Source organism: Hakea prostrata, chromosome 10 (assembly GCF_041222555.1).
Source record: "Hakea prostrata isolate BN-2017 chromosome 10, UWA_Hpros_2, whole genome shotgun sequence".
Taxonomy (NCBI): Eukaryota; Viridiplantae; Streptophyta; class Magnoliopsida; order Proteales; family Proteaceae; genus Hakea; species Hakea prostrata.
In genome coordinates this window covers 39,192,151-39,315,989 of record NC_142609.1, presented here as the reverse complement: position 1 = coordinate 39,315,989, position 123,839 = coordinate 39,192,151, and the positions used below count along the sequence as shown (strand labels likewise).

General features: G+C 35.9%; 5 protein-coding genes, 8 non-coding genes and 1 pseudogene across 16 annotated transcripts; 4 read left to right on the top strand and 10 right to left on the bottom strand.

Moving 5' to 3' along the window:
* The first annotated feature begins 8,170 nt into the window (after positions 1-8,170).
* LOC149002865 (uncharacterized) lies at positions 8,171-9,870 on the top strand. The gene is made up of 2 exons (XM_089138014.1): positions 8,171-8,706; positions 9,172-9,870. The coding sequence occupies exons 1-2, from the start codon at positions 8,277-8,279 to the stop codon at positions 9,684-9,686; spliced, it is 945 nt and encodes a 314-aa protein (XP_088994140.1). The 5' UTR covers positions 8,171-8,276; the 3' UTR covers positions 9,687-9,870.
* Positions 9,871-10,112: 242 nt separating this feature from the next.
* On the top strand, positions 10,113-10,184 carry TRNAG-UCC (transfer RNA glycine (anticodon UCC)). Its single transcript has one exon. It is a non-coding gene; the product is annotated as a tRNA-Gly (tRNA).
* Positions 10,185-13,820: 3,636 nt separating this feature from the next.
* On the bottom strand, positions 13,821-26,054 carry LOC149002863 (trigger factor type chaperone family protein). Its single transcript, XM_089136237.1, has 13 exons — positions 25,507-26,054; positions 25,224-25,307; positions 24,629-24,757; positions 24,358-24,446; positions 23,948-24,131; positions 22,961-23,051; positions 19,230-19,381; positions 18,923-19,015; positions 18,728-18,820; positions 15,950-16,030; positions 15,423-15,572; positions 14,429-14,524; positions 13,821-14,127 (listed from the first exon to the last, which is right to left on the bottom strand). Exons 1-13 carry the CDS (start codon positions 25,792-25,794, stop codon positions 14,050-14,052), a joined length of 1,608 nt encoding a protein of 535 aa, XP_088992363.1. The 5' UTR covers positions 25,795-26,054; the 3' UTR covers positions 13,821-14,049.
* A 3,043-nt stretch (positions 26,055-29,097) lies between these two features.
* On the bottom strand, positions 29,098-29,200 carry LOC149002862 (small nucleolar RNA snoR109). The gene has a single exon (XR_016170563.1). It is a non-coding gene; the product is annotated as a small nucleolar RNA snoR109 (small nucleolar RNA).
* Positions 29,201-30,652: 1,452 nt separating this feature from the next.
* LOC149002861 (Formyl transferase) lies at positions 30,653-43,138 on the bottom strand. 2 transcript variants are annotated; one of them, XM_089136236.1, is made up of 6 exons: positions 42,463-43,138; positions 35,984-36,095; positions 34,991-35,167; positions 32,187-32,313; positions 31,726-31,886; positions 30,653-31,187 (listed from the first exon to the last, which is right to left on the bottom strand). In XM_089136236.1, the coding sequence occupies exons 1-5, from the start codon at positions 42,848-42,850 to the stop codon at positions 31,773-31,775; spliced, it is 918 nt and encodes a 305-aa protein (XP_088992362.1). In that variant the 5' UTR covers positions 42,851-43,138; the 3' UTR covers positions 30,653-31,187; positions 31,726-31,772. The 2 variants fall into 2 exon arrangements, with proteins under 2 accessions (XP_088992362.1, XP_088992361.1); XM_089136235.1 differs by having other exon boundaries at positions 31,730-31,886.
* A 1,792-nt stretch (positions 43,139-44,930) lies between these two features.
* LOC149002860 (mitochondrial pyruvate carrier 4) lies at positions 44,931-50,190 on the bottom strand. Its single transcript, XM_089138094.1, has 5 exons — positions 50,031-50,190; positions 48,967-49,065; positions 48,738-48,790; positions 46,253-46,326; positions 44,931-45,233 (listed from the first exon to the last, which is right to left on the bottom strand). The coding sequence occupies exons 1-5, from the start codon at positions 50,083-50,085 to the stop codon at positions 45,188-45,190; spliced, it is 327 nt and encodes a 108-aa protein (XP_088994220.1). The 5' UTR covers positions 50,086-50,190; the 3' UTR covers positions 44,931-45,187.
* A 2,112-nt stretch (positions 50,191-52,302) lies between these two features.
* Positions 52,303-68,535, top strand: LOC149002859 (small ribosomal subunit protein bS21c-like). Of its 3 annotated transcripts, none has more exons than XM_089136367.1 (4): positions 52,303-56,243; positions 59,930-60,006; positions 65,356-67,644; positions 67,815-68,535. In XM_089136367.1, the coding sequence occupies exons 3-4, from the start codon at positions 67,223-67,225 to the stop codon at positions 67,942-67,944; spliced, it is 552 nt and encodes a 183-aa protein (XP_088992493.1). In that variant the 5' UTR covers positions 52,303-56,243; positions 59,930-60,006; positions 65,356-67,222; the 3' UTR covers positions 67,945-68,535. The 3 variants fall into 3 exon arrangements, with proteins under 3 accessions (XP_088992493.1, XP_088992492.1, XP_088992491.1); XM_089136366.1 differs by having other exon boundaries at positions 65,329-67,644; XM_089136365.1 differs by having other exon boundaries at positions 64,761-67,644.
* A 4,663-nt stretch (positions 68,536-73,198) lies between these two features.
* TRNAD-GUC (transfer RNA aspartic acid (anticodon GUC)) lies at positions 73,199-73,270 on the bottom strand. Its single transcript has one exon. It is a non-coding gene; the product is annotated as a tRNA-Asp (tRNA).
* A 7,377-nt stretch (positions 73,271-80,647) lies between these two features.
* TRNAD-GUC (transfer RNA aspartic acid (anticodon GUC)) lies at positions 80,648-80,719 on the bottom strand. Its single transcript has one exon. It is a non-coding gene; the product is annotated as a tRNA-Asp (tRNA).
* Positions 80,720-91,512: 10,793 nt separating this feature from the next.
* Positions 91,513-91,594, top strand: TRNAS-AGA (transfer RNA serine (anticodon AGA)). The gene has a single exon. It is a non-coding gene; the product is annotated as a tRNA-Ser (tRNA).
* A 2,320-nt stretch (positions 91,595-93,914) lies between these two features.
* Positions 93,915-93,986, bottom strand: TRNAD-GUC (transfer RNA aspartic acid (anticodon GUC)). The gene has a single exon. It is a non-coding gene; the product is annotated as a tRNA-Asp (tRNA).
* A 1,181-nt stretch (positions 93,987-95,167) lies between these two features.
* On the bottom strand, positions 95,168-100,509 carry LOC149002854 (SKP1-like protein 1A pseudogene; annotated as a pseudogene).
* A 3,575-nt stretch (positions 100,510-104,084) lies between these two features.
* TRNAD-GUC (transfer RNA aspartic acid (anticodon GUC)) lies at positions 104,085-104,156 on the bottom strand. Its single transcript has one exon. It is a non-coding gene; the product is annotated as a tRNA-Asp (tRNA).
* Positions 104,157-119,212: 15,056 nt separating this feature from the next.
* TRNAD-GUC (transfer RNA aspartic acid (anticodon GUC)) lies at positions 119,213-119,284 on the bottom strand. Its single transcript has one exon. It is a non-coding gene; the product is annotated as a tRNA-Asp (tRNA).
* Positions 119,285-123,839: the final 4,555 nt, after the last annotated feature.

Genomic DNA, 123,839 nt, shown 5'->3' with positions numbered 1-123,839 from the left:
TGGTCTTTCTTGAGAAACTAGAACTAAAGTAATCAACTGAAGCCAGTAGATTTTCTTTCTAATTAAGTCAATTTTTCCCCCTTCTCTAATTTTATATGAAATGCTTCTTGAGATGGTGATACCTAGCTTTGGTGGTTTGGTTGTGAGTGATGGAGTTTGAAAATTTAAATATCTAGCAGCAAAGACAGAGTTCCTATGGCCTTGTATTTTGCTGGGGTTCAGTGAACAGTGATACATTTAGAGAGCTCTACCGAGTCTTCTTTCCACACACAAAGTAGCTCCAGGTCTTCTGCGACTCTCTATCCACCATTATCTGCTCAGTGTAGTTGGTGAGCTCTAGTTCTCTTGAAAGACATGCTGATGCAGGATCTCAGGTTGGAACATCTTGTCTGTACCTTCTCCTCTTCCTTAGCTCAACACCCATCTCCATGAGCTGTGGAGCTCGCAAAGCGCGTGCTGATCCAGAGGTCTTGAGTCCGAACATCTTGGCTGGTCCCTTACAAATTCAACATTCAACACCAACCCATGACTTGTGGTGTTTCTTAAAGCCTATGTTGAACATCCTTACCTATTCAACACTCAACTCCAATAAATTGGCTGCAGTGTTTTAAATTTCATGTTGATCAGGTCTTGAGTTTGAACATTCTGGCTGTTACTTTCTTCTTTCCCTTACCTATCCAAACTCCCACAGAATTGAATCTCCTGAACAGCAGGGGCTCAGCTTGGAGAGATGGAACTGGTGTAAAGACACCTCAACCTGATCTTAGTGTAAGGTTGGGGGGCTTAAACTGAGCTATAAGAACTCATTTTTGAGCTCGGGTGTTTAAAGATCCAGGCCATAGATATTTGGACTGCATTTGAAGTCTCTCACTGCATTTCAAATTGTTGGTGGACAACAAATGTCAAACTGGACGTCATGAATCTAGATATCCTCAATCCGTGAGAGTAGAAGATTGTGTTTTCTTTATATTTTTCCATCACACATTTAGAATGAGAGTATTTCTAAACACTAACAAAATGGAAGAAAGATAGGTTTCCCTCTTAAATACCTGGTGGACCAATGTTAAGGGTCCCAAGTCCCAATTCAAAATGTAAGTTCAGTTGATCGCAATTTTTAGAATTAGCATTGTGATTATCTAGAAATCCCTTAGAGATTTTTTATTTTTTTGGTTGAGTTTGATTGTCTTTAAAATGTGAGATTTCAATGAATCTAGAGGTGAAAATGACATCCACTGAAGGACTTCGAGAAGCTTATTTGCTGGTTTTATCTGTTTTACATCTGGTCCTTTTTTAACCTAAAAGCTTCAACTATTTTTTTGGAATAAAAAAGGAAATATAATATTTTTTTGTATTTCTCATATTAAATATAATAGTATACATCAAAAATATTACATACGAATGAAGCTCCTCCTAAATGGTCTGTACATCGATTGGTTTCTCTCATGTGGTAGAATAACACATACCACATAACACACCTGTAGAGTGACAGGGGCACTCTGTGCTTCCTGATGGCTATTGACCACGAAATATAAGGGGCCACAGGATTAGGGTGATGAATTTTTATTTTTTATTTATGAGTCCCACATAATTTGTGGTTGTAAGGCCGTTGAAAAAACACAAAGTGCTCCTGGTCAGGGAGATGATCCACACTCCCAGTTGTCTTTGACTGAACCATCGATATTGATTACTATCCATCCAGCTAGAGGGGGGTTAGCCATTGAAGTTAATACCACAAAATAAGCATGATGGATTAATGAAAATTCTCTTGTGGTTGTAAATTTCCAAATTACTCAATCTTCACTTGGTGATAATGGAAGTGGAAGATTGAAAGTAGTATCAACTACATCTGCAGGCCACCATTGTTGAATCAAAGATCTATTCTAAGATAAATTGTTCACTTGAAGAAGTTCAATACCTTTGCAGGACCTAGAGTTGCAAAAGGGTAACAACCCTTGTCTAGTTCACAGTTGGGAATCCAAGGTGTTGTTCATGGGTTGATTGTAGTTCTATACAAACATACCTTTTAGGATGAAGGGGCAAGCTTCTAGAAGAGATTTCCATCCCCATGAAGCCAATGGTGAATCAGATGCTTCTAATCGAATGTTAAGTTCTTGAAGTACTTATTCTTCAAAAGCCAACCCTAGAAGGAGGATTTAGAAGTTCCCATGCTTTCCGAGACAAAAGAGTTAGGTTTAAAGAATTTAAATTCTTTGAGATTGAGACCTCTTCTCTTTTAGGTCTATATATAAGAAAACAATTTATTGTATGGACTTTCTGTTTGTTGCCCGAGGACCAGAAGAAGTTTCTGGACAAGTTTTCTATATCCTAGAATACAAAAGTTGGTAGTTTGAAGCATGACATGATATAGGTTGGCATAGTTGTGATTATAGGTTGTATCAGGACTGCTTTACCTACTTCTGAAAGGACTTGGGCCCTCCATCTTTGTAATCTCGAATTGACCCATTGCAGTAAAAAAAAAAACAATACTTTTTCTTTAGCCGTCCTGGAATTAGAGGAATTTCTAAGTAAATGTCCATCTCCGTAGTCGGTGTAATATGAAAGTGAGCAAATAACTCTCTCTTGATAACATTAGATGTACTGGGACTTATTTATCCTATGTTTTGGTTCGCTTTTCTTGTGCTTTTCAAATTCAAAGAATTTAGGTGTAAAAGTAAGAAAAATTTGAAAAATTACATTTTTACTTTTCTTATAGTAGATTTTTTACCTTTTAAAATTATTAATGAACCTACACTTTATCTTTCTTTCTTTTTTTCTTTTTCTTTTTCTTTTTCTTTTTCTTTTTCTTCTTTTCTTTTCTTTCTTTTTTTTTTTTTTTTGGGGGGGGGGGGGTGGGAAGAAATCTAGTTTTACTATTGCTCCCTATAAGAATCGTTTGTTAAATGCTATGACAACTTTCCATATTCTATAATACCCAAAATAGCCCTAAATTATGATCATTAATAATATACCTTTTATTTTTCTTTTTGATATAAATTATCAGTATCAATTATGAGAAATTTTCATTTTTTAAATTGTTTGACATCTATTATTAGTTTTGTTTTTTGTGAGAATTTCATTCTCTTCATTTATGCAAAGGTTTAGTTAAAATTTTATAATTAAGATGGGGTAAAATAGTCAATACACATTCTTTTATAAAAAACCATACTTTTTTTTTTCTTTTTTCTTTTCTCACTTGCTCATTATCATTTTCTAACAATTTTTTATCTTGATACCAAATTTATTTTTCACTTCATAATTTATTTTTGACAAAATTCACCAAACCATTTTCATTCTTGACCAATAATGAATTCTTGTACTTATTTCTTTGAAATAGACATAATAGAGAATGAGAATTGATACCAAAAAGAGCCTAAGATACAAGTCCATCCTTGATAAGTAATGTATAATTTTAAAGACTTGAAACGATTTGATTTTAACTCCAAATCTGTCATCTTGTTTCTCTAGGTAAGCTCTAAACCCCAAATTGACCATCTATGGGTGTTAATCGGTTTGGTTCCTATGTGGTTTTGGTTCCATGACATCAAGATGGAACATGCCAACAAGCTCAACAGGTTTTAAGCTTAAGATTAAGACTTATTAACTACTGGTTATGGTTGTTTAGCATTCCAACTTTTTTGAGAGTATATGCTTCCGAAGCTTCTCAAGTAAGTGAAGGGCTGCAACAGGGTCAGGCTGGGCTGGGCTTTTGCAATCCCAAGCTCAGCTCTATATGTTCTAATATGAGCCCATTCCCACCCGAACCCTAGTTCAAGGCCAAGGATTATTGTCCCTAGCCCTAAGCCTTGCAGGGCCAAGCTAAGCCTATTACCGCCCTAATTGGGCCTGGTCGGGATGGGTTGGTCTTGATTGGCCTTGTCTCTACCCTATCCCTGACATTGATTGGCCTGACCCTCCTATCCCTGACCCTGATTGGTCCTATCCCTGACCCCCTAGCCGCTCTATTGGCCTTGTCCCTGGCCCTGATTGACCCAATCTTAGTCCTGGCCCTGATTAGCTTTGTCCCTAACCTTAATTGGTCATATCCTTGGAACTAAAATATCAAATGTAAATTCATTAAAATAATAATAATAATAAATAAATAAATAAATAAAGTATCATAAGTAAAGTAAAAATATAAGATGATTCAAGCTCCTACAAATGATAAAATAGTCAATAAATTGAGAGTGTTGCTTTAAATATAAATTAATTATACTCCATAATCCTATAGTGAGCTCTGAAAGTCTCCCATTGCGTTGGTGATGGAAATTGAAAACCTCTCCCATTGATATCCTTATTCAAAAAAAAAAAAAAAAAAATATTCAAAACCTTGTTAACAAGTAAATCAATGATAATTTAGTATTGGTATTTTTTTCGTAGTTAAAGAAAATAATATTTAGTTACAAACACAGCTATCTATTCTCAATAAGTTTTTCTAAAATATCACAGTGGAGGCAAAAGAAAGATTTCAATATTCATGATGAAAAGTTGGGATGTAGATTTGTTAGATATTAATTCTCTATGTACTCGTTTTTATTATTTATAATATATTATCTCGCCTTAATCCAAAAAAAAAAAGGTCAACGTTTTTTGGGAACTAAAAATGACTTAGTTCAAAAAATAAAAATTATCTTAAAAATAATATAATAAGTGAACTCGTAGTATAGTATGATTAAAATGACTACAGGTCAAAATCAAGACTTATAGTTATATCAATGTTAATATGAAGATTATGGTAAAAATCTAATACATGATCAGGGCAAATTAACATTAAAACTAGAGCCAAAATTAGGGTCAGGGAGGATCAGGGCCAAAATAAAATGGATTCTTACTTCATTGGTAATGAGAATATAATTTTTTATTTATTAATTTTCTACAAAACATGATCATGTTTTTAAATTTTGTCGCGTGTCAAGTATTTACCCATGTGGATTAAAATTAATTCCTCTCAATATGAGTGAAGGGTCCAAGCTCAAATCAAGGCTAGGATCAGTGCCAAAATCATAGGCCTAGATCAAGGCTAAGATCGAGGCTAAAATCAGGGCCAAGATATAAGGCCAATATCACGGCCAGAATTAGGGCTAAAATCAATGCCAATATCAAGGCCAAAATCAGGGTCAAAATCAGGAAGGGTTGGGCGGGCCAGAGAGTAATCCCAGGCCCGCCCTTGGCCCTAGTTCAGGACTAGAATATTTTGGCCCTAACTCGCCCTTAAGCCCTATTCGGGCTTAGGGCGGATCAAGGCCGCTAGGGCCAAACTTGCACTCCTAAGTAAGTTCTTTTAGTGTTCGAATATTTGCGAGTTGCTATAGAACAATTTTTCGGTCTTTTTTTTTTTTTTTTTCTTCTAATGATAAGAAGGATAAACAAAACTTAAAAACGTTGACATATGAGAGTTTGTGGTTCCATACACATGAAATTACTGTTAGATACCATCTTAGCTATACTATCAAATTTCTCCTGGAGCACGGTAGATTGAAACTTAGAATAGTTAACATATTTTGTTGCCTCCGCAACCACAACCAAAATATTAATAAGACTAACATGCTAAGGTTTCTTAGGTTTAGAGAAACAAAACGCACAGTGTTGCTCTTGATCATCCCCTTCTTTCTTTTCTCAGATAAATACTCTTCTTTGAGCCTAATCTAGAGAGTAAGGAGTTTTTGTTTTGGGTGAATAGAGCAGCAAATTAGATAATAGAAAGCTCATACAAATTGAACGAATGTAATTCTGATTCATGTGCATGATTGCATCTAAAGGACAAATGTATCTAGTCGCGAAGCAAGTCAGATACAATCTCCACCCCTAACCGAGTGCTTCATTAATATTGAAGACTTAATTAAAGATAAAGAGGCTTTAGGGTGAAGAGTGTCCCTTCAGGTCTGATAAGCCAGGCATGAGTTGAGTTTAAATAACTTAGGGTTTTGGGGTAAGCCTTAATTGTTTTCATTTTGTATGTTCACTTAAATTAGCATTTTCATGATGATAGTGTGTGGCGTTTGGTTCTACCCATTTCGGGCCTGTTTGGTTATATGAATCGAGGGATTTGAAATGAAATGGAATTTCAAATCTATGCATTCATGGTTCATAAAAATTAATTGTTTGCTTCGTCTCAAATCTATCGAAGTTTTGTAGAGTTCAGTCAAATTACTCCACATGATTCTGCAAATTTCATTAAGAATGGCTTAATTCATGTTTTTAGACAAAAAAGTGAAATCCCTGTATAATCTAGAAATATATTGGACGTCCTAACCTGTGGATTGGTTTAGCAAGGTTGAATATCCTCAACTATTGGTCGTTGATAATGTACTCTAGTTCCTCTAAGTCAGGTCTCGAAATTTAATGTATCTGGACCTCTTAGAGCCATTGCATCATGCGATGGAATGTGAAGTTCAATGAATCTAGACATAAAAGTGATAACCAACTAACTTTTAGATGCCTGAAGAACCTCGAAAACTCTAAAATCTTTCACTTGCACAAATATGGTTAAGAAGTGAACCGGACAACAACCCATTCAAATCCAAGCTGGTTTGATTTTAGTTTCAAAGTTCAAACCGGTTCAATTTCGATTTATACTAACAAAGTAACAATCCCTTGAACAGCCAAACCAAATTTGACTGACCATGCATGGCGGTCGATGTCCACATGGCTGCGTGTGCCAGTGAACACCTGCACCACATCGTCCCTTTTACTGTCCGTGTGAGCCGTGAATCACAGCACGCAGCCCACGAGGTATTCACGGGGATTCATTCAAAGCTGCTTAAAAGTTGAAACTTAAAACCATGCCGTGGTCGTCAAGCTACGTGCGGCCCATTCCACGTCATTTTTCTCTTATCTCTCGGCTTCTAGTCTCCGCTTCTCAACTTCCCAGGTCTCCCCAAAAATTGAAGAAAAAAAGAAAAAAAAACCTAACGGCGTTAACATAACTCAAACGGCTGGATTGGATTTTCTGAGTTCCCAATGCAAACTATAAAAATCAAATCAAACCGGACCGGAGCAAATAAACCAGCTGACCATGACATTTTCTGCATCGACCTTATAAATTGAAAGGATGTTTCCAGTGCCACCATGAGTCACCGTAAAAGGGAAGTGACAATTTTTGCCATTAGAACATCACAGTTAAGTGATTTAAGAAACTTAAACACTCCAAAATGACAAAAGACCTTATGTTTGATTCTTCTTTTGTTTTCTCCTAAAGTTTAAGATTTGACTACATCATTGAAAATAAATAAATAAATAAATTTTGATAACAATAACAAGTAAAAATTAACTGACATTAATAGTTTTATTAGAGGATATAACTGATAAATAGAAAAACTCAAGAATGCAATGCTGAAAATTAAGGGTGTAAAAGGATCGGATTCGAATCCATATCCGCATTTGATTATATTCGGACTGATTCTGATGATAATCGGATAGTTAGTTTCTTAAATAGATTCTTCTAAATTGGTGTAAATACAAATTGAGTTCAAGTTTTCAATTACCTATTGACATCTTTAACATTTTGTTTTTAAGGGCTGGACTTGAAATCTAAAAATTTAACAACTTTTGTAGTTATTTTAGTAAAATATCTAGAAAAATAGTCATATATATCAAATAAAAAATATATAAAAAACAAAAAAAAAAAAATCAAAAAAAGTAACTTAATCGGATAATTTCATCGGACAGATAATTTTATCGGATAGATAATAATGTATACAAAAGAGCTATACCATATCTGCCTCCTACTAGTAATCGGATGGATTCGAATGCCCCTAAATAGATGCGGATGCAAATTCAAAGGCAGATTTCAGTTATCCATTTACATCTCTACTGAAAATTTCCTAAAATTTATACATATTAGAATGAATGTAGACCTAAAAAGGCTATATTAGAATGAATGTAGACATAAAAGCGACTGCATTAATTTGACTTAATCTGGACGCCAAGTAGACTAGATTCACTCCGCAGTCCACCCCACGTCCCCACCTGCAATCCCACCCCTAACCAAGATTAACTATGTTATTGTTTTATTTTTCTCATTTTCCTTTTCTTTTCCTTTTTATGGATATACTACGAATCCAACGGTAAAACAAACGGCGCCGTGAGGAATTTGCCGCTTTAGAGCATTTTTGTCGTTTATAAAACGAAGAGGGTGTCATCATTTTCTCGCCATCATCGTGACATGGACTTCTCATCTATTTCTGCACTCGCTTCACTTTCTTCCTCTATGTAAACCTGAATTCCAATTTGCTTTTCGAGAAGAAGAGGAAGAGGAAGAGGAAGAAGAGGAGTTAACAATGGCGAAGATTCCTGTAGGATTTAACAGAGTTGCAGCGGCGTTCGACGAGGTAGCTAGGATTCGACCATGCGAGAGTAGCGGAAGTGAGCACTCGGCGGCGGAGGGAGATTCTGCCGATCTATCTGATCTCATCGACTCGTTCATTGAAACGGATTACTACGGAGTTGAAAGAGACCAGGAAGATAATGAAAACCTTGAAGATGATCGAACAGACAGCGAGAAAACAACTCGAGAAGACGGTGAGAGTTTTTGGTTGGAGAATGAGGCAAAGGAGAGGTTGCAGAGCTTGTTCGGCGGCGGAAACGGTGGTGTTGAACAAATGATTCGAAACGAAGTAGAGAATGCTAGGAGATCCATTGGAACTGATTCGTCTGCTAGTTTTAAACGGTTACTGATGAATCGTCTACGAGAGAGAGGAATCGACGCAGGTAAAAACAACTTTTTCTTTGGTTCGTAATTTTGTTTTGCTAATGTGCGCCTTAAGCGTATTCGTCGTTCGTCATGCGTTCGTTTCCCACATTTAAGCCTTTGTACACGAAAGCGTACGGGAGAATCTTTTCTGCAAGCCTGGATTTTGATCTGAAATTAAATTAAAACCTTGCATGTTGATTTTTATGAATTCGAGCTGATTTCGATTCGTATTCCAAGTTCCAATGTCACCCATTAACCAGCAGGAGTAAATTCCGAGAACTCTGTAACGAGTCACGAGAGACACCAGCTCTGACTTTCTCAGTCCAGAATCAGATCAGAACTCCCATGCATGTCAAACCCTAGATGAAGATCTGAAACAGTCCAATAACAATTAATGGTTATAACTTACAGTTAAAAACTCACTAGTACTTGCTAATTGGCCAAAATTTGAATTTTTTTCTGATTTGTTTTCTTCTTGGCAGGTCTCTGCAAATCCCGATGGGAGAAAGCAGGTCGATTCCCAGGGGGAAACTATGAATACATCGATGTGCTTGTGGAAGGCGGCACTAGGTACATAGTAGAAGTGACACTGGCAGCAGAATTCACGATCGCCAGGCCAACAGATGAGTATCTATCTTTACTAGATTTGTTTCCTTCAACGTTTGTTGGAAAAACAGAGGAAGTGAAACAGGTGGTGAGATTGATGTGTGCGGCTGCTAAAGCATCCATGAAGAGGAAGAAGATGCCTGTGCCTCCATGGAGGAGGAACACATACATGCAAGCCAAGTGGTTCAGCTCTTACAAGCGAACCACAAGAGCAATGGCTTCTCAGAAGAAGGTATCCGTGATGGGAGAAGATATGAAAGAGAGAAGGTCTGTTGGGTTTGATGCGTCGCCAGCGATTTATAGTTATTGCAGAGCTGCTTCGGCTCGAAAAATTGGTTTGAACTTGAAAACTGGAAACTTGGCGGTGGTGTTCAATGGCATAGGATTGTAATAAAGTGTTTTATCCTTTCCCTTTATAGTCTTTTAGTAGAATATTAGAGAGGTTGAAATAGGTTCTTTTTTTGTATAATTATTTCTCCTGATTTGAGAATTTTTGTTTGGGAATGAGAAGCTAGAAATTCCGAGAAGCCAGGACTCTCTTTTTCCCCTGTAAATTTGTATCAAATGTTAATTGATTGAAGGAAATTCATGCTTTTATGCTATAGGATTTGTTGTGAGACAGAGACAGTATAAGTATTACACTAATGTGAATGTGACTGTATAGGTAGAGATAATTTTTATCATAATTATGTGTGTATGACTGAATAGTTAGAGAACCAAACTGAGTAGAGTGGATTGTGGACTATGGTTTTGCAGGTGAATGTTAAAAGAGTTTAAAATACAATATGGGTTTTGTCATTTAAAGTTTAAACAGCAAGCGTTTGTAGTCCAACGGTTAGGATAATTGCCTTCCAAGCAATAGACCCGGGTTCGACTCCCGGCAGACGCATTATTTAATTTATACTTTTTCACATTTTGGTCCACCTTGATCTGAACCCTGAACTAAAGGGTTCTTAAATTCTAGTCTTGAATGGTGTACTAAGCTTCTACCGAGAAAGAAGAAAAAAAAGTGTATTAAGGGTAAAATGTTTTATATTTTTAAGTAATCTTTGACAAGATCAGCATTGGTCAATCCATATCAAGAAAAGAGAAGTGCTGCATGGGTGAGGCTTTGACTAAGCTTTATAAAACCCTAACCCTAAATACCCCCAATTTATCTACCAAAAACAGAAGAACACCCAAACTTACCCATAACCATGACCCAAAAGTGCCAAGCTTATAGGTTACAAGTCATGCCTAGCCCATATCTACATTGATTGGGTCACACATAACCTAATCCAACATTCTATTCGAGTCTAATTCAAGATTACATGATTAGTGGGAAATTACGTGATTAGTTGCTTCCATAAGGTGTAACGTATTGTTTCACGCCTTCAAAACCGTGAGGTGAAACTTTACAAAGCGGACAATATTGTGGGGTAGTTTTTTGGGTGCTCCCCCTTGAGGCATTTTGCCTAAATGAGAGATGTCATAAAAGTGAAATCACATTGGTCCACAAGTACAACTTTTTCATAAAATTTTTACTTTTCTTTTTTTTCATTACATATGATTTCACATTTTTTTTTTTTTTTTCATCCTTTTTTTATCTAGCAAACAAGCAATGTTTTAGGTTTTTTGCTATTGAACGTGGTAATTGAATAATACTTTTTTCTTATGTTGATGTTGTCTACAACTTTTCTTTTCTCGGGAAAAATAGTGTAGTACTAATGGAATCGTAACGTGTTATTGTTGACGATTTTTCGTAGAAATTATCTTTTGTGCTTCGCCTGAAAATGAATGGAGTTGTAATAAAATCACTGGCTTACATTTTTCAGCTTTCTAGATTAGAGACAAATGGGTCTGAATTGTCAAGGTCAAACTTACATCCTAAAACAAAAGATACGAAATGCAAAATTCGAAATTTATTTATCTATTTTTTTCTTCTATATTTGACCATTTCAAATTTACGAAAAATATATATATATATATATATATATATATATATATATATATATATATTTGACCATTTCAACGTATTCCCTACATATCTTACAGCCAAAATTGACACCTTACCCTCCCATTTGATAAAAACAAGGTGAACAACAAAGAGATAGGTCAGTTGGCAGCTATACCTCACAATATAAGGTCAAAAAATTTTTTGACTCAGTCAACCAAGACCAACAACACCTCATACTCAGTCAACTTTTCTTTTCCTTTTTTAATCTGAGGTTCATCCGGGCCAGCTTGCATGCACCACGACTACATCTTCAGGAGAACTTTTATATAATTAATATAGAAGAGTCTTCGCCCCTGGCCCTGAGGAGATTTGAACTCTGACCTCCTATGTGAAAGCTTTGGTCTTCTTCAATCGGATTTATTTCTTCAATTGTCCCTGTTGAAGATATCGTCACCATTTTAAACCTTTATAGTCTCGTTGGTCTACAAACTAGAAACCGTGATCCCACAATCAAAGAGACTAAAAAAATCTCATGCATATTTATTCAAAACAGGTGTAATTCATTTGGAAATAGTAATTGCCAATACTCTGGTTGACAACTACAGCCAGTGTTATACCAATGAGAGATGCCCTCCTTTTGTTTGGTGAAATTCCTCAACCAAGTTTAATCACTTGGAACCTCATGATATCAAGTTACAACCTGAGCTAGAAATTTGAGGATGCTTGGAGAATCTTTGCAGAATCCATTCTTCTGAGCTTACTCTCAACCAATTCACATATAGGAGTGTTCTGTTAGCTTGCACCGACTCTCAAGCTCTGCTTTGTGGTAAGCAGGATTACTCTCTTGTAATAAAAAATAGGTTCTTTTCTGATGGTTATGCAAGGACTGGAAGTCTGGAATGATGGACGTCTTTGCCAAAAATTGTTGCTTTGAAGATTCTTTGGGGCTATTTTGGGATGTTATCTGTGAGGATGTGGTTTGTTGTGATGTTACAATTGCTGGTGCTGTCAGAAACAGGGAGACCTTTGTGGCATTAGATCTTTTCACCAAATGGTAGGTGAGCGTGAGATGTTAGTACCAAATAGCTTTACCTTTTCAAGTACTTTCACTGTTTGTACTGCAACTGGAGCCTTAGAGGAGGGTTCTCTTCAAAATCCCCACAATAAATCATGAACCCCATACTGAGGCTGAATGTGTTTATATGGAAACTGTTGACCTAATATTATGTTTGATGCTTTTTTTTTTTTTTTTTAGTTTTCTAATTGTTAATACTTTGATTAATAGAATAATTTTTGTCTTAATTTTTATTATTATTTTTTAACAATTTTTTATTTTAACATACCAAACTTATTTTTTATTTCATAATTTATTCTCGACAAAAATTACCAAACTATTTTTCATTCTTGAGTCCTTGACCAACAATGAATTTTTATGCTCATTTATTTTAAATAGACATAATAGAAACTGAGAATTGATAAAAAAAGAGCCTAAGAAACAAAAAATGAGATCATTGTCTTCCAGTGGAGGGGTCCCTTTATGGTACATTTAATAGTCCCATCTCCAACTCCTAATAAATTAACTTAAAAAAAATGTTCACTATGGAGGAAGAGGGACCCCACTTACCCACCTTGATGACTCCCAACAACATTTTTCAAATGCAATATTGTGCTTGATCAAAGTTCTTTTGGAAAGTCAATGTTCATCCGAAACTTAAATGTGTTCTTTGGATAATGCTAAATGCAAAAGTCCCAGTTAAGAAGGCACTCTCTTGATGGTCGACACAGTTCAACCTCATTGTGTTTGATTTGTAGTTGTAGCATAGATTCAATATGGCATTTGTTTATCAATTGCAATTGGGTCAAACGAATCAGCACAGCTGAGCCTCAGGAGTAAGAACTGAGTGCTTCACTCACTAGCTAAACTCATCCTCTTCATTATTTTATACTTCTTACTTGGATAGAGCAATGTTGGAGATGGATATTTTCAATTGTGATGATCATTTGCTATTCCAATGAGATTGTTTTTCAAATAAATAACTATGGAAAATCAACCTATGTTACACCTAACACGAAATGTGTATGCGGGTTTATGAGCAATAACACAATCTTAATGTGTGCAGGAAAGATCCATGCAAAGAAGAACTGGACAGGATGGACTCAGGGCATGCTCTTTAAGGACTCCTTTCAGATCATCTCGGTGGGGTACCTCGAAACTGTCGATCCCCTCAAGGCAGTGTTACGAGGCTGCAAATGGGACTACAACGGGCCGGAGGTCGATTACAAATCCAAGTCAATAATATCCAGAACAACAACCAAGAGATCCTAGACCTTCTACCCTCACCTAAAAAAGAGAGTGTGACCTACAGAGCTTGCACCAGAACTTTTTAGCCTAATTCCAAGGATGCATGACATGACTATAGAGCTGTTTTAGGACCACCCTCCTTGAGTGGTTCACAAACCTAACCTTACAATCTGTCCATACATCAGTTGGGAAGGACTGGGAAGAACTTCCCCCCCCCCCCCCCCCAACTGACATGAATTTGCAGTTTCCAATAATTGATTGTTATCTCTTCATCATAAAATAAAAAAGAAACAACATTTTTTAACAGGAAAATATTAAAAGAATAATAATTTAAGACTAATAGGACCTTGAAGTAAATATATATTTTTTTAACAATCTCTTGACTTGCTAGAAGTGAGGAAGTCTTGAGAAAAGTAAAAGCAGAAACAAAAGAAAGCCTCACAAGAAAAAGCATACTGCCGCCTCCAGATTACTTCATTTTGTGTCATACATTACCTATGAGATTACTCTCTCTCCTCACTTGGTTATGTATTTTATATCTGCACGTTCTTTTAACCATTCAAGCACCTTCGCTCCCTCTAAGACTTCTTGCACCTGCACAGCACAAATTCTCCTAAAGTTACATACTGGCTTGGATTATGGCCATAGAATGCAAGTGAAAAGGGAATCAATGATGTCCTGCTTCCAGTACAGTGGGGTAGGTCAAATTGTAAAGTTGGGCCCACCTCCCAGAATTTAAGTTCCTTCACAAATGAAGTAGCAGAGTAGTTAAATTCATGGAAACTGTAGCAGGATGGTCTCTGATAATGACACAATCAGGTCAACCAGAGTCTTAACAATGTCGACATAACAAGTAGCTGTGGACATTATTTCAATAAGATGAGAACATGCTGACCTGTTCCTTTACTCGCTCCTCGTCGTATTCTTGTTTATGGCGTTTGAATTCAGAAATGGAGCTTTCCACTTCTTTGACCAGTTCCTCTGTGGGAAACTGCAACAGGGTGGATCATATCAGAATAACTCTATTGTCTAATATCCCTCAACATTCTAGTAAAGAAAAACAGCATTGCCATACAATAACACTGGCGATGTTTTATACCATGTTGGTGCTAAAACTCCATATTTTTTTGGAGGATCTCCTAATTGTTCCAGAAGGACTAGGAGATTCTTTAACCATAAATAATTCAGTTCAGATGTTGGATACCAAAGTTCATCTTTAAATCCATTTATAACATGACATAAATAATCATTTGGCTATAACTCATTGCAACTGATCTAGCCAAGTTTACATGGAAGCTATAAGCAAGCAACCTTTCCCAGGATACAGAGTTTTATTTGGTAAAAACAATATTTTTAAGAAAAATAGTCAATGTCTTTTCTATACTGTAGGAAAAGCACCCAGATCTAACTATAACAACAAGTGCTAGACAGAAGAAAGAATCTAATATTCTTTATAATTTCTCACTAAAATGTATGCATGAAATTCAGCATGGATTTTTCTGAAACAATTAGCTGCTTGCCAAGTTTCAGATAACGATCCTCCATTGGTTATCTTAGGCTCTATCTGGTTGATATAAAGTACTGTAATTTACGTCTTAAACAGAAACAAAATGGAGACTTTTCAGATAATATCAAAGAACACCTGTGTGACAATATTGTAAACATTTTATGTGACGTATGAGGAAAATAATGAAGCAAATTAGTACACTTCCTGGATATTAAAGGAATTAGTTATCCTCTGTCATGCCAGTGATCTTCTCCTCTTAAGATGTCCCACCATTAAACGTTTCAAATAGATGAAGATTTGCAGTTAGCGCCATGAATATGGAACCTTGTCATTATAGAAGCATGCAAATGAAAAGCATACCATAAATGTATATGATAGTCACCTGCAAATTTTCACGTTTGAATATGTCACCAATGGCCAGGTTCTGTTTGATCGCAGTTGCTATATTCTCCCTCTGTCTTTCAATGAACTCATTTACTGCTTTAGGACTTGAAAAAGAAGCCAGCTGCTCTTCAGTGAGTTTCATTTTTGCCTGTTTGGGATAATACTTCAAAATCAGGTAAAGAAAAATTCTACATATATCAAACCTATATCTTGGGTATGGAGCCACAAGAACTATCAAACAGCCTGGAGCCCTTAAAATTTGCCATGTCTTTTATGAAAGGAGAATCACAACACAATGCTGATTGGATCCTGCATTAAACATTAGCAAGAACAAAACCAGATTCAACAGATGGCCATCCTACTTTTCTTTTCTTTCACATTTGTCTGAACACGCAATACCATTCAAACATCAAAAGGGTTCTGAAGACAATAAATGTTTTTCCTTTTCTTCTTTAATAATCTTTATATGGAGATTTTCAAGCTGACAAAACCTTCATAAAGAAACAATTGTTTAAATATTTGAACCTGTATCTCAAGGAGTTTTGCTCCATAAAGTTGTCGGCCTTGTTCCTCAAAGAGGCTCTGAGGAATATCAACTTCAATCATCTGAAATTATTCAAGGAACAGAAAATTATTAATACAAAGAATCAACCAAATAGAGAAACTCAAGTGTAATTCATGGTTGTCATCACTAAAATCAAAGAGATAATATCGTTAACACCCATAATGTGGCAAGTTTTCCTCTATTAAGTTGCCCATCCTACTCATCAGTCCACCCCTTCCCCCTTCCCTCACCCCCATCCAGCCCACCTCTTGCCCCATCCTCCTGAGCCGTCCCTTGTGACGCTTCCTTCCCCCTCTCTCCCCTTCTCACCTCCAACCCCACCTCCCCACCCCCCCCCAGCCCCCCCCCCCCCCCGCTCTCCCCCCCCGCCTTCGGCCCTCGCTCGGTCTCCGTCCCGGTTTGTGCCCTTTCCCGTCCCCCCCCTGCCGCCGCCCCCCTGATAAGGTTGTCTCCAAGGATGCCCCAGAATCCCAAACTCCTTCCCCTTCTTTTGTCTCCGATCTGGAAGGTTGTAGGAGAAGCAACCACGTCATTAAGGAGGGTTTCCCAAGAGAATGGAGACTTTGCAGTCAATTCCAAGTCTCCTAGAAACAAGAAGAAGAAGATGAAAAGAGCTTGTTGTAATTCTAGGTTCTCCCAATCTAGCTTGGCCTGTTGGTCTTTGTTGTTGCCTATTGTTACGCCTAGCACGATTAGTGCCTTTATTTGCTTAGTTTTGTCCAGGCTTCACACTTGGTTCATTTGTATTCCCTCCCTCCCCCTTTCTCTCTTTTGGTTAATGAATTATTTATTCATCCCAAAAAAGAAACACCCATAAGAGTGAAATCAATATTTGTAGTAGAACAGTAGATAGAACCAAGGTTTGAAATGTCAGTACTGAGTATCATACTGGAAGGGTGATTTTAAGAGGTGCACTGTATTGAAGAGAAGCATATTATAACAAAGATAGACATAGAAATGGCCAAGGAATGCGAGGATGTGCTTAAGTGCAAATTATAGTTATACAATACAAATCACCTTATCATAATATGTATCAAATTACAGTTTAATGCATGGATTGAGTATTTTATGCCAAATCTGATGATGCACAAAAAACAAAACAAAAAAAAGACAGTGGGAGATTTGAGCAAGAAAAAAAGAGAGATACAATATCTATTTTGACTCATGATTTGAACAACATAAATCCCCAAAACGTCTTGAAATATAGAAGATTAGGGTCATTTTTTTGTTCTAGATGATTTCCCAGGCTCATAGAAGAGAAGAGCTTTTAATGCTTTCAGGCTTTCAGTTGCTTTCAATTTCACATCTCACTCATGCTTTCTGTTTCACTGGTTTACCAAAGACATAATTGAGTGTATCTCTTGTAGATTATGCATTCATGTGTAGCCACATGAAAAACCACAAAATCAGCCACTGATGCCGTGCGATTCAACTACTACAGGAGGCAGGAGGCCAGCTGGTCAAATGATGTGGCAAGATTTGCTGGTTAGATGGAACATCTCATAAGGCAACCTCTTCCAGAATATTGACTTGCATGGAAGACAATATTCCTTTATATATAGCAACCTTTAATTTTTAATTACTTATATTTCCATGCAGCTAGATGTTTTTTCAGTAATGTCAATTTCATATGTCCCCCTTTTTAGATAGCATAATATAATGTTTCACCCCTATTTTGGAAATATCAACCACACTAAAATATTAACAGTGTTAACTTAAAACATGAAAGAAAAAGAAAAGACCATTGCACTCTTCTTACATCCTTTCCTAACCCATCTTAACTGACCCTTCTGGATTCCTTTTTTTCATCTAACAACTTCCATTATTGGTATAAGGGGAATAGCTGAGTTACTTGTCTTTTTCATAGATTTTTTTTTTTTTTTTTGAGTGTTTTCAAAATTAGGAATAGCTTTTCTTTGAGATGGGTTAAATTTATAGGTATAATGCACCAATTTGTGTCCTATGTATTAGTCCCTTATTAATTTGCTTCTTAAATCATATTAAATTGTTAGTTTTAAAATGAATAAAAAATCATTATCAATAAAAATATCAATGTTTATCTTTCTGCTTAAATCAAGACCACAACACCATGATGTCAATCTCATCAACAACAAAGTCACCACGTTTAATGGAAGTGTAAAAAGAGTAGTTCAGATTAAGCTGGCATCATCAATTAACAAGAATTTACTAGTAGAGTGGACTAATGATAATTGGGCAGAAAAATGGCAATACTATGATATTTTTACAAAATGGGGGAGGTACACTATATTATACTCTGTAAAAAGGGGGCACATGAAACTTACTTTTTCATTATTCTAGTATGGCCTCAAATAGAGCTGACTGAAAGCCAAGGATCCATGTACCAATCCCATTAGTTAGTTGGAAAAGGCTTCTTGTTGTCATATTTTTTGGGGATGAACATAATACCTAGATGCCTAGATATAGTTCCTAATTCCAGATTTATAAATAGGCTTATATTCATATGAAAAGTAATTCGTGAACAATGATCTTCATTATTTTGTTCTCTCCTCTCATTATAAATAAAGAGGCTAGTTGATCTAATAAACCCCTCATGCATTAGAACCTAATTGTTCTATTGACCACTAGTCATCAAATTAGAGCAGTGATATCACAGTGAGACAAATAATTCCAACATAACCTAACATGCTAGAAGAAGGAAGCTTCTTATATGAAATGCATGAGAAATTAACACCACTATTTTAGAACCTGAAATCAACCTGGCATAGCTGATTTAAAATTGCATTGTCTGTTGCTTGTTCTTTGGCAGCTTGTTCCACTTGTTTACATCTTTCCAATAATGATTCCCTGACCTGCAGATCTCATCAGAAGGAAAATTTTCAAATATGAAGTGGCATCCAAATAGAACTGGATGCTATCCATCCATCTATGCAATGTCAGGAGGAAATGGCCACCTGATTCAAGGTACTGCACCCAGGAACAAGCCTCTCAGCAAGAGAATCATTTAACTCTGGTAAATCTCTGTAAAATAGTTCTTTACATTCAACCTGCAAAGAGAAATAGAAAGAGAACAAATTCTCTCAGGACAATGGCACTGTATATTATATGCCATTTATGATGAAATTGAAATAAAGAGAACTTATCACCATTTACTTTCTCCTTACTTTTTTCCCCCCAAAAAAAATTAAAACTAAAACTTTCTTACTAAATTATGCACTCAATACTCATGCAGGCATTCCTTCCAGAAAGAAATGAACTCACAGTGAACTGAGCACGAACACCACGGAGATTTTCTTGATTCCATGATTCAGGGAATACAAGTGGAAAAGACATTGTTTCACCCCTTTGAATCCCAATTATGGAATCAAGAAAACCAGGAATGATTTTATCACCATCTGTATCAAAGCGAAATCCTACAGAGATAAAGAAATGCCAAAAGAATTAAGAATTATTATATAGGAGACAGATAATTAAGTACTTCGAATACAAGGCTACAAGGGCCACAAAAAATTATCAACACAAGGACAAAGAAGCTACTGAAAGTGGCGTTGCATGCAAGGAAGTCATCTGACAAAGTGAAAAAACTACAGATTTACAGCCAGTACAGTTATGGTGTTTGTGTTAAACATTTTCTGTTAGAAAATAAAACTAGTACACAGAGGAAAGACATAATGGATCAATAGAAAGAGTTGAAGAAGCTACTATCAAAAGGAGCAAAATAAAATATGTGATGCAACACAGAGTTCAACCTTAATCTTGGATTGCTATAGACTGACCCAGAGTGATACAAACTCCAATAATAATGATATGGGTAATTTCACAATTTTCAGCAGTGGAAGGGAAAACAGACCTCGGAATATATGGGAAGTGAACTTGAAAAAGCAATGGAGAACCGGGAGTTCAGAATTAGATGGCAATAGAATGGAAACAAATTCATTTATCCCAAAAATGGAAATAAATTCAGAACAGGGAATAATTATCAAAGAAATCCCTGAGTGCATTGTGTAAAAAAGCTACCTAAAATAAATTTGAGAAGAAGGAAAGAGAAAACACAGACTTCAGAATTAGAGGGGAAACTGAAACAAAATCAAAACTGGAGGGGATTTGACTAATTATTGAAGAGAGCATTCCAACGTATATCTTGTAAAACAAACCACCTTCAACCTCCTAACTGAATCAGAAACGAGTGGTAATCCAGTTTTCTTTCTCGTATAGTCGTATGGTCATTTATACACTTCAATAAGAACTCAGCCTTATCCCAACTAATGAGGTCAGGTACACGAATCTTTTGAAAACAAAGTAGGTACAAAGTGAAAATGAAATACAGAAAGTGATAAATGGGAAATGAAAAATGAAGTAAGAGAAAAGAGTATAAGCCTGGAAATCAAGAAAAACTCAACTACATGATGTCGACAATGTGGATCCTAACCCCCCAATAGCTCTATCTGAGGTCATACTTAGCACAAGACCCTCAATATGCATGTCATTGCTCACAACCTCATCTATCTTTCTTTAAGGCCTGGCAATAGTTCTTTTAGCTCTGTCAATTGGAACTAGATCAGTCCACCTTACTGGGGCATTTTGAAGACTTGGTAGCACTAGCACATGGCCAAACCACCTCAGGTACCACTTTCATAGTTTGTTGCTGATCAAGGAAGCTCTCACATCAGCTCAAATAAGTTTATGTTTGTTCCTCAATCCTCAGTTTATCCCACCTACTTTTTCTGCAAATTCATTAGCAACTGCATCTCTACGACTCATAGCTATGCCATATGGCATTTCTTAACTGCCCAACATTCTGCCTCATGTAGCACTCCTGTAGAACTTCCCTTTAAGCTTTGAAGGGATGTGTCTGTCACACAATACTCCGGTCACACATCTCCATTTCATTCATCCCACTTTAAATTTTTGTGAAACATCATCATCTATGTTACCTTCTTTGTCTATGATAGACCCTAGATATCTAGAATAGTGAGTGGTGGATCTCTCTCTTCAATTTTCATGATGTCATCATCCATCATAGTGTGGCTAAAGTTACGCATTATATACTCCGTCTTTAATTTATTAATCATAAAGCCCTCCATTTCCATGGTCATTCTCAACATCTCTAACTGAGCACTAATCCTTGCTTCATCCCATCCACCAAAATAATATCATCGGCAAAAAGCATAAACCGCAGCAACCACACTACTTCGTCTTGGATGTTCTTGATAAACTCATCCAGGATAAGTAAAAACAAATAAGGACTTAGGGCTGATCCTTGATGTAACCAACCACAACCAAATATGTATGGTCTGAACCCTAATCCATAACAATCTTTAATCACTCCAATGATCACCCAAAATGCAACTGAGAAATCAACATCGAAATGTTTAAGTAGTTGTTGAAATTTGACTTTGAAACTCCCAGTTCCAGCAGCCTTTTGATTTCTTTCCTTTTTAACCTGAATTGCTCAAAAGTAGGAAAGTGAACCTTCAACTCTCAGCCTAAACCATGAAGGTTCAACAGAGTTATGAAAAAATTCCTCAACCCAGTGATACCATCAGAGACAGAGAAGGAAGAAAATAATATAACAACACTGCAAGAAAGGACAAGAAAAAGGAAAGGATACTGGGAGGGATCAGACCTGAGGAGAAGACTGATCAGAAAAGAGGAATCACTAGTCCAAACCATATCTTGGACTTCCACAGAAAGGAGCCAACAATTTGAAAAAATAAAATTTCATTATATTATACTTTATGCCCATCAATTACATGCATATATGGACTTGACTACTGGATTAAATTGAATTAAGCTACTACATTAACTGAAATTGAATATACAAATGAAAACTAATTTGAATTCTACTGACTCCTATCAACTATAAGAACTTCCAGTAATGTTGAAACACCAATAAATAGATAAATCCTTGCATAACCTTATTCTTGACCCAAATCCTGGTTTGCACCTAGTTCTTCACAGTTTGGGGTTCTACTAGGTGAAGCCAGTCCATTCAAGCTTAGGCTACTGCATCAATATGACCTATGGGAAATGCCATGGAGGAAAGAGCTACAACAGCCAGTGCTAGAAAGAGACCTCAGATAAGTAATTTTTGAGTGCGAACATAATGTTCTAATAAATTTTTTAACAGAAGGGGACTTCTTTTATTAAAAATCACAAATGGAAAATGAACAAATTAGCTTCAAACCATGTACAATTCAGATGCATCATTTTAACAGGTCCCACCGTTTTTATTTTTTCCTAGTGGGGTTCTTTTTCTTTTTCTTTTTTGGGGGGGGGGGGCGGAGTTGGAGGTTGGGTGGGGGTGGGGGAGGGGGACGGTGTAGAACAGGTTTTGTTATTAATTATATGGAACTCATACAATTAGATAATAGAAGAACCCAGCCCATAAATTTATATGTGTCTTTCCCTATATTTTTCAATTCAATATGAGGTAAATGAGATGGTCACAAGCTTAGGATTGTATTTTAACCATGGAGGATTCTTAAGCAACTGTTACAAAATAAAACAATTTTTGCAATGATGATCTGGGCATGGGTGTGTCAGTAGCAGGGAGAACATGGATACACGGATGCAAAATTATTCCATTCTCATAGTCCCATAGTGTTAATAAGCGTTCAAAATGATAGACATGTATACCGTCTGCAATTCATCAAAGTAGACTTCTATACAAAATGATGTTCATTCACAAGTCGCTTATAAAATCAATTTCAAACAATGTTGATAACTTTTCAATCCAACAAAATCCAATATTGTTTCACTAGTTGTCCAATATGAGTAAACTATCATTGCAGGAGTCTGTACCAAAAAGTTTACAGGAATTATTCTCAAGTTAGCGTTGCATATGCAGGGAGCTTACATTAAACAACACAATGATGGATGAAGAAGAAAATGAAAATATAATAGACAAATGAGCTCATAAGTCATAAGGGAACAAGAAATATATCCGCGTTAATTAGAATGCCAATATGCTTTAGAACAAAGTCACAAACCTTTACTCTCTGAAACTGGAATAGTTTGGGCATTAGATTGGTCTTCCTCAATTGTTGTGGCAGATATATCAAGTATCACAACATCACCAACCTGTAAAGTTCGGAAATATGCTTTAGCACTACAATAAATTTTTTCTTCATTTCTTTAATTATGTTACTACAGTAAGGCAAGTATGAACATAACATTTTTTAAGCACAAAGATAATCTTCAAGCAAGTTCATAACAGATGAAACTCCAGAGAAAATCTAATATGAGAAAATGAGAAACCAGTTAGAATGTAACATTTTAATTATATGCCAAAATTTTAAAACAGAAATTCATGAACTATTTGTTTCTTAAGCTTCAGCATAAGTAACTGTTCTAACAGCTCAGTAGAACAACATAATAGGTACATATTAAGAACAAAGACATACAAACAGAAAAGGTACCAACTAATATGAATAACTCTGAATTTCATAATGTCTTTAATATGTGAACATAAACATAACCTCACCAATAGTAACCTAGAAATCACCCATTAACTGCCAAGGTTGCAGAAATTGAACCCACGCATTAATATTTTTATTTATTTATTTTAGCTCTGAAGCAGTTCACATTTTAAAGAATTCAAAAACTTGACTAAAATGACATAGGGTGTAACTGGAGCTCTTTCTTTGTATACCTAGGAGCTCCCAACTGTACAGTTTACCATTTCATTTTGTATCTTCTCTTCTACTTCTTGGGGTGGTTCTCTTTCCCAACTCTGACAACATAAAAAAATTATCAAATTTATTCGGGAGGAAATCTAATTCTTTAGTACAATATATAAATCAGCAGAAGGAAAATTAGATGGAAATTTTGCCTTCACCTTATTCTATCTGTGATGACATTTGCAAACTATTTCTAGGCCAAAACATGACATTTCTAATGAATTGCATTTTTGGGTTTTGGGGGGTAGGAGGGAAGCAAGAAGTGAATCTATAACATAAAGTGAAACAGTGATCTACCTGTAATCCTCTATCAGTTACAATTCTCAGTGAACCTAGAGTCTTATATTGACGCTTAAGTTCTTCTTCAGAAGCCCTCTGAGCTTCTATATCTCTGTCTAACTCAACAACAATCTTCAAATTCTTGTAACCATTCTCAGGGATCCACTTAACCTCAGGTGCAACATCAACAACGACATCATATCTGAAACACAAGACTAGATAAGCAAATGCAACAAATAAATACAAATTGACAGACACATCAGTCAAAAACATAGGTAATAAAACACAATAGCATGCTTTACTTCATGTTACACAACCAAATGCCTCTTCTATTTTCAGTAGACCAAATGCAGTATCAGATGTGCTTACATATAACACAGTAAGTGGTAACTGCAGGGTAAGTAAACACATATCAAGATCCGACAAACCTCAGAAAATCCATGGTAGAATAAGATTGCTCCATCTCAGAAAATTTTGTTACAATCCTAAAAGAATCTTTTAAGGCCCTTCCAGTGACCTGAGAAAGTAAAATGTGTCACGAGAAAGCCCTTAAGGGGTAAAAACTAGAAACCCTGAAATGGTGACTTCACAATTAACCATAAAAGTTGATTTTACAAGCTGAAGGCCAAAAAATAAACCCCAGAGAATAGCTGTTAGGTAAAGCAAAAAAATTAGAAGATGAGAACGAATATATCCTACCGAAGACATGGCATGAGGAATGGTCCTCCTCAAAATAGACTCAATTGTAGCCCTCTGTACATTCTTTTTCCCCACATAGTTTACAAGGATGCTTTCTGGAACATTCTTTCCTGGCCGAAATCCAGGTACCTGATAATTGGACACACCCACCTCTTGTTTCAGTAACTAAAACACAACAGAAATCAAAATAAAAGAAACAGCAAACCAACTATAATATGTGACAATTAGAGGCACTTGGTCAAAATATTTTCTCATCATCCACATGTGAAACATTGTCTTATTCAGATTTACATATTCTCGGCAAAATGAGTAATGGGTTTTGTTAAGAAGAAAATTTGAGCAGGAGCCAAACTAACTGGAGTATGTCACACAGCAGGAGGTTGGAGGCAAGCTTTGCTGTAACTCCAACTAGCAGGGTTTTGTAACTCAATATACTAAAAAAATGAACATGAACTACACACTCAATAGAAAATGCAAACTCCTTTAATTATTTCTGTGAGATGTGCACATTGTACATGCTAAGCATTTAGAATTGAAAATAGTAGAATGGTGAATTTATGTGTGTGCGTGACTATGCGCTGGTATGCTGAAGTACCTTTGCTGCCTTCATAAACTCCGCCATGACCTTCTTGTAACAGTCCTCACACACAACAGGCGGTACTTTTACACTTAACCGGAGCTACAATAAGGAATCGCAGAGTCAAGCCGAATATTACAGAATTGAAGATAACAAAAATAAATGTGCCTATAAACATATCAAAACCGCAAGAATTAACGTACTATTTAATAAATATATTCATAATTCCAATGATGAAACAATAAAAAGAAAGGGACCAAGAAAATTATTTTCGTAGTCATCAACAAAAGAAAGGGCCTACCCGCGAATTAGGCTCTTGGGTTTCTGTAACCTCGATTTCTGCTGGCAAATTCTCCATTTCTTGGTTGAGTGTAACAGCTGAAGCATAAACAGTGAACCAATTAGAATTACTTCGAGTTAAAGGTCGTTGGATGAGAAATCGACTTGAGGTTGCAGTGAGCTTCTGATAATTCGTGGGTATTTTGTTGGGTCTGAGATGGCTTGAGACAGGGACAGTAGTAACACATGATGTGGAAGGACGCGAGAGGGAAGGCTTGAAGTGGAGTGCCGTGGAGCTCAGTAGCTCCATTTTTCTTCTTCTTCGTGGTCAAGTAAGTATCTACAGTTCACAGGGCGAGAGCTATGACGCAGAGCACCGTGGTCCGTGGATAATTTCCTCTTTTCAAGATGTTCGATTCCTTAGCAGAAGCAGAACAGTTAAATCCTGTGTTTCCGTTCGCTTGCAATGGATACAGAAGAAGAGAATTCTAGCCAAATGGAACATTTTGAAAAACCCAGAAAGATTGATTTTGAGAATTGACATTAGAGAATCGGGAACGGGGGATCAGTACTCGTGGGTTTCTATTACTGAGTCGGATTGAAATTAATAAAGCGATACATGACTTTGTTGGACTTTTTTTCCATTTCATAAATTTTTTTTTTAAAAATTTTTTTTTTTATTAAGAGCTTCTAATATAGGGGATGGGAATGAGAATATTAATGCCGCTGAATTGGTGAAAACCCAAGACCTTGATGCTCAAGCTTTAGTCGAAGATTACTTAGAATAAGCATTTTAATTGGAAGTATTCGGTTCAAGCAATTGTGGCTAAAGAGACAATTTTAGCATCATTCAAGGAGAATTTGTCATTTGTCAATGTAAAATGTAAAACTAACAAAACTTCTCATAAAATTTACAGTGTTTATGAAAGCAAACTGTAGGTGATGTACTGTTTTCTGGTCTATAAGATTTGAACTCTTGATCATATATTATGAAGCATTAGTCTTTATTAATTGATCATTTCTACTAGCAGAAGGTCTATTTACCAAAAAAAAAAACCAATGAATTTATACAATGAGAGAGTGAATTAACTATTTTATATTTGCCCATGGCTGCCCTCATAGAGTTCCAGACTTTTCATCTCATATTTAAAAGATGTGGGTCTTTACAAATTGAGCCAACCCTTGGAGTTCATAGCTGATACAAATGAGATGCACATGTGTGGACACACCTGTATACGGGGTCGGCATTTTACTTGGTCTATCACCCGGCTAAATGGTTGGGACATTCCCTGGTTGTATAAAACCAATAATGAATGTCCCATCTACACTAAAGGCAAAAAAATGACATAACATGAATAGAAACTCCTAATCGGGGGTTCATAAAAAATAGCTGGACGAGCAGGTATGCGGGATTCTATCGGCCCTAAGAAAGTAACCCACACATTATTTAAGAAAATCTCAATCTTTAGGTAAACACACGAACTTTTTCTGGATAATCTCTAAGCAGAACTCGCTTAAAATCCTAATCTGATCCCTATCTGATTTAGTCAGCCCACATCTAATTTCTTTTGCAGAGTCATTATTCTATTGATCGGAACATGAATTAGGAGTCAATCTCACAGTCGGGATGTTGGTTAGATTTAAGACCCAACAATAGTTATCTTATTCTTGCCTTTTGTTTTTGTCTAATGAAGTTCTCACCTTAAACCCGAAGAATGACTGTGGCCCTAGATTAAGATTTGTTTGAACATTTGACGTACCAGAAAAGAATTGAGCAAGTGACGAAATTAATCACTTATAAAATATTTTTGATAAATGTTAGGATAAGAATATAGTTCCTTTGAGGTGTCAGTCAAGTGAAACTGTGAGTTTTGCACTTTTAGTGCCTTCAAATTACTAGTTTTCCACAATTAACAATTTGGATTTGGTTATATTTTGAGTCATTTAAATTTTGAGAGTATAGATAATCTTAATACCCTTAAAAATAGTATAATAATTAAATTACCTTTCCATAACAAACTCTTAGGTGTTCTTATGTCTCATCGAATAACTGCCTACTATCATCCCCTTTCGCCTTTAACACATCTATTAAATAAAACTCACCTTTGTGATTTCTAGCAGATGAAAAAGGTTAAGACGATGGTCACTGATGGGGGTAAGGTGTTGGAGGTGGTCTCCATTAAAAGAGTTGTGGTGGTTTTTGACAAGATATAAGAAGATGGGATATGCAAGAATAATTCAATCATTACATTACTAACATTATTATCATTTGAATTTCAAATTTTGATTGACTTAATTGAATCAACACCAAATTATTTAACTTTGTAACCTATAACTTTGTGAAGTCTTTGAAGTGGATTATAGTAATATTTGATACTGGGAATTTTGGAATTTCAACCCCCACTAAAGAGTGGAAGTGTCCCTGCATTACAAATTCTTCAATCACAAATTATTTGGAATTCACAATTTCAAACAATGCTAATAAAGCCTGACTTTGGCGCGATAATCCAATTTGATCTCGAGACCCATTCTTCTCTAAAACCATTCTTATATATTTCATTCAAGCCTTTTTCTGTTTTTTTGGGTGTAAATTTCATTGAAGCCTTGCCAGACTATTGTTTCAAGTTTTTTGTTTTCAACAATACCACTGCCAAGAAGGTTTGAAGAGTACAGAGTATGAGAACATTATTGCCAAATATTATTAATCTCTCTCAAGCTTTCCCAAAACTTGGAGAGATCAGGATCCTTGTTTTCTGGGGGCGGCTAAATAAGAAATTGGCACACCACTGAATTGGATTGTCGCTTATTTTGAGATGTATTTTTAGGTTTCGTGTTTGCAAATATGACAAAAAGAATAATCACACAGAGAATAAACTATGCAGCAGAAGGGAAAATACTAGAGATTTCACTGGAAAAACCCATGAGAAATGCAGACACCGATTGAAAGACTAGAGATTTCACTTGAAAAACCCATGAGAAATGTAGGCACCGATTTAAAGACTGAGAGTTAGCCGGAAAAACCCATGAGAATGAAGTCACCGATTAAAAGACTAGAGACTTCACTGGAAAAACCCAAGAGAAATGTAGGCACCGATTAAAAGACTACAGATTTCACCGGAAAAACCCTTGCAGGTGTGGCACCGATTGAAAGACTAGAGATTTAGCTGGAAAAACCCTTGGGAAGTAAAGGCGCCGATTGAAAAACCAGAGATTTAGCTGGAAAAACCGATGAAAATGTAGTCACCGATTGAAAGACTGGAGATTTCACTGGAAAAACCCATGAGAAATGTAGGCACCGATTGACGCAAACTGAAGGGCAATCCTAGCACCAGCTTGCCTGGAAGGTGCCCCCAAAGATCATTCTTTGGTTTCGATGTGAGAGAAGGGTCTCTAAAAAAGGCTGTATCCTACGCCATTTCCTCTTCTCTTCCCTTCTCATTCACGCTGATAAAAAATTCGAAAAACATGCACGGAGATCGGTTAAGGAGATGCGTCGACAGAAACGAAAATCTCACAACAACCGGCCAGAAAACTTACCCTCTCATTCTTTCTCATTCACACGGACTTAAAAATCAAATCAGAAATTCGAAAAACATAAAGCGATGGCGAAAAGTTATGTAAGAAGTTCGGTAAGCAGATGTGCCGACAGAGACGTAAATCTCACGACAACCGGCCAGAAAACTTCTCAGATTGATCGGTTTATCTAGCTACAGCCGCTTTGGCAAATCAAGATAAAAGGGCAAAATCATTCAGATCGCAACCTCATCTTGGTACAATGTAGCTCACAAGTTTCATACGCTAAGAGAGAAATATAAATCTAAATACAAAAAATTCAGAACAGGAAGATCACAATAGAAGATAAAGTGAATAAGGCAAAGAAAGCGAAGAACAAAGAAGAGTAAAGAGCATGAGACATTCAAGAGATTTATCGAGAAACCCTAATCCTGAAACGCTAAACCCAATCTCGACAATGGAAACCCTAGTTGACAACCCAAGCGGAAATCCAAATCACAATGTGCCAATGAGTAGAACACTCAACGTTATATATAGACCGGACACTAAACCCACACAAGCAGGGGCAGTTTCGTCTTTTCAATCATGCTCTTGACCGTAGTTAGGGTAGGGTTTTTACTTTTTACCAAGATAGGAAAATGAATAACTGTGGTTACGGCCTAAGGGTTAAGCTACAAAACAATTTTACGCCGCCACAGATCGGTAACGGGAGATCTGACTCGGCCGGTTCATAGATATAATTCTCGATTCTTAATAAAACTTTCCAACGGACCCGATTGAATTTATGGTACTAAAGTTTCCTTTTTAAGGATATTACCCAAAAAAAAAGTTTTCTTTTTAAGGTAACTCTTTTTTATCCAAAGAAAAAAATTTATGGACACTCTCTTACATTTATGCTTATACCTTTGGACACATCAAAAAACTTTCGAGTTCCAACTTTCAAACCATTTTATGGGCAGTTCGACTAATAGGAGGGAATTACATTGTATTTATAAAAGAAACTTCAACTTTAGAAAAATTCGAACTCTTAACCTCTTACTTATGAAACGTTAGTTTTTTTAACAATTGAACCGTCCTTGGAATTCATCTATTTTAACTTTAAAAAGATGAATATGTAAAAAAAAATAAGATAAGATAATGAATACAACATCAATCTATTGTCCATGTATATTGTTGACCTAAAAATCGATATGGTATCAAATGGTTTGGCCTTTCATATTCATTAAAAAAATTAATGTGTCTGAATTTCATTACTTCTTATCTATATCAATATTGTATCAGTGTGGTATCTACATAGGCAAATGCAAAATCAACATATATCACCCAATATTGGCTGATACGATACTGATATCTAAAACCATGTCGGTCAATGACAAGCTTGAGAGAATATACCTCCTTAGAGTTCTACTCTTCTTCTTCTTATTTTTGATTCAGTAACTCCCATCTCTTTACAATTTGTTTTGGCTTTTCATCCCTGTGGAACGGTGGAGGAAAATCCTATTTTCCTATAACGTTCTTCTAGATTGATTTTTTTTTTAACATTCTTCTAGGTTTCTGTTTAACATTTTTTTTTTGGGGGGGGGGGGGGTTGTTTCAATTTAATTTTTACAGATCCAACAACCTATCATCTATTTCAGTCTATAGACGGAGTAGAAGATTCACGCAATAGTGGAAACAACAATAAACATACAGATTCATACTAAATTATATGGAAAGTAAATGCACTTAGGTCTTCACCCAAACCACTTCCACAACCATCTCTACCACCCAAAATCTAATTGATCTATCAACAACACAGGCCATCAAACCTAGTCACTCCACCACCCATCCTATACACCTTAACAGAGAAATTTAAACCCCCCCCCCCCCCCCTTTTCTTTTACCCCGAAAGGGGAGAAAATTCAACAACAGAGTACAAAACAAAGCCATAAACACTTGCATCTCTCCTTTTGTGTTTCTTTTTTATTTTTATAATTTATCTTGGGGGTGGGATTAGGGACTCGGAATTTATTCCAATAGCTGTATAAACTCAAAAACCCAAGATGTGATCAGAAGCTTAGTTGCCGTTTCTCGAGAAGAAACATTAAATAAAAATTGTCCAAGAATCTGTACCCATCAGTGAAGCAGCAGCAATTGACCGAATGCAGAATTTGAAGTGTTTCTATAGTACATGACAGTATTAAGAAAGGCCTGCACCAGAAATAGGAATCAAATTAAGCAACCTATCAGTGTAAAACACAAGAACATGCAAGTCACTGGAGATGGAGGTCAACCAGTCCACCAACAAAATATCTTTAAAATATGGAAAACAAAATAGTAGTTATCTTCTATTCAATGGAATGGCACCAAGAATTACTCCATACAAAATATTAACATAATATAATGACACACCAAAGCTACAAATAGTGTAAAATTTTACCTGGAACATTTAAAAATTTTTACATCGGAACAACTGCAGTCTATGGGAGAAAAGATAAACTGCCCAAAACTTGAGAGAAAATCCATCAACCAAATCAATTATATCATTCAAACAGGACCAACTCTTGACCAAGGAGACTAGCTATACACTTCCTTGTGCTCTTAAATACCATTTAAGAGTATATCATTTCACCATATAAAGCTCAGACCATCAAATAAAATAGGTCTCTCAGAAATAAGAATCTTCAAGAAGCTTACTTGGATAATACTACAAGAAATGATAGTTAATTTAATGGTTGATCACATGTACCTACCAAAAACAAGAGTCGTTGACAAATATTCCAAGCGAAATTCCAGTCAGCTGTATTCATTTGGGTTTTCTCTGCTTCTAATGAGAGGTACTCCATCTCCCCTCCAAGTAACTCGCTCTTCACATAGCGCTGCAGTTACTTCAACATATAATTGATGCTCCTAAAACAGAAATTTCAGTTGATCAAGGAAACAAAGTCAAGTGGAGGCAGATCTCAGTTATGCACATATAAAAGCTTCATACTTCAACCATCAATTAGGGGAACATCCAATCAAGGCAGTAAGTCCTTGGTTTGGTGCACATATCATGCACCAGTGGGCATGATGATGTTATCCACCTGGCAGTGATCTTCTTGCTAGTTAATGATGACATATGTATTTTGTTGACTGTCAATCACCATGGGGCTTCTTATATGATTAGGAATATTGCATGGAAGGAATGGGGAAAAAATAATAGATTACCTCATGTAGAACCCTTTCGGCGAGCTTCTCTGCAGTGTCATTTGCCAAAACAGGTACTACCCTTTGGGCAAGGATACACCCCGTATCATAATTCTCATCAACAAAGTGGATGGTGGGACCAGAATATCTAGCCAAATATATTGACAGATATAAGAAAATATGAAGTATCACTCAACCCCTAATAGACTCAAAAAGTAAATGAAGGCAGGTGATCTCAATCTTTGCAACCAGATGACAGAAAAAGAAAAAAGGAGTCACCAGTAAAATCCAATACCATGACTGAACCATTATATAGTGAAAATATATTACTTTGGCAGCAGAATTAAGTTCTATCATAACATCATGCAACTGTAGGTAGTTTCTGTTAGGTGAAAGGGGCATTTGAATTCAGTACTTCTAATAAAAAATAAGTAATTGATCTATAGCAACTCATTCAACCTCTCCCTATATGCCAGGTTATAATGGGTAAACAATTAGTTGTCTTTATCCCCTTGAATTCCAAGGATCATCTCACTGATTCAGAAAAATAAGGTTATGTTCTCTAAGAAATGTGGCAAGCATTGAGAATTATTGTTTTACATTCTCTTTGTATGGTGTGCAACTGTGCGCATACAGAAAAATGAAATAGAAAATAAATACCAAATTTTGAAAGTAAAAGTCACATTTGAACGATTAAACAGAAGAGGAAAGCTGTGAACCAAGTGCTACGATACATTGCCCTAAAGAAGACTAAGTAGAATGAGAAATACAGGTCAATCTGATGCCCGGATGACTTAATAGATATGGAACCCTTACCAGTTTAATATCTGATACATGATCATCAGTCCACCTGATATTATATTAATTTTTCTAGGGAGCTAGCCAGCTACAGTAGCTTTTGCATCTAGGGTATTTGAGTGACACTCATGGGTTGCATTAGTGCATGGCCTGGTGCTCCCTCAGTATAAAGAAAACATTCATCGCTGACAAAATCTGATGTCATTGGTCAATAGAACAAAAATAATAAAATAACTCCATTGGTCCTTTCTTCATTTTCACATCTTCAAATAATATCTGATAAAATACAGCACAAGCAGAAAACTACCTACGAGCATCTAAAATCTTAGTTGAGACTAACCAGTAATTCATGCAACACTTTTGTAACTTCGAAAATTTTCCTGAATGGATTAAATCGTGTAACTTGTCCAGTAAAAATTATTTTCTTAAAAGGTTAAGATAATGGAGAATTCACATTGAAACTTAAAATTACTAGACTCTCTCAAAATAACTCCAACAGACTAAGAGCATAAGCTGCTAGCTAACCACCCAAACCAGCTATTGGCTTATTGAACACCTCTCGTTCTTGAAGGCCTTTTTACAGTTCACATCAGAAGCCCATTTCTGATTTATTCTGATGTGTTTTGCAATTGTTCTTTGTCCTACTGCTTGTTCACGAAAGTTGTTGAACAGGGATGGTATGATCGATGTGAGCAAATTACTTTTAGCCTTTCATGTTGACTCTCCACATCATTGAGCTGAAACAGTATGCACTACCCTTTTTCCAAGGCAATTCATCATCACATTTTCATTCCTGCAATTCCCCTATTTATTTAAATGTTATGACCACTGGCCAGCAATGGAATTATTCCAAGATGGCATCCTTGCTTCTATTACTTCTCTAACTGTTGTAAATCAATAGATAAGAAGCGTAAACATGCAAAACCAGTGCATTTCAGCAATAGCTAGTTTCAAACAACCAAGGGGGCATTCTGATGAGAAATCAAAGACTTGCATGAATAACCTATCAAATCACGACTCAAGCAGACAACATAGAACACACCCACAATAAGCCAATGAAAAAGAAAACTAAAATGACTTGAGAGCTTGGGCTATCTAATGGATTACATGAAGTCTACTATTTTCACCATACCTGGCTTGATGGCTCAAGAGTTGAACATTTTCAGTCAAATTAGGCATGTGGGATGTGCTGATTTGACACAAGTCTAGCTTAACTAGCTAATGCAATTCCTGAATCTGACCAAAAAGGATAAATTTGAGCATTAACATGCCGCCATTCTGCACAATGATGGATAGTTGTTCTTAAAATGGAATTAGAGCTCAACCTTCTAGGATAGGGAAAAACTTAATAAGGGGGGAAAAGAAGGGGGGGTGTATTTTCAGGACACTAACTGCACTCCACCTCACGTATGGCCACTATCTGAGGTTCTTCTCTACTAAAATATATAATTTAGAATGGGTAATAGCTGCTTGTGTTGGAGATCTAAATTTCTGAAAAACGAACTAATGGATCAAAATACTTGCTAAATCATCTTTTTGAAACTGTAATAGAAATTTTTGTCGAGTTCTAGAATAAGCTAGCTAGCAGCGGCAGCCTAGGGACATATGTCTCTAGGTTGTTTTAGTTTAGTTTTAGGTTTTTATTATTTTAATTTTCTTTGTAATCCTGCCAGAAGACAGTAGAATCCAATTCTAGGTTGCACATCTATTTTTTCAGCTATAAACAAAGTAACCTGCAATTAGAAACTTAAATCCAATGGCAGTGCCTTCTCTTCCAAAACCTTGAGAAATCTCTCCCTCTCTTCTGCTTCTCTGCTTTTCTGTCTTTTGCTGGTTACAGATTCTGATTTATAATCATTTTAACTCACATCATCAATATTTGGAGCAACAATTCGAAATTCAATAGCTCTAGAATACCTGGATACTGCCAGAGGACAACTACAGGGAAATACAATCAGAAGATACAGCAAAAGAAAGGAAAACAAAGGCATAAATTGTGTGGACAAAACATAAAATTTTCATCTTACCTAGCTCCAGATGCGATAACAGCTTTATGCACCTTCAAACCATAATAACCTTTGCCACCAAAAGCTGGAAGAAGAGAAGGATGGATGTTTAATATGGATCTTGGGTATGCCCGAACTAACTCGTCTGGTATAAGTTTTAAGTATCCAGCTAGAAGAATAATGTCGACCTCAAATTTTCTGTTCAAGGAGAATAGAATCATTTTAAGAGTTCAACAGGATTCGAGCAACTGAGAAAAATGTTTAGTTGTATGCATATGCCTATAAGTGTGAACATTTACAACTAGAATCTCTCTTCACTCCCATTGAGGTAGGTCACCTTAGATTTCTCCTCTGAAGATATCAACAAAGATGGCCACCAATATTCAGTAAATAACCAATAGCATATGGAGGAGAATCACGCAACCAAAGATACAAAATTATATGGAGACCATCTATCAAAGCTTGAACAGAAGTTTCAAACTGTGAGGCTACAGAAAAACATGCAGAACCTTTAATATAGTTCCAACTTCCAAGTTTACTTTTAAGTTTACCTGTCTCTCTTTTTTTGGATGAATGAACAATGAATCTATCTGTCTTAAAAATTTTCTCTTCTGTGGAATATTTTCAAGATAACAGATCATAGTGGAAGAGATTAGGACTATTATAGGTCAAGCAGAAGGAAGCAATTTCCTGACTTTGAAACTCAGAATGTGATGGACAATTCCTGTAGGTCCACTGTTTTTGGCTGTGGTCCGATAAAATAACAGCAGACAACAAAGAGGCATCCAAATGCTTCACAACTGACATGAGTTGCCAAAGTTATTAGCTATTGCTATCTAAGGGATATCAATATACCCTAGATAGTTATGGATCTGTGTTTATCTGAAGAGTCTTTAGGCAGCTAGAATCAATTGAGTACTTAGTCCTTAAATCTGCACCAGTTGAGAAGGAGCACTACCTCCACTGCATATATATGTAAGTATATACATGTCACTCAGGAGAATAAAACCTCACCTCAGAGAAGTTATAAGATCGGCCACAGATAGCCCCTCGGGCCCATCTTTTGTTTTGGGAAACAGAATAATTGGAATTCCACAATCTCTTGCAAATTCAGCACCTCCACAACCTGCAATGAGATAATCACAAAGACAACCCCCAACTGGAAGACATTCATTAATTTCCCCCCCTATAAATGAAAGGCCGTTGACTGACTCAATAATAATCTAACATGCATAAAAAAAAAGGCTTCTTCATTATCCCGCAGGGGAGGGGTGGGAAACACCAGTGCCAACCCCCCCCCCTCATTGTTACACACATAGAGGGAAGCAAAACCAAGAGCGTGTCATCTTAAAAATCAAATTACCATCATAAGAAGCCAGAAACCAAGACCATTTGAGCCGCAAGCAGAGAACAGGCAAGTCTAGCCTCCAAGAACCAGAATTCAGGGGGGGGGGGGCCCCCCCGAAGGGGGGGGGAGAGGGGGGGGGGGGGGCCCCCCAGCCAGCCGCACAGCACCCCCCCCCAAGGGGCACATTCACCACACGGGGGGAAAAAGTTTTTTTTAAAAAGGAGAGAGACAGAGAGAGAACAGGCAAGTCTAGCCTCCACCACTGGCTTAGAGAACCTTTTACTAGTTAAGAAATAACAAATATTGTATTGGGGCAGCAACCAGAATGATCACATATGCTGCTAGATCAGAAAACAAGAAATGAATAATTTACCCCAAATACTACTGTTTTCACTCTTTAAGGTGCCACAGTCGTATGCAACTAACTGTTACAAGCAACAACAATCAACAACAACAATAACAAGCATAACCTTATCCAAGTACATGGGGTTGCATGGATCTGAAAAGAGAAAAAGGGAAAGGGGGGGGGGACGACATTCGCCAATCCAATATCCTAGGAACATTCTCCTATGAAGGATTGGCAACACACATCATTGTCGTCAAACAATCCTATCCACCGTCATACTGGGACTGAGCCCTACCACAAGCATATCCTTTCTTCCTACTTCCCTAATAGTCATTTTAGGCCTGTCCTTCCCTTTTTAGCTCCATCACTCTTCCTTACTAGTGCATCTATACGTCTCTGTTGAAACACAATCATACCTCCTCAAGCGTTTCTCATGGAGCTTGCGATGGAATGGTGCAACTCCTAGGTTGATTTTAAAATAGGCATTCCATTATTATGTCTCTCTTAGTCAGTTAGTCTCCCTGCACATCCTCATCTATGCTACACTCCTCTTATCTATGTTACTCTTCCTAAATACCAACATTTTGCTCTATAGTTAATAGCCAGTTTTATTATCACCTTATAGAATTTCCCCTTGAAATTAAAAGGCATCATTTTCCACAAAACACTCTGATGGACCTCACTATTTCGTCCATCCTACTTTATTTGGTGGGAAGCATAGTCTTTTATATCATCCTCTCTTTGTTAAAGGTTGCCCCCCAGGTATCCAAAGCATTCACTTTGTGGTAGTTCTCGCTCATCAAGTTTTACCACTTCATCATCTCTCATGGTTTGACTGAAGTAGAACATCATATATTCTCTCTCTTTTTTGGGGGAGGAAGATGGGGGACCCTTGACTTACAATCTTTTGATTCAAAAGCTTGATCACCATAACTCCAGCTTCACGTTATCCATTCCGTTGTCTCATCTGTCAAAACAGTATCATTTGTGAATGGCATACACCAAAGGGACCTCATCTTGGATGGACTGGTTTAAGTCATCCATAATGAGTCAAAAGTATATGGGCTTATAGCTAATACTTGGGATAACCTGATTGTAATTGGAAATTCACTACTTTGATCCTTTATAGTTCTGACACTTGTCACCACACCCTCATGAACATCCTTAATTACATCCCACATGTTAATTTAGGCTCCTCTTCTCTATAATGCCAAATGAGATTTCTAGGTACTCTATCTTAAGCCCTTTTGTAGGTCAATAAGGATCATACCAAAGAAATTCTTTCAGCTTCTTCCTCATTAAGAGAAGAAGCCATTACCAAAATTCCCATATTGTAGCTGAACTAGTAGAGGATCAACTTCTTGTGCACAAAGACAACAATGGCAACATCAACGATTTCAACCATGAACTCTTTGTTCTCATTCCATAGCAATCAGGATTAAGCTGATAGCAGAGAAGTATCTCCTGTGGGGAACACAGATTATTTCCTTGCAAGAAAGGCAAGAACTGCTTGGCTTCGTTAATGGAGAAATCACTATGCCTGATCAGGAGATAGAAACTTCAGAAGAGAAGGCTCTAATGATTCCAGATTTCACATCTTGGATTTGAACCAGTCAGTTGATCAAAGCATGGATAACAGGGATTTTGTCAGTTGATGTTTTAGGTCTTGCTGTTGGAATTGAACTTCTGCAAAAATCAGGAGCACTCTTTCAGAGGCCTTTTCATGGGCATCTGAGGCCAGGAGTTGAACTTCTATCCAGCCTTCATTTCTTGAAGAAGGATTCAACTTCTTTGTCAACCTATCTCATAGACTTCAAACAAATACATGACCAGTTACGTCAACCAGAGATCTAGTCCCTGACCATCAAGTTTTCCTGTTTTTCATAAATAAACCATCTTTCGAAAATTTGCTACAACCATGTTGAAATACCACCAACACCCCCCCTCCCCCCGCGGGTTCACAGTTACAATGAAGTCATGAACCGAGAACAAAAGCAACAAGAAAGAGTTTTCAACTCTTGATTTGGCCTTGTATACTGAGACAAACAAGAATAATCAAGGCAGTGTTTTTCTGGTTATACAAGAGGCATACAAACACCATTTTCTTAAAGATGAAGAGGGTTTGTCCAAACTAGTACACAGAAAATAGGGGTGTTCAGGGACAGCTGTCAAAAACCTCAACAGGGGTTTTAGCTCAGCATCATGATTTCAATTAAACGTAAGATTTCTATTGAGATAGGTCACTCTGCTCTCAAGTGTTGGAGTCACTTTGATAACAGCTAAAAAGTCAAGTGACATTCTTCATCCTCTTACTACCATGCATCTAAGCAAATCCCAGGACTTGGATTGGATCCTCAAGACTGGGTCACCGGGGCTACAGTCCATACCACCACTTCACTAGGTGCACATTAACCAATTACTCATATTGGTGGCAGTAGCTAGGGTCATGGTAGTCCCACCTTACCTTTGAAGAATGATCTCTTGGTTCCTACTTTCTTCCATACATAAAGAATTTATTCTCTGCATCACAACTCACTATTGATTACCCATGTCCTTTTGAATTTAAGAAAAATGGATTTGTGATCAAGAATCTACAAAAAGCAAGGATTTTGACATTGGAGACTAGACAAGGAGGTTTATGTATTTTTTATGGCCACAGCTATGAAGCAAAATCTTCTTATGGATATTGGTCTCCATCTGATGATGTATGACACAGTGGTTAGGACACCCCTCAGGGCAAAATAACTTCTTTTCTTAAGAATATTGGCTGCATCAAATATTAATGTCACAAAGAACTCTAGCAATCTGTGCCATCATTGCCAGCTAAGTAAAGGAACTAAACTTCCTCTTGTTAGTTCTATTAGACATCCTAAGGCACCTCTTGATAGAATTCATTGTGCTTTGTGGAAAATGCACTGATATCTAGTCTGCAAAAATTTAAATATTATGCCAATTTGTTGATGATTTCTCTTGTTTTAATTGGCTGTTTCCTCTTAAGCATAAATTCGATTTTCTTTTTTCAAGACCTTCATTATCTTTCAAAATAAGGTTGAAAGACAATTAGAGGAGAAGATCCAAATATTTAAGTCCGATGGTGGAGGAGGACTTTTAGCTTCTTCTTTTTCAACATCTCCACAACTGTGGAATAATCCTTCACATATCCTTTCCTGGTACACCAGACCAGAACAACCTAGCAGAAGCAAAATGTAGACAATGTTGTTGAATTGGGTTTTGCTATAATTGATAATGCTTCAATTCCATATCAATTCTGGGTGGAAGCATTTTAAAATGTTGTATTACTTTTAACAGGTTACCTTCTCCAACACTTCCCATGGATTGTCCTCTTCGTGTACTTCGCAATAAGCCCAGCTACTCTATACTGTGGTCTTTGATACACAATGCCCCCCTTGAGAAACTCTACAACAAGTTTTCTTGAACCTCGTTCCTTTCCATGAATATTTTCGGGATATAGCAACCAAAACTCAAAGGATGCTCGTCTTTATTTCCTACAGTGAGTACATATTCCTCAGTATGTACTGTTCAAAGGAACTTCGTTTCCCTTCCGTGCTCCCACCCCTTCATCACCATCTGAAGATTGAGTTTTTGGACAAAGGCATTGCCAGAACTGTTCATGCACCAGTTACTACCCTGCTGTCCAAAGGCTACTGAACATACTTATTTAACTTTCGGTGCACCACATGACACCCCACCCACTATTGCACTTGGGGATCAGCCCATGATCACCATCAGGACTCAGTCTACAGATCACCATCACATTCAGTCAATGGAGCACAATGTGGAACACTAGCCCCTGTTCTAACTTCAGTTCAGCATATCACCTAATTTTAAGCACTCAATTCAACCTCTAGTGATCTAACCACGTCCTACTTCTCAAGGCAGCACCACAACCCATGCAGCAAATCACATCAGAACTCCTGGTTCAGGTCTCTTCTTGCTGTCATCAACACAGCCTGCTACTTCAATTCCTAGTTCGCATTATGGCCACACATGGGAAGGCTTGTATTATGAATCCAAATCCAAATTCGCTCTCACTGCTTCATTATTCCTTCTGAGACTACTTCTGGCCCCGGCCGGGGCAACAACCAGCCCCCTACCGGGGCCCCCCCGGGGCGGGGGCCGCCGACCGCTCTTTTCTCGCTCGCTTGGCGGGGGCCCTTGGCCTTTTTCTTGCCCCGCTTGGGGCGGTTTTTTGGTTGTTCCCTGGCTCGTGCCCTGTTGTTTTATCCTGGCCTTATCCTCGTTGATGTTCTTTGGTTTTTGGCCCTTTGTGCCCCTGGTTGGTTTCCCTTGGGCCTGCTGTGCCTTTTCTTGTTTTTGGTTTTCGTCGTGGTTTGTTGTGTTGGTGTCTCGGCGTGTTTTTCGGTCTTTTTGTGTTTGTTTCTCCTGTCTCTTCTGTTTTTCTCTGTGTGTTGTTCTTGTGGTTTTTGGTTTGTTTCCTTTTTTTCTCTGGTTTTTTTTTTTCTGGCTGGTCCCTCTCTGGCTTTGTTGCTTTTTCTTTGCGCTGTTTCTTGGCTGGTTTGTTGCCTCTCCCTGGTTGTTTGTCCCTCTGGTGCCCTTTTTCCCTGTTGGTCTTTTCGTGCTTTTGGTCTTTGTTCTGCCTGCTCCCGTCCTTGTGCCTTTTTGTCCCGTGCTCTTTGTTCGTCGGCTTTTTTTTGTCCCGTCTTTGGCTGTGGGCTTTGTATTTCTCGTTTGTTTTTTTGCTTTCTCTGACTTGAAGTGGGCGGGTTTTCCAGTCACCCGGAGGTCTACAACCAGAACTCACACCTTACTTGGTGCAAATTATATCTATTAGAGTACTAAAAATTGGTCACTACAGTGTGATCAAACATGGAGGCTGAGGATCGAGCAATGGCTTTGCCGACAACAGCTGAAATTGACTAGATGTCTTTTCTTCCTCTTCGAGAATTGGTATTTCACAAGCACATTAAGTGACAATATTTTGTGACAACTTGAATGCACTTCATACAACAGTAAATCCTATCTTCCCTGGTTGTACAAAGCATGTTGAGAACAAATTTGATAATCACTTCATACGTGAGTAAATCACTCTTGGTAATCTTGTGAAACATCCATCTCATCGTCAACTTGCTGACACCATTGCCAAGCCTTTGGCAAAGTTGGATTTCCATATTCTCAGTACCAAAACTACGTCTCCGGTCTAAACATCGGCCAAATTTGAGGGGAGATAGTGGCCAATCAGGATTTACAGATGACAAGTCACTAGAGTCCACATCAAAAGTGACTTTAAAACAGGGTATAACGTAGAAATCACACTTTGCATTTATTTTTTTGATGACCTGTACTAGAGCTGTATAACTATTATTATAAATTAAAGAAATTCTTGCTGTTCATTCTCATTGAGAGGAGAAGCTATTACATAACTCCTATAACGGTGACACCTAATAATGATACTGTAGAGCTCCCTAAATGATATCAGTTTCTTCTTCTATCCTTCCACGTTGTGCCTGATTCATCGATATTGATATCATTATAGTAATCAACCATCTAACTTTTCATTTTTATACCAAAAATTTCAACTTCAGGAAGCATCATTATCAAAGTTTTCGTATAAAATATCAATTACACACAAACCCATTGCACATTTCTAATTCATTAGCCCAGCTCTAATTCCATAAGCAACATCAATTTTTCCATCCTAACAAAGATTACACCATGAAACACACACATAATATGCTTGAGGCAAGATTAAAAAAGAGGATGCGTTGTAAACTGCTCAGGGGAAAAAAATTAAGTGAGAAAGAGGGTAACAAGACGTACCAGGCTTATTTGTTACCAAAACGACAACGTCACCATGAATTGATCCTCGGGCAATGGCCTCATGTATGGAACGAAAGTTGGATCCCCCACCAGATACGAAAACTGCAAGCTTTTTCCGTCGAACGCCATTCACATTAACCTTCTCATTTTCCGCAAGGTCCTCGACTACTTCTGCTCTGTTTTTACAAACGAATCTCTTTCTAGTTCGTAGATTTTGTGAAACAAGATTAGAAGTATGATGGGTTTTCTGTGAAACCCGTTCCGAGGAGGCAGTGAACGAACAAGAAGACGTAGGTAGTAACCTTACAGCAGTTGATATTCCAGGTTTCTGAAGTAGCGGGATCGCAGAGTTCGAACAAAGCTTAGAAAGCAAGCTTTGGGCTTCCATTGGAATCTAGAAAAGAATACAAAACCCTTGAACGACACCAAACTAAGATTTTGTTTCGAATTTGTCTCTCTTTCTCTCGTTCGCAAACCTGGAATGAAGAAGAAGAAACGAACCCAAGTGCAGTGCAGGCTCTCTCTCCCCTCTTTTCTTCTTCTTCTTCTTCGTTCGCAAGCTGGAATACCATCCCTTCAACGTGGCTGGCTTTGTTATTCGAACTTTAACAACCCAGAAAAACCTTCTTTCCTTTTCGGGGTATTCAGACAACCGATTTCGTCCGGGAGAATATAATGTTTTGTTTCGGGTGGGTTTAAAGTTTTGACCATAAACCGTGCATCGGTCTGTTTCATTTATCGGATCGGGTTGATTCAATGATTGAACGGGAAGAAAAAAAAAATTGTTGTGGCTGAAATTTAAAGCATAATTATAGATTTAAAAAGTTCAAAATAGGCTTGTAATTTTTTTTTTTTTTTCAGCCTATCGTTTGGTAGATTTGTGCACTGCTGTGCACAGCAAAGGATGTTTTCCTGTGATTGAACCAATTTCATAAAAAAAAATCACAACGTGGCATGCTCAACTTGGTGGCCTAAAGGATGACCGATGTCATAGCCGTTGCAAACTATTTTGAATTCAGTTGGGTTTGCTGATTCTGATATAATCATCCATCACTCGACAATCCCACAATCAATAATCGAAAACCGCCAAGGCTCCCACTCTCGCTAGCTAATCACGCCATTGCCGTAGCAGAACTTCATCTTCTTTCATCCATCATTGTTTCCCCTGTTCAACTTTCGTGCTTCTCCTTGCTTCCCCACCGCTACCGCCGTAGCACAACCTTCGTTATTAGGGATCTGTTTGTAAATTTAGAAAATAATAAACCTCATTTTATAAATAAAAATATTTTAAATGTAAAAAACAAAATTTTATTTACATTTACATCCCATTTAGTAATTTAAGACCGTTGGATTTTTTTATGAATACATGGCAAAATCTTGGCCCTTAGCTACAGGCAGTAGGGTTGTTGCAACTAAAAATCCATTACGGACCTAGGTCTCTCCAAGTTCGAAATTGAGCACTACAAATTGTGATCTCCCTCAATGTCCAAGGCCAAGCATTTAGGTTAACCAAGCAACTCAACTTGTCTAAAGCCTAACATAATGAATTGAGGACTCCCTCAAATCCTTAGCCAAGCATTATGAATGAGTGTCTCCACCAAGTCCAAAGGGAGCATCATGGACCAATGTATCCCTTCGGTTCGTGGTTTGAGCATTATGGACAAGTGTTTAGTCCAAATTCTAGGTTTAGCATTGGGAATAGAGATCCCCTCTCAAAGTACAAAATTAAGGTCCGAGCAAATGGTAGCAAAGCATACATACTAGAGCCTCTCCCAAGTTTGAGGCCTAATATTGTGAATTGAAAACCCCTCAAATCCGAGGTCAAGCATTAGAAGCCCCACTTTAATATCCTGGTCCTACCAAATCCAGTAGGGGCTTATCATACTGTTAGACTCGTCTAGCTTCAATGTCTTCTATGGGAGCTTGGCGAGTACCTACTAATTGCTCCTATGTGTTGTGGTAATATTGGATTAGTCTATTTTAACTCATTAAAATTGATTTTCATTTTGTACGTGATATGATAACGTAAAAGCAATGGCCCATTCATCACGTATCACCCCATGACCAGGCAAGTATCCTACTAAGCATCTTCAATCCCTAAAGAGCAAGTTCACAACCTCCTGGAGTTCTATAGTTAATCTTGGCTGTTGGTCCAGCGCTTCATGCATACCATATAACACTTGCCTTGCCATAACAATCCACCACTCATCTTCACTTCCTGGTTTGCTTCCAAGATCTGATCATATACTTTTCTCCAAACCACAGAAACATATCGAGCCTCCCCAAGGGTATATGGTTCAATTGGCAACTCAAAAGTATGACTTTGTGAGTTCAATTCTACTGGGGTTTACCCATCCGGCCAAAAAAGAAAAGAAGAAGAAGAGAGAACTGGGTCACCATTTTTGGCATCGGAAGGATGGGTTACATGCTGCTGTATTGTGCTTGTCATAGTCAACTTTATGCACATATATAAGAAGCCCAACAATTCTCAATCAAATTCGGTTGCTCACAAGGCATGGCAATATCAATACAAAGCATAACACCCTAAACTGAAGCGCTACCCCATCTCCTTACTTTGTCATCCAAAAGGCAATCAATAATACAAGATATGGTTTTCAATTTTGGAACCGGCAATCACCATCAAAGTCCATAGATACAGAAAAAGGACAAAAAGAGAATTATCAAAGTGTTTCAAGAGAAAGGGCACAATGCAATATCGTCATCATCATTCTTCTGCAACAGCCACTTGTGGCTCGGAGAAGTAATCGTGCCTGAAACAATATGAGGGGATGATTAGACATATACGATTCAACCAGTCTTGAAATCCTTACAGAAGTAATTCAACTTGTCGAATTTCATTTGATGGAGTAACAAAATCCAGAAATTTGAGTCATAAACATTTAACCTTTCCTAAAGGGATATAATGGGATCTGCAATGGAGATCTTGAAGAGAGAATCAATGTGCAATATATTGGACAATATGTGGTCTTTATTTTATATCCTCATTCTCAAAACAAGATCAAACGGTCAAAAAAGGTGGTCAATTGAGTGGGAAATCATAAAGATGTGTACCCTTCCCTCTCTAAAGTGCAAATTTATCACCCCTACATGACAGTGGAATTTCTACATGGACAGAGGCACAAGCACCTTATAATGCCTGTGGCAGGTTAGAAGGGGTTGCAGTATTTAGTTAGACAGGCAGCCCCAGGGCCGCAGTTCACAAATCAAGTTTCAGCCTAATCACAAATGGCCAACTTGCCGTTATTCAGAATCAAGAAGTGAACTCACCGACGGGCCCCCCCGCCGCGGCCCCCGGGGCCCGCCGCCCCCCCCCCGCGGCCCCCCGCTCTCGCCCCCCCCTCTCCCCCCCCCCTCCCCCCCTTTCTCGGTTCCCGCCCTGCCTCCCCGGCGCCTCGTTGCTTCGGTCCCGCCCTGTTGCTGGCTCCTGGCGCTCTTTTCCTCCCCGGGCTCTTCTCTTCTTGCCTTTTCCCCTCCCTGTTGTTTTCCCTGTTTTGCCCGGGCTCTTTCCCCTCCTCTTTCTGTTGCCGTGTTCCCTTGTTTTTCCGGGGCCCCGCCGGCGTGTGGCTTGTTTGCCCTCTTCCTCTTTTGGCTCTGTTTTGGCCCTTCTGCTTCGCCCCCCGGTTTTTTCGGCTTCTCTCTCTTTCCGCCCTCCGGCCCGGGCTCCGGTTTGCCTCTCCCTTGGTGCTTGTCTTCCCCCTGCTCTCTTTGTCTCTTTGCCTCCCGGGGTTGTGTTTGCTTGTGTGCCCTCTTTTTTGTTTTCTCCGCTCACCGAATTTTGCGTGTAAGTTGGTAAATGCCTGTAGTAGCCATTGCAACATTAACACTGAAAAGGTTCCAATTTTTCTGCATGACCAGCATTTACTGAAGCAATTAGAATTTAACACAGCCAAACCAGAGGGGAAGAGGAAAAAAATAAAAGAAAAGAGGAAGAGCTCCATATGTCCCCACAAAACACTGTAAATAGATTGACAGAACTCCATGATTCAGTAGAAAATGTTCCATAAGGCTCTATTACTTCCCACATTTCCATGTCAAAATATTTTCCAGAAAATGGTCTTAAGAGCAATGGAAACTGTAACAGATTAAAAAGGGCACGTCCAGTGCATAAGTCTCCAGCCCCTGCAGGGTTAGGGGAGGATCATTAAGTATGTAGCCTTTCCCCCTTCCCTTCATGGAGAGGCAGTTTGCCCACCTGAATCAATCATCTCTAGGTCACAATGGAGCAACCTCACTGCTTCTTTTATTCAATGCAATCAAAATGTTTTATTTCTAGACATTGTTTTCCTAGGGGAGGTGGGAAAGGATGGTCTCTTGGTCATCAAAACAGACCCATGGAAGATGCCACTGCACATCACATGGCTTTATCTATTTATTTATTTATTTAAATATATTATACTGTCAACAAATGGATCTCACTTGAAGAACTTGACATTTCCACGCAATAAGCATTTAACTTTTTCTTCCTTCCGATAAGAAATATAAGGAGTGATTGGAGATTGGCGTTCAACCAAAACATTATGCTATTAGTTTCTCATCCAAATGCACATGCACACACAGATCACCAATTCCTTGTTACACCTAGGTTACATGGATCATTCCATAAAGGCTCTCTTTCTGTATTCTATGTTCTAGAGTTTCTCACCCAAAGCACACAAAAATCAATGAATGCATACACAAAATTAGCATAATCCTCTTGACTCAAATCTGCAACTGTTTTACTGCCAACTCCTTACACATAGGTTCCATTGAACTTTCTTCCATCACATATTATCAATAACAGTAACAGAATTTTATTGATCAAGAAAAAGCACAGGTATTGTCCTTGGTCTCATTTGTGAAAAATGTGCAAAGCCTATGCCAGTATCAATATCAGGCGATTGAAGAGAGGTATTTCAATACCACTTATATCAGTCTCATCAAACCCTCTAACAGCCGAAATTCAACCAAAAATAAGATGTGAGGCTTTATTTCCAAATCATACACCATAGACCAGGAAATTAATACAGCTTTCACTCCTCTGGAGGAATTAACTAATCCACATCAAATCATTCAGTGATGTAGAAGCACATCTTGGAATTTCATACCATATTGCAAATAAATGATATGCATGACCAATGTATTCCCAGTTGAAAACTGCTTTGAAGATTGTCTACAATTATTAACCACAGGCAAGTATATGACAAAAGGTTCAACTCATAGTGAAACCACTTCCCAAACTCAGTGCAGCAGTGCATCCTCCACAATCAGAGAGAAATATACTCCTAAAGCACAATACACCAGCAAACCCTACTTCTAGGAAGTTATTTATCTAAGGCCCAATGATCAAGACAGAAACTAAACCAAAGATAAAAACCATGCATCAATGATACCAAATTATCAGCAAACCCAATTGCTCCATAAATGTCAACCAAATGCAATTCAATATGATGATTATGATCATAAGCCTAGTTATGTAATTAGACTACCATCCTTCCCTAACTGTAATATACTAATCAGAAACTAGTAATTCATCCAGAACCAGCTCTCCAACAAGATTTTACTTGTACACAAAACTAAATATTTTCTATCTACTTTCCTTAACTTAAACAACAACCCAGCTTATCCCAATTGAAAGGGGTCCATAGCTACTTTAGTTAAATCTGTTTAATTGAATATGCAATAAGCATTTCTTTTTCCCTCCCAGACATTCAAGCCGACCTCCTACATGTCTGAATTTATTTAGTTTAACATTCCATTCAAAAAATAAAAATAAAAATAAAAAAAGAAATCAATTTTGCAGTTGTGGATTTGCAGAAAAACACTTGTTTGGATTCTGGTACATAAAAGTGATAGCTATGTTTTCACATTAGAGAGTAGGGCATTCGATAAAACAATAAGAGAGTTACATATGCCAAAGTCAAAGTTTAATAAGGATGATCAATTCGTCAATTTAAAAGAGCTGCTTGGTGGCCGAATTAACTTAAGTAAAACTAAACCCACATCATCAACAACTTAAGATCCCTCTGAATATCGGGAACATGATGTAAAAAATGTGCAAGCCAAGTGAAGGTTACAATATTTCAGCTGAATAAAACAGAAAATAGAATACCATAGTGTAACGAGTAGTGCCCAAAGTCCTTTCACTTATACAATGACATGGGCAGAAATCAACACTATTGCAGATACCGTGGTGATAATAATTTCCACAAATAAAATGGTATTACCCCATAACATCACAAATAGATTAGCTATTTTCTCCAAGTAGTCAATCTTACCGGTGTAATTACCAAGCTGTAGCGCGACCAGACAACTCCAGTGCAACAAACAGCTGAAACCATGAGACCGAAAATTAGAAAACTACCAATAAAAACAAACTGAATGTGAGTGGTATATTTAAAAAGATAATTTGAGGAAAAATGAGGAAAAAGGTTATTGTAGTCAATCCTTCTCCCACCTTACAAGCTATGATTTTTACAGGAAGCAGAAATCTTAAATGGTACTTACCAATTTGCTGAGGATAAGAGAGCTTCTCAGGTGGTTTTGCAAAGTCAGCCACATTTGCAATACTGATACCCCATTTAAATGTCGGGGCCCAGAAGTGAACTGCAATCAGAAAGAAAGTATAATTATAAACGAGTGGAAGTAACCAATTAGATATCCTGAAATAGCACATTAAGTCATGGGAGAAGAACTTTGTTTACAGGGCTGTTCATAAACTTTAATAGGTAAGTATAAATACATAATATATAAATGAATCAGCAATTTTTTGTGGTAATTCAATCATCTTATGAATATTTGTTCTTAACAAACCTGCAACAACTAATAAGTTCGAAGGGAGATTTTATCATTCTAATTAGTTACTATAACCCCACGAAACCAAGTAAACTCAAAACATTTTTCTTCCAAATAATACAACAGGCTCTGTTTTTTCTATGATGTAGCGTTGATTGAACCAACAGTCCCCTCAAATATGTTAAATTAATTAAAATTTTATACGTAAGAAAAGTTTAAAAAAAAAAATGTTATAGATAATTCTATAACTTATAATCTCACAATTACAAAGTAAAATAATAATTCTAACAACAAGAGCCTAACCAGACTAGCCCATCAGACAGTTTGAAATTCTATCAACCATAATCCCAAATTTTAATTCTTGATTCCGCGTATATTTCACCTTTCCCGTATCCAATTCACCAAACCTTACGCTAATAAGCGTTTTGGCTGACATACTTCAAATTATGAAAACCTTACCTAGACACCACGCCTTAAATATATTCGGCGATCAAAATTACAGGTTTATTGTCTTGAATATAGATTAAATATAAGCTACCCAGGCAATCTTCCAATTCAATGAAGATAGAAACATCGAGAAATCCTCAAGATATAGGTCAACGAAAACATAAAATGGATCAAGTAATTCCCAAAACGAAAAGAGATACAGAAACCTAGTCATGAAGTACAGGGTTAGAAAGCAAATCAACTAAAGCAAATAAACGATTATGATCCATCTGTGGATACAAAAAACAATAAATGAAAGACTAAAAGAAAATGATAGAAGAAAGACGAACTGGTTTTAGGTCCGGCAGGATGGTTCCACAAAGCTTGAAACTTAGAAGCCGCCATGAAATCTCTGATTCTGCTTATCCGCCGGTTCCTCCTGGTGAGTGAGAAGCGCCTCGTGCCAGACAAAAACAGAAAAAATAACTTTACTTGCCGGTACCTACCCAGTAGGCATTAGCCATGTGAAGAAAACCCATCTACCTTCTGAACTTGTAGGAATTGCTGCTGGTGGACCCGTTTCTATGATCTACGGCCAGCGAGGCAGTGACCTTCTGCGCCTCTGAATGGCCGATCTGACAGTAATTAAAAAAAAAAAAATGTTTTTCTGCTGAAAATAAAAAATATTATTAGGAACAAGTTACATTTACATCATTTGTTTGCATATAATTACATATACATCCCGTGTAATTGGTTTTATTATGTTTACCCTCCCTTGTCTTTGAATCATGTAATAACCATACCCTCACTGGTAGAATAATAAGGTTAACTGAGAAGCCGTATGTAATTACTTGTGAAACTTCTAAAGTTTTTCATATTCAACCACAATGTTGTGTCATGAACTCATTATCTCCTCGACCTGATGAATAAACTTGCACTCACAACAGTTGTGGCCTGACCTTAGTCGGTCTAGAAGCTGCATTCGACGATTAAGTTAGTCTAGAAACACCAACAGTTGTTCTAAATAATGGCTCACTCAAGGTTGATATCAAGGTAGGTAAAATTGTTCATACCTCTTAGGTGAGCAATGTTGGGTTTGTATATGATTCACCTTCCCAATCTTGGCTGTTTGATCCATTCAGACTCTTAACGTCTTGATGTCTTGATGATCTTTATTGTGGATTGCAATTCCCTTCTTTCAGGGGTATGTCTCCTCCTTAGGCAGTTGACTGGATCTACTCTATTTGAGCTCTTATTCGCTGGATTAGCACCCATATCGGGCCATATTCCAGTGGTTCCCTTACTCTACTAAACCTAATCAGTGTATGTTGTTTTCCTGCATTCCTAGGTTTTTATGAAAAAACCCACTCGATTCCCCCTAGCTTTACCGTTTAGGGTAAAGATACACAAAACATCTTGAATCTTTGGATTAAGTACCCTAAAAAGAAATAAAGTCACCTTAAGAGTAGATTAATGTTATGAAATTTTATGGTTCAAAAAATATAAAGTAAAACTAAAAAGTAAATGCCATTTTATGTTTAAAATTAACGGAGTTGAGTACAAGAGGGACATTTGCAATATAATGATTTTTAGGAGGCATTAACATAATTATATACAAATAAAAGGGATAACAAATTTGCTCAATTATTATTAATAATAAATAACAAATGATGTATAAGGATTTTGATTTGACGTGAATCATGAGTGGCATTTTTGAGATCCATTGACTATAATCTCCATTTTCTTATAATCACCCCACTTGAATCTCTAATAAAATGCCAAGTATCATGATGAGCCAATCTGCTAAAGCATTGTTCATGGTCCAGCATGTGATATGTCCTTGCCTTCGAGAATGAGGAAATTCATACACAAAAGCAGAATAAAATAAAGAGAATGAGGAATATTATTTTGGGGTTTGTTTTTCCCTTCTTCTTCAACAAAAGAAAAATATCATTAGAAATTATCAGTACAAATACACAAAGGGTGTGTTTGGTTAATTGAAATAAGGAAGCCCTTTGGTTATTTGTTTAGGGTTGTGTTTGTTTGTTGGAATAAAGGTGAGGATGGAAAAATTAAAAAGAGTGCAGATTTTTTACTTTTCCCTTAAATCCCAAAATGTTATATTGTTTGGAGTGGAAAAGTGAGAGATTTGTCCGTGATCGGGCATCTCAACTTTTCCACCCCAAATCATTTTAAAACCCCACATATTTGATGGGACTTTAGAGAAAAATTGGGAAAAATAAAAAATGAGACCTAATACTATCACTTTTCTACAAAAACCCTTTATTTTCATTTCCTTATCCGTCACCCCATTACACATGGATTCACATTTTTTTTCTACCCTGTTTTTCCCACCTTATCTTTGCAAACAAACGCAGCCTATGTGACATTGACGGACAACCTATGGACATATAAAAACAAAATCATTTATATTTTTTTAGGTGATATTGACGGATAACCTATAGACGTATCAGAAACAGAATCATTTGGATATTAGCATTTTAAAGTTAATTTCTATTGATTTCACCGATTCAAGTAAAATTTGTGGATTAAAAAAGAAAAACGCTGAATCCACCACTCTCCATGTCAGGACTTTTAGGGTTGAATCGGATTTCAAGTCAATTTAAAACTGAAATGAACTTGATCTCGATACTGTTTTGCGGCGAATTCGGTTCAATCGACCAGAGTATCGCACTCACCGAGCATTGCAGACGACAGTCCTGTGAACCCAGTAATTGATGGCGGCCGGCTACTGCCTTCTGCTCAGGTCATGGCTCACTCTCCCTCTCTCTCACAAACACAGATCGACACTCTCACTCTCCGACCCTTAGATGTACTACATCGTGATTGTTTATTGCTTATCATTTCACGGATGCTTATGCCAGATCTCTCCGTCCATCTGTGTGTTGATTTTTAATTTTTCCGCCCCTTGGTGGCTTGAATCTTTCGATGATTTGTCGCTTTCGTTATTTCTTCAACAATATGAGCTCATCCCTAGGTTCTGACTCTAGTTTTAACGCCATTTTATTTTATTGACTTGCACTCATTTATGTTTCTGGTGATGATCGGTATGTTACGCGCCCAACGTATTTGATGAGATTTCTGAAAATTTTTTTGGATGAAGGGAATACTGTGTTTTTTCACTTTTCCATTTTATAAAGCTTCAGTTTTTATAGCATACTTGACTGTGAAGGGATGCCCTATAGCCGGACAGTGTCAAAATTCAAGTGTGGTTTCGAACTGCACAGTCTTGGAGAGATAGTAGCACAATGGTTGGGATCCCCAGCCTCCATGGTTGTTGGAACCAGACTAGCTGGGAAACCATCAAAAGTGGTTGGTTCCAGATTTGGTCCAAGGGAAAAGTAGATATCTTCTAGGCCTACAAATAGACGAACTCAAAGGAGAAGGTGAAGGCTGCAAGAGATGCTCAGCATGTAACAATTCTCCCTCTCACAATTCATATTGTTGCGCATGTTGTGCCATTTTGCACCAAGTATCTCAGCTCGGCAATGAACCACCTTGACTGACCAACCATCTTAGGTCGTTGCTGAACCCGTTAGAACCCCTGGGACCTAGGATGAGGAGGACGCCTTGTACGTTTGGCCTTATGGAGATGGATAGGTGTGATGGCCCGAGGTGCTTAGTTGATGAGTCAGGTCCTCAGGAGGATCTTCTTCTTGTCTTATTTAGTGACCCTTGTATCCTTGCATTTAATGATTCGTATGTATCAAAAGATACATTGACCTCGAGCATATTAGCTTGGAGCATGCTTCCCGCCGTCTTGTTGGGTGTTCAGGTGGGGACATGTCACATCAATTGCCCAACTTTTCTAGTGTCAGGTACAAACCTGGTCAGAATAGTCGTTGAGCCGTATTGATGTGTTAACCTCTTAGAAAGCACGAGTTCGCCTAGATTAATCCAATGGCTAAGATCACTCAAGTTCAACTATAAATTCTCCTAACCTCTCATGTATATGGTAATGCTCATGAACTCCCAAAATTATCCTCAAGCTTTATTGTTTGGGTAATTAAAGCCCTTTCCTAAGGTGATGTTGTTCTTGAATTTGACTTGATCTTCAGAGGCGGTTGATTGACCACAGAGTTGGCCTGTTCACAAAGAGAAAGTGAGTTGGGCCGAACCAATGGTTAGTCAACCATCTTCGAAGCTCAAGTCAGATTCAGGAACAACACTGCCTTGAAGTCAGGGACTTAAGACTATTGTGAGCAAGATGAACAGTTGCTCTAGGAGTAATGCACATCACCAGGTACTGTGGTAGGTGAGGGGTATTTATAGTTGAACTTGAGGCTTCGTTGTGGTTAGATTGTTTAGCGTGTCTTGGATCTCGTTTAACGATGAGACGTGGCTTCTAGGGATATGACCGTGTTGACGGGTTTATGCTTGGCACTGGCGTGGCAGTAGTGGTTGATGTGATAGATCCAAACCTGATCACCCAACAACTCGGCTGGAACACCACCCCAAGCAAATAGGGGTAAGGTCAATAGATCTCTTGGTAGGTATGGAATGTCAGGTCTCAAGGCACGTACAATCATCCCGCCTTTCTTATTCCGGGAACTAAGTTCGACCCCTTAGTCCTGTCTTTGGTCTGCCAACTGGGGTGGGGCTTCTGGAGACACAGGACTTTGGGAGTCCCCCGCCATCTAAACCCTAGACTCAGTGACAATAGGGATCCATAGTTTTCTCCCACAGTTGAGGGGGCTGGTCCGGTTTAGTTGGGTCTGGTTTGGACTCCGGTCTGTAAAGAATCATTGCCTTGGGCTAATTTTGAATTACACATATATAAACGAAGAGTGGCCCCATGGCAGTTACAAGCAGTGGAGTAAGCTTCCTAAAAGCAAGGAACTCCTAAAAATAGAAAAATGGAAGGTTACATAAAAAATAAATTACTGCTTATGAGTTACTGTTCATGTGAAGAGTACCCAAAAATACTCTTCATGACACTGTTCGTGTGAACAAGGCTGTCAATACCTTAATCTTTAAATTCTAACAATCTATAATCTTGTTACCAACTTTAATTGAGCTCACATACATACAAAATTATTGTACAACTAATCATAGAATAGTTTTTTACAATAATTTTCCTAATTAGTGTTTAGGCAAATACAAATGAGTAGATCGGACATTTTTTGGCTCTTTATGGAAATCAGAAAAACCAGAAGCACCTAAATAGTGTTACTATTCCAAAGTAAAACAGTTGGTGGATTTCAAGGCCACCTAATTCCTTTATCCTGCTTTTTGGTTGATAGTTCCTCTCATTGTGCAGTACGAATACTCCTTGTGACATATCCTCTCTGTCTTCATTCCTAGTTATTTTATCCACTTGCTTTCTGGATTTATATTGCAGATCAGTGGCTGTTTTTAGCCAAAAGATGCTTCAATTGGTCACTATGCCTGGGAATTAAAGTTAGCCTTATAGATCGACCTGGACTAGGTTTCCATGCCTCTCTTATGGACCTTGATTGATGACTGTTTTTTGAAGGGCTATAAGACGGTGCTCCCCTCTGGGGATTGTTATAGCTGTCTGTTGTAGTGGAAATTTGTTTTGAATGATCTCAATGGAAGAGCTATAAGACCAATTGGTAGCCATACCAAAATTTCTGTTCAATAAATTTTGAAACTTGTGTTGTAGGAATATTCCCCTCCCCCCCGGGACTCCGCTTGTGCTGAAGCCTTCGTCACCGGCTCACCTTTTTTATTGTATAATTACGTAGAGCTGAGCAAGAGCCGAAAGACGAGCTTATCTAAGTATTTGTTTAGCAAGCTTGTGGCAATTAGAGATTGCAGTTGAGTGGTTCAGGGCAGGTATCACCAATACTGTGCTTGAGCTAATGCAAAACTATGCCCCGCCCCAAAAGTATGGCTCCCTAGTTTTAGAATGCCACTTTATTGGTTGATACTGGCTAAGGTTCAGTGTTTCAGAAAAAAACACCTCACCCTTACATTGTAGAGGTCTTATAGCACCCAGGCCACGAGAGGTGGAGCAGCAGAGTGCAGTGGGTACCAAACTGGTGTTTTGGAAAGACTTGATGAATCAATTGACAACACTGCACAACGGGTGGGGGGGGGTGGGATGGGGGTGGAAGGGATGAGTATTTTGTGAGATTTTCTTACTTCTTAATGATGTATGTAAGGAAAGATACTGCAGTTTAGGACAAGGTACTATATAAAGGTTAATTTGGACACAGGATCTATTGGTTCGTTTATAAAGATTTCAGGGCTAACTTAACAGAGAATCTTAGTTTCATTACATAGGTTGTTGGTTTTGGATGTTTGCGTTTGGGCATGGAGGTGGAGAGTAGGAAACAAGTAGGTAGCCATAGAGTTTGATGGTAGAATACCAAATTATGCCCCCCCCACCCCAAAAAAGAATAAAAATAAATAAATAAACAAATAATGGTAGCTTGAATCTTTCGATGACTTGTCACATTGACTCTCTAATTTAAATGCCATTTTATCTTATCTAATTGCACCCGTTTATGTTTCTGGTGATGATCAGTGTGTTATGCATCAAACATATTTGATGAAGGATGCACAAACCTGTCAAGGTATATCACTCTTCCATTACACCTATCTTCTTACAAAACAAGTGCTTCCCTTTGTTCCATTTTATAAAGTTTCAGATTTTAAAGTTTGCTTAATAGTGAAGGGATGCACTATGGCCAGAGAGTCTCAACATTCAAGTGTGGTGTCAAACTGCACAGTCTTGGAAAGATAGTAGCACAATGGTTGGACATTCCTAGCTTTCCATGGTTGCTAGAACCGAACCGACTAGATGTGAAGCCATCAAGATGGTTGCTTTCAGATTTGATCCATGGAAAAGGTGGATATCTTCTAGGCCTACAAATAAACAAACTAAAGGAGAAGGGAGATGCTGCTAGAGATGCTCAGCATGCAACAGTTCTCCCTCTCATAATTCATGTTGTTGCGCTTGTTGTGCCATTTTGCACTAAGTACCTAGCTCAGCATGAATCGCCTTGACCAATCGACCATCTGAGGTCGACCCCCCCCTAAACTAGTTAGAACCCCCTGGGACCTAGGATTAGTAGGACGCCTTGTATGTTTGGCCTCTTAGACACAGATAGGTGTGATAGCTTGAGGTGCTTTGTTGACGAGTCAAGCCTCAGGACGATCTTCTTCTTGTCTTATTCAGCAACCCTCGTATCCCTACATTTAATGCTTCATATATATCAGAAGATACGTTCAACTCGAGCATATCATCTTGGAGCATGCTTCCTGCCGCCTTGTCAGGTGATTAGGTGGGGACAGGTCACATCAGCCACCGAACTTTTCCAGTGTTAGGTACGGACCTCGATAGATGGTCACTGACCCCTATTGACGTGTCAACCTTTTGAAAAGCATGAGATTTATTTGACGGTTTGAATCACTTGGGTTCAACTATAAATACTCCCAACCTCTCATGTATCTGGTAATGGTCATTAATTCCCAAACCTACCCTCAAGCTTTACTAATCGGGTAATTAAAGCCCCATCCTGGGGTGGTGTTGTTCCTGAATCTGACTTGATCTTCGGAGGCGGTTGACTGATCATAGAGTCATTCATCTTTTTTTTTTTTGTGGACATGTATCATCCAAGCCGGCAATAGACCTAGGTCAAGCTTGGTCCACTTGAAGCGGTTAGATTTTGGCACAACAGTACCCAAATTTGACACCTTCGTGTTCCGTGGTCGATCCCACTAGTTGGCTCAAGACCTGTTCACTTAGAGAAAGTGAGTGTGGGCCAACTTGAGGGTTGGTCAACCACCTCTGAAACTCAAGTTAGATTCAGAAACAACACTGCCCCATGGTCGGGGACTTAAACAATTGTGAGCAAGATGAACAGTTGCTTTAGGAGTAAATATGCATTACTGGATATTGTGGTAGGTGAGGGGGTATCTATAGTTGAAGTTGAGGCTTCGTTGTGGTTGGATTGCCCAACGTGTCCCGTATTGCCTCTGAGGATGACACGTGGCGTCTAGGCATATGACCATTTAGATGGGTCTATACTTGGCAGTGGTGGCTGATGTGACATATCCTAACCTGATCACCCGACAACTCGGCTAGAATGTTGCCTCAGGCAGATGGGGGTTAAGGTCAACAGATCTTTTGGTAGGTACGGATGTCAGGTGTTGGGGCACTTACAATCATCCTGCCTTGCTTATTCTAGGTACTAAGGTCGAACCCTTCGTCTTGTCTTTGGTTCGCCAACTGGGGTGGGGTTTGCCAAGACAAGCTTGGGAGCCTCCTGCCATCTAAACCCCAGAATTTGGTGACAATAGGGGTCCATGGTTCTCTCCCAAGTTTGAGGGGGCCTGTCCAGTTCACCTTGGGTCTGGTTTGGACTCTGGTCTGCCTTGGGGTCAACTCCTTGGGCTAATTTGGTAAACTAATTGTATAAACAAACAGCGGCCCAATGGGCAGTTACAAGCAGTGGAAGTAAGCTTCCTAAAAGCAAAGAACATTAAACTAGGAACTACTAAAATAGAAAAATGGAAGGTTACATAGAAAGTAAATAATTGCTTATGAGTTACTGTTCATGTGAAGAGTACCCAAGAATACTCTTTATGACACTGTTCATGTGAACAATGCTGTGAATACCTTAATCTTTAAATTCTAACATCTAAAGTCTTGTTACCAACTTTATGTTGAGCTTGTATACATACAAAATCATTGTTCAAATAATCATAGAATAGTGTTTTTCAATAATTTGCTAAATTGTGTTTAGGCAAATACAAATGAGCATATTGGACATTTTTTTAGCTCTTTATGGAAACGAGAAAAACCAGAAGCACAGTGTTGCCATTCCAAAGTAAAACAGTTGGTGGATTTCAAAGCCACCTAATTCCTTCATCCTGTTTTTTATTTGATAAGATTATCTGGTTGATATTTCCTCTCTTGTCCTGTACAAATACTCCTCGTGACTTATCCTCTTTCTCTTCATTCCTAGTTATTTTATCCACTTGCTTTCTAGATCAGTGGCTGTTTTTAGCTGAAAGGTGCTTCAATTGGTCACTGTGCCTGGGAATTAAATTTAGCCTTATAGACCGACCTGGACTAGGTTTCCATGCCTCTCTTATGAACCTTGATTGATGATTGTTTTTTGAGGGGCTATGAGACTGCTAACTGTCCCTCTGGGAATTGTTGTAACTTTCTGTTGTGGTGGAAATTTGTTTTGAATGATTTTAATGGAAGAGCTATAAGACTGATTGGTAGCTGTTCCAAAATTTCTGTTAAATAAAATTTTCAACTTGGATGGTTGGAATATCCCCCCCCCCCCCCAATAAATAAATAAATAAAAAACTCCACTTGCGCTGTAGCCTTCGGCACTGAGCTCGCCTATTCTATTTTATTGAAACTTGTATTGTAGGAATATTCCCCCCCCCCCCCCCCCCCCCGATCTCAATGGAAGAGCTATAAGACTGATTGGTAGCTGTACCAAAGTTTCTGTTCAATAAATTTTGAAACTTGTATTGTAGGAATATTCCCCTTCCACCCCCTGGGACTCCGCTTGTGCTAGCAAGCTTGTGGCAATTAGAGATTGCAGTTGAGTGGTTCAGGGCAGGTATCACCATTACTGTGCTTGAGCTAATACAAAACTATGCGCCGCCCCAAAAGTATGGTCCCTAGTTTTAGAATGCCACTTTATGGTTGATACTGGCTAAGGTTCAGTGTTTCAGAAAAACCCCTGACCCTTACATTGTAGAGGTCTTATGGCACCCAGGCCACAAGAGGTGGAGCAGCAGAGTGCAGTGGGTACCAAACTGGTGTTTTGGAAAAAATGGATGAATCAATTGATGGCACTGTGCAGCGGGGTGGGGGTGGAAGGGATGAGTATTTTGTGAAATTTTCCTACTTCTTAATGAGTATGTTAGGAAAGATACTGGAGTTTGTAGAGGACAAGGGACTATATAAAGATTAATTGGACACAGGATCTATTGGTTCATTTATAAAGATTTCAGGGTTAACTTAACAGAGAATCTTAGTTTCATTACATAGGTTGTGGGTTTTGGATGTTTGCGTTTGGGCATGGAGGTGGAGAATAAGAAACAAGTAGGTAGCCATAGAGTTTGATGGTAGAATACAAAATAAAAAAAATATAAATGGTAGCTTGAATCTTTCGATGACTTGTCACATTGATTTTTCTTAAACAATATGAGCTCATCCGTAGGTTCTGACTCTATAATTTATATGCCATTTTATCTTATCTAATTGCACCTGTTTATGTTTCTGGTTAAGATCTGTGTGTTATGCATCGAACATATTTGATGAGAAATCTGGAAAAAAATTGATGAAGGAAGCACAAACCTGTCAAGGTATATCACTCTTCCATTACACCTATCTTCTTACACAAACAGTGCTTCCCTCTGTTTCATTTTATAAGGCTTCAGATTTTGAAGTGTACTTAATGGTGAAAGGATGCACTATGGCCGGAGAGTCTTAACATTCAAGTGTGGTGTCAAACTGCACAGTCATGGAAAGATAGTAGCACAATGGTTGGACATCCCCAGCTTTCCATGTTTGCTAGATCCAGACTAGCTGTAAAGCCATCAAGGTGGTTGCTTTCAGATTTGATCCATGGAAAAGGTAGATATCTTCTAGGCCTACAAATAGACGGACTAAAGGAGAAGGGAGAGGCTGCTAGAGATGCTCAGCGTGCAACAGTTCTCCCTCTCATAATTCATATTGTTGCGCCTGTTGTGCCATTTTGCACTAAGTACCTAGCTCAACAATGAACCGCCTTGACCAACTGACCATCTTTGGTCGACCCCTAAACTAGTTAGAACCCCCTGGGACCTAGGATCAGGAGGATGCCTTGTACGTTTGGCCTCTTGGACGCATATAGGTGTGATAGCACGAAGTGCTTTGTCGATGAGTCAAGCCTTAGGAGGATCTTCTTTTGTATTATTCAGCAACCCTCGTATCCCTGCATTTAATGCTTCGTATATATCAGTCTGGAGCATGCTTCCTGCCGTCTTGTCGGGTGTTTAGGTGGGGACATGTCACATTAGCCGCCCAGCTTTTCCAGTGTCAGGTATGGACCCTGAGAGATGGTCACTAAGCCTTGTTGACGTGTCAACCTCTTGGAAAGCATGCGATTGCCTAGATTTATCCGACGGTTTGAATCACTCGGGTTCAACTATAAATACTCCCAACTTCTCACGTATCTGGTAATGCTCATTAATTCCCAAACTTACCCTCAAGCTTACTGATTGGGTAATTAAAGCTCCATCTTGGGGTGGTGTTGTTCCTGAATCTGACTTGATCTTCGGAGGTGGCTGACCGATCATAGAGTCACTAATCCTTTTTTTTTTTTTTTTTTGTGTGTGGACATATATCATCCAAGCCAACAACAGATTGGAGTCAAGCCTGGTCCATTGGAAGTAGTCAAATTTTGGCACAATAGTACCAAATCTGACACCTTCTTGTTCTGTGGTCGATCCCACTGGTTGGCTCAATAACCTGTTCACAAAGAGAAAGTGAGTGTGGGCCAACTCGTGGGTTGGTCAACCACCTCTGAAACTCAAGTTAGATTCAGAAACAACACTGCCCCAAGGTCGGGGACTTAAACAATTGTGAGCAAGATGAACAGTTGCTCTAGGAGTAAATATGCATTACTGGATACTGTGGTAGGTGAGGGGTATCTATAGTTGAAGTTGAGGCTTCTTGGTGGTTGGATTGCTTAGCGTGTCCCGGATCTCCTCTGAGAACGACACGTGGCATCTACGCATATGAGCATTTAGATGGGTCTATGCTTGGCATTGGTGGCTAATGTGACATATCCTAACCTAATCACCCGACAACTCGGCTAGAACGTTGCCCCAGGCAGATGGGGGTTAAGGTCAACAGATCTCTTGGCAGGTAAGGATGTCAAGTGTCGGGGCACGTACAATCATCCTGCCTTGCTTATTCTAGGAACTAAGGTCGAACCCTTCGTCCTGTCTTTGGTTCGCCAACTTGGGGCGGGGCTTGCAAAGACAAGCTTCGGGAGCCTCCTGCCATCTAAACCCCAGAATTTGGTGACAATAGGGGTCCATGGTTCTCTCCCAAGTTTGAGGGGGCCTGTCCAGTTCACCTTGGGTCTGGTTTGGACTCCGGTCTGCCTTGGGGTCAACTCCTTGGGCTAATTTGGTAAAATAATTGTATAAACAGACAGCGGCCCAGTGGACAGTTACAAGCAGTGGAAGTAAGCTTCCTAAAAGCAAAGAACATAAAATTAGGAACTCCTAAAAATAGAAAAATGGAAGGTTACATGAAAGGTAAATAAATGCTTATGAGTTACCGTTCATGTGAAGAGTACCCAAGAATACTCTTTATGACACTGTTCATGTGAACAATTCTGTCAATACCTTAATCTTTAAATTCTAACATCTCTAGTCTTGTTACCAACTTTATGTTGAGCTTGTATACATACAAAATCATTGTTCAAATAATCATAGAATAGTTTTTTACAATAATATGCTAAATTGTGTTTAGGCAAATACAAATGAGCATATTGGACATTTTTTTAGCTCTTTATGGAAACAAGAAAAACCAGAAGCACCTTAATAGTGTTGCCATTCCAAAGTAAAACAGTTGGTGGATTTCAAAGCCACCTAATTCCTTCATCCTGTTTTTTATTTGATAAGATTATCTGGTTGATATTTCCTCTCTTGTCCTGTACAAATACTCCTCGTGACTTATCCTCTTTCTCTTCATTCCTAGTTATTTTATCCACTTGCTTTCTAGATCAGTGGCTGTTTTTAGCTGAAAGGTGCTTCAATTGGTCACTGTGCCTGGGAATTAAATTTAGCCTTATAGACCGACCTGGACTAGGTTTCCATGACTCTCTTATGAACCTTGATTGATGACTGTTTTTTGAGGGGCTATGAGACTGCTAACTGTCCCTCTGGGAATTGTTGTAACTATCTGTTGTGGTGGAAATTTGTTTTGAATGATTTTAATGGAAGAGCTATAAGACTGATTGGTAGCTGTACCAAAATTTCTGTTCAATAAATTTTGCAACTTGGATTGTAGGAATATTGCCATCCCCCCCCCCCCCTAACCCGATGAATAATAAATAATAAAGAAAACTCCACTTGCGCAGAAGCCTTTGGCACTGAACTCACCTTTTCTAATTTATAATTAGGGCTGAAGAAGAGTCCAAAGATGAGGTTATCTAAATAATTTTCGCATGCTTGTGGCAATTAGTGATTGCAGTTGACTGGTTCAGAGCAGGTATTACCAATACTGTGCTTGAGCTATTCAAAACTACACGTGCCCCGGCCCTAGTTTTAGGATGTAACTTGATTGATCAGTACTGGCTAAGGTTGAGTGTTTCAGAAAAACCCCCAACCTTTACATTGTAGAGGTCTTATAGCACCCAGGCCACAAGAGGCTGAGCAGCAGAGCTCACTGGGTACCAAACTGGTGTTTGATTAGACAACCTATATTTTTAGGAAAAGGTTTGAAAGGTTAACTGACTGATCAATCCTTGTTAAAAACTTCTAAGACAATATTTTGGGAAGGCTGGATAAATCAATTGAGAGCTTCGTGCAGTGAAGGGATAAATATTTTGTGAGACATTCTTACTTCTTAATAAGCATGTAAGAAAAGACAGTGGAGTTCGTTGGGGACAAGCGACTACATAAAGGTTAATTTGGACAAAGGACCTATTGGTTGATATATAAAGATTTCAGGGTTAGCTTAACAGAGAATTTTGGTTTCATTACATGGTTGGTTTTGGATGTTTGTGTTAGGAGATGGAGGTGGAGAATAGGACAAAATAGATGGCCTTAGAGTTTGATGGTGGAATACAAGATTAGCCGAAGAATTTTTTTTACTAAAGGATATATTGGTATAAAATATAAAATGAAATTTCGAATAAGTATATAATTCTATCAATAAGTGGCTAATCAGAATAGGAGTTGAGTCTGGTCCAAGGTCTAAAGGAGTAAGAAAACCATCTAAGAAAATCAGGGGATGAAGCAATTCAGTTCAAATTTCTATTATGTTAACTTAAAACTGTCCTGCTTCAAAGCTTGTCAAAAGACAATGATCAAGTGACCATTTAAGAAGCAAAACACTATCGGAGAGTTGTAGACATGGTTCAAGATCTCAGTTTCAGAGCCCAACTTGGGTAACAAATAGTTGAGTTAGACCAAGATCTCACAGAGTTGGAGCACCTTTTTCAGGTTGAATTGAAAGTCAGATTTCTGTGGAAACTACTGAGATCTCACCAAGATATAAAGATATTAACTAGTAGCTCATCTTGTCTTGTAATCCCTATAAAAGGAGGTATTGGCGAGTTCTCATTCTATGATTGTGGCCATTCGGTATAATTAGGTACTGCATATACCAAGACAGGTGTATGTGAAACTTTTACTAGTGAGGGATGTAGAGATATTTACACTGGGTGAGAGAGATGTATGAAGAGTGCTGATCAAAGAGCCTTTACAAGGGAAGACAAGAAAGATTGATGATTATATTTCCTATTAACTTATTCAATAAAGACTATGCGGGGAGGAACTAGCTTTTACTGGAGCAAAAGGTTCTATCTAATTCCTCAGCGTACTTGAAGAAGTTTAGAGAAAAAGGGAGAGTAAAAAGTTTTTACTATTCCAAAAGTTGAATTGGAGATGATAATTAAACTAACTCATCAAGATGGTGCCAATATGGTAAAATAGGAAAGACGGTGTTGAATGAAGTGGTTTTTGATAATGTCTAGAAAGTGTGCTATTGATGTGGAACAGATGATTCTAATTGGGGAGGTCTGAAAGAACAAAGCCAGATAGGGTGTGGATGAGGCTAGTGAGGAATGACCTAAAATTACTTGAGAGCTGACATAAGATTTATGCTTGGTTAGTGGAATTGAGGAACTATATTGGCGGCTTGGTGCATTGTTCTTGAGTCATTTAGATGGTCCACTGGGAGAATTTCAGGTCATCCCACATGGCAAGGCGCAAGACTGTATTTTTTTTAATGTTGTGTAGCAGAAATTTATTTGATTCAAATGTGGTCAATCCTCTTGTCTCCAAATGGTTGAACCTTTGAATTCATTATTTCAACTGTTCTTACTTCTCTGTGTCAGTTGGATTTATCTAATATTGTACATCGAATGACTATGCGAGTAAATCAAAAGTGCTTCTCATTACTGTCTCATCCGCGGAAGTGTCAATACAGTTCAAGAATCTCCAATGTGATCTCTTCCAAGAAGCTGGAATATTTCATTGATGCATTCAACAATATCATGGGGGCATATTCTAGTCCTGGTATTTGCAAGTTGTGTGACACTAGTAGACTTATTCCTGTTTTTCTGTTAGATTATGAAAGGAAAGCATCTTCATTGTCGGAATCTTTTTAATATTCTTGGTTCTTCAGATTTCTATATGAAGCTTCTGGTTACGGTGCCTCATATAATGCATTTAAAACTTTTAGCTAAACATTCAGTAGAAAAATGCAACTAGTTGCACACCAAAGAGGAAATAGAAGTTCAGAACACATTCGGCAATACTTCATTTCAACAACTGAAATATGGTTTTGATGTAAAATGAAAATGTTTTAATGTTTGAAATAAAGGTGTGTTGAAAGCCTAATATCTTATTTTTATAAGCTTTTCATTTTTCACATGAAGTCACTCTTCCTCCCTTCCTTTTCAGTTGGTTTTATAAAATTCTGCTTTGTAGACCCCAACAAGTGAAGGCATGGGGGCACAAATGCAGCTGATCATAGATGAGGCATTTGCCAATATTCCATTAAAGGTAATGATGAATGCATCTGTCATTGTTCCATCTTTCCTCTTTTTCTTCCCTTCATGACTTTATCCTTTCTAGTGATGTCACCTCCCTTTGCACACAAATCATGAGACATTCTCTCCTGGGTGCCAGTGGCTTGGCATTAGAGATGCCAAGATATGTGGGCTTGTTGGTCCCTCCCCCATAACTTGATATGTCTTTTAAGAGGCTATGGAATTTATGAAATATCATACAAAGATAGAGAAAACCACATTCTGTACAAATTGATAAATGGCTCTATCAATAAATAGATGGATAGTTTAGACCTCTATATATTTCCTCGTTGAATTCTGATAAGACTGGATTTTCATATGGTTTATTATGCTTTTAATACCATATGCTTCCTATGAACAATTGGTTGAAAATGACAAATTGATGAGCAAACTAAAAATGTAGTTGATTGGCATGATTCATGAATATTGTTTCTTCAGAAAATGGCAAATAGACTACTAAGACTAGCATTCGATTTCTGTGAAATTAGTAGAATGCAATATCTTTGCTGTTTGTTTGATCTCATCCCATGTCATAACCAGGAGGCCATGGTAAGTCTTAGCATATATCCGTGTACTCTGAAGCTTAGTGAAATATATTTCAACATATGTTACATATACAAAGAAAAACAGAGCATCAACTGTTGGGTTAGAAAAAACTGCAATGAGGACATTACCCAGTGCTGGTCTTCTTAATGTAATCCATAACCTTTGGGGTTTGGCAGTCTAATGCAAAATGGCAAACTGGCCACCAAGATTTAGTTCAAGCAACAAAGAAGAGTTACTTCTTGGTGTTAAACTGAAACCAAAATATATAACACAGGGCAGCAGCTGCAGCACAGTGATTGCTCCTTTGTAAGGTTGACTAGGGTCTGAATGTTTCAGTATTGTCTTTGTCTCTGATGTCTGCATCACTTTCTTGCCTGCATCGCTCTTCTGCTTCACAACCTCTGCTATATGGGTTTGCTGCCTTTACTTGATACCTGTTATCAAGCTTGCCAATGCGGTCCTTTGCAAGTGCCTCATAGCTTATACCTCTTGTAGCTTTCACTTCCATAAAGACCCAACACAGCAGCAATGCCACTAGGCATGGTAAGAGAACTCTAACGCTAGCCATTTTTTTCTTCTTCTAATGGGATTGATGTTCGATTACTTCTTATGGTAAGGAGAAGTTTGCTTACATCATTCCTACACTAGTTCCTTCTTTCACACTAAAATGTGAGAAATCGTGCGTTGCAAGCTACATTTTTTTTTAAGGCAAAGATTTGGCTTGCGTTGGGGGTCATTGGTTGAACTCCTATACTACCCTGTCTCTCTAATGGCTACATGGGTTCGGATCCTTCACCTACAAGGGTAGAAAATAATTATTGCGTTCACAACCCTTTCATCACATATTCAAGAAGGGAATCCACAAGGGACTCTTTTAGCTTGAATTTCTCTTCTTCAGGAGAGATTTTGGATGTATAATACAGTCTTAACTATTATAATTTGATTTACTTTTCCCTGTGTTTCATCAATTAAAAAAAAAAAAAAAAAAAAAAAAAAGAAAAAGAGAAAAGAAAAACTGCTACAAAAACCGATTTTATGTTTTCTAGCATTAATTTGGGCCAGATATCATGTGGATCAAACTCGGGATGTCCGATTCTACCCCGGTGCCGTCTTTTTAAATCTGACCAAATCCTTGCTCCTCTTTCCTCACAACGGATTGGATAAGCCTATTTGTTTTTCCTCGGTTCAAAACTTCAAACAATAGAAACTGAAAAATCTCCATGGCGAGTTCTTTCAGTTTCCAGCAACTTCGCTTTTCAAGAAGCCATACGCAATCTGGTATCGGAATTTCCTTCTGCTGCGCCAATACCTCAATCCCATATCGTCTCTCGCTCCCCTCCACTGTAGCTTCAGTTCATCCCTTGAAATCATCTATGGAAGAAGGCAAGGAAGCTAGGGATTCTATCACTTCAATCATCAATCCTTCGTTTCAGAATGCGAATTTGATGTTCTTCAGATCAGCTTACAACGTTCAGGTATTGGTGGATGAGAACGAACCAGAAGAAGTTCTGGTTAGGAGGTTTCGTAGGGAAGTGATGAAAGCGGGAGTGATTCCTGAGTGTAAGAGGAGGAGATTTTTTGAGAATAGACAGGAAGAGAAGAAGAGGAAGATTAGAGAAGCTGGGAGGAGGAGACGCCGAAGGTAAATAAATACACACTGGAACTGAGGAACTGAATCTCATCATCTTATCTCCCATTTTGTACTTCTCTGTTCTTGTTAAATTTATTCTCTGTTCTTATTAGGGTTAGAAATAGTCTTCATTTCCTAATGGATTTGAGTGACTAAAAACGTACCTTAAACCCACTTTGCAGAAGGTTTGGACCCAGACCACCGCCGGCCGGTGGAGCTGCTACTGGGGCTGGCGGTGCTACCCCTAAGGAGGCGGCGAAAGAAGAAGAAGAAGACAATTGGGATATGCCTGAAGGGGGTTTGCCTTACTGAGTTACTGAAAATGCTCTCACTTCACTTCTCAAACCCAATCTTTTTCTCTCGTTGGGTTGGGAAATAGGAAAAGCTTCCATTGGATTATTGGAGGAGATAGCTTCTATCTCTTGAGTGTCTAATCTTTCAAATGGCTTCTGTGGCAATGAAATTTCAGTGAAGCTTTCAACAGGAATAGAGTTCCTACTTCTGACAATTGCAAGGGAGGCCTCACCATTTGAGACCTTTTGTCTTCTGATGCTTGATTTTCAAGTTGCATTGTTATTTTGTGAGTTATATGAATAAATTTTTAACTTTTTGCTTGGACTAATCTGATTTAGTTTGATATCTCAGTCGTTCTCTTCCTGAAGTAGAACTGTGAAAGTGAAACTATCCATTGTCTCTGTTTTTTGGAGCTAAAATTACCACTTCTAACCACGAATCTAAAGGGCAGGATTCGGATCAGGTAGTGAGATTGCTATATTTGTTCAGTCATACAAATGCAGATTTCGATTATCCATTTCCATATCTACTTTCAATTGTTACCAAGATAAAGATTCTCTTCTCAGGAGAGAAACTCAAAATAAGTCTTCTTTGGCTAATTCATAATGCTTTGACTGAAAAGTTCATCAGTGCTTTGGAATTTTTATTTTTTTTTTTTCGAGGGATTGGGGGGGGGGGGGGGTTGGGGGTTGTTTATGCGTGAGTGCTTTGGTTACGCACTATATAGCCTTTTATTAACCCCCAAGTTCGGATTGTCTCATTCGACATCTCTTGACCACGAATTACAAGAAAGCCCACAGGGTTAGGGTGATGAGATTTATTTATTTTTCTTATGGGCCCTAGATAATTTGTGGTTCTTACGGTGCTCTCCATCAAGGGAGATGATCCACATCCCCCAAAAAAAAGGAAAAAGAATAAAGAAGTATGGATTCAACAACGAAAGAGATGGTTTGATAATCCATCCTCACTTGGCCTTGTGGTGACTTATGCCACTTCTTATGTATTACATCTTTACTCCAGATATTCTAACCTTTCATTATTATTTTTTATTATTATTATTATTATTATTATTATTATTAAAATTTTTTTGGGAGTAAGAAAGCCAATTTATTTATTCAAAGCATAAAAAGTCGAGATATTCTGATTATATAACTCGGTGATCCAAGGAGTTTGGGCTAAAATATCTCACATAGAAGAGTGAAGACACTGCTCCCCCCCCCGGTTTTAATTTGCAAATGTCATTTAGTTTTATTATTTTAAAATTTAAAATCTTAATTGATAACTCTTAACTTCTTATCTATCGTTTTTTTTTTTCAAATTTCATTTAGTTTTATTATTTTAAAATTTAAAAGTCTTAATTGATAACTCATAAGTTTATATTTAATCGTTAACTTTTAATTTTCAAATTTCATTTAGTTTTATTATTTTAAAATTTAAAAGTCTTAATTGATACTCTTCCTTAAGTCTTAATCTATCGTTGTCGTCCACTTTTTTTGTGAATCGGGCATGGTTTATTATTTTCCGTTCACAAACCGCCAACCCCCCCAAACCCCCCCCTTCTGGTGGTCAGCCAGCCCACGTTGACCACCTCAGCGCATCATCATTAGTTGACACACATTCACAATGATACCGGCCACATTCAAAAGGCCTAGTGCAAGATGGATCATGCACCAGGTTGACCACCTCACTGCTATTGCATTCCAGCAACACTTCCTATAATCTGATTATAGAGATGGATCATTCATTTTGATTCAAGTTGTAGCATCTGATAGGGTGGAGATGGGTTTTGATATCTTCCCATCTCTATAATCTGACCCCTTATGTCTAATTTTGGACCAGATTATATATAAGGGATCATATAATCCTATCTCCAGATTGGACTACATGCATTTGGATTTGATTCTTGCTAAATTGTCAATTTCAAGTGTATATGATTAAAATTTATAATTTAAAAACTCAATGTCATATTGAGCAGTTGAAATAGGAATGTCTCAATAATTTACCAATTATCATGAATCTTGCTATGTATATGAAGGGCAATAATATGATTCTTTTATGATTATGAAAGAATCATCTTCCTAATAAAACAAGACAAAAAAGAATTATAGTGTTTGTCAATGCAGGGTTGGTGGGTTTGATCACTTGTGGATGGTATATGTAATACTCCTACCCTGATGTATAAAAGCTTTTGTTCCTAAAAAGAATTATAGTATTCACTTTCACATTCTTTGGCATCAGTTGAAGAATGATAATTCTCGACAATTACATTCTAGGAATTAACTAACCATGCACAATATTATGTTTTCCTATTACAATTAGAGATACTGTTAACTCTCAAATAACTATATTTATCATTGGATTTTGAAATTATCAAAAATTACACAAGAATCAATGATCTCTTAAAATTCAAAAGACCTTGAGAACTTTGTCACTGCCCTCTCATAAATTTAACATCTGTATTGTGAGGAGAAGAATTTAAAACCTGTATTACATTGACAACACGGAAAAACTCCAAGCAGATTCGTGAATTCAGTCACATTTTCAGAAGTTAGTCCTAATAATATTGAATGACTTTGTTTTCTCTCACATTTGGCTTAGTCATTGATTCAGTGACTGAGAATGGACTTAGTCTTTCTTTTGCAAGATATAATGTAGACTAACTTGCTACTTCTCTCAATACCAGAGTACTTGTTCTTCAATTTATGCAGATATATGCTATTGAGGGAAAAGTTGTAAGAAATTTTCTAGTTTCCAAGATGATTGAATCATAACAATCACCATAAATAGATTGCATCATAGCAATCACCATAAAACAACATTTGAGTAGTAATATTTACAAATTTACTTTATTATAATTCAAATTGGAACCAAAGAAGAGAAAGAAAGATTATCATAGAAGCATACAGTACTATGAGAGCCAAAAAACTACTCATTTATAGGAGATTGATACTTGTTGTTACATTAATTCTAGCTATGATTTTCCCCAATGTCTTATTACTTCAATTTTAGATCATAGTTCTTTCTCATATCTTAGTTGAAACAAGAAAGAAGAAAAATGATTTATGTATATTGAACTGGATTGTTTTGGATTGTTATGTCCACATATCATGTCAAAAGAGTGGTCATGTATATCCAGTGTTCATAACGAATGCGTTTTTTAGTGTAATTCAATTTTCACCCATTGAACTTTTGAAAAACTGAATTTAAATGTTGATTTTCAAAGTAATTGGTATTTAAATTTTATCCACGCAAACTCTATGATTAGTCATGACTCATGACTCGTTGGCTGGCTTGCTTGAGGAATAATTTCACAAAAATGGAGGACTTTAATGCGAACACAAACTTATTTTGTTAGGAACATTTTTTTTCTTCTTTTTCTTCTAATTAATTTAAAATAGATTTAAAGAAACCAAATTTGTAATGTCTCCATTTCCAAGAAAATCAAAGATGACCTTTTTTTTTTGGTGGTTCTTAATATTGGAGGGACAATGGATGTTCATGTATTTGCATGCATCTCATGTTTATTGTAGAATGCTACAACCATTATTGTGTATTTTTTTTTCTTTGATTAAAAAGTTTTACTTGATTGGCTCTAAATATGGTATGAATGCAAATGTGAGATACATGAAATGGTTGTAAACTTGGCCTTCACTCGTTTTATGTAGAAAATTATTTTGCTGTAGGTGATTTATATGAAAATTCTTCAAGATGGCCAGATTACCTTGAAATATGGACGGTATTGATTATACCTCAGTTTAGGTTTTTTTTTTCCCAATATAAAAATGTGACTCTCCAATTGATTTTTCAGATTTTTGAAACTGGTGGATTGTTTGGCAGCAGTAGATTTTCTTACCCTTGAGGGTTAACCACGTAAATCTTTTGTGTTATGTGTTTAATTTTTCTCTTCTTTCTTTTGTTGTGCGATTATTCCTAGGATTCGATCCTAACAAAATGTTCTCGTGAAAAGAATAAGAAGGGTGAAAAGAAGGGATGCCAAAATGTTACGTGCTAATTTCTTATATTTGTTTCTGTAGTACATTGTAGTCTTATCTTAAACTGACCTCACCCTCTCAACAAGTCAACCCCCAAAACCCTCTAACCCCCTCTAACTGAAAATTGCTTGTGTGCTGCACAATTAATGCACAACACCTGCAGCAAATGATCAAGATATCTCGACCTCAACCATCTATTTTTGAAAAGTGTGTTTTCACACTTTTGAGAAATAGACGATCGAGATAAATCTCGCTCGAGATCTTGATCTCGACTATTTGTAGCACAGATGTGCTTGCGCAACACTGAAATGGAACTGCCTCTAACCCAACACTCTAGCTGTTTCTCTTTTTTGGTAGTAACAGTTAACAGTAGCTGTTTCAAGATTAATCATGATTGGAGTGAGAATTTGCTTATCTAAAGTTGCCCCTTGTTCCTAGGAATACCTGAAAGTAGCTGCACGCAGAGACGATCATATAACTATTGTCATCTGGTTCCTAAAGAAGTCATTCTCGAAAATTATCAAAAGCTTGTCTGTGTTGATTGGGTTGAGATTTGCTTACTGGCTGAGTCAATCCATGTGAATACATTTTGGATGAATTTGGAGAAGGGCCAGATTTTATTTAACTCTTAGCCTAGAAATAGACTGTTTTCAGTGGAAAAATCATGATCACAATGTGAAACCTTACAGTCGATCTGAACTCCTGAGTTCAAATCCTCTATGCTCCCTTCATACCTTTCTTTCATATATTTAGGTCGGTGTTTGTTTTAAGCACTACAAAGACAAATCGAATGTAAACTCCCTCTTAAATATGTGGCGGAAAGTATGAGAAAATAATGTTATACTTCTACTTTAGAGGGGTAGATGATCACAACTCCTCCAGTTAATTCAGTCACCATTAACTATAGTAGCAATAGCTGGTACCAAAGTAAACTATAAATCTCAGGAGAAACGATTAGATTCTTTGCCAAAATGATTGGAGAGAGAAATTTTAGTGAAAATATTTCATTGGAAATAAATAATAGAATATGCCAATGCAGAGCTGTTCTAATGGTAAAACCAACATTTCTTAGTGAAGAGGTCGTGGGTTTGATGCTTGAGACATATATCCCTATCCCCGGCATAATAAAGTCTCTTTGAACCAAAAATAAAAATTAAAAGAATATATTTGATTTGATTTTGCCAACATAGAATTGTTTTGTTGGCAAAATCGATATCTCTGAGTGAAGAGGTCGTGTTTTTCTAAAATAAAAAAAGATAGAGAGGCTTCAAAAGTAAAAACGCCGTTGCCGGGGATCGAACCCGGGTCACCCGCGTGACAGGCGGGAATACTTACCACTATACTACAACGACTTGTAGTTTAAAAGTCATAAGTCTAAGATTTTGATGTTTATTTCTTATTTCCTTCAATGAAACCCCAAACATAAGTGCCCCTGACAGTTTTACTTATAATTCATTTGTTAGAGGCCATTGTACCCATGGAAACCTGCAACAGAGCTAGCAGCTTTTGAATAAACTTATGCATAACTGCATAAGGTACTGGTACCAAATGTATTTACTTACTCCTTGCTTGAAGCCAATGTACAAGGAGAGAGGGTGCAAGAGACATTTTTTTTTTTTTTTTGGGTTTGCCAACCTCGGTTTATAAACCAGTGGTTTGACCAGCGTCACACACCTGGCTGTGGTAGGACACTTGATAATTTAAAACTAACAAAAAAGAAAAAGAAAAAAAAAAGAATTTTTTAGGACTCTTAGGAATTTAAACTAACTAAATCTGATTCTTGATATCCTACCTTAATTAAAAATCTAATTACATAGTTATTCAATAAAAAAATAAATAGACCCTAAAATTATCTCTAAAACCCAACAAAAACATTTCCTATTTTTATCTCCTTGCAAACTAGAAGTGGGGTCCACCAAAAATGAAAATTTTAGGATTATGAGGCAGTTCTACAGAATTGCTGTATATTTAGACACAAGTTTTTCAACAATGAAGGGAAAGAATCAGTGCAAAAAACATGAGACAGGAATAGCATGTGAGATATAAGTACTACATCAAAGAAAAAATTACTCGGGGTAGGACTGCATAGGAAAATTGCCCTTTGACTTTGTTTGTGTGAAAGCTTTCGTCGCCAATTGGCCCTTACCAAAGGGAAAACAGTTGGTTGGCTGGTTGCTAGGCAGGGAATGACACTATAATGCTCCCTTGGCAAATGGCTTTTGAACGGGATTTTTCATGTCAAAATAAATATATAATACCTCAACCATAACTTGGGTATGACTCAAATGCCTCAACAGCTTTTTGATTTTCTGTTTGGTGGTGAATGATGTTTGTAATCTGTATCAGCTAGCATGGTTACACAGCAGGCTCATCAGGTCTGAAATGGCTTAATAGCACTTTATCATTAGTCCAAGACCTCACAAAAGAGCCACTGTGAACATAATTCACAAAAAAATTTCGTTTCATGAATTCATCAGAGGAATTAACAGGAAACTTTTAACACCCAATGTTTAATTTACTTTGTTGCATGTTCAGTCCAAGTATTCTGTTATTTCTGCTATTTATGTATATTGGGTGTGTAATGTATATGCTATGTGCATTCCTATTAATGTAATGAACTTGATTGAGATGTTTGGTTCCACCTTGATAGCTGGTCTAACAACAAATTTTACAGCCCAAAGGAAACAATACTCAGTTTAAGAGCAATATGAACAGAAAAAATGTGTAAAACTCAGCATCATCCCAAACAAATGGGATCAGCTAAATGGATCATTTTTCTGCAATCAACTCTATTCATAGTCAGAGTTGATAGTTGATACTAGTCAGCAGCTATGCATTTCTTTCTCACCACTAGTTCCAGATTCATTTTAGGCCTACCATGTTGTTGTGTGTTGATATTATACCATTGTAATCATTTATAATCATTTCCATTGTAATCATTTGTAATCATATATAATCATTTTAGGTGAATATTCTACATTTATAATCATTTCCATTTTCTCCCAAAGCAATTCTATAAACGTGTAAATTAGAACTTGATTGTTTATTACCTCTCATCTTAGTGCTGATGAGTTTGTCAGATTTAGTTCTTTTCTTCTCAAGTATGTATATATTTTTTCTTTCTTCCTATCGTCTCCTGCTTGTCACCTTAACTACATATAACTTCCAATAATTTTCTCACAAATCACATGAAAGGTGTTTTTGACATCAATTACATGTAAAAGATAATAATCCTTTTGAAAAGAATTCAAGAGACCTATAAATGGTAAATTATATAGAGACCCCTATATTTGGTGTTTGAGTGTTTCTGATCTGAATTACTTATCCTATTATTTCTATTTTTCTTATTGCTGACATGATTTACTCCAATATCTTATATTCCTTAAATTTTTATAATTGTAACTCTTTATCATAATCTCTTGAGAAATAAGAAAAGACATATATATTTTATATAAGGTGAAAGGAGATGTTTATTTTAGATAAAGAAATTATAGGTTGTTATAACTATACATCACGTTAAAATTCATGGTGGTCTTGTGTATCCAACGTTCATAGCAAATGCATTTTCTTCCATAAATTAAACCACATTTGAGATACATGGTGATTTTTTCTCTTTTCTCTTACTAAAATGTATCATAAAATCATTAGCGAATTTTCGTGATTGCCTCAATGTTACACAAATGTTACACAATTAATGCATAACATAGATGCAACTAACGGTGAGGATTGAAACTTGTGGTCGAGATCCACTCGCTTTGCATGTATTTTTTTTTAATATTTTTTGAACTATACCCAACTGAACCCCCCCAAAAAAAATGCGAAACGAGTGGTCCAGATCAAAATCTCCACCACAAGTTTTGATCCTCACCATTAGTTGTACCATACTGTACATTAATTTGAATAGCACTGAAGCACGATCTTAATAATTTTAGTGATCGAATTATTCGCCATTTAGAATATATAGAAAGTTTCAGTCTGTCAAATTCAAAGTATTTTGTTCATGATTTCAATCATTTTCGGAAGTTACACTGAACCATAAAACTTATTTCACTGCAGACCATTTGGCCCTATTTTAAATATTTGTGTACCTTAACCCTTATCTAAAATGAAAAAGAATCATGGATTGTTTCAACTATACACCAACAATATGTTAGATGTACATTTAAAGAACAATAGAAAGAATCGTTTTAGCAAAAATCTATCATCTGTTTTTCTGTTCTCTAAGAATAAAATAATGCCTCCTTAAGTTTTGTTTTTTTACTCAATAGTGAGTTGTTTTTGGCAAGACGTAAATTCATTGAGCACTAGAGCTGTGAGAAATATTGACATCTGTTAGAAAAAATACGAGGAAATCATGAATCAAAACAGAAACTAGGCGAAAGAATACAAAAATTTAATGTGGTTCATACAATAATATGATGTGTTACGCTCACAGGCCAAGAAGAAGACCTTTCCACTATGTAAAAGAAGAAAATAATAGAGATCTTTCAACCAATCACCAAAATGACATTACAAAAACTCTCACCAAAACTCTAAAGTGAAAATCTCAAATCTCAGAATGACCTCATAGGCGAACATTGGGTATATATATTCATAGAGTTTAATCAGATGAACGGGTTGATCCATTAGGTCAGGTTAGCCCAAGCCGTCTACTCCCATCAAAGATATCCCAGATCAGTCATTTGGGTAGTCCACAAAAATATGTCAATATGAGCCCATCATCAAAGTCGAGTACAAAAATTTGGATCACTACATAACATCCAAATTACACAAATCCGAGACCCAAGGATTCGTTTTTTGCCATATTTTTCGCAATTCAATTGAAAGTTGGAGTCTCTTGAAACAAATTCAAAGCAAATAGACCTAGAGAAATTTTCAGCTAATTGATGTCTGATGCACAAGAGTTTAGATTTGTCTGCTAAATCAATTTGTGGAATCTAACTCCACCACTGAACAATTAGCTCCAATACTAATGGCCTGCAGTAAACCCTCTCTTATTGCAAGGCCGTGAGTAGATTTCTAACTGAGTTTCTAATCAAGTCCACTCTTCTTTAAGTCTTGATAGAAGTATAAATAACATAACTTCCAAACCACTAAATTTACCATTACAATTTGAAAATTTTAACTAATTCTAAATGATTAAATAATTAAAAAAGCAAGTTCTTTTTTTAAAAGAAAATTTCTAAATGATTCATTGTTGAAAGAATGATGATCATGAGTACTTCTTGTCATATAAATTCTAGAAGAAAAAAAAACTCCATTAGAGTTCTTTTATTAGGCCTTAAAATCAAATTGGGTCTCATGGGTCGCTAAAGTTATGTTTGGGTCCAGTTTAAACTGAGAGTTATTAGTCCTCTTAAAGGGAAATTGTTTCGAGTTTGGATTAAGGAAGGGAAACTTGATTTTTATATTGTGATTAGAACATTCAATGCATCGTCATTAGTTGACCACCTCACTGCTATCGCATTCCAGCTGCACCTCCCATAATCTGATTATAAAGAAACTGCATAATAAAATGTTTCTAATGAAACTCACTCTTAATTCAATGTACTGCTAGAAAGAAAGATAATAACGCATTAATCTTTTTCTATTCTAATTCAGTAATTTTCCTGGAATCCCAGACAAATTACTGTTTTCCAAGTACTTAACAAATTGAAAAAAATAAAGTATCGTAAAGATTTTAATTTCAGCTTTTACGAACAAATTGGTGGACGTGCCGGAGTGGTTATCGGGCATGACTAGAAACATGTGGGCTCTGCCCGCGCAGGTTCGAATCTTGAAGACGTAGCACCCTTCTCGTCTTCTTCAAGCTCAACCTTTTCTCCTTCCTCACAACTCGTAATCTTTACGAAGGTGTTGGTTTTCATCCATGTCTCTCACACAGTTGGCTTAGTCATTGATTGACAGAGCATGGGGTTAGTCTTTCTTTTGCATGATATAATGGAGATTAACTTGCTACTTCTCTCAATACAAGAGCACTTGTTCCTCAATTTATGCAGAGATATGCTATTGAGGGAAAAGTTGTAAGAAATTTTCTAGTTTCCAAGAAGATTGAATCATAATTAACAATCACCATGAATAGATTGCAACATAGCAATCACCATAAAACAACATTTGAGTAATCATATTTACAAATTCATTTTATTATAATTCAAACTGGAATCAAAGAAAAGAAAGAAAGATTATCATAGAAGCATATAATAATATGAGGGATAAAAGACTACAGCTTTATAGGAGATGGATACTTGTTATCAGATTAATTCTAGCCATGATTTTCCCCAATGTCTTATTACTTCAATTTTAGATCATAGTTCTTTCTCATATCTTAGTTGAAACAAGAAAGAAGAACAAGGATTTATATATATTGAACTGGGTTGTTATGTCTACATATCATGTCAAAACATGGGTCATGTATATCCAGTGTTCATAACAAATGCGTTTTTTAGTGTAATTCAATTTTCACCAATTGAACTTTTGAAAAAATGAATTTAAATGTTGATTTTCAAAGTAATTGGTATTTAAATTTTATTCACGCAAACTCTATGATGAGTCATGACTCGTTGGCTGGCTTGCTTGAGGAATAATTTCACAAAAAGGGAAGACTTTAATGCGAACACAAATTTATTTTGTTAGGAACAAATTTTTTTTTTTATAACTAATTTAAAATAGATTTAAAGAAACCAAACTTGTAATGTCTCCATCATCCAAGAAAATCAAAGATGAGCTTTTTTTTTTGTGGTTCATAATATTGGAGGGAAAATGGATGTTCATGTATTTGCATGCATCTCATGTTTATTGTAGAATGCTACAACCATTATTGTGTATTTTTTTTTTTTTGATTAAAAAGTGTTAGTTGATTGGCTCTAAATATGGTATGAATGCAAAAGTGGGATACATGAAATGGTTGTATACTCGGCCTTTGCTTGTTTTATGTAGAAAATTATTTTGATGTACCTGATTTATATGAAAATTCTTCAAGATTGCCAGATTACCCTGAAATAGGGATGGTATTGATTATATCTCAGTTTAGGGGGTTTTTTTTTTCCAATATAAATATATGACTCTCCACTTGAATTTTCAGATTTTTGAAATTGGTGGATTGTTTGGCAGCAGTAGATTTTCTTTCCCTTGAGGGTTAACCACGTAAATCTTTTGTGTTCTGTGTTTTAACTTTTCTCTTCTTTCTTTTGTTGTGCGATTATCCCTAGGATTCGATCCTAACAAAATGTTGTCGTGAAAAGAATAAGAAGGGTGAAAAGAAGGGAAGCCAAAATGTTACGTGCTAATTTATTATATTTGTTTTTGTAGCACATTGTAGTCTTATCTTAAACTGACCTCACCCCCTCAACAAGTCAACCCCCAAAACCCTCTAACCCCCTCTAACTGAAAATTGCTTGTGTGCTGCACAATTAATGCACAACACCTGCAGCGAATGGTCAAGATATCTCGACCTCGACTCTATTTTTGAAAAGTGTGTTTTCACACTTTTGAGAAACAAATGGTCGAGATAAATCTCAGTCAAGCGTTTGCAGCACAGATGTACTTGCACAACATTGAAATCGAACTGCCTCTAACCCAACCCTCTAGTTGTTTCTCTTTCTTGGTAGTAACAGTATAGCTGTTTCAAGATTAATCATGATTGGAGTGAGAATTTGCTTATCTAAAGTTGCCCCTTGTTCCTAGGAATACCGGAAAGTAGCTGTGATCAGAGAAGATCACATAGCTTATTGTTATACTGGTTCTTGAAGAAAGCCCGGAAATCTAAAGCCTGTCTTTGTTGATTTGGGTTTAGATTTGCTTACTGGCTGAGTCAATCCATGTGAACATATTTTGGATGAATTTGGAGAAGGTAGCCTAGAAATAGACTATTTTAAGTGGAAAAATCAATATCACAATGTGAAACCTTACTTGAAAATGAGGTTGATAAGTATAAAAAAATCAACCGGACCGAACCACGGTCGGTTCAATTGTCCCGGTTGGGATCGGTTCATGTCCCGGTCGGGAACCGTTCAATTGTCTCGGTCGGGACCAGTTCAAGAATCAAGTTAAGAGGTATCATAAGCATGAAGGAATTTGAACAGTTATAGAAGGATCGAGACGTGATTCCTTTAAATTCGGGATAGACAATCATGCCTATTATGGAAACCTCAACCAACTCAAAGGAAAAGGGAAAAAAACCTACGATCAGACAGCTACAAAGGAAGATCATGGATTGATCCCGCAGTCAAGGATGGGAGGTAAACCCTATATAAACCAAAGGTTTGCACGCATTAAATGTATCTAAATTGTTTTCCCTCTATTAACATTATTCAATTAAGTTCTGCAACCAGCCAAAGCTCTGTGGTGATCTCTTGTTAATTTAACCTTCAAAGGTGGCTTTCCGACCTGTAGTCGGCCCATGTCTAACCATGTTTTGCAGGTAAGTTTTAAGGAATCCGAGGGTCAAGCAAGTTTTGGACGCATCAAATGTTCACTTCTTGAAGAGTCCAAGTCTTATATTGGTATTCGGTGTGAGAGGAGCATAGTCGATCTCAACTCCTGAGTCCATATCCTCTATGGTCCCCTCATACCTTTCTTTTGCATATTTAGGGGGGATTTTGTCTTACAAAGATAAATGGAAGGTAAACTTCCTCTTAAATATGTGGTTAAGAGTATGAAAAAAATAATATTTTATCAAGAGGGTAGAGGATCACAAGATTCACAACACCTTCGGGCTTCAAAAATATAATCGCCGTTGCCGGGGATCGAACCCGGGTCACCCGCGTGACAGGCGGGAATACTTACCACTATACTACAACGACTTGGTGCTCAAAGGTCATAATTCTTAGGTTTTCATGTTTATTTCTTATTTCTGTCAATCAAACCCCAAACATAAGTGCCCGCTGACAGTTTTACTTATAATTCATTTGTTAGAGTCCATTGTACCCATGAAAACCTGCAACAGAGCTTGCAGTTTTTGAATAAACTTATGCATAACTGCATTAGGTACTGGTACCAAATGTATTTACTTACTCCTTGCTTGAAGCCAATATACAAGGAGAGAGGGTGCATGAGACAATGAAGCTGTTGGATGAGATAATTGCAAACACACAAAGCTAAAGTTTTAATTCAATTTTTTTTCTTCTTCCAATTTTTGTGCTCAATAAGCTGATAAAGGGACATTCTTTAATACAAAAACAGCTATAGTATGACACTTGATAATTTAAAACTAACAAAAAAAAAGAAGAAAAAGAAGAAGTTTTTAGGACTCTTAGGAATTTAAACTTACTAACTCTGATTCTTGATATTCTACCGGAATTAAAAATCTAATTACATAGTTATTCAATAAATAAATAAATAGACCCTAAAATTATCTCTAAAATCCAACAAAAACACTTCCTATTTTTATCTCCTTGCAAACTAGAAGTGGGAACCACCAAAAATGAAAATTTTAGGATTATGAGGCAGTTCTACAGAATTGCTGTATATTTAGACACAAGTTTTTCAACACTGAAGGGAAAGAATATAATCAGTGCAAAATACATGAGACAGGAAGAACATGTGACATAGAAGTACTACATCAAAGAAAAAATTACTGGGGTAAGGCTGCGTAGGAAAGTTTTCCTTCAATTTTGTTTGTGCGGAAGCCTTCATCACCAATACCAAAGAGAAAACAGTTGGTTGGCTGCTGGTTGCTAGGCAAGGAACGACTATAATGCTCCCCTGGCAAATGGCTATTGAACGGGAATTTTCATGTAAATATAAATGTATAATACCTCAACCATAAGTGTTGGGTATGACTCAAATGCCTCAACAGCTCTTTGGTTTTCTGTTTGGTGGTGGATGATGTATGTAATCTGTATCAGCTAGCATGGTTACACTGCAGGCTCATCAGGTCTGAAATGGCATAATAGCACTTTATCATTAGTCCAAGTCCTCACAAGAGAGCCACTGTGAACATAATCCACAAAAAAATCTCGTTTCATGAATTCATCAGAGGAATTAACAGGAAACTTTTAACACCCAATGTTTAATTTACTTTGTTGCATGTTCAGTCCAAGTATTCTGTTATTTCTGCTATTTGTATACCAGGTGTGTAAGATGACAATTGATACTAATCTCTTGATGTATATGCCGTGTGTATTCCTATTAATTAATGATGTACCTGTGGATGGAGAAGTTGATTGAGATGTTGTGGTTCCACCATCTTGATAGCTGGTCAACAGCAAATTTTACAGCCCAAAAGGAAACAATACTCAGTTCAAGAGCAAATATGAACAGAAAAATGTGTAAAACTCAGCATCATCCCAAACAATTGGGATCAACTAAATGGATCCTTTTTCTGCAATCAACTCTATTCATGGTCAGAGTTGATAGTTGATACTAGTCAGCAGCTATGCATTTCTTTCTCACCACTAGGTTCCAGAGTCATTTTAGGCCTACCATGCTGTTGTGTGTTGATATTATACCATTGTAGCACTCTTACATAACAGATTGACGTTTTGGGATAACTGATGGTAACTATAGTGATGTATGAAACAATGAAGTCAGAATCAAACTCAGGCAGTACTGTTTCCTTGGCTTTAAGACTGCCCAAGGAGTCAAAGAAAGCTTTCACAGCTCTCAGCTCTTGGATCCACATATTCAGATAACTCAAGAATAAAACAGAATGGAAAAATTATCTGCTGTCCTTGACTGAGCGTTTCGTTCTTATGATCTTATCTTGGAATTTAATCACAAAATCATCCCTGCACTTCGATTCATTGTAGCCACAAATATTATTCTTTAGTGTATTAGTAAATAAATGGCCCTGTCTTGGGAAAAGCAATGTGGAGCTTAATAGAGACTTCTCATCTGCCTGGACTTTACAAATCAAGCTGCTTTGTTCTTTGACAACACACTGTTTGCCTTTCAAAATTGTCCTAATATATAGTCTAATAAAACAGTTCTAGTTGTTCAGGAAGAGAATTCCCATGCAGACTTGGGGTAGGACTGGACCTGGTGTAAACGAATTGGGTAGTGGTAATATCATATCTGTATTTTATTATATTTGGACCAATTTTTTGGAATGGATCAATCGATTCGGATGATATTCAGATAGTTATTTTTCTAAACAAATTCTTCTAATAGGTAGAATGCGGATGAATACAAGTTTTGCTGCCTGATGACATCTTTCCATTTTATTTAGGGGTTAGGTTGAATTTAAGAATTGCAAATTTTTTTTTTTTTTTTTTTTTTGTTTTTTTTTTTTTTTTTTTTTTTTTTTTTTTTTTTTGTGGCCCCGGCCGGGGCCCCCCACCCAGGGCTCCCTTCTGGGCCCCCGTCAATTCTTCTCAATAGGTAGACATGCAGATTGAATACAAGTTTTTGACAGCCTTGTTATTTTGACCTCACATATCATTTTAGCTTTGGGTTTATTAAATTCCTCACTATGATGGTTCTTTTATTTATTTAGTAGAAAATTTAGAAAGTATTGAAATTAAAATTTTTTTTTTTAAAAAAAAGAAAAAAATTAAAAAGTACTTAATAGAATAGTTTATTGGATGGATAATAATCAATAAGGAGTATTATCATATTTGCATCATATTAAAAACATGACGCATTTGGAAACCCCTAAAGAGATACGAATGCAAATCAAAAAATTTGGTTGTCCGTTTACACCCCTAGTAGAAGTCATAAATGTACATCTTATGCTCATCTATCCTCACTGTCTAAAATGCCAAACTTGCTTCTTTTTTTCTTTTCTTTTATCGAGCTCAACCCTATAGAAGAGGCATGCAGATCCTCTCCACCCAACTATTCGTCTTCCCATCTCTCCCCCGCTCCTAGGCCCCACCTTCATTTTTTCCCCCTGATGGTATAAAGAGGTGATGCAGTAGTGGTGAATTGTTTGGGAGTGAGCTTGGGACCACTAGGCCACCACCTACGGTGGTTTCCCCTCCCCCTTCTTCTTCTCATTTGTGAGGTGATGACCTGGGGACAACCCATCTGAATGGAGTGGACTTGAATTCAGTTTAAGAGTTTCTCCTGTAGTTATCCTGAGAGTGAAAGGTGGCAGTGATCATGGTCAACTAATAAGCTTTCCATGCAAAGTCAGAAAAAATCGAAAAAAATAGGACCATACTTTGTTTAGACTAATGTATCCCCGGTATGGCAAAATTACTAATCCAACCTTTAACTTTGTCTAAGATTACTAATGCCCCACTACCGAGTTACTAAAGTCTATGATGTTGCATCTCAATTTTTAAGAATCGCAAAATACCCTTTTACCTATCTCTTACTTATTTACCCTTTGTCAAGTTCCATCCAAACTCATAATGTAGAAAAAAAATAATCATAATCTATAAAAAAAAGCACCAAAAGAAAGAAATAATAGTTGAATAGAGCTAAAATCGAACGGGGAGTATATCAACTCAAATTGTTGTTCATCACCTACTTCCTTGCCTTCCAAGGTTTAGTCGTGAATTTCTAACTAGATCGTCGGAGGTGAAAACTCCCCACGGGTGAGTTCATCTTTTCGAAATCAAAAAACCGGCCACCAACAGGGGATGATTGTGGCCTGCAACAGTGAGAGTGTGGACTTGGGGGACAACCCATCTGGGTGGAGAGGACTTGAATTCCTATAAGAGTTTCTGATGTAGTTATCATGAGAATTGAAAAAGACAAAAAATGAAAAATAAGAAACGTGGCAGTGATCATGTGTAAGAGCATGGACATACAAACTAATGAGCTTTCCACAATTTGAAAAAAAGGTTTAGTAAAAAGACAAAGTGCACAGCACCCAAAAAAAAACATGCATGATCAACTAAAAGCAAGCTAGATTTGCTCTCATTTTTCATTAGCTGATTTCTCACAACTCTAACTAAATTTTCAGATCCCCTTCCATACATTGAAAATTTGAAAAAAAATTAGAAGTTAACAGATTGATTGAAACATGATGCTCCTTGGTTAAAGGGTTGATGAAGGGTGGATGGATGGTTGATGCACTAAAGGCTGTAGAGAATATGAATCCTTGATTAAGAGTTTGAATTATTTTTCCGTCAGAAATATAAATTACTTTTTCGTAAAAAATATAAGATTAATGTTTTTAGAAGGTTGCATCATGGCAATCACCACGTATTCTATTTAAATAATATGCCATGACCACGTATTTTATTTAAATAATAAACATACAAATTCATTTGTCTTTGAACCAACAAAAAAATGAAAAATCACATTAGGGAAATCTTTTTTCTTCAAATAATGACAATGGTTTGTCCAAAAAAAAAAAAAAGATTAATGACAATAAATACTTCTCTCCCTACTGCAATGGTAATTGTTTCTCATATGGATTGCTTCTCATATTATTTCTCTTTTTCTAGTTGTTACATGATTTACTCCAATATCTTATTTCTTTAAAATTTTATCACTGTGATTCTTCCTCATAATTTACTCAGAGAACGAGGAAAATATATCTTTGTAGAAGTTGAAAGGAACTGTTTATTTTAGATAAAGAAATTATAGGTTATTATAATTATATATCACGTTAAATTCATGGTGGTCTTATATATCGAATGTTCATAGCAATTGTGTTTTCTTCTATAAATTTATCTTCATATTATGAGGCATTAGTCTTTTGCGAGTTGGACAACCCCTCAAGGTTGTATCAAATCAAATGTTATAAAATAATCTTCTTTGTGATAAAAATGTTATATAAAGAATGAGCAAATTGCACTGGCACCCCAAAATGGAGACCTTAAAGCACTGCCACCCCACTTTATATTTTAAAAGCACAAAGATCCCAAAATTGGATTTTCATTGGATATATTTGTCCAATTTGTCATTGAAAAACTTTCAGACAATGTTTATTATTGGGATATTTTTGAAAATAAGCAGTGATTTAATTGCTTTCAGTGATTAGAGTTTTTCCGTAAAAAATAAGTTCATTAAGCATGAAAGCTGTTACAAACATTGACATCCAAATTACATGAATTTAGAAGGTAAGGATTGATTTTTTCCTAAACTTTTGGTAGTTGGAGTTCTTTGAAACAAATTTAAAAGATATAGACTCAAAAGAGTTTTTCAATTGAATGATGCCTAATATCATTGGTTCCATGTACAGGTAGGAGCAAAAGTTCAGATTTATGAATCAAGTCTTCTGAATCTAACCCCACCACTAAATGATCAGCTTTGGTTCTGGTGGCTTACAATAAACCCTCTCCAATTGCAAAGTGTTTCTGTTATACTAACTAAGGTGCATGTAGTTTCAACAGTAAAGGTTGTGACCAGATTTCCAACAGAGTTTCTCCGTCCATTCTTAAATATAGATGCCCAAACAGCATCACAATTTAATTTTAGCCAAGCTTTGGAAGGTGGTAACCACAAAGATTGATTTTCAGAGTTTGAAGGCATCAAAGCTTGATAGTTTTTAAGATAATTGAGACCAATATCATATATGTATCCTATTATATTCGGACGGATTGGATTAATATCCTATCATTTTCCGAATAGATTTAGTCGGATTCGAATGATATTCGGATACTTTTATTTCTAGATAAATTCTTCTAAATGGGTGCGGATGCAAATTGAATACTAGTTTTTAACTATCTGTTGATATCTTTAGTTTTATTTGTGACAATTAAGTTTGAAATTTAAGAATTTAGTAGCTTTTCTCCGCTCAACTGCCTGTCCTCCCATCCCCCCTCTCCTCCTTCACATTTGTGAGCATGGGGCATTGGGGCATGGAGGGGACGGCCTGTTTGAGTAGAGAGGATTTGGATTCATGGGAAGAGCAAACAAATAAAAATATAAGAGATAATTACTATTGCACCTTATACTTTAGTTTCATTACTAATAAAACCACACATTCTTTATGAAATTACTATTGTCCCCTTCACTTCTGATGGTATTAAATGGCTACTAACATGGAATATGTAATGTCTATTTTTGTCTTCACTAAAATTAAGAAGTCAAAAAGATGACATTACTCTCATTTATGGAAACTATATTGAATGCCAATTATATCCTTAAAATCTTATATTATAGAATCAATTTTGGATTTGAAAGCGACTATTTGTCTCCATTTAAAATATGATGAAAACCCATATCAAGAAAGTTTATGAATGAATTACCTCTTGAGATCTTGCATCTTCGTCTCTAATTCTATCAAAATGTACATGGTAAAGACGAACTGTTTCATAGTATAATTTTAAGTCCTAACAGAACGAGCAATATTTTGGAAAAAAATAAAATAAAATAAAAATTTTCACTAAGTGTGTAGTCATTTTTGAAATTTATATAAAAAAAAAACAACAATTATCTCTCTTGCAACATGATACTTGTAAATGAGGGTCTTACTATTGCACTAAAAAATATAAATCATATAGATTTTAAAGTAAAGTTTTTTTTTTTTTTTTGGGTGCCAACCCCCGTTCCAAGGCTTTGCCCTGACTAATCCGGTGTTCGACCCGGGTCGCGGGGATTTTTTGCATCCACAAGGTTTCGATACCGGAACCTTGCTTAAGCGGACCAAGCTGCTTACCACTTGTACCAACCCCCGTTGGTTAAAGTAAAGGTTATTTTCAATGGAAGTGTTGTACTAAAATTTTATTTTTATTTTCTCCTGAAAATTTAATTCGTGAATTGGTGGGACCACACACTTGTGGTTGTTGAAACTCTCATGCTTTATCTAAATTTTCCAAAATCACAATGATTGAGGTTTTACAAACAAATTAGCATATAAGATGCTAATTGATAGGAAATTTAGTAACATGCAATGGTTAGCATATATTATGTGATTTTCAATTTTCAACTTTGAATTAAATTTAAAATTTCTTCAAATTTAGTTTCTATTTTGAGTTTTATTTAATCACATATTTCCTTCATTTGGTGGTTTTTTTTTAGAAAAAAATGAATTTAAGTTTAATTTACTTCAATAGTTAATTAATGATAGTAGTTATAACTAAACAAAAGGGTAAATAAGTAAAGAGATAACTGCAATGTTATTTTTAGATTATGAAAAAAATATATAGATGCCACATCATCAGAAAACTAACTTGGTTTAACTGTAGGAGCAATAGTAATTGTAGACAAAGTTAAATGTTGAATTAGTAATTTTAAAAAATATAGCAGATAAAGTAGTAATAAAATCAAATTACAAGAGATAACAATAACTATCCTAAAATAAAAACATGACAATGGTCATGTAAAAGCATAGGCACTTAATGAACTTTCGACCATTAAAAGAAAAAAGAAAGCACAATCAACTCAACAATAGAAAGCAAGCTAGATTTACTAATTATCTCTCATTAGCTGATTTCTTAAACCACATTTGAGATACATGGTGATTTTTGCTCTTTCCTCTTACTAAAAAGTATCATTAGCGATTTTTCGTAATTGCTTCAATGTTACATAATTAATGCGTAACACAGATGCAGCTAATGGTGAAGATTGAAACTTGTGGTCGAGATCCACTCGCTTTGCATGTATTTTTTTATATTTTTTGAACTATACCCAACTGAACCCCCCCCCCCCAAAAAATGCGAAACTAGTGGTCCAAATCAAAATCTCCACCACAAGTTTTGATCTTCACCATTAGTTGTACCATACTGTACATTAAAATTGAATAGCATTGAAGCACGATCTTAATAATTTTAGTGATCGAATTATTTGCCATTTAGAATATATAGAAAGTTTTAGTCTGTCAAATTCAAAGTATTTTGTTCATGATTTCAATCATTTTTGGAAGTTACATTGAACCAGAAAATTTATTTCACTGCAGGCCATTTGGCCCTATTTTAAATATTTGTGTACCTTAACCCTTATCTAAAATAAAAAAGAATCATGGATTGTTTCAATTATACACCAACATAATGTTAGACGTACATTTAAAGAACAATAAAAATAATCGTTTTAATAAAAATCTATCATCTGTTTTTCTGTTCTCTAAGAATAAAAGAATGTCTCCTTAAGTTTTGTCTTTTTACTCAATAGTGAGTTGTTTTTGGGAAGACGTAAATTCATTGAGCACTAGAGCTGTGAGAAACATTGAAATCTATTAGAAAAAATACGAGGAAATCATGAATCAAAACAGAAACTAGGGGAAAGAATACAAAGATTTAACGTGGTTCATACAATAATGTGATGTGTTACGTTCACAGGCCAAGAAGAAGACCTTTCCACTATGTAAAAGAAGAAAATAATTAAGATCTTTCAACCAATCACTAGAATGACATTACAAAACTCTCACCAAAACTCTAAGGTGAAAATCTCAAATCTCAGAATGAACTCATAGGCGAACATTGGGTATATATATTTATAGACTTTAATTAGGTGAACGGGTTGATTTATTAGGTCAGGTTAGCCCAAGCCGTCTACTCCCATCAAAGATATCCCAGATCAGTCATTTGGGTAGTCCACAAAAATATGTCAATATGAGCCCATTTTCAAAGTCGAGTACAAAAATTTGTATCACTACATAACATCCAAATTACACAAATTCAAGACCCAAGAATTCATTTTTTGCCAATTTTTCACAATTCAATTGAAAGTTGGAGTCCCTTAAAACAAATTTAAAGCAAATAGACTCAAAGAAATTTTCAGCTTATTGATATTTGATGCGCAGGAGTTTAGATTTGTCTGCTAAATCAATTTGTGGAATCAAACTCCACCACTGAACAATTAGCTCCAATACTAATGGCCTGTAGTAAACCCTCTCTTATTGCAAGGCCGTGAGTAGATTTCCAATTGAGTTTCTTATCAAGTTCACTCTTCTTTAAGTCTTGATAGAAGTATAAATAACATATACAAACCACTAGATTTACCATTACAATTTGAAAATTTTAATTAACTAATTCTAAATGATTAAATAATTAAAAAAGCAAGTTATTTTTTTAAAAGAAAAATTAGTATAAAGACTAGTATTTTGCCACTGAGCAACCACTCGAGCTTGTATAAAGTAATGTTATAAAATAAACTTTTTTTTGGGTAGAAATGTTAAAAAAAAATCATTGCCCTACTTCCCTTACAACTCAAAAGAAAGTCATATAATGAGGATTTTTGCCTTCATATCTTAGTAATCTGTATCAATGCATTGGGCATTGGCATTTTGTCTTGTCTTATACTTTTAAATGTATGGCAGAGGCCAAATTTATGTAAGAGCAAAATGCCCAATGCCCTTTCCATGTTCAGAACTTGTAGCACCAAAGAAAATAAATTTTAAAATAGTTCTTATTATGTGATCATGATCCCTATGCTTACCTGTTGAAATATGGAATATAAAATAAAGGATTTTGTGCAGGCTAGCATCATAGTTACCACATATTTCTTTTGGGACTTGAGAGATACACATTCAAATTCACTAAAGAAAAGATTCATTGTTGAAAGAATGATGATCATGAGTACTTCTTGTCATATAAATTCTAGAAAAAATCCCACCGAGAGTTCTTTATAGGCCTTAAAATCAAATTGGGTCTCATTGGTCGCTAAAGTTATGTTTGTTGATTTTTTTGGGAGATGAGAATCTTGAAGGTTTTCTATGATAGTTTGGGGATCTAGAAGTTGGTTTCCTGTGGAATTTGGAGTTAATGGGTGGTGATTTACCAGCCAGGCGGTGGCTAGATAGCTCTGTTTCCATGATTCTTATCAGTGTACAGGAGGACTCTCGGCTACTATTCATCTGTGATGAGATGTGTTTTTTTTTTTTTTTTTTTTTCTATTTTCAAGTTGCATTGTTATCTTGTGAATAATATGAATAAATTTTGAACTTTTAGCTTGGACTAATCTGATTTAGTTTGATATCTCAGTTGTTCTCTTCCTGGAGTAGAACTGTGAAACTATCATTTATGTCTCTATTTTATGCACCAGGTTGACCACCTCACTGCTATCGCATTCCAGCTGCACTTCCTACAATATGATTATAGAGATGGATCATTCATTTTGATTCAAGTTGTACCATCTGATGGGGTTCAGAGGGTTCTGATCACCAGATTCCCATACATGCATTTGGATTTGATTCTGATTAATGTCATCTTGAGCAGTTGAAGTAGGAATGTCCCAATAATTTACCAACTATCATGAATCTTGCTATATATATATATATGAAGGGCAATAATATGATTCTTTTATGAAAGAATCATCTTCCTAATAAAACAAGACAAAAAGAATTTGTGTTTACATGCAGTTGGGTTTGATTCTGATAAGACCCACATCTTGAGCAGTTGAAGGTGTGAATGTCCCAATCATTTACCAACGTATATGTAATCCCCCATCCCGATATATATTAAAAGGGCAATTTTAGTATTCACTTTCACATTTTTTGGCACCCAAATGCTTTTCATGGTTGAAGAATGATAATTTTCGACAGTTACATTCTAAGAATTAACTAACCATGCACAATATTATGTTTTCCTAATACAATTAGAGATACTGTAATTCCCAAAAACTATACTTATTATTGGAGTTTGAAATTAATAAAAGTTACACAAGAGTCAATGCCCTGTCTGTTAAAACTCAAAAGACCTTGAGAACTTTGTCACTGCCCTTTCATAAAAATATCTATTCTGTAATAGGACAAAATGAAAAAGTTCAAGCAGGAACTCTTGCGATAATTTTGATTTCAGCTTTTATAAACAAACTGGTGGACGTGCCGGAGTGGTTATCGGGCATGACTAGAAATCATGTGGGTTCTGCCCGCGCAGGTTCGAATCCTGCCGTTCACGCTTTTTATTTTGATGATTTTCACTTTGGATGAAGCTTCTCATCGGTGGGCTTTTCCCCTCCTGAGACCTCATAACCCTTCTCGTTTCCAAGAAAATTGAATCATAACAATCACCATAAAACAACATTTGAGTAGTCATATTTACAAATTCATTTTATTATAATTCAAATCGGAATCAAAGAAAAGAAAGAAAGACTATCATAGAAGCATATAATAATATGAGAGATAAAAAACTACAGTATTATAGGAGATGGATAGTTGTTATCAGATTAATTCTAGCCATGATTTTCTCCAATGTCTTATTACTTCAATTTTAGATCATAGTTCTTTCTCATATCTTAGTTGAAACAAGAAAGAAGAACAAATATTTATATATATTGAACTGGATTGTTATGTCTACATATCAGGTCAAAACATGGGTCATGTATATCCAGTGTTCATAACAAATGCGTTTTTTTAGTGTAATTCAATATTCACCATTGAACTTTTGAAAAAATAAATTTAAATGTTGATTTTCAAAGTAATTGGTATTTAAATTTTATTCACGCAAACTCTATGATGAGTCATGACTCGTTGGCTGGCTTGCTTGAGGAATAATTTCACAAAAACGGAGGACTTTAATGCGAACACAAACTAATTTTGTTAGGAACAATTTTTTTTTCTTTCTTTTCCTAACTAATTTAAAATAGATTAAAGAAACCAAATTTGTAATGTTTCCATCATCCAAGAAAATCAAAGATGAGCTTTTTTTTTTTTGGTGGTTCATAATATTGGAGGGACAATGGATGTTCATGTATTTGCATGCATTTCATGTTTATTGTAGAATGCTACAACCATTATTGTGTATTTTTTTTCTTCGATTAAAAAGCGTTAGTTGATTGGCTCTAAATATGGTATGAATGCAAAAGTGGGATACATGAAATGGTTGTAAACTCGGCCTTCGCTTGTTTTATGTAGAAAATTATTTTGGTGTACTTGATTTATATGAAAATTCTTCAAGATGGCCAGATTACTCTGGAATATGGACGGTATTGATTATATCTCAGTTTAGGGTTTTTTTTTTTTTTCAATATAAATATGTGACTCTCCACTTGAATTTTCAGATTTTTGAATTGGTGGATTGTTTGGCAGCAGTAGATTTTCTTCCCCTTGAGGGTTAACCACATAAAGCTTTTGTGTTCTGTGTTTTAACTTTTCTCTTCTTTCTTTTGTTGTGCGATTATCCCTAGGATTCGATCCTAACAAAATGTTCTAGTGAAAAGAATAAGACGGGTGAAAAGAAGGGATGCCAAAATGTTACGTGCTAATTTCTTATATTTGTTTCTGTAGCACATTGTAGTCTTGTCTTAAACTGACCTCACCCCCTCAACAAGTCAACCCCCAAACCCAATCCTCTAACTTACCACCCCCAAAACCCTCTAACCCCCTCTAACCAAAAATTGCTTGAGCGCTGCACAATTAATGCGCAACACCTGCAGCGAATGGTCAAGATATCTCAACCTCAATTGTCTATTTTTGAAAAGTGTGTTTTCACACTTTTGAGAAACAAATGGTCGAGATAAATCTCAGTCAAGCGTTTGCAGCACAGATGTGCTTGCGCAACATTGAAATCGAATTGCCTCTAACCCAACCCTCTAGCTGTTTCTCTTTATTGGTAGTAACAATATAGCTGTTTCAAGATTAATCATGATTGAGAATTTGCTTATCTAAAGTTGCCCCTTGTTCCTAGGAATACCTGAAAGTAGCTGTGAACACATAGCTTATTGTTATACTGGTTCCTGAAGAAAGTCCTCAAAAATCTAAAGTTTGTCTTTGTTGATTTGGGTTTAGATTTGCTTACTGGGTGAGTCAATCCATGTGAACATATTTTGGATGAATTTGGAGAAGGTAGCCTAGAAATAGACTGTTTTAAGTGAAAAAATCAATTACCAAAAAAAAAAAAAAATGGAAAAATCAATATCACAATGTGAAACCTTACTTGAAAATGAGGTTGATAAGTATAAAAAAATCAACCGGACCGAACCATGGTCGGTTCAATTGTCCCGGTTGGGATTGGTTCATGTCCCGGTCGGGAACGGTTCAATTGTCTCGGTTGGGACCGGTTCAAGAATCAAGTTAAGAGGTATCATAGGCATGAAGGAATCTGAACAGTTATAGAAGGATCGAGACCTGATTCCTTTAAATTCGAGACATGATTCCATTAAATGTATCTAAAGTTTTTTCCTCTATTAAACGATGATCTATTGCTAATAGGAGCACCCTGAGTCCATATCTCAATGGAAGGTAAACAGTAAACTTCCTCTTAAATACAAAAATATAATCGCCGTTGCCGGGGATCGAACCCGGGTCACCCGCGTGACAGGCGGGAATACTTACCACTATACTACAACGACTTATTGCTCTAAGTTAGAGATCATAATTATATGTTTTCGTTCTTTGTTTCTTATTTCCGTCTCCAAAACATAAGTGCCCCCTGGCGGTTTTACTTATAATTCATTTGTTAGAGGCCATTGTACCCATGGAAACCTACAACAAAGCTTGCAGATTTTGAATAAAAAACAACTATAGTAGGAAACTTGGTAATTTAAAACTAACACACAAAAAAAAAAAAAAAATAATAAACGTTTTATGACTTTTAAGAATTTAAACTAACTAAACCTGATTCTTGATATCCTATTTGAATTAAAAATCTAATTACATAGTTATTCAATAAATAAATAGACCCTAAAATTATCTCTAAAATCCAACAAAAACATTTCCTATTTTTATCTCCTTGCAAACTAGAAGTGGGGTGCACCAAAAATGAAAATTATAGGATTATGAGGTAGTTCTACAGAATTGCTGTATATTTAGACACAAGTTTTTCAACAATGAAGGGAAAGAATCAGTGCAGAATACATGAGATAAGAATAACATGTGACATAGAAGTACTACATCAAAGAAAAAATTACTGGGGTAACGCTGCGTAGGAAAGTTGTCCTTTAATTTGTTTGTGCAGAAGCTGTCATCACCAATTGTCCCTTACCAAAGAGAAAACAGTTGGTTGGCTGGTTGCTAGGCAAGGAACGACTATAATGCTCCCTTGGCAAATGGCTTTTGAACGGGATTTTTCATGTAAATATAAATGTATAATACCTTTAGGGCTTGTTTGGTTACATGAATCTAGAGATTTCAAATCTTTGGATTCATGAATGCAAGATTTATACTCGTTTGGATTGTGAAAACTCTAGATTCATGAAATCTAGAGATTCATATTTTTTCACTAAAAACGTGAATTTGTAGATTTATGGGTATGAGGTGGAATCTTTCTACTATAAAAATGCTAAACATTTGCACGTTCACAAAAATCACAAATAAATCCATAGATTTCATTCTACATATTCCGTTAACCAAACAGTTAATTTTATAAATTGTGACTTCATAGATTTGAAATCTCCAGATATTTGAAATCTCTAGACTCATGTAACCAAACAAGCCCTTAACCATAAGTTGGGTATGACTCAAATGCCTCAACAACTTTTTGGTTTTTTGTTTGGTGGTGGATGATGTTTGTAATCTGTATCAGCTAGCATGGTTACATAGCAGGCTCATCAGGTCTGAAATGGCTCAATGGCACTTTATCATTAGTCCAAGTCCTCACAAGAGAGCCACTGTGAACATAATTCAGAAAATAATTTCATTTCACAGAAAACTTTTAACACTCAATATTTAATTTACTTTGTTGCATGTTCAGTCCAAGTTTTCTGTTATTTCTGCTATTTATACATTGGGTGTGTAAAATGACAATTACTATCGTATGCATGCCGGATGCATTCCTATTAATGATGTACTGTGGATGAAGAAGTTGATTGAGATGTTGTGGTTCCACCATCTTGATAACTAAATGAGAATCAACAAGCCCTTCGTTAACTATGTCAAAAGCAAATTTTGCAGGCTCAAAGGAAACAATAGACTCAATTCAAGAGCAATATGAATAGAAAAAATGTGTAAAACTCAGCATCATGCCCAATCGGATCGGGTGGCAGTAATATTATATTTGGACGGACTGGATTAATATCTTTTTAGTTTTCAATTAGATTTAGATGGATTTGAATGATATTTGGATAGCTATTTTTCTTTAATTTTTTAAACAAATTCTTCTAAATGGGTGTGGATGCAATTTGAATTCTAGTTTTCGACTACCTGTTGATATCTTTAGTTTATTTGTGATAATTAAGTTTGAAATTTAAGAATTTAGTAGCTTTTCTCCACTCAACTGCCTATCCTCTCATACCTCCTCCTTCTCCTTCACATTTGTGAGCATGGGGGCATGGAGGGGACAACCTGTCTAAAGAGGATTTTTTTTTTTGGGATGAATAAATGGAGATGATTTGGATTCATAGGAGAAGCAAACAAATAAAAATAAAAAGTATAATTACTATTGCCCCCTATACTTTGGTTGTTAAAATGGAATATGTAATGTCTATTTTTCCCTTCATTAAAATTAAGAAGTAAAAAAATGACATTACTCTCATTTATAGAAACTATATGGAATGCCAATTATATTCTTAAAATCTTATATTTTAGAATCAATTTTGAATTTGAAAGAGTACCGGTCATCTCCATCTAAAATTTAATGAAAACTCATATAAAAAAAGTTTGTGAATAAATTACTTATTGAGATCTTGCTTCTTCGTCCCTAACTCCATCAAAATGTGTATCATGATAAAGACGATCTGTTTTACAATATAAATTTAAGTTCTAACTGCATGAGTAGTACTTTGGGAGAAGAAAAAAAAATGAATATCTCTATGTGTGTTTTAATTCTTGGAATTTATACGAAAGAATAAAACAATAAGGGATAATTACTGTTGCCCCCTGTACTTTGATTTTATTACTAATAAAACCTTGTTCTTTACGAAATTACTGTTGCCTCCTTCTTTATATCTGTGTTAAGTAGCCGTTAAATTTGAATATGTAATGTCTAATTTGCCATTCATTAAAATTATAAAATCAAAAGATAATACTACCCCATTTATAAAACCAGATTAAATGTCAATTTTACCATAAACTTCATTTATTTTGAATTAATGAAATGGGCAAATCCAAATTCGATTTGGTTCACACCTTCAATAAACTTCATTTATTTTGAAAATATTTTAGGTGATATTCAGTTTCCAATTTTAGTTAAATTCGATTTTACTTCCTCTTCCGTTTCTATTTGAGTTTTATTCAATCATTCTTTATTTACTTGGTGGTTTTTGTTTCTAGAATAGAATGGATTATAGTTATTTTTTTCTCCACATAACTTGACAAAAGGGTAAATAAGTAAAAAGATAAGTATAAGGGTATTTTGGGGTTTTTGAGAAAATATAAAAATGCCACATCATTAGTAAACTAACGGAACTTAACAGTAGGGGGGCAATAGTAATTGTAGACAAAGTTAAAGGCTAGATTAGTAATTTTACAAAGTACAGGGGATACAGGAGTAATAAAATCAAAGTACAGGGGGCCAATAGTAATTATCCCAAACAATAATGATCTCTGTTGCAGCGTGATACTTGTTAATAAGGATTTTACTATTGTACTGAAAAATATAAATCATATATATTTTTAGGTAAAGTTCATCTTTAATGGAAATACTGTTATGAATTTTTTTTTTGTTTTCTTCTAAGAATTTGATTCCGGGATTGGTGGGACCACACACTTATGGTTATTGAAACTCTCATGCTCTAATTGAATTTTTCACAATTACAATCATGGAAGTTTTACAAATAAATTAGCATATAAGATGTTAATTGATAGAAAATTTGGTAAAATGCACAATGGTTAGCATATATTAGGTGATCTTTAATTTCCCTTTGAATTAAATTTTATATTTCTTCATATTTAGTTTCTATTTGGAGTTTTATTTAATCACATTTTTCTTTTATTCGATAGTTTCTTTTTAGAGAAGAAAAATCACATCTTTCATTTATTCAGTGAGTTTTTTTTAAAGAAGAAAATAGATTTAAGGTTAATTTTTTCTTATAGTTAATTATGAGTAGTATTATAACTTGACAAAAGGGTAAATAAGTAAAGAGAAAACTGCAGGTTATTTTTTAAATTTTGAAAAAACTATAAAGATTTGCTAATTATTTCTCATTAGGTGATTTCTTACAACTCATTCAATTTTTAGATCCCCTGTCATTTATTAGATAATTGAAAACAATTGAAGACAACAGACTAATAAAACATGGCGCTCCTTGTTAAAGGGTTGATGGGTGGCTGATGCCTAGTGGTTGCAGAGGAAGTGGATCTCATATTAATAGTCAAAAATATAAAAATAAAAGAATAATTGCATATAGACATTTGAGTTTGCAATTAATTATATTTATTATTCTTGAAAAAAAATCAATTACAAAAGCCTCCTTATTGTTTCAATAGAGCTGTCATTTATAGTTTTTAATTAGTTTTTAATTCTAAACAGTGGGGAGCATCTGTAATTTTTTTTAAGCATAGTAAATGTAATTGATTACAAATACAGAGGGTGTATATGTAATTTGTCCTAAACTAAATGCTTTTAGTTCAATAGAGAGTAGCATCATGACAATCACCACATATTTCATTTGGACAATACACATACAAATTCATGTCTTGGAGCCAACAAAGTAAATCACACCAAAGAAAAACTTTTTTTTTCGAACAATGACAATGAATATGTTACAACCTGAATTTTCAAACTCAGAGAGAGGAATTTTTTCGAATAATGACAATGAATATGTTACAACCTGAATTTTCAAACTCAAAGAGAGGAACTTTATGGGGGTAAGAACAGCAAGTAAAAGAAGGGGATTTGGGAAGAAGATGAAGTGAGAGAAAACATGAAAATTGGGAGATTACTTTCTTCGTTGCCCGAATACATTGTATATGCTAAAATCACTGACCACACTAACATCCAACATCCTACTTCTCAAAATGTCATTTCAAGAACAATTAACCCCCCAAGACACTACTCTAGACCTACCATAGTCCTACTTCGGAAAATGAAAACTTCGCCATGGATTTAATATTTGGTGTTTTAAATCCGAATTACTTCTCCTATTTTTTCTATTTTTCTGGTTGCTGACATGATTTTCTCCAATATCTTATATTACTTAAAAATTTTATCACTGTAATTCTTCATCATAATTTACTTAAGAAATAAGAAAGACATATTTTACCTAAGGTGAAAGGAGATGTTTATTTTAGATAAAGAAATTATAGGTTATTATAACCATGCGTCACGTTAAAATTCATGGTGGTTTTGTATATCCAACGATCATAGCAAATGCATTTTCTTCCATAAATTAAACAACATTTGAAACACATGGTGATTTTTCCTATTTTCTCTTACTAAAAGTAGCATAAACTATTTAATGATAACCAAACTCTTCGGGATCACCTCTATATTTATAACTGTAAAGTCTTTTTCCATTTTCTTGGGGGTGGAAGCAATTTCCATCTCCTCGGTGTAGCATTAGCCGTTTATAAGTCAATCACGTCACACAACTGGTGGTTTAAACAAAAAACCGGTCCCGACCATGGGGTCAGGCTAACCGGGATCTATGCCCCAAACGTGGTTGAGCCATATTCGATCGGGGTCGAAGATTGAACCAGGGTAGACCCGGTGCAAATTTTATTCATTACACCCTTACCCACAAACACACCACTAAAAAATACCACTCAAACAATTCTGTATTGTCTAGATCTCTAATTTCTCATAGCCTTCAATAAAATTTCATTTATATCAGAAAAAAAAAATTCCAAAACAACTTTGTTGATGGGGAAAGTAAGATTCGAAAAAAACAAAAACAAAAAAAAAAAAAAGAAAAAAAACACACAAAAAAACACTTTTTTCTCCAATACAATCACTGTTCCGCTCAGTGCAAAAACCTAATTCTAATCTTGTGTTTCTAATTACTTTTAGAACAAAGCTGGATCAATACTGGTGAAATGACTAAAATGGTCATTTTATATCTTCCGGTCTGAACTAGCGGTTGCATGATCCGACTAGGTTCGTTACCTAGCAAGGTTCGACCTAGGCGGTTCATGATAGGTCCAACCACAGGATGAGAAAATCCTATGAAAGTAGACTTCTATCATCAAACAACTGGAGAAGAGAGTTAACTAGGAAAATGGACTCTTTATGGAGTTACATTCCGAGTACAACTCATATTAGAGTCATATTTCAAATATAAATCTATCAACATACACTATATAAGGACCTCAGGTAAACACTATGAGGTGGGTATTCATATTCTGTGAGATCAATTACTTGAATTCTCTATTGAGTAGTTGAGATCATATCATTGGTACTGACTTGCTCATCGGAGACGTACCTCGACCCCCCAAGGTTGAGCTCGTATCTTGCATGTTCGTGACAGGGAAGGACGAGCGAGATTCCGTATCAACAACTGGAAAGCCCATGGAGCTTCATTCCAAATTTTCGCTTCTTCTTCAGGAGATAAATCGTTTTCTACATTGAAGGTCTCTCGTATCTGTTCAACTGTTTTCCCCCTTATCATGCTAGCTATGTTCTCCGTGCCCATCTCCAATAATCCTGGAATGTTGACAAAATTTGCAGCAAGTATGAGATCGCAAATCGTTTGTTGATCAACTTTCAAGTAATTTTCTTCCCACTTCCTTTCTTCATCTATTTCTGCTTTTCGTTTCTTTTCATCTCCATCTGCTTCCCTGCCAGAATAATTTCTTTCCCTTTGTTCTTCGTAGATCCATTACTAAATCTCTTGCAGTACTCAATAACTTTGACTAATGTCTTTGAACTGATGTCGGTATCGTCCCACAAACCCCATCCTTGACCATGTTCTTGATGAATTCTGATACAAACATGACGGATTGATCAACTTCAAAGATTTCACCATCTGAACTTTTCAAAACTAACTTCTCAGAAGACATTGTAGCAGAAAAAATCTGAAAAATTCTTCAACAGCACCTGTTTCAGTCTCTGTGAGAAAATAGAAATGAACCAGTCTGATTTCAGCAAAGACGAAATAGAAAGATGTTGTGACCACCTAGAACGTATGGAGGCGATTATTTATAGAGTAAGGGAATGAAGCGTAGACAAAATACGAAAGACGAATCCAAATCCTACAGGAAATCAGTTACCGTCAAATTGTAATACTCTAAGATACCAAGAATTATAGTGTTCGTCAATGCATAGTTGGTCAGGTGATAAGAGTCTAAGACCCACACTTCTTAGTGAAGAGGTCATGTGTTCGATCATTTGCGGATGACATATGTCATATTCCCATTCTGATACATAAATTCGTTTGTTCTCAAAAATTTTCCTCAATTACATTCTAAGAATTAACTAACCATGCACAATATTATGTTTTCCTAATACAATTAGAGATACTGTAATCCCACAAAACTATACTTATTATAGGAGTTCAAAATTATCAAAAATTACACAAGAATCAATGTTCTGTTTGTTAAAAGTGAAAAGACCTTGAGAACTTTGTCAGTGTCCTTTCATAAATTTGACATCTGTATTGCGCGGAGAAGAATTTGAAATCTGATTACATGGACATCATAAATTTAACATCTATATTGCGCAGAGAAGAATTTGAAATCGACATTACATGGACAAGAAGATTCTTGAATTCAATCACATTGTCAGAAGTTGGAGTCCTAATCTTGAATGACTTTGTTTTCTTTCACAGTTGGCCTTAGTCATTGATTAATGGAGTGTTGGTTAGTTCTTCTTTTTCAAAAGATATTGGAGACTACTTGCTGTTTCTCTCAATCCCAAAGCAGTTGTTCTTCAATCTTATGCAGAAATATGCTACTAAGGGACCAGTTGTAAGAAATTGTCTAGTTTACAAGAAGATTGAATAATGACCATCCACTTAAATGGATTGCATCATAGCAATCACCATAAAACAACATTTGAGTAATCATATTTACAAATTCATTTTATTATAATTCAAACTGGAATCAAAGAAAAGAAAGATTCTCAAAGAAACTGTTATGGATATTTTATAATAGACCTACCTAGGTCGACCAAAGAAGAACCAGACTAATCAAACCTTGGTTGGACCACGAATAAAACAAAGCACTAAGCAAGGTGTACACTTTGAATCACATCCAATCTCCTTAAAGATAGGGATAAGGATTACTCTTAGAATCCAGATCAAACTCCACAACTACAATCCAAGTAATATTCTCTTGGTAGATAAGATTACTCTCTCTAGGAAGTTAGCAACAATTATAGAGTTTATTCGAAATCTATTACTGCATAGTTAAGGTAACTTCTCTTAAGATCTATAAATATCCACATATTCATCATTATGAGGTAGGCACTCTTGAGTTATTCAATTAACTGAGATATTGAGGTTAATCATTCTTTTCATTTTGAACTAACTTATTCGTCGGAGAAGATATCCGGTGGAGCATGTTTTTGCAAGTGCAGGTTCGAGCGATCGTACGGGAAGGACAGAATTCTGCAACAACAGAAACATATAATATTATTGAACCTAAACAACTACAGCTTTATAGGAGATGAATACTTGTTGTCAAATTAATTCTAGTTATGATTTTTCCCAATGTCTTATTACTTGAAATTCAGATCATAGCTCTTTCTCATATCTTAGTTGAGAGAAGAAAAAGAAAAATGATTTATATATATTGAACTGGGTTGTTTTGGATTGTTATGTCCACATATCATGTCAAAATAGTGGTCATGTATATTTAGTGTTCATAATGAATGCATTTTTTAGTGTATTTCAATTTTTACCTATTGAACTTTCAAAATAAGGTATTTAAACGTTGATGTTCAAAGTAATAGGTATTTAAATTTTATTCACACAAACTCTATGATGACTTGTTGGCTGGCCTGCCTGAGGAATAATTTCTTAAACATGGAGAAGGACTCATGCGAACACAAACTTATTTTGTTAAGAATATATATTTTTAATTAATTTAAAATAAATTTAATGAAAATCAAATTTGTAATGTCCCCATCATCCATGAAAATCAAATTTGTAATGTCCCCATCATCCAAGAAAATCAAAGATGATATTTTTTTTGGGTGATTCATAATGTTGGTGGGATAATAGATGTTGCATGCATCTCATGTTTATTGCAAAATGCTACAATTATTATTGTGTATTTTCATGGGCTTCCATTAAAAAGTTTTAGTTGATTGGCTCTAAATATGATATGAATGCAAATGTTCAATAAACATGACATGGTTTTAAACTCGGGTTTCACTAACTTTATGTCGAATATTATTTTGTTGTATCTAATTTATATGAAAATTTTCATCAAATGGTCCAGATGACCTTAAGATATGGGCGGTATTGATTATATCTCAGTTTAGGGTTTTTTTTAATATAAATATGTGACTCTCCACCTGATTTTTTAGATTGTTGAAATTGGTAGATTGTTAGTTGTAGATTTTCTTTCCCTTAAGGGTTAACCATATAAATCTTTTGTGTTTTGTGTTTTAAATTTTCTCTTCTTTCTTTTGTTGTGCGATTGCTCCTAGGATTCGATCCTAACAAAATGTTCTCGTGAAAAGAATAAGAGGGGTGGAAAGAAAGGATCCCAAAAGGTTACGTGCTAATTTCTTAATTTTGTTTCTGTAGCACATTGTAGTCTTCTCTTAAATTGACCTCACCACCTCAACAGGTCAACCCCAAAAGCCAACCCACTAACTTTCCACCCCCAAAACCCTCAAACCCCTCTAACCGGAAATTGCTTGGGTGCTGCGAAATTAATGTGCAACACCTACAGCGAACAGTCGAGATATCTCAACCTCAACCTCGACCGTTCATTTTCGAAAAGTATATTTTTCACACTTTTGAGAAACAGATAGATCTGAACCATACGCAGCACAAAATGCACATGCTCAGCAATATATAAAGTCGAACTGCCTCTAACCCAACCCTCTAGCTGTTTCTCTTTTTTGGTAGTAACAGACTAACAGTATAGCTGTTTCAAGATTAATCATGGTTGAAGTGAGAATATGCTTATCTAAAGTTGCATCTTGTTCCTACGAATACCTGAAAGTTGCTGCGTTCAGAGACGATCACATAGCTTATTGGTATATGGATTCCTGAAGTAGTCCTTCTCGGGAATCAAAAGCATGTCTGTGTTGATTGGGTTGAGATTTGCTTACTGGCTGAGTCAATCCATGTGAACATATTTAGGATGAATTTGGAGAAGGGCCTGATTTTATTTAAATCGTAGCTTAGAAATAGACTGTTTTCAGTGGAAAAATCAATATCACAATGTGAAACCATGCACAATCGATCTCAACTCCTGAGCTCATACGTTATAAGTTCGACTCTTGCTAAGCATATGTAAAATAAATAAATAAAACTGAGTGAAGAGGGGGTTGAACATCATTCAAAGCTGAAAACATATTATCGAAATTATTCAGTTGAATAGAGTTCAGGGATTTTTTTCTTTTTTTTATTTTGAAAAATTAAATGAGGATTTGTTTTTTAATAGAAAAAACACATAAACGCCGTTGCCGGGGATCGAACCCGGGTCACCCGCGTGACAGGCGGGAATACTTACCACTATACTACAACGACTTGTTGTTTAAAAGTCAAAATTCTAGTATTTTTTTCTTTGTTTCTTAATTCCATCAATGAAACCACCAAAAGTAAGTACCCCCGACAGTTTTACTTGTAATTCATTTGTTAGAGGCCATTTTATCATGGAAACCTGCAACAGAGCTTGCAGAAAAATTATGCATAAGTGACTGGTCCAAATGTGTTTACTTACTCATGTAAAAGGAGAGAGGGTGATGAGACAATGAAGCTGTTGGATGAGACAATTGCAGAGACTGCAAAGCCTAATTTGGTTAGCTACAATGTTTTGTTAACTGGATTGTGCAAAGGAAGGTAAAACTGAAGAAGCGATGATTAAGTTCATCAGGAATCTAATTAATTAATTACCACCAAATTTTGTTGAGTTATAACAATTCTATTGAGGAATTTGTGCTTTAGAGGATGTGGGAGAAGGGAAATAAGCTTCTGGCTGAGGGGACTGCATTCCATCTACAGTTACATACAACATATTTATTGGTTTGCTTGCTGAGCGGAGTCTGAAATGATCATATGCTCTTGAGGTCTTGAAGGTGATGATGAGGTGTGGATTTAAAGCTAAGCCAAATTCTTTCTGCCGCAACCTAATACTTGGTTAGTTATTATCTAACCAAGTCATATCTCATTGGTACTGATTTGCTCATCAGAGACGTACCTCGACCCCCAAGGTCCAACACTTGTTTTGCAGGAACGTAGCAAGGAAGGACGATCAAGATTCCGTATCAACAATTACAAATATAGAAGGTGTATATATAATTTGCCTAAACTAAATGTTTTTAGGTCAATATAGAGTAGCATCATGACAATCACCACATATTTCATTTGGACAACACACATACAAATTCATATGTTTTGGAGCCAACAAAGGAAATCACACCAAAGAAAAACTTATTTTTTTCTTCAAATAATGACAATGAATATGTTACAACTTGAATTTTCAAACTCAGAGAGAGGAATTTCAGGGGTAAGAACAACAAGTAAAAGAAGGGGATTTGGAAAGAAGATGGATTTTAGTGAGAGAAAAACTCGAAATTGAGAGAATATTTTCTTTGTTGCCTGAATACATTTTATATGGTAAGATCACTAACCACACTAACATCCAACAATCTTACTTCTCAAAATGACATTTCAAGGACAATTAACTCCCCCAAGACACTATTATAGACCTATTATAGTCCTACTTCTCAAAATGAATACTTCTAGCCACGGCTACAATATTTGGTGTTTCTGATCTGAATTACTTCTCCTATTAGTTCTATTTTTCTGATTGCTGACATGATTTACTCCAATATCTTATATTCCTTAAAAATTTTATCATTGTAATTCTTTATCATAATTTAGTCGAGAAATAAGAAAGACATATATTTTATAAAAGGTGAAAGGAAATGTTTATTTTAGATAAAGAAATTATAGGTTGTTATAACCATACTTCATGTTAAAATTCATGGTGGTCTTGTGTATCCAACGTTCATAGCAAATGCATTTTCTTCCATAAATTAAACCACGTTTGAGACACAGTGATTTTTTCTCTTTTCTCTTACTAAAAAGTATCATAAAATCATTTCAATTTTTCGTAATTGCTTCAATGTTACACAATTAATGTGTAACATAAATGCAGCTAATTGTGAGGATTGAAACTTGTGGTCGAGATCCACTCGTTTCACATTATTTTTTTTGGGTTCGGTTTTGATCCTCACCATTAGTTGTACCGTACTGTACGTTAAAATTGAATAGCACTGAAGCACGATCTTAAATATTTTAGTGATAAAATTATTCATCATTTAAAAAATAGAAAAAGTTTCATTCTATTAAATTCAAAGTATTTTGTTCATGATGTCAATCATTTTCAGAAGTTACTCTGAACCAGAAAACTTATTTCACTGCAGACCATTTGGCCCTATTTAAAATATTTGTGTACCTTAACCCTTATCTAAGCTGAAAAAGAATCATGGATTGTTTCAATTATACACCAACATAATGTTAGATATACATTTAAAGAACAATAGAAAGAATCGTTTTAACAAAAATCAATCATCTTTTTTCTGTTCTCTAAGAATAAAAGAATGCCTCTTTAAATTTTGTCTTTTTATTCAATAGTGAGTTGGTTTTTTTTTTTTTTTTTTACGAAGAGTTTATATATATGGAGGGGGAATATATTACTAATATAGGTGCCGCCGGATGGGTGCGAACCCAGGACCTCCCCGTAGGAGGTTGGGCTTTTAACCGCTCTACTAATCTTTTGGCAAAACGTAAATTCATTGAGCACTAGAGTTGTTGGAAACATTAACATCTGTTAGAAAGAATACGAGGAAATCATGAATAAAAATAGAAAGTAGGCGAAAGAATACAAAGATTTAATGTGGTTCATACAATAATGCGATGTGTCACGTTCACAGGCGAAGAAGAAGACCTTTCCACTGTGTAGAAGAAGAAAAGAATGGAGATCTTTCAACCAATCACCAGAATGACATTACAAAAACTCTCATCAAAACTCTATGGCGAAAATCTCAAATCTCACAATGACCTCATAGGCGAACATTGGGTGTATATTTATAGAGTTTAATCAGGTGAACGAGTTGATCCTTTAGGTCAAGCCGTCTACTCCCATCAAAAATATCCAGATCAGTCATCGGGTAGTCCACCAAAATATGTCAATATGAGCCCATCTTCAAAGTCGAGTACAAAAATTTGGATCACTACATAACATCCAAATTACACAAATTCAAGACCCAAGGATTTGTTTTTTGCCCTACTTTTCGCAATTCTATTGAAAGTTGGAGTCCCTTGAAACAAATTTAAAGCAAATAGACTCAGAGGAATTTTCAGCTAATCAATGTTTAATGCGCAGGAGTTTAGATTTGTCTGCTAAATCAATTAGTGAAATCTAACTCCACCACTAAACAATTAGCTCAAATACTAATGGCAAAGCAGTAAACCCTCTCTTATTGCAAGGCCGTGAGTAGATTTCCAACTGAGTTTCTAATCAAGTCCACTCTTCTTTAAGTCTTGATAGAAGTATAAATAACATAACTTCCAAATCAGTAAATTTATCATTACAATTTGAAAATTTTAACTAATTCCAAATGATTAATAATTAAAAAGAAGTTATTTTCTTAAAAGAAAAATTAGTATAAGGGGCTAGTATTTTGCCACTGAGGAACCACTCGAGCTTGTATCAAGTAAAATGTTATAAAATAAACTTTTTTTTGGGTAGAAATGTTAAAAAAAATCATTGCCCTACTTCCCTTACAACTCAAAAGAAAGTCATATAATGAGGATTTTTGCCTTAATATCTTAGTAATCTCTATCAATGCTCTTACATAAATTTAGCCTCTGCCTCACATTTAAAAATATACATAGACAAGACAAAATGCCTAATGCCTTTTCCATGTTCAGAACTTGTAGCACCAAATTTTAAAATGGTTTTTATTACGTGATCTTGTTCCCTATGCTATGTTCCCTATGCTTACCTATTGAAATATGGAATATAAAATAAAGGATTCTGCGCAGACTAGCATCATAGTAACCAGTTTACCCAAAAAAAAAAAAAAAGCATCATAGTAACCACATATTTCATTTGGGACTTGGGATACACATTCAAATTCACTAAAGAAAAGATTCATTGTAGAAAGATTGACGATCATGAATACTTCTTGTCATATAAATTATAAAAAAAAAAATTACATTAGAATTCTTTTATTAGGCCTTAAAATTAAATTGGGTCTCCTTGGTCACTAAAGTTATGTTTGGGGGTCCAGTTTAAAGTGAGGGTGATTGGTCCCCTTAAGGGATTTTGTTTTGAGGTTTGGATTGGGGAAGGAAACTTGATTTTTTGGGGAGATGAGAATCTTGAAGGTTTTCTATGATAGTTTGGGGATCTAGAAGTTGGTTTCCCGTGGAATTTGGAGTTAACGGGTGGTGATTTACCGGCCAGGCGGTGGCTAGATAGCTCTATTTCCATGACTCTTATCAGTGTACAAGAGGACTCTATTTGCCACCGTCCTCCAATGCTATGATTCATCTGTGATGAGATGTGTTTTTTCTATTTTCAAGTTGCATTGTTATTTTGTGAGTATTATGAATAAATTTTTAACTTTTAGCTTGGACTAATCTGATTTAGTTTGATATCTCAGTTGTTCTCTTCCTGAAGTAGAACTGTGAAACTGTCATTTATGTCTATTTTTTGGAGCTAAAATTACCACTTCTAACCACGAATCTAAAAGGCAGGATTGGATCAGCTAGTGAGACTGCTATAGTCCTTCAGTCATACAAATGCATATTTCGATTATCCATTTACATACCTACTTTGAATTGTTACCAAGATAGAGATTTCTTTTCTTAGGAGAAGAAACTCAAGGTAAGTCATCTTTGGCTATTCATAATGCTGTGAGTGAAAAGTTCATCTGTGCTTTGGAATTTCTTTTTGGGAGGGGGGGAGGGTGTTCAAGCATGACTGCTTTGGTTATGCACTATATAGGGAGGGTGTTCAAGCATGACTGCTTTGGTTATGCACTATATAGACTTGTATTAACCCCCCAAGTCCGGATTGTCTCACTCGATGGCTGTTGACCACGAATTACAGGAAGACCCACAGGGTTAGGGTAATGAGGTTTATTTATTTTTTACTTATGGGCCCCAGATAATTAGTGGTTCTAATGCATCAGGAGAGATGATCCGCACTCCCCCCCCCCCCCCCCCAAAAAAAAAAAAAAAAAAAACCCTTCAAAAAGCAAAGAAGTATGGATTCTACCACCAAAGAGATGGTTTGATAATCCATCCTCACTTGGCCTTGTGGTGACTTATACCACTTATTATGTACTACACTTCACTCCAGATATTCTAACCTTTTCATTATTATTTATTATTATCATTATTTTAGATTTTTTTGTGGTAAGAAAGCCAATTTATTCATTTAAAGTATGAAAAGCCAAGAGATTCTGATTATATAACTCGGTGATCCAAGGAGTGGAAATGGGCTAAGATGTCTCACATGGGGAAGACACTGCTCGCCTATTTAGGCAATCTACTAGTGTGTTTTGTTTATCTGATTATAGAGATGAATCATTCATTTTGATTCATGTTGTAGCATCTGATAGGGTGGAGAGGGGTTTTGATATCTTCCCATCACTAGAATCTGACCCCTTATGTCTAATTTTGGACCAGATTATATGGCATCATGTAATCCTATCTCCAGATTGGACTACATGCATTTGGATTTGATTCTGTTAGATGATTCTTGCTAAATTGTCAATTTCAAGTGTAGATGATTTAAATTTATAATTTAAAAAATCAATGTCATCTTCAGCAGTTGAAGTAGGAATGCCCCAATAATTTACCAATTATCATGAATCTTGCTATGTATATGAAGGGCAATAATATAATTCTTTTATGATTATGAAAGAATCATCTTCCTAATAAAACAAGACAAAAAGGAATTATAGTGTTCGTCAATGCAGGGTTGGTCGGGTGATAAGACCCACACTTCTTAGAGAAGAGATTGTGGGTTTGATCCTTTGCGGACGGTATATGTAATACTCTCATCCTGATATATAAAAGTGTTTGTTCCTAAAAAGAATTATGGTATTCACTTTCACATTCCTTGGCACCCAAATGGTTTTCATGGTTGAAGAATGATAATTCTCAAAAATTACATTCTAAGGATTAACTAACCATGCACAATACTATGTTTTCCTATTACAATTAGTGATACTATAAATCTCAAAAAATTATATTTATCATTGGAGTTTGAAATTATAAAAAATGACACAAGAATCAATGTCCTGCCGGTTAAAATTCAAAAGACCTTGATTGTCACTGCATGTCCTTTCATAAATTTAACATCTGTATTGTGAGGAAAAGAATTTGAAATGTATATTACATGGACAACACGGAAGAATTCCAAGCAAGATTCTTGAATTCAGTCACATTTTCAGAAGTTGGGGTCCTAATATTGAATGACTTTGTTTTCTCTCACAGTTGGCTTAGTCATTGGTTCACAGGATGGGGTTAGTCTTTCTTTTGCAAGATATAATGGAGATTAACTTTGCTGCTTCTCTCAATACCAGAGCATTTGTTCCTCAATTTATGCAGAGATATGCTATTGAGGGAAAAGTTGTAAGAAATTTTCTAGTTTCCAAGAAGATTGAATCATAACAATCACCATAAATGGATTGCATCATAGCAATCACCATTAAACAACATTTGAGTAGTCATATTTACAAATTCACTTTATTATAATTCAAACTGGAATCAAAGAAAAAAAGAAAGATTATCATAGAAGTATATAATACAATGAGAGATTGAGAGCTAAAAAACCACAGCTTTATAGGAGATGGATACTAGTTGTCAGATTGATTCTACCTATGATTTTCCCCAATGTCTTATTACTTCAATTTTACATCATAGTTCTTTTTCATATCTTAGTTGAAACAAGAAAGAAGAACAAGGATTTATGTATATTGAACTGGATTGTTTTGGATTGTTATGTCCATATATCATGTCAAAAGAGTGGTCATGTATATCCAGTGTTCATAACGAATGCGTTTTTTTAGTGTAATTCAATTTTCACCCATTGAACTTTTGAAAAAATGAATTTAAATGTTGATTTTCAAAGTAACTGGTATTTAAATTTTATTCATGCAAACTCTATGATGAGTCATGACTTGTTGGCTGGCTTGCTTGAGGAATAATTTCACAAAAATGGAGGACTTTAATGCGAGCACAAACTTATTTTGTTAGTAATAGTTTTTTTTTTTCTTTCCTGATTAATTTAAAATAGATTTAAAGAAACCAAATTTGCAATGTGTCCATCATCCAAGAAAATCAAATGTGAGCTTTTTTTTTTTTGGTGGTTCATAATATTGGAGGGACAATGGATGTTCATGTATTTGCATGCATCTCATGTTTATTGTAGAATGCTACAACCATTATTGTGCATTTTTTTTCTTCGATTAAAAAGTTTAGTTGATTGGCTCTAAATATGGTATGAATGCAAATGTGGAATACATGAGATGGTTGTAAACTCAACCTTCGCTCATTTTATGTAGAAAATTATTTTGGTGTACCTGATTTATATGAAAATTCTTCATGATGGCTCAGATTACCTTGAGATGTGGATGGTACTGATTATATCTCATAATCACAGTTTAGGGGTTTTTTTTTTTTTTTCCTTTTCAATATAAATATATAACTCTCCACTTGATTTTTCAGATTTTTGAAATTGGTGGATTGTTTGGCAACCATAGATTTTCTTTCCCTTGAAGGTTAACCACATAAATCTTTCGTGTTCTGTGTTTTAATTTTTCTCTTCTTTCTTTTGTTGTGTGATTGTTCCGATCCTAACAAAATGTTCTCGTGAAAAGAATAAGAGGGGTGAAAAGAAGGGATCCCAAAATGTTACGTGTTAATTTCTTATTTTTGTTTCTATAGCACATTGTAGTCTTGTCTTAAACTGACCTCACCCCCTCAACAAGTAAACCCCAAACCCAACCCTCTAACTTACAATCCCTAAAACCCTCTAACCCCCTTTAGCCAGAAATTGCTTGGGTGCTGCACAATTAATGCTCAACACTTGCAGTGAATGGTCAAGATATCTCAACCTCGACTGTCTATTTCTGAAAAGTGTGTTTTCATACTTTTGAGAATCGGACTGTCGAGATAAATCTCAATCTCAACCATTAGTAGATGCACATGCGCACGAAATCATATTCGTTTAGAGGTGTGACCCATGGCAGCCTGTAGTGGATCTCCAATGGACCCCCTAACTTTTGTGGTAAAAGACCATGATCCAGACGGATATGTATTGTGTCGGTAGATACAATATCGGCTAGGGTGGTATCATATCGTGCGATAGTTTGAAATTTCTTTATACAGGGAGTAAAGAGAAAAGCACAAACAGAAAGTGAAAACGCAATACAGCCATCGAAGGTGTTTTCCTCTAATTTGACTATACTAGAGCTTCTCCTTGCAAGAGCTACTCCTGGTCTTCACCTTCTCCATCACCGGTGGTCCATTCTCGAAACAGTTGCAGCGGTTCATATATTTTCCAATCCGAGGAGACTAAATAGCTCTGCTTCTAACATTATTGTTAGTGTAAAGGATTCTTTCCACAGTTAATTTACTTCTTAATTACCTTTCTAATTCTTTTATTTTTTTGTTTGCGACCAAACTGATGCTATGATTTACTCCAATGTCTTATTCCTTAGAAATTTTATTATTGTGATTCTTCCTCTTAGTTTCTTGAAAAGTTAAATATAAATTTTATATAAATTGATCAAAGATGTTTATTTTAGATAGAAAAAAATTATAGGTTATTTATAAGCTATATCACGTTAACATGCATGGTGGTATCTCATAGCAAATGCATTTTCAACAATAAATTTAACCACATTTGAGACGCATGGTGATTTTTTCTCTTTTCTCTTACTAAAAACAATTAGATATCAGCGATTTTAGCTATAATTTGGTGATTGAATATAGAGGAAGTTCTTCATGACGCATCCAATCACTCAGTCTTTTTGAAATGAATAGATAATTTTAATTATATGCTAAAATAATGATAGATATAGAGTTAAAGAACAAAATAATGAATTATTTTATACACTTATCTTTTTGTTCTTCTGTGCGAAGAACGGAAGAATGATAGAACTTTGCCAAGAGCATTACTTATCACATTCTCTAGATTAGTCACTTTACTCAGTCTAATTAGAGTTTTTTTCTTGGTAAAAGATAAGTTCTTTAAGCACAAAAGCTGTTTCAAACATTGACATCCAAATTACATGAATTTAGAAGTTAAGGATTGATTTTTTGCCAAACTTTTGGTAGTTGGTGTTCCTTGAAACAAATTTTAAAAGAAAAAGACTAATTGAGGCCAGTTTGAAGGCATCAAAACTTGAAGGTTTTTAAGATAATTGAGACCATAACATATTTAGGAGGGGACTTACCTCTAATTTTATGATTATCCTTGAGGTGGTTCTGTGGGATCATTAATTTATGTTTTTCAACACATTTTAGAAATAGACAATCGAGATCGAAATACCGGTCGAGATCTCGACCATACGCTGTAGGTGCTGCACATTAATTACGCAGCACCCAAGCAACATCCGATCTGGTCACCACTTAGATCTGGTCATACATTATGGAACTTAGTTTTGCTCTTACCCCAAAATCAAAAAAGAAAAAAAAAGCAAGCATTACAACAATCAAGGCATTGCCATAACCATCAACAAGGTCAACCACCCCATAAGCCCACCCAATCTGAAATTCAGTTTTAGAGACACTGTTTCCTGTAATCAGTTCAAACCATTTAAGTGCTTCCTCTTCCCCCAAGCTTTTCCTTCCAAAGCTGGACCCTTTGGCGAGGCCAGAATACAACACCTCTGCCAAAAGTGCTTGGAGTCACTTTATGCTTTCTTAGTTCTTGTCATTCTTTATATGGGTGCTGTAGAGATTCAGATTGAAGAATTGAAGAGGTTTCCTCCCTCACAGCTTTCGTAGATTGACCAAATTGACAGAAATGACTGCCTGAGTCATGGTGGAATGGAAATTGTGGCTATGCATATGTAACCTTCTGTTTCTTGGTTTTGCAAAGCGATTTCTGCACTAGTTTCTTCTGTTACTGGGATTCATGACAAGAGAAAACCTGAGCCAAAAACATAGATTGTGAATGAAAAACACACAACATACAACATATTCCCTGGTCATGAAAGGTAAATTAGGTTATCAACAGAGGCAAAGAGAGAAATTATAGGATAATGAGGCAGTTCTACAGAATTTTTGTATCAAACAAAGAAAAAATTACTGGGGTAAGGCTGCATAGGAAAATTGCCCCCTAGTCTCTGCTTATGTGGAAGCCTTCAACACCAATTGACCTGTTACAAACAGAAAACAGTTGGTTGGCTGGTTGCTAGGCGGGGAACAAGTATAATGTTCCAAAGTATATATATGAAGTTACAATCATGTCTTTGTAGTGCCTCTCCAAAATTTCACAGTTATATTACAAGCTCTTAGTAAGCTTCAGGCAAGCATTGTTTCCTTGGCTCTAAGACTGCCCCAGGAGTCAAAGAATGCTTTCACAGCCAATTGAAACTGACCTCTTGGATCCATATATTCAATCACTCAAGAATAAAACAGAATAGAAAAATTATCTGCTGTCCTTGACTAAGCGTTTCATTCTTATCTTGGAATTTATTGAGCACTAGAGCTGTGAGAAACATTGACATATGTTAGAAAGAATACAAAGAAATCATGAATCAAAACAAAAACTAGGCGAAAGAATACAATGATTTAACGTGGTTCATACAATAATGCGATGTGTTACGTTCACAGGCGAAGAAGAAGACCTTTCCACTATATAGAAGAAGAAAAGAATAGAGATCTTTCAACCAATCACCAGAATGACATTACAAAAGCTCTAATCAAAACTCTATAGGCGAAAATTTCAAATCTCACAATGACCACATAGGTGAACATTGGGTATATACTTACAGAGTTTAATCAGGTGAATGGGTTGATCCATTAGGTCAGGTTAGCCCCTACTCCCATCAAAGATATTCCAGATCAGTCATTCAGGTAGTCCACCAAAATATGTCAATGTGAGCCCATCTTTAAAACCGAGTACAAAAATTTGGATCACTACATAACACCAAATTACACAAATTCAAGACCCAAGGATTCATTTTTTGCCAATTTTTTTGCCAATCAATTGAAAGTTAGAGTTCCTTGAAACAAATCTAAAGCAAATAGACTCAGAGAAATTTTCAGCTAATCGTTGTCCATTGCGCAGGAGTTTAGATTTGTCTGGTAAATCAATTTGTGGAATCTAACTCCACCACTAAACAATTAGCTCCAATACTAATGGCCAGCAATAAACCCTCTCTTATTGCAAGGCCGTGAGTAGATTTCCAACTGAGTTTCTAATAAAGTCCACTCATTCTTTAGTCTTAGTAGAAGTATAAATAACATAACTCCCCAACCACTAAATTTACCATTACAATTTGAAAATTTTAATTAATTCTAAATGATTAAATAATTAAAAAAAGCAAGTTCTTTGGGTCCAGTTTAAATTGAGGGTGATTGGTCCTCTTAAGGGATTTTGTTTCGAGGTTTGGATTGGGGAAGGTAAACTTGATTTTTTGGGAGATGATAATCTTGAAGATTTTCTATGATAGTTTGGGGATTTAGAAGTTGGTTTCCTGTGGAATTTACCGGCCAGGCAGTGGATAGATAGCTGTTTTTCCATGACTCTTATCAGTGTATAGGAGGACTCTATTGGCTACCATTCATCTGTGATGAGATGTGTTTTTTCTATTTTCAAGTTGCATTGTTATTTTTGGGAGTAATATAAATAAATTTTTAACTTTTAGCTTGGACTAATCTAATTTAGTTTGACATCTCAATTGTTCTCTTCCTGGAGTAGGACTGTGAAACTATCATTTATATCTTTATTTTTTGGAGCTAAAATTACCACTTTTAACCACGAATTTAAAGGGAAGGTTTCGGATCAGTTAGTGAGATTGCTATATTCGTTCAGTCATACAAATGCAGAGTTCTATTATTCATTTACATATCTACTTTGAATTTTTTTGGCAATATTGATATATTTCTTTTCCTGAGAAAAACAATTCAAGGTAAGTCTTCTTTGGCTATTCATAATGTTGTGAGTGAAAAGTTCATTAGTGCATTAGATTTTATTTTATTTTTGTGTTTTTTTTATTTTATATTCCCATTTTGATACATAAAAGCGCTTGTTCCCAAAAAGAATTATAGTGTTCACTTTCATATTCTTTGGCACCCAAATGGTTTTCATGGTTGAAGAATGATAATTTACGCCGATTACATTCTAGGAATTAACTACCCATGCACAATATTATGTTTTCCTAATACAATAACATCTGTATTGCACGGAGAAGAATTTGAAATCTGCATTACATGGACATCATAAATTTAACATGCAAAAAGAAGATTCTTGCATTCAATCATATTCTCAGAAGCTGGAGTCCTAATATAGAATGACTTTGTTTTCTCTCACAGTTGGCTTAGTCATTGATTCACGGAGGATGGGGTTAGTCATTCTTTTTTAAAAGATAATGGAGATTAACTTGCTGCTTCTCTCAATATCAAAGCACTTGTTCCTCAATCTTATGCAGAAATATGCTACTGAGGGATCAGTTATAAGAAATTGTCTAGTTTCCAAGAAGATTGAATTTTCTCCATCAACTGAAATGGATTGCATCATAGCAATCACCGGAAAACAACATTTGAGTAGTCATATTTAACAAATTCATTTTATTATAATTCAAATTGGAATCAAAGAAAAGAAAGATTCTCAAAAAAATTGTTATGGATATTTTATAATAGACTTACCTAGGTCGACCAAAGAAAAACCGGAAAACAAAGGCACTAAGCAAGGTGTACACTTTGAATCACATCCAATCTCCTTAAAGATAGGAATAAGGATTACTCTTAGAATCCAGGTCAGACTCCACAACTACAATCCAAGCAATACTTTCTTGGTAGATAAGATTTCTCTCTCTAAGAAGTTAACAACAATTATAGGTACGCACTCTTGGGTTATTTAATTAACTGAGATATTGAGGTTAATCCTTCTGTTCATTCTGAACTAACTTATTTGTCGGAGACAAAATTCGACCACACCGATCGAACATGTTTTTGTAAGTGCAGGTTCGAGCGCTCGTATAGGAAGGACCGAATTCTGCAACAACAGAATAACATATAATATTATTGAAACAACTACAGCTTTATAGGAGATGAATACTTGTTGTCAAATTAATTCTAGTTATGATTTTCCCCAATGTCTTATTACTTGAAATTTAGATCATAGCTCTTTCTCATATCTTAGTTGAGAGAAGAAAAAGAAAAATGATTTATATATATATGATCTGGGTTGTTTTGGATTGTTATGTCCACATATCATGTCAAAATAGTGGTCATGTATATTCAGCGTTCATAATGAATGCATTTTTTAGTGTAATTCAAATTTCATCTATTGAACTTTAAAAATAAGGTATTTAAACGTTGATGTTTAAATTTTATTCACACAAACTCTATGATGACTTCTTGGCTGGCCTGCCTGAGGAATAATTTCTTAAACATGGAGATGGACTCATGCGAACACAAACTTATTTTGTTAAGAATATATATTTTTAATTAATTTAAAATATATTTAAAGAAAATCAAATTTGTAATGTCCCCATCATCCAAGAAAATCAAAGATGATATTTTTTTTTGGGTGATTCATAATGTTGGTGGGATAATAGATGTTCATGTATTTGCATGCATCTCATGTTTATTGCAAAATGCTACAATTATTATTGTGCATTTTCATAGGCTTCCATTAAAAAGTTTTAGTTGATTGGCTCTAAATATGATATAAATGCAAATGTGCAATAAACATGAGATGGTTGTAAACTCGGGTTTCTCTGACTTTATGTCGAAAATTATTTTGTTGTATCTAATTTATATGAAAATTTTCATCAGATGGTCCAAATGACCTTGAGATATGGGCGGTATTGATTATATCTCAGTTTAGGGTTTTTTTTAATATAAATATGTGACTCTCCACCTGATTTTTTAGATTGTTGAAATTGGTAGATTGTTGGCGCGCAGTTGTAGATTTTCTTTCCCTTAAGGGTTAACCATATAAATCTTTTGTGTTTTGTGTTTCAAATTTTCTCTTCTTTCTTTTGTTGTGCAATTGTTCCTAGGATTCGATCCTAACAAAATGTTCTCGTGAAAAGAATAAGAGGGGTGGAAAGAAAAGATCCCAAAATGTTACGTGCTAATTTCTTATTTTTGTTTTTGTAGCACATTGTAGTCTTCTCTTAAACTGACCTCACCACCTCAACAAGTCAACCCCAAAAGCCAACCCACTAATTTACCATCCCCAAAACCCTCTAACCCCTCTAACCGGAAATTGCTTGGGTGCTGCGAAATTAATGTGCAACACCTATAGCAAACAGTCGAGATATCTCGACCTCAACCTCGACCGTTCATTTTCGAAAAGTATATTTTCACACTTTTGAGAAACAAATAGATCTCAACCGTTCGTAGCACAAATGCACATGCTCAACACTAAAGTCGAACTGCCTCTAACCCAACCCTCTAGCTGTTTCTCTTTTTTGGTAGTAACAAAATAACAGTATAGCCGTTTCAAGATTAATCATGGTTGATGTGAGAATATGCTTACCTAAAGTTGCCTCTTGTTCCTAGGAATACCTGAAAGTAGCTGCGATCGAGAGATCACATAGCTAATTGTTATATGGTTCCTGAAGAAGTCCTTCTCGGAAATGATCAAAAGCCTGTCTGTGTTGATTGGGATGAGATTTGCTTACTGGCTGAGTCAATCCTTGTGAACATATTTTGGATTAATTTGGAGAAGGGCCTGATTTTATTTAAATCGTAGCCTATAAATAGATTGTTTTCAGTGGAAAAATCAATATTACAATGTGAAACCTTGCACAGTCGATCTCAACTCCTGATTTCAAATCTTCTATGCTTCTCTCATACTTTTCCTTCAGATATTTAGAATGGGTGTTTGTTTTGAGCATTACAAAGATAAATCAAAGGTAAACTCCCTCTTAAATGCGTGAGGAAGAGTATGAGAAAAATAATGTTCTACCTAGAGGGTAAAGGATTACAACTCGTTCAGTTAATTCAGTCACCATTGACTATAGTAGCAATAGCTGGTACCAAAATAAACTATACATTTTAAGAGAAACTATTAGAATTTTACCAAAATGCATATGATTGGAGAGCTAAATTTTAGTAAAATCAATTCAATGCAAATGAATAAAAGAATATATATATATATTTACTTTGCCAACGTAAACTCTTGCTAAGCATATGTAAAATAAATAAATAAAACTAAAACTGAGTGAAGAGGGGGTTGAACTGAACATCATTCAAAGCTGAAAACATATAATCGGAATTATTCAGGTGAATAGAGTTTCAGGGATTTTTTTTTTTTTTTTAATTTGAAAAATTAAATGAGGTTTTGTTTTTTTAAAAGAAAAACACAAAAACGCCGTTGCCGGGGATCGAACCCGGGTCACCCGCGTGACAGGCGGGAATACTTACCACTATACTACAACGACTTGTTGTTTTAAAGTCATAATTCCATCAATGAAACCAGCAAAAGCAAGCGCCCCCTGACAATTCATTTGTTAGAGGCCATTGTACCCATGGAAACCTGCAACTGAGCTTGCAGCATTTGGAAAAACTTATGCATAAGGGACTGGTCCAAATGTATTTACTTACTCTTTCTTGCTAGAAGCATCCATGTACAAGAAGAGAGAGGGTGAATGAGACAATGAAGCTAGCTGTTGGAAGAGATAATTGCAAAGACTGCAAAGCCTAATTTGGTTAGCTACATAACTGGAAAACTGAAGAAGCGATGATTAAGTTCATCAGGAATCTAATTAATTACCACCAAATTTAATTTGTTGAGGAATTTGTGCTTTGAGAGGTGGGAGAAGGGAAATAAGCTTCTGGCTGAGGGGACTGCATTCCATCTACAGTTACATACAACATATTTATTGGTTTGCTTGCTGAACAGAGTCTGAAATGATCATCATATGCTCTTGAGGTCCTGAAGGAGATGATGAGGTGTGGATTTAAAGCTAAGCCAAATTCTTTCTGCTGCAACCTAATACTTGGTTAGTTATTATCTAACCAGGGTAGTCGACCTGTTTTTGCATGTACGAAATTGAAAATTTGGTGGGCATGTAGACCCCATGAAGACTAGACTCCGTTCTTGCCATTCTTTTTAGGGGTGCTGTACGTAGGGATTCAGATTGAAGAATTGAAGAGGTTTCCTCCCTCACAGCTTTCGTAGATTGACCAAATTGACGGAAATTATGACTGCCTGAGCCATGGTGGAATGGAAATTAATTGTGGCTATGCATAAGTAATTAACCTTCTGTTGCTTGGCTGCACAAAGCGATTTCTGCAGTAGTTTCTTCTGTTACTGGGATTCATGACAAGAGAAAACCTGTAGCCAAAAGCATAGATTGTCAATGAAAACACACATACAACATGAAAGGTAAATTAGTTACCAACAGAGGCAAAGAGAGAAATTATAGGAAAATTGCCCTCTAGACTTTGCTTGTGCGGAAGCCTTAGCACCAATTGGCCCGTAACAAACAGAAAACAGTTGGTTGGCTGGTTGGCTGGGCTTTACAAATCAAGCTGCTTTTCTTCTTTGACAACACATTGTTTGCCTTTCAAAATTATCTTAATATATAGTCTAATAAAACGATCCTAGTTGGTCAGGCAGAGAATTCCCATGCAGAGTTGATGAGGTGGGACTGTAGGGTGTAAACAGACCGGAATCAGATCGGGTGGCGGTAATATCATATTTGTATTCTATTTTATTCAGACGGACTAGATTAATATCTTTTTAATTTTCTAATAGATTCAGTCGGATTTGAATGTTATTTGGATAGTTCTTTTACTAAACAATTCTTCTAAATTGGTGCAAATGCAAATTGAATACTAGTTTTTGACTACGGCTACTTGTTGATATCTTTAGTTTTATCTGTGATAGTTAAAAGTTTGAAATTTAAGAATTTAGCAGCTTCTCTCCACTCAACTGCACGTCCTCCCATCTCCCCACCCTCCTTCACATTTGTAAGCATGGGGCATGGAGAGGACAACCCCTTTGAGTGGAGAGGATTTGGATTCATAGGAGAAGCAAACAAATTAAAAATAAAGGGACAATTACTATTGCCCCCTATCCAGCCTTCACTTCTAACAGTGTTAAGTGGCTGTTAATATAGAATATGTAATGTCTATTTTTTCCTTCATTAAATTTAAGAAGTCAAAAAGATAACATTACCATCATTTATGGAAATTATATTGAATGCCAATTATATCCTTAAAATCTTATATTATAAAATCAATTTTGGATTTGAAAGAATACTAGTCGTCTCCATTTAAAATATGATGAAAACCCATATCAAAAAAGTTTGTGAATGAATTACCCCTTGAGATCTTGCATCTTCCTTCCTAACTCCATCGAAATGTGCATCATGGTAATCACTTATAAATTTAAGTTCTAACAGCAGGAAAAGTATTTTGGGAGAAGAAAAAAAATGAATCTCTCTATGTGTGTAGTAATTCTTGGAATTTACACAAAAGAACAAAACAAAAATGATCTTTGTTGCAACACGATACTTGTAAATGAGGGTCTTAGTATTACACAAAAAAATATAATTGTTATAGATTTTCAAGTAAGGTTCATCTTCAATGAAAGTGTTGTCCTGATTTTTTATATATATTTTTTTATATTCTTCTGAAAATTTAATTCAAGGACGGGTGGGACCACATACTTATAGTTGTTGAAACCTCATACTTTACTTAAATTTTTCACAATCACAATGAGTAAAGTTTTACAAAGAAATTAACATATAAGATGCTAATTGATAGGAAATTAGTAACATGCAATGGTGATCATATATTTGGTGATTTTCAATTTCTACCTCTGAATTAAATTCGATATTTCTTCAAATTTAGTTTCCATTTTGAGTTATTCAATTACACATTTCTTTAATTCGATGATTTCTTTTTAGTAAAGAAAATAAATTTAAAGTTAATATTTTCCTATAGTTAATTAAGGCTACTAATGATAACTTGACAAAAGAGTAAATAAGTAAAGAGAAAACTGTAAGGTTATTTTTTGGATTTTGAAATAATATATAGATGTCACATCATTAATAAACTTTTTTTGGTCAAATTTAACCTTTTTTTTTTTTTTTTTTTTTTTACATTTTTTTATGAGGTTCATCCGGGCCAGCTTGCGTGCATCACGATTACATCTTCAAATTAATGCCGCCGAATAGATGCAAACTCAAGACCTCCCCGTGGGAGGTAGAGTCTTTAACCGCTTTACTAACCCATCATTGGCACATCATTAATAAACTTATGATAGGAGGAGGAGGCATTAGTAATTGTAGACAAAGTTTAACGTTGGATTAATAATTTTAAAAATACAGTAGATAAAGTAATAACAAAATCAAAGTATAAGGGGTAATAATAATTATCTTCAAATAAAAACATGGAATTGATCATGTGAAAGCATGGTCACTTAATAAACTTTTGGCCATTACAAAAAAAAAAGAACAAAAAAATAAAGCACCGTCAACTCAACAATAGAAAGCAAGCTAGATTTGCTAATTATTTCTCATTAGCTGATTTTGTACAACCCATTCAATATTTAGATCCCTTATCATATATGGGATAATTGAAAACAATTGAAGACAATAGACTGATGAGACGTGGCACTCTCTCGTTACAGGATTGATGGGTGGCTGATGCCTAGTGGTTGCAAAGGAGTTGGATCCAATTTAAGAGTCAAGATCACTTTTCATTCAAAAGTATAAAATAAAAGAAAAATTGCATATACACTCCAGTGTTTGCAATCAACTACATTTATTATCATTTAAAAAAATCAATTACAAATGCCTTTTTACTATTTCAATAGAACTGTCCATTTATAACTTTCAATTCTTAACAATAAGGAGAATCTGTAATTATTTTTTAAAGAGTAGTACATATAATTGATTACAAACACAATGGGGGTGTATGTAATTTGTCCTAAACTAAATACTTTTAATTCAAAAGAGAGTACAACATATTTCATTTGGACAAAACACATACAAGGAAATCACACAAAGAAAAACTTTTTTTTTTACAATGAATATGTTACTACCTACCTAAATTTCCAAAGAGGAACTTCAGGGGTATGAACAACAGGTAAAAGAAGGGGATTTGGGAGGAAGATGAAGATCGGTAAGAGAAACTAGAAAATTGGGAGAATTCTACATGATTTACTCTGATATCTTATCCCTTAAGGTGAAAAATATACAGTTTATATAAGGTGAAAGGAGATGTTTATTTTAGATAAAGGAATTATAAGTTTTTTTTTTTTTTTTTTTTTTGGATGAGGTTCATCCGGGCACAGAGCAAGACCATGATTACTTCCTCAACGGAGATTTTATATATATATAATTAATGCCGCCGTGGCGCTCCCGGGGGGCCTTTCCGCTTTGACGTCATTGGCAAAGAAATTATAAGTTGTTATAACTATATATCACATTAAAATTCATGGTGGTCTTGTATATCCAACGTTCATAGCAAATGCATTTTCTTCCATAAATTAAACAACACTTGAGACGTATGGTGAATTTTTCACTTTTCTATTACTAAAAGTATCATACACTCATTAGAGGTTTTTCATTATTATTTCAACAATTAATGTGTTGCACAGATGCAGCCAATGGTGAAGGTCGAAACTTGTGGTTGAGATTTCAATCTCGACCATTCGTTTTATATTTTTTTTTCCTACTTTTGAATTATACCCAACCCATTTAGAATCCCCAAATAATATATATATATGTGTGAAACGAGTGGTTCAAATTGAATTTTTGACCACAAGTTTGATCCTCACCGTTGGTTGTACCATGCTATACATTAATTGTGCAACATTGATGCACGACCTTAATAATTTTAGTAAACGAATAATTTGTCATTTGCAACATAGAGGAAGTTATCAATCACTCAAATTCAAAGTATTTTGTTCATGATGTCAATCAGTTTTGAAAGTTACATTGAACTAGAAGACTTATTTCACTGCAAATCATTTGGCCTTAT

What these genes read in the sequence shown, in the direction of transcription:
- LOC149002865 (XM_089138014.1), top strand. Translation starts at nt 8,277, where the DNA reads ATGGCGAAGATTCCTGTAGGATTTAACAGAGTTGCAGCGGCGTTCGAC. An exon ending in AGAGAGAGGAATCGACGCAG is followed by an intron (nt 8,707 to 9,171) that starts GTAAAAACAACT and finishes TCTTCTTGGCAG; the next exon opens with GTCTCTGCAAATCCCGATGG.
- LOC149002863 (XM_089136237.1), bottom strand. Translation starts at nt 25,794, where the DNA reads ATGGAGCTACTGAGCTCCACGGCACTCCACTTCAAGCCTTCCCTCTCG. An exon ending in CAAAACTCCTTGAGATACAG is followed by an intron (nt 15,573 to 15,949) that starts GTTCAAATATTT and finishes TATCCCAAACAG; the next exon opens with GCAAAAATGAAACTCACTGA. An exon ending in AGGAGCGAGTAAAGGAACAG is followed by an intron (nt 14,128 to 14,428) that starts GTCAGCATGTTC and finishes TGTGCTGTGCAG; the next exon opens with GTGCAAGAAGTCTTAGAGGG.
- LOC149002861 (XM_089136236.1), bottom strand. Translation starts at nt 42,850, where the DNA reads ATGGAAGCCCAAAGCTTGCTTTCTAAGCTTTGTTCGAACTCTGCGATC. An exon ending in GATCTTATAACTTCTCTGAG is followed by an intron (nt 35,168 to 35,983) that starts GTGAGGTTTTAT and finishes CTCCTTGAACAG; the next exon opens with AAAATTTGAGGTCGACATTA. An exon ending in CCGAAAGGGTTCTACATGAG is followed by an intron (nt 31,887 to 32,186) that starts GTAATCTATTAT and finishes TTTCTGTTTTAG; the next exon opens with GAGCATCAATTATATGTTGA.
- LOC149002860 (XM_089138094.1), bottom strand. Translation starts at nt 50,085, where the DNA reads ATGGCGGCTTCTAAGTTTCAAGCTTTGTGGAACCATCCTGCCGGACCT. An exon ending in TCCTGCCGGACCTAAAACCA is followed by an intron (nt 49,066 to 50,030) that starts GTTCGTCTTTCT and finishes TTCTGATTGCAG; the next exon opens with TTCACTTCTGGGCCCCGACA. An exon ending in ACAGCTTGGTAATTACACCG is followed by an intron (nt 46,327 to 48,737) that starts GTAAGATTGACT and finishes CTGGTCATGCAG; the next exon opens with AAAAATTGGAACCTTTTCAG.
- LOC149002859 (XM_089136367.1), top strand. Translation starts at nt 67,223, where the DNA reads ATGGCGAGTTCTTTCAGTTTCCAGCAACTTCGCTTTTCAAGAAGCCAT. An exon ending in GGGAGGAGGAGACGCCGAAG is followed by an intron (nt 67,645 to 67,814) that starts GTAAATAAATAC and finishes CCCACTTTGCAG; the next exon opens with AAGGTTTGGACCCAGACCAC.